General features: G+C 39.9%; 2 protein-coding genes across 7 annotated transcripts in view; one reads left to right on the forward strand and one right to left on the reverse strand.

Moving 5' to 3' along the window:
* Positions 1–47,191: 47,191 nt before the first annotated feature.
* Positions 47,192–115,877, forward strand: SYBU (syntabulin; the record flags this gene model as incomplete). 6 transcript variants are annotated; one of them, XM_084230008.1, is made up of 7 exons in its annotated part: positions 47,192–47,230; positions 48,918–49,122; positions 69,821–70,022; positions 106,125–106,223; positions 110,982–111,185; positions 112,616–112,765; positions 114,773–115,877. In XM_084230008.1, 7 exons carry the CDS (start codon positions 47,207–47,209, stop codon positions 115,875–115,877), a joined length of 1,989 nt encoding a protein of 662 aa, XP_084086134.1. The 6 variants fall into 6 exon arrangements, with proteins under 6 accessions (XP_084086134.1, XP_084086135.1, XP_084086136.1 ...); XM_084230009.1 differs by having other exon boundaries at positions 47,207–47,230; positions 106,068–106,223; positions 110,925–111,185; XM_084230010.1 differs by having other exon boundaries at positions 47,207–47,230; positions 106,068–106,223.
* A 14,383-nt stretch (positions 115,878–130,260) lies between these two features.
* Positions 130,261–134,024, reverse strand: part of EBAG9 (estrogen receptor binding site associated antigen 9) — a gene marked incomplete at its 3' end in the record, with an annotated part of 12,537 nt that continues 8,773 nt past the window's right edge. The window contains exon 6 of the mRNA XM_084229352.1: positions 130,261–130,381. Coding sequence (XP_084085478.1) covers positions 130,261–130,381 — 121 coding nt within the window. The remainder of the gene's footprint in view (positions 130,382–134,024) is intronic.

Raw genomic sequence — 134,024 nt, forward strand, 5'->3', positions numbered from 1 at the left:
ACAACTGTGTTGGTCTTGGAGGTGACAAAGGTATTAGAGATGAAAGTGGTGGTGGTGGCACAGGTAACGAAGTAGTGAGGTGATGATGGCAGGGGAAATGGTGGTGTGATGATGGAGGTGGCGATGATGGTGATAGTCAAGCTGGAGGTAATGGTGATGATTTAAGAGGATATAGTAGTTTTAAACACAGAAAAAAACGTGAGCATATTTATTCATGAAGCTTAAAGAATCAGTATCAGAGAAAAGAAAAGAAAAGATGGAGTTGGTTCTAGAAGAAAATAGAGGGTAGAGGACATATGGAGGTTAGTGGACATAGGGAGAGGGAACAACTTCCACAGCGCCTCTGCAGTTCTCCAAATGTGACATGGACTTACTTTCATGCCTCTCAGACTTTGCGCGGGTGCTACTCTTTCAGCCGAGAACACCCGTATTTCCACCTCATCTTTTACATATAGAGCAGGTCTTCAAAGAACATCCTTTCATTCTATATCCTTCAGTTATAATGTTGATGAGGGAAAAAAATAAATCCTGGTTGTCACTGAAGGAAAAGATATTATTTTGTTTCTAGGACCTATTTTCCTCATACCTTACTTAAAGTCACAGTTTTCAAGAACCTATCAAAAATCTTAAGTGAGGAATTAATGTAACATCTACTTTTGTCTCAAAATACGTTTCAGAATCCACCCCTTTCAGGAAAAGGTTTTCTAATTCCTCCCCCCCAGTTTCATGATGCAGTTCTCTGGGCTTCCATAACACACAGCACATAGTCCATCGAGGACTTTTCATACTGTATTATAATTGCTTTAATCTCCTAGAATATTAGATCCATGAAAGTAAACAACATGTTTCATTAGGCTTTCAATTTTTAAACAAATTAACACACCACTTGCACTACTTACAGAAATCTACTGAGCATTTACCATATGCCAAGCAATATCAAGCAAATTTCAACTCATCTTCTGTTTTTGAAACAAAGTTTTATTCGAAAGAGTCACACCCATCCTTTTTTTATATTAACAGCTGCTTTCACATAAAAATTGTGAGTTGAGTACCTCCCTGATGGCACAAGTGTTAAGATGCAACCTATAAAGCTGTCCGCAGTCACTGCAGCACAAATTTGATCCCCAGCCAGGGAGCAACCCACATGGCACAGCAGACCTCTCCTGACTCACCCGCTCCTCCCCTCAGCAGTGTATTTCAGTCAGTCTGCCTATTCAGTTCCCGACTCTGTCTCTGGTGAATTCTCTCAGCCCCCACACCTCTGGCCTGTACACCAGTTCTCATGTACATAAATAAATACATCTTTACATAAAATAAAATGGTGAGTTGAGTAGTTGAGAAACTATATGGTATGTAGATCCCAAAATATTTATTATCTGATCATTTACAGAAAAAATTTACCAATCCCTAGTTTAATGAATAGCAATACAACAATGAGTCAGTCCAGTCCTACAGGAGTCTATACTTCAGCTGGAGACACATAATTACAGCATAATGCGATATTTTGATAACACAAACTAAAGTGTTAGGGAAACACATAAGTGAAATGTTGAATCTAAGCTTTGGGAGATCAGGGTTGTTTTTTTTTTAATTTTTTAACATCTACCATCTAACACTGGCTCACATATTGTGGAACAATTTTTTTAAGGGGTTAACTAATTTAGAACATAGAATACTAGGGTAAGATGTTAAGGAATATGGTTTAGACATCACTGCAAAAGAATACAGATATTTTCACCACAAGGGAACTAAATTAAGATCTCATTTAATCATCACATCCGGTTCACTGTAAAGCTAATTTGTCCAAAATTTTCAGGCTTGTAACCTGTTCCAAAGAGATGAGACTCCAGCTGCGGTCTTCCCAGCAGAAAACCAGAAAGTCTGGTTCTGGTGGCTGGTTCTAAAAGGCTGACTGTAACACTCGCTGGCAACTAGGGATCCTACATAATCTTCATAATGTGCTTTTTTCAACTTCTTTCAGAATATTTTATTGTGAATTTGTAATGTTAAAGTCCATCCTAAATTTGTCTACCCTATCCTAAATATCCTAATATCCTCATGGTTTCTCTTTATTTTACATATATACACTCTCCTACGTTATTCTCAAAATTATCTCACAAAGAAAAAAATACATCTATATAGACAGACATGATCTATCTATCTATCTATACACACACATGCACACACATATATACACACAATGCCTTCACAAGTATAATATAATCTCATATTTTTTTAAAAATTTTTTTAAATAGAGGCATGTTATTTATTTATTTGTTTGTTTGTTTGTTTTGTTTTTGTTTATACAAGCACTGGGTACAGTCAGAAGCACGGGAGGGTGAGAGAATTCACCAGAGCCAGAGCGGGGAGCAGAGCAGGCAGAGGGACCGAAGTACACTGCTGAGGGGAGCAGCGGGCGGCAGGAGAGGTCTGCGCACCATGCGGGACCCTCCTCCGGTGGCCGGGGAGCAGCCGGGGATCGAACCAGCAACGCAGAGGCCGCAGGCAGCTTCGCAGCCCAGTGCTCAACTGCTGCACCACTGGGGAGGCCCTATAATCTCATATTTTTTTAAGAAATACGTGTATAAGTCAAATCTAATACATACATATGTATATACAGATTTTTTTTCCAAAAAGATTTATTTATTTATTTATTTATTTATACAAGCACTGGGTACAGTCAGAAGCACGGGAGGGTGAGAGAATTCACCAGAGCCAGAGCAGGGAGCAGAACAGACAGAAGGACCGAAGTACACTGCTGAGGGGAGCAGCGGGCGGCAGGAGAGGTCTGCGCGCCACGTGGGACACTCCTCCGGTGGCCGAGGAGCAGCCAGGGATCGAACCAGCGCTTCAGAGGCTGCGGGCAGCTTTGCAACCCAGCGCTCAACCACTGTGCTACCGGGGAGGCCCTGTATATACAGATTTATCCTACATCAGAGATGGCAAATAGGTTCTACTAAAGGGTCAATACCAATCAATCACAGAGTTGACAAAGTTTGCAAGGTCACCTTTGGGCACCTAAGATCTAGATAACCATAATTCATTAGTGATGCTTCCCTTGAATCGCAGAGGTGAAATGGTGGTCATGGGTCAACTTAATTGCCATTCTTGAGTCTTAAGGCTCTCACATATTTACAAATTTCTTAAAAGTACTCTTGCCCTGAGCTTACCATGGTAAATGTACAGTGTCTCTCCCAAGGACTGAAATAGGTGGAAAAGTTCTTGCTGGTGAAAACCTTGACAGAAAGGATGAGAATAATAATAATTCACATTTGCAAAGAATAATTTTCTTCTTTGTGCTTTTCTATATTTTTAAATTTTCTATACGCTTGAAAATTTTTACTTTAAAAAATAAAATCAGGGCTTCCTTGGTGGCAGAAGGGGTATAGTCTCAGCACTATGAAACTATTGGCAGCCATGACAGCATGATTTCCATCCCCGCCCAGGTTGCTGACCCACATGGCACAGCAGACCTCTCCTGTCTTGCCCACTGTTCCCCTCAGAGGTGCATTTCAGTCAGTCTGCCTGTTCTGCTCCCCATTTGGTCTCTGGTGAATCCTCTCACCCCCTACCCTGCACCTCTGGCCTACACCCCAGCTCTCACACGTATAAATAAATAAAATAGATCTTTAAAAAAATAAAGAAAAGAAAACTATAAGGAAAATTCAGAACCAGACAAATAAAAATTATTCTTTAAAAAATTATTAAGTAAGTCATTGTGAAACTCAGTGTTTGGGGGTATAAGAGAGTCTTCTGATCAAATCTGACCTTGAGAAACGCTGTAATACCTGAAATGAATTATCTTTAACTTTATTTCATCCTATAACTTGAAAGAATTGTTACTTAAGAACAACTTCCTCTGGCACATTACAGCAAGTGTAACCAGAGTACTAAAAATTTTTGTGAAACAATGAAAGATAAACTTCCCAACACCCCATAAAAATTGAAAGATAAACAAAAATAGGCTCTGTATATCACTTTCATAAGAAAATATAAATTAAGAGATAATTTTGCATGTATTCTTTTAAAATCATAACATAAAGCATTTTAATTTAAGTTCAACTTAGATACTGGGGATATTTGGACACAAACTGCATTAATAAATGTCCATCTCTGCAGAGGAGAGCCCTGTCAATCACAAAATCACAGAAAGGGCTAGAGACACAAAGTTGGGTCTTAATGAAGGAAATAACAGTATAGTTGTGGACACCTTCATTTTAAAATGGCAGACATGACAGAAGCCTCACAAAGAGAAACAACATCTATCCCCTTGACCTCCCTTCAACAAGATACTGTTGCTATGGTGATGACAGCCCCATGGCTGAGCAGTGTCAGGAGGTTATAGTTTGGGGAGGACAAGCTAACATTTGTGTGGGCCACTTTGCTTACTCAGCAACCTGACCAAAGAAAATCCTGTACAGTTTAAGGAAAATGTTTTTTTAAAAATCCCATGGTCTGAATTCTGTCTTTGTGATGAAGACTTTCAAATGTTTATCTCCAGCCTGGTCCTCTCCTCTAAGCTCCGGAGGTCCACTCCAGAGCTCCATTGGATGCCTGATTATTATCTGGCATTTCACATAATCAAAACAGAACTAATCATTCCCTCCCGACCCCCGCCTCCACCGCCAGCCCAATTCCCAGCCCAACCATGAACACAGCCGCAACTGAAATAAACTGCACTCCCATCAACCCAGTTGTTGGACCAAAACCTGTCCTTTTAATAAAAACCTAGGCCTCATCATCACATGCCTGTTTTAATTTCCTTGATAGTGCTTGAAATGACCTTGTTTGTTCACACATCTCTTATCTGACTCTGACTATTACATCTTGCAGGAAAGTCATCTGCTGTGTTCACGATATTCCTACTATCTAAAATAATGCCTGATATATAGCAGCTACTCAATATTTGACTGACTCTCCCTACTCCTACGCTACCACTTCCTTTCTTTATAAGTCTCCACAATATTTTTCAGGCTGTGGTATATCTATAGATAATTTACTCTCTCTGCGTACTTTTTTCTTCATTGATAAGATGAGGAAGATTAAAAAATCTACAAATTTTCTATTTATGCTAAAAATTCATGACTCTGATCAAAGTTTAACTGAGTTATACTCTTTTTCCACTCAATTCACAATGTGATGTCCATTTACCTCTTTTCTTATTGCACTAACAATCACGTAGTTAGACTTCTCAAAATAGTTTTGTTTCCATTATTTCCTGACACCTCAAACTCCTGGAGTATTTTATTTATTACTTGTTTTACAGATGAAGAACTACAGGCTCAGAGGGGGTATATGAATTGCTCAAATTCTTCATGCATCTTATTGCATAAAGCCAATCTGTTATGAGTAAAAGCTGCTGGCATGGTTAATATTTTAAATATTTTTATAGTTATGGTGCAGATGCAGAAATTATAAGAAATAGTCTCTCTCCAAAGTATTTTTAATAAATATTCATCATCATATGTGTGGCTTAAGGGAGTTAAAAATGATTTTCCAGTTTTTCCAAGGATTTTATTATACTGAAGTCCTTTCTTTAAGAAAAGCCACTGACATGTTTAAACTTAAGTGGACAAAATATGAGTAAATGTACAACCATTATGCAGTACTGTCCAATATTTTTCCCATTTGGCATCATCTTTAGTAAAGACACTGCTCTAGAAAGTCACTGATGTGAATAGAAATTCAGAATAATCAGAAATATTTTACTTCAAATCTTCTTACTGCTTCTGTGGCTTTCAATAAGTCACAGTTATCCTTATTTTCATCAGTATATGGTACAAAGAACAACTACTTCTTAAGAAAAATGTAAAAATTAAACACTGTAAATATTGTTGCCTGGTATATAGTAGACACTCAGCAAATGTGAGCTATTCCCCATTCTGTTAACTTGAAGAATAACATATCAACCTATTCACATGTTAATAAATCGTAAGGAAACGGGATGAGGAAAAGAAAAAACAAGATAGGACTAGATTAAAGTGCTGGGTAAATGTTACTGAATGAGTCACTTACTATAAACAGGTACCAGAACTACATATTTTGATAAAAGCAATGTAAAAGTAAAGCTCAAATATTCTCAGTGCAATATGACTACTTTCCCCCAAAAGAGAAGGGTTGGCATTTTCTTTGCAATTATTTTAACTGAATGATTTCCTTTAACTTGAGAGTTTTGTTTTGTTTTGAGGTAACACTGGTTTATAACACCATTTTTGTAGAGGTATAGTACCTCCCCCTTCAGGTATTATTACCACACCACACCCACCACCTAATTTGGGGGTTCCTATAGGACTATGTAGCTTCTGGACACCATTTGAATGTCCCCACATCTAAGTTGGCTATCGACTATTATTCTTAAATCCAGAGACAGCAAATGAGAATTTTCTCCATTCTAATTCATATCTATAATCTGGGAGGAACAAAGTAAGTTGGGGGAATAATGTTTTTAAGTAGCCATAAAGAAAGAGCTCTGGCTTGGAAACACAGGAGTCTTGAGGAATTGGGTGTCACAAAGAAGGCACAGAGATTCCAAGAACTAAAGAAGCAATATTTCAAAAGCTGGACTAGATAAACTTTAGTCTTTCAATCTCCTAGTTTAAACCTTCTTTCAAAAACGAATTATACAAATCCCTACAATTACAGTGTATTCTTGCAACATGTTCAAGAAAGCTTGAGTTCAGTAGTTTGTGTTTGATATTTGTGCATAGATATTTATTGTATCCTGATTTCAGAAGGTCATCTTGTAGAAGGTGCAACGTGGAGGATATGTATGACAATGAGGAAGAAACTGTTGTTTTCTTACTCTGTTGTTTTCATTTGCATTTCCCTGATGAACATTTTTCATGTATTTTTTGTCCATATGAATGTCTTCTTCGGAGAAATGAGATACTAATTCATACCCATGGGATTGGTCTATCTCAAGAAGACCGTAAACAAGTGTTGGTGAGGATGTGGAGAAAAAGGAACACTTTTACAGTGTTGGTGTAAATGGAGACTGGACCAGGTCCTTTGGAAAACAGTATGGAGATTTTTCAAATTATTAAAAATAGATTGACCATATGATCCAGCAAGACACTCCTCATATCTATCTGAAGAATGCAAAAACAATTACTTGAAGGGATATATTCACCACTATGTTCATTGTGTCACTATTTATAACAGACAAGCTAGGGAAACTCCTAAGTGCCCAATGACAAATGAACAGATGAAGAAGATATGGGGTGTGTGTGTGTGTGTGTGTGTGTGTGGTAAATGATGGGGTGTATATACACATATACACACATATATATACATATATATATGATGGGGTACTACTTAGCTATAAATAAATGAACTCTTGCCATTTGTGACAAAATGGATAGAACTGGAAGGTGTTATGCTAAGCAAAATATGTCAGAAGGAGACAGACAAATAGATGCTTTCATTCATATGTAGAATACAAAGAAACAGAACAAAGGAACAGATAAAACTAAACTAAACCAACCATAAAAATCTGACTGTGGAATTAAGGCTACCAAAGCAGGAGATGAGGGGGGCAGAGTAAAATGGGAAGGGGTCCAATGGACTATGGTGGGGGACTCCTGGTGCTTTAGTGGTGGGCATGATATGACACATACATACATACATACATACATACATACATTACACAGGTGCGAACTACACTTCTAAATCATATACTGTCTTGTAAGTCAACAATACTATAAATGGGATACAGTGTTGTTACCACAGTAAAAATGACACCATTTTTAAAATACTACCCCACGCTCTTCTCTTAAATTGAAGAAAAATTTAGTAAAATATTTTATATTGAACAACAACAAAAAGGCTAAGCCCCAATGGAGAAGAGCTTCCCTTTGTTCCAAAGCAGTCAATACTGTGTGTGCCCACTATGATGAAAAACATTCCTAATAGGATTTTTCCCTCTCCTGTCCCCATCTTCTGGTTCACCTGACACCTCCCAATTCAGGAATTCCACACCAGCAACATGTCACCAATCCTTGGTCTCCATTTTGCTACCCCCATACCTACCTTGCCAAATCTACACACACACACACACACACACACACACACACACAGAGTGTTTTGAATTTTTAGAATAAAAATCTAATGGCATTGTTTCTAGATAAGTGGGAATTTCTGTTTTAAGGGAAGCTGTAAAAATTGTAACCAAGAGACTGGTTATAACCAACAGTCTGCTATTTCCATGGCACTTTACAAACACTATCCTTTTTAGCCTCACAACAATCTTAATAAATACATAAACTAGGAGGGATTAAATGGTAATACTACTGGAATGTGTGATGCAGAGGGCCTGGAAGCCTGGATTACGGAGAGAAGAAATTCCTAGGGCATAATCCTGAACCCACAAAGCCAAGCTGGTAAAGGGAATGCTGGGGCGGGCAGCAGTTTTGACAGAAAGTCAGAGGTGGATTCATTTATTGATATTATAGGTCCAAAGAGTCTTATACTCACTGGACCTTCAATGGAGATGAAAGGCCGGGAAGAAGCAAGGTCCATACTTAAAAATCCAATACATCTAGACTTGGCATGAGTCATTTTTTTTTTTTGGTGGGTTCATGGGATTATGTTATGAATTCATATTTTTCATGGAGGAAGGGGTTTCTAGACTTTAAAAAAATAACAAGAAGAAATCTGAGTCTGAACGCTACCATTAGTATGTGCCAGGTTAAGTAATGTGAGACTGGTGGGCTTCAATGGTGTGAACTTGGCACTGCACCATTTTCACACACACAAACATAGGGCTATCAGATTGTAAGCTAACTTGAGGGCTAGACTCTCACAGATACAGTGATAATAAGGGGAGGCAGGGAATGGAAAAGGGGCTCAGTAAGGATCTAGATGATTGGGCCACACCAGCCAGGCATCAGATCCCATCCATGCCTCAGGTCCACCCTCCCAGGTCTACCCGAGGCCCATTCAGTACTGGTAGAAAACTCGACAAGCAGTCATCTGCATTGACAGCTCTTTCACTGTAAATATGAAGATTACCTAAAAGTAAGCAATTAACAAGAAACCCACCTGGAAGAACCTTTAGCCTGACTGCAGTGGCCGCCCGGGGGCCCTCAACTATGGCAGGAAGTGGGGTGAAACCAGTTTCACCATGAAGCTCTTTAGTAAAGTGAATATTCTAAGTGGGGCTCGTGGGGGTGTTGTAATTATGCTGGGGGGATGGGGGGGTGCGGGGGGGTGCGGGGGGGGGTATCTTCCCACAAATCTGTTCAAAAACCTACCTTCCCAGAAAAGCAAGCAGTGGGCTGAGGAACTGCACTTGCACTTGAACTAAAAAATTAGCACTTTTGCCTCCCAGACCTGAGTAAGTTTCCTGCCTCTGAACCAAAGTCAATGCAAATTTTATCTACATTGCACTTCCTAACAAAGAAGTCTGGACTATTTTGTTTTTTAAACCCCATCACTTATCTCCTGAGATACTACCTGGGAAAGCGGTCACGTTTATCCCCGGGGCCAGGAATTTTGGACAGGGAAGCCTTGTTTAGAGGAGAGGTCCAAGGTCACCGGCGAAGTAGGCTGCAGATAAGTCTTCGCCCCAGATTGGCGCCTTGTCTTCTTGGCTGCCCCCAGACAGGCGGCGGTCGCCACAGGAATTTTCCCAGGGAGAGGCAGCGCTAAAGGGCACCTCAGGTCTACACTGCGGCCCTCAGCGCTCCGCGGCTCCAGCGCATTACCTGGGGCGAGCAGGACCCCGCGCGGGACGCAGCCCAGGCCGGCAGCCGCCCGGCAGGGACCGCGGCTGGCTCGAGAAGGGGGTGGCGCGCCGCAGGCCCTCCCGCCTCAGCCCGGTCCCCCTCACCCCGCGGGGACTCGGAGCTCCGCAGTGCGCCGCCCCCGCCCCGAGCGGCTTCGGAAGCTGAAGCTGCAGAGACGCGGCAGGGGCCCTGGCGACAGGGACGGAGCCCGCGGGTCCGGAGCGCAGGCAGGGCGCCCCGAGCCCCCGGCGCGCGGTCCGCACCGCGCCCACGTCGCCGCGCCCCACCTACCGGTGCCGGCCCTCGGGGCCCCCGCCCTGCTCCCCACTGCGCTCGCGGCCCCTGCCGCGGCCCGCCGCCGAGCAGCAAGGGCCGAGGGGGCGCCGGGACCCCAGGGCGCCGGCGGCAGAAGCACCACGTGTCCCGCCCGGGACCGCGCGGGCGGAGCGGGCCAGGCCCGGCTCCCCGCGCCGAAGCGCACACCCGCCGCGGTGCCAGGTCCCGGCCGAGCCCGCCCCCGGCCCAACCGCGGCCCGGCCTCCGGGGCGCGCGGGGATGCCTCCTCCTGGACGGCGCGATGCGGTGCTGCCGGCAGAGCAAGGGTAAGACGGGGTGTCTCTGGGGGAATTGGCTGCAGGTGCCCGCGGGCACGGGAGGGCCGCTGGTCCTCTGAGGTCCAATGAGGAGGGCGGGAGATGGTGGTTCTGGACACTGGGCCCGCCCCTTCCAGTGCAGAGGTGTCGGGGTGCTGAGGAAGGCACAGGAGGCGGTCGCGGTATCCCTGTTTGATTGGCTGGTGCGATGGTCGGGCTAAACACCTCTTTGCAACCGGCAAGGTGGACCAGGCCGTCGGTGTCGGGTGTCCTTTCAGTGATTTGCCCTCTGCAGTGCAACGTGGAAATTGTGCCTTTTGATAAGGAAGGTTGAATACAGTATCAGGGACTCCAAAAAGTAGGCTTCAGCAGATCTCTCCAAAGACCTGGAAGGGCCCAAGTCCCCAGGAAAACTTTCTGCTTCCTGACTGTTTTTCACACAGATCATTTGAGATGAGGAGGGAGGAGGCACTTGTCATCAATATGTTGTAGAAGGGCTCAGTTGATGCGCTAGAGAGTCTCATGTAGGGTGGTATCAACAGGTTTGAATTTAAAAAATAAATGAATTGTAGCCAGGAAGAGATTCTTAAAGCTTTGAATGGAAGGAGTCACTTGGGGGAAATTGCTTTCTGTTGTTTTTAGTTTGTTCTCTGGTGTTTTGCAATACTAGGCATCAAGGACAGCAGGAAACGCCACAGCTAGACTCCTTATAGGATCCCTAGTCCTGACCCCTGGCCCAGGGCAGCAGATGCAAAGAGCAGTTCCAGTGTCTGAATCACCCCTCTTTAGAAAGTGTCAAACTTGAACCCTACAGTTCAGCATTTGCAACCTAAAGTTTCTGCAGCAGCATTGTCAGCTTAGAAATTCCTCTGGCACAGAGGAGGCATGCTCACTTCTTGCTCCCCAAAGGATGTCCTTGGAGGCAGAGAAAGTCAGTTAACTGTGGTAGTACCAAGTTTTCTGCACTGCCACATTTGGGAGAATAATATCACCTGTTCTTTTCGGAGATGGGATCAGGTGACATTATGTTTTTATATGCTTCAGACACTAGAGCAGCAGTATATTATAATACAGCTTTTGGGTACTTATTGACAGTAACTTTTAATATTGAATACATTTAAAACAACACCATTCAATTCTTGATTTTCACAGCTAAATTATATTTCATTAACTTGCTTTACATTCAGTAGTCTTTAAAGTGATAGCATAATTGAGACCAGATAATCATATAAGTTCTTAAATACTGGTGTCCTTAAAAAAAAAAAAAAAGGAGCAAACCCCACTTTCACAGATAAGTACTGAGAATGGCAGAGAGTAACTTTTCTAGAGTCATGATTCAGTCAAGGACAAACTCAGAATCAATTGTCTCTTAACACCACATCTGTGGTTTTCTCCTCTCTTAGTAAAGGTATGTAAGAGACAGGCACAAAAGAATAATTTTACAAACTTATGTTTGACATAGCTTAAAGAAGGTGTAAAGGGTCTGTGACTATAAAGTAGCATGAGGGAGATATCTGTGGTGAATGAAGAGCTGTGTATCTATATTTGTGATAAGATGTCATATAGCTCTACACACTTTGCACTTATGCCAATTTCCTGCTATTGATATTATGTAATAGATAACTATTATGTAACACATTGTGATTGAGGGAAACTGGGAGATGGGTCTATGGGACCTCTCTGTACTATCTTTAAAATTTTCTGTGTATCTATAATTATTTCAAAATAAAAATTGTTTTTAATCATTTTGTAAGTACAGCAAATTCCATCATTGGTGATTGTGCTAAATCTGAATATACAAACAATACCTTGTTTTGCTATATATGCTATGTTTAAGTGTGTTTAAAAAACTAATGCCTTGAAACTTTTTCATTTGCTACTGTAAAAGAACACATGCACTTCCAAAGTATTATTTCTCTTGTGAGGGTATCAGTATAGCCTAGATTTAAAACACAGAATTTAGCAATAGCTAGTAATTTAAGATTATTTATTTAAATGTTGGAAAACAGAGAAAGTGGTTCCTTTGAGTAGTTATTATTCTAAAATAAGTGTTTTTTTTTTTAATTGGGGGGGGGAAATCCTGCAAGAAAATACTGAGATCTTAAATATACAATTAGTCTTTACTCTTTCTCTTAGCTGAATATTTCCTGTGTTTCAAGTAGTCAAATAGATATCACCAGGCAGAAGAGATAAAAGGAGATGGGCTTCCTATACATAGACACCGATGCTCATAAAACTTCTTTCTTTAAGAGAAACAGGAATGAAAATAAGTTAACTGCAGTATCTAAAGAGTCTGTTTTAAGAGCTGCTCTCAGCAACTTCAAGGTGTTTCTTCTTTGGGGATGGCCATTAATGCCAAGAAACCCCAGAACACCCAACTGCCTCCCTAAAGGAGAGAGAAAACTAAAACTTTGGACCTCCTATAGACTGAGGTCCTAGCACATCCTGGCAAAAAGGAAAGGAAGGTTCTATGTGCACAACCTCTGACCAAAGAAGCATCCTTCTCCATGGGAGAAGGCACTATTTCCAGAATTTCAATTACTCGAGAACACTTCACAATTTTTAACCATTTCTAAATACAAATGGTACTATTATTCACTTAATATTACATTTAAGTTGATACATGATTTTTATAAATTTAGCCTTCATTTAAGGATTCATAGCCATGAAAATGCCAAGAGAGATTTATCCATGAGCCACATAAAATGATCCTGGGTACCCCCAGAGGTACACCCAGCACATGAGGAAGCTTTATGATGGCAGGCAGGAGTGCTCTGGGTAGTGGAGAAGGAAACAAGCCTAGCTCCGAGGAGCAACTCATCATCAGTGATAAAATAGGAGAAAACTAGGTCACCCCATATCCTAGTCACCACTCAAGAAATAACCTGTCATCTCTTCTAGGGAAAAAGTCAATTTTCATTAAGTTTTTTAAACTATAAAATATTCCTAAAATTAATTTTTTATCAGAGTAGCCCATCTCTGCAAGAATATTTAGCTCAAAAGAAGCTAAAAGCTATATTTGGTTTCCATTTCTATAATTTATGGTAATGACTATTCAGATTGTCTCCCAGGCTCAGTCACCAAGTCATATGTGTTTAGGCTGTTTCATTTCTCAGAATATGTTAACTCAGTTTTTTTAAACTATATGGCATTGGTTTGGTGTAGAAATCCCTTTGGAAAAAAAAAATCCATGAATGAGAAAACCTTTACATTCAGAGTGGATTTTTGAAAACTGTATGAGAAAATATAGGTGGGTGAGTGTGGAAAGACCTTTTTAGAGTTCCTACAAATTTCTTTAAGGAACTTACCTCATTGTGCTTCTGCTAGTTCCAAAATGAATATTTACAATCATCCAACTTCAGTGACAGTGTTTGTTCATCAAAAAGAGAAAACACCAACAGTTTTCTATAACAACATGTGGCTTGCATGTGGCATTCTTCAGGGCCATGATTCTTTTTTATTTAAATAATCTATTTTCAAACATTAAAATGATCTGTTGGCTGTTCTATTGTAAGGCCAGCCCATCTCATCATTGGGAGCATCCAACTATCCTTATATCGAGATTACATTTGTTGGGGTTTTTTTGTATTTTTTTTTTTAGCATTTAAGTGATCAAACTTTTAATGTATATTTACAAACTAATATCAGATTTGATTATCATAAGTCAGGGGAAATGTAACAAATATGTTTTCAAATTTTATGGTTTAACTCTTGATATTCTTAAATACAGTATGGTTTACTTAGAATCATAGACTCAAGGCCATAGTAGGAATCTTAGGACTTGTAAAACTGAACCCTGTCATTTTCCAGAAGTCAAATCCACATCCTTAACAAGTAAAATGGCCAAAGATCACACCAGCCTCAGAGCCACATTTTGAGCCCAAATGTTCTCTCTTTTTTTGCCCAAAGTTATACAACTAAATATTGATAGAACTGGAAGTAGATCTTAAACTGTCTCTTTTCTTCTCTACATAACTTAGTATTTTACTATCTCAGAGAGGCATATAATTATCAAAGGCCAAAAAAAAAAAAATACAAGCTGATACATGGCAAACTGTATAATGAAATAGGTATCCAAAGGGTAAAAATAGTCATTAAATATAAAAAGTTTGTTCTATTTCAAATATGAAATTTATTTCATTTCTTGATTTCTCTTGTTTCTTTTTTTAATTTAAATTTTATTTTTATATTCTCCATACAATTACAACCCCCTTATTTTGACCCCAATCCCTCCTTTCCTCACCCCCCACTCCCCATAGAGTGTCTCTGGTTCATAGTTGTTTGTTGATTTTGATATTTTCCTTCTTATAGTTATTCTTTTTCCTGGTCTCTTATTTAAGTTTTCTAGATTCCTGCTATGAGTGACACCATCCGGTATTTTTCTTTTTCTTTCTGACTTATTTCGCTGAGCATGATCCCTTCCAGCTCCATCCATGTTGCTGCAAATTGCATGTGTTTATCTATTTTGAATGCTGAGTAATACTCCATGTTGTATATGTACCACATCTTCTTAATCCAGTCATCTATTTTTGGGGATTTGGGTTGTTTCCAAAGCTTAGCTATTGTAAATAGTGCTGCTATAAACATAGGGGTGCAGGTGCTCTTTGGAATTGATGTTTCTGTGTCCTTTGGGTAAATACCGAGGATTGCAATTGCTAGATCATATGGAAACTCTATGTTTAGTAGGTCAAGAAATCGAGATTACATTTGAACTTACCTAACTGTAATGTCTCTGCTGCCACTCAGCCAGAAAAATCTCAATAATGATATCATCTGAAACCTTGCCAGATGCCTTACCAAGGTCCATATGCTTTGCCAAGTGGTTCAGGCTGGCAGCCTCTGGGCCAAATTCGATCTAGGGATGTATTTTGTTTTAAAAATCAAAGGAGTATTCATTAATAAAATGTTGGAGTTAAAAAATCCCAAATTTCTATTTCCCCTGGGAAAAGAACATTTAGAACTGAGTAGTGATAGTTTCACACATCTTCTATTCGCTATAACCACTACCATTCCATTTGATAGTACCCTGACCACACAACTCATTTGTATTAATTACCTGGTCTAAATAAACTTTGAGTACGTGACTTTCTTCCTAACCATTTTTCAGATTTACTAGTCTTTAAGCCTATCTGTAAGGAAAAATGAAGCTATCCTTGCCCAAATTATTCGCTAAAGCCCAAGTTGATCTCTATGAGCTCAGAAACCATCTTTTATTACTTTGCCAGAATATTGACTGATATTTCTTTTCATTTTCACTGGATAGTGTTTTAGAGGGTCTTTCTTCTCTCCACTTTTTAAAATAAGAGTTATAGGCTTCATTTTTTACTTTTGTCCTCGTGACATATCTTCTCATTTCCAGGATTCGTCAAAGACATTAACAGTCTTATATTGCTCTAATTATAAAAGGTGGGGTATAATTTGCTTATGAAATAAACGAAATTCTTTGAAAGAAGTTAGTAGCATCACTTGGCATGAGCTTTGTTCTTCTTTCTTAAGTTTTATTCTGTCCTCTTTAGTTCTGAAATCATTTCACTGGTAGCAAAATGGAGCTACAATGTACTGTTTTCTTTAGTCATCCATCAGTATTAAATGAATTGCAACAAGTAGTGAATTTATACTTCTCTTTCTCTCCTTCCTTCACATATAATTAAAATAAATATTTTTCTCATTCTTTATATTTTTGTAAGTCATAATTCAAAATTAGATTTCAGTGTTTCTGATACTATGAATGAAAGTTTTGCTATATCAGATGTTTCTGGGACCAAAGCCTTGGATTTTAAAATTTTCCACATTAATAATAGTTTTATTGTAATATTTAAATTAGATTTTAATTGATTAAACACAGACACATAGTAATAATGTGAGAGAGAGGTTACAAATAATTGAATGACCCTCTAAATTTAATCTGCAAGATGACTACAAAAAGGGAAGTGAAAAGTTATCTGTTACTATGAAAGTATGGGATGAAATATGAATGTAATCTCAAAAGTGCCCATATTTTCTTATTCCCTGAAGAAAACTATAAACCTTTGGTGACCCAACCTCAGACAGTTAGCTGAGTTTAAAATCATAAAAATCAATTTAAGCTCAACTTACTAACAGTGAGCATTTCTTTCCCAAGGGTAGAGCTGACATCTTTTGTGGTATAAATGAAGAATGGGGTGGAAGGTAATATTAACCTGTCCTCTCCCTTCTTCCTTGGTTTAACCTGTGCCCTGGGAAATGCAATTCATAACTTCATCAATTTCACACCATTAATGTGCATTAAATTAACTTTAAAGGAATGGTATAATAGTCTGAGTGAATAGAAACCATTATACCTAATGACACTTAAATGCATTTATCACAGTGATGCATGTCTTTGGAAGGACCATTATGTTTTTCCATAAAATAGAAGGGGTTTGAAAATGTAAACTTTATAATATCCAGCTGAACATTATTTAGTATTCATTTGGATCTTAAAACATACTAAAATGGAAGATAGCTACTAGAAAGTTATTTCTTATATTTTAACCTAAAGTAAACATTTCCTGTTGATGCTAAGAGCTGAGTGCTTTGAGTGCTTTGTCCATGGTACTGAAACTACCTCCTCCTTAGTGTCAGATAGCTAATAATGGGGCGGGGTGGGGGTGGGGAAGGAAGATTGGTATTTCTTCCAATTAATGACAAAAAGAATGCAAATATCGACATAGAAATTAATGTATTGTTCCACTTTATAATCAACATGGTAAGAAAATTTGCACACAGTTTATGTGGTTGAGTAACATGCAAAATGGTGACTGAATCGGGAAATACTTGTTTTTAACCTATTTGAAGTTTAGCTTTGGAATTTTCATCACTTCACTATCACACTTCTTTTTTTATTAAAATATGCCAGTAGCATATTTTATAATAAATTTGCATATTTTATAATAATTGTGAACAATTGCTGATTTCTATTTATTTTCCAAAAATCTTCATTTGGATTTTTAGACACATAATAATTCTTTCTTTGACTTTTATTACATTGGGCAATGTAGGCATTCTTCATACAATCTCAAATCACACACAAAAAAGTAAATCTTCAAATGTGTCAATATTTGCGTTGCTAGCTATAAGTATAGAGACATTTACTGTCAGTTACTGATTAAGTCAATGAACACTTAATTCTGATATTTAATTGTGCAATTGTGAGAATTACAAAGAATTTTGACATATGGCTCTTGCCTCTGAAAGCCCTAAAGATTAATAATTATTCATGTAACCAGAAAATTAAATAACAGAAAGCCATATATATCCCTGGAATTTAAGTCTGTTCCAGGACTAAATCTTCTTGACAGTGTCACTACTTTATGTTCCTAACACATATTGAGAGCTAAATATTAGTTAAATGGATTAGAATGTGGATGACAAAATGGAAGAAGAGCTAGATTTACCCTCTTTAGAAGAGGCATGCATTCCCTAGTTATCAAGTTATAGAAATGTATGTAGATATACTTTCATTTGTTTTTTTTTTGCATGCATTAAAGTTATCATGAGCAAAAGTAGTGACTAATAAATTTAAGTTTGCATTAAAAACTAGGTATTTTTAAACGGTTTCACCTATGTCACTTCAATTAAAGCTCCCTTAACTACTGTAATTTCCCTTTACAAATGATGAAAATTAAGTGAGTTTTTTAAGTAACCCTTTCAATTATAGTGCAGAATCAAAACTCTGAACTGTTCAGTGTTAACTCTTAGCCATTACTATGCCCAAACCCACAATCTATCCTTTAGCATTTAAATGTCTTTGTAATTTCCAATGCCATCATATAAATTCTAACTTTTGGATATTGTTCTCATGGCTTATTTATAATTTTCTTTTCTACACCACCTTCTTTTTATAGCTAGTAGTGAAGAAGTCACTTTTCTCCTTAGCTGGCAAATGGAAGTCTTATTTATGGGGAAGAGCACAAAAGCCAAGGTTCAGAGATAACTTCTGGGTTAAATGGAAAGAAGACAAAATAAAATGGAGTGCAAAAAGGATAGTTAGACCTTCCTGCTTTCTGTTTCCAATTACGAATGTTTCTTCAAACAATCAGTTTTCTGACTTTGAGTTTGTTCTCTCCTGTTTATAGCAAAGTAGCTGTGCCATGAGGTCCATGCAGAGACTTGAGGGAAAATGTTACAGGCAGGAGATTTATGGTTTTTTTTTTTTTTTCCAATAAGACTGATATAAGGGCCTCCCTGATGGCGCAAGGGGTTAAGCACTGCACTATGATGCTATCTGCAGCCACTGCAGCATGAGTTCAATCCCCAGCCAGGGAGCTACCCACATGGCGCAGCAGAACTCTCTTGGCTCACCCGCTGCTCCCCTCAACAGTGTACTTCAGTCAATCTGCCTGTTCTGCTCCCCACTCTGTCTCTGGTGAATCCTCTCACCCTCCACACCTCTGGCCTGTACCCCAGCTCTTGTATGCATAAATAAATGAATCTTTTTTTAAAAAAGACTGATATCAAACACGCTGGTCTTATAGACCAACCATTTTTCATAAGAGTATATTAAACTTATTTACATAAGTTTCTCTAAGAAATCCATTAGATCATTTCTTCTACACTGTTTCCAAGCTAGTATTTCTTGTATTTATGTTGCATATTTGAAACTAAAACTTTTGAACCTACCATCTATATTTAGTTGTCACTACTAGTCTACTCTGAAGTCTGTTCAGAAAATTCGCCAACAAACTTGAACTCAACTCAAAAGTCATAATAATGTACATGTTCCATTAAAAAGTACTAAGAAAACAGATTTGATAGAGTAGTTGTAATTTGTTCATCAGTAAATGTCCACAGAAGGCCTCCCTGGTGGCACAGGGGTTAAAGACAGTGCTATCAAGCTATTGCCAGCCAGGGAGCAACCCACATGGCACAGTAGACCTCTCCTGCCTGGCCAGCTACTCCCCTCAGCAGTGGATTTCAGTACATCTGCCTGTTCTGTTCCCCACTCTCTAGTGAATCCTCTCACCCCCCCCCCATACCTCTGGCTTACACCCCAGCTCTTGTATGCATAAATAAATAAGTCTTTAAAAAAAAAGTCTACAGAGACTTATAAATTAAATGTGCAATAGCTTGGTTATGTGCTTCAGATTTTGATCCTAGTAATTGAACTATGTATTCTGTTGTACAATTTTCACATATAAAGAGAGACAAATAGACATCATTTGTACAAGCATTAATAAGATAATATTTAAGAGTTTTTAAAATTGTTTTTAAAAAAATAAGATTAGATAGTGTGGCTCTTGTGGGACCAAGCATAAGTATTCTTAGCCATTGCTTTGTCATTTTGTGTGTAACTGCCATTTTAGAATTTTAGGTTTTGCTGGGGAACTGCATTCCAAAGATAGTTTCGACCCTCACTCCACCCTTACTCTCCGGTCACCAATGAGGGTGAACTTGCTGTAATTGGAGCTGCAGGATGGAGCTGCATCTTGGCCTGGCCAGTCAGCTTAAAATGATAGCCTGGCAAAGTTGGAGAACGCATCCTTGTAGCCAATGAGTAACTGCCAGCATAATTTAACCTTATTAAAAGACCCCTGCTTCCTTTGTTCGAGGCTCTCGGTATCTGCCACTGCATTGGTAGGTGCTGTGAACCCGGACTCGAGTCTGAAATAAACTCCCTTTTGTGTTTGCATCAGCTGTCTTTGGGTTCTTGGAGTCTGCTGACCTTGGGCACAACAGCTCTATATCCCTCTACTACAATGAAACTTCTCTTGTACTTTAGAACACATGTTAATAAATAAATAAATTACACTCTTAATTTTATTTTCCCTTAATGGCCTTAACTTTTTCCTAATATTTTTCATCCACTTATGCTTTCTCTTGATCTATATTTCACTGCCCTAGGAATTTCTCTCTCTTTTTACAGTACTTGCTTTTATCTGCCAATGAAAATTTTATCTGCCAATAAATACCAGGAAGAAAAAAGGAGTGAGAAAATTTCAAAGGCGCACTTAATGGATAGTCTCAAGAAGTGGAAAAATCCTCTTCTTAATTTCTCCAATATTTCTTTACAAAGGAGAAGGAGAAAAGATCACCTTACTATGACTGTAACAGGGTGGTCCCCAGGAAAGGGGGAGGTTCCCCCTGTTACATGACCACAAATTCCCAGCTTTTCAGATTTACACACTCATTGTGTGGCTTGTTTTACTAGTGTGCAAGGGAGGTTCCCTCTCTGGGATTTATTTTTCCCCCTCAGGATATTTAAGCTGGAAGCTTTGTCCTACCTTGAGGTGTGCCCTGAGCAAAAGGAATGAAGACTGCAATTTTAGCATTAGCAATTCTGCATAGAACAAAAGGAGGTGCCCTGAAGCATTACACTCAGGTGCAGATTCCTCTGGTTTTGCTTTGAGGGTAACCACAGTCATCTTACTCTAGAGTTCATTTAAACAAGTCTCCAACCATTGACAACAAAACTGAAGCCTCTCAGAGCTCATTATATTTGTGTGAGCCAGTGATTTTTGATTACTTCTTCCCAATAGGTAAGTTTCCTGTGGTGATGAGAGAGGAATATTTGTATTATTGGGGAGTTATATTTTTGTTAAAAGATTTATCATAAAAATATTAAAGAATATTATGATGGGTTTAAGAAGATCCAAAATGAAGACTTTTTTGGAAACGGCATTTTGTAATTGTTGCTGATTTTTCCAGAGAAACCTATTTTTGGAGTTGGAGGATTTGGAGAAAATTTGTTTCCAAGTGAGCATTTTAAACTGAAGAATTTGCCTGATTTATGATTCCTGAAGAGGAATTACAAATTGTATTATAAAAATCAGCCCTATCTTGTCATTTGGATAGAATGTAGCTTTCCTTTTGATCAAGCCATACAAAACTACTTCCTGTGAGTTTCAAGATGAGTGTCTCTGATCTGGTTGTCAAGGAGAGAATTGCTAACTGCAGTGGCAGGCAGCCCTTCCTACACTTGCCAGCTAGTTAGCAGTTGAGTGAGTCATTGAGTTGCAATGACTTTCTAGCCACAGTTTATTCCTGATTCCTTAATTTGATACTACAGGCTTTGCTTTAGAAAATAACTGAGAAAAAATACTCTTGATCTAGAAGCATTTTAATTAGATTAATTTAAATGTGATGTTAGTTGTTTTGAGGTTGTACAAATTGAATGCTTCTGTAGCCGATGAGATATTATAAATGTTCTCCTGATTAAACTGTCATAGGTTCAAATTTAAGTGTCAGTCTGCTGTTAAGTAGAAATGCTGTATTACTTATTGCTAAACTCTCTGGTATGTAGATTTTCAAAAATACCTACCCTGTATTTGATAGGCTGCTTACAACTCAAAATCTTATAAGTAAAAATGTATTTTTTCCTATAGATGCCAATCCCAATTAGAGATAATGGATACCTATTAAACTCCCACCTCAGCAAGACTGTAAAACATTGCCTTTTGCCCTAAGGCAGCCTTTTCTCTAGTAATGCTTAAACTATTTTTGCAGAAGTTCAGAAATCTATCCCAGAGTGATGGTGATTGTTGTTACTGAGTTATCTCATTGCTAAGAACATAGAAGGCTGTCATATCTGTGTTCTCCCTAACTCCTCACACCCATCTGGTACCCCAAACTTCATCTTACTGGAGATCACGTGGATGTAACCACAAAGCAATTGCAAAAGAATAGCCTTGGGGTTGGAAACTAACAGCAGTTTTCCAACCTTAACTACACATGGTGAGCTCCAGGCAACAATATTTTTAAATTCCCCAGATAATTCTAAAATTTAATCAAGGTTGAGGATCACTGCCTTAGAAAGAATTATCTTCCTAAATATTTTTTTGAATTCTTTGAAATTATTCTTCCTCTCCACCCCAGAAAGCAAAGTTGGATGCTAGGGTGATTCAACTTCTCATGAAGTAGGATCAAGGTTAATCCAACAATCTTGAGTTACAGAGTCTGACAAAATTCAAAGGGGTGCAGTTGTATAGCTTTGAGAATGTAAAGCAAAATACATTATCTCAATTCTGATGTATTTAAAGTCAAATGTGTAAAAATTTAAAAGGGTGTTAGGTTTGATCTTTCTATATTGCAATATATAGCAAAATACAAAAAGCAGTGTTTGAGTTTAAGCATGCTTATCAGACTTCTGTCCATGAGACCCATCTAAATCTGCAGATTGGGAAACACCCAAGCCAGTTTCCTCATCTAGAACAAACACTGAAAGTGTTAATGTGCATCACACACAGCAGATACTTGAACTAAGTTAGTTTACCCCCATCCTCCTTCAGACTATCCATTTTAATATTAAAATGCTTCAAGTTAAATTTTAGGCAGTGGGTATTAAAAACTATTTTACCATATATTATGTTGATTCATTTGTTTTTTAAAGTGCTTTCATTCAAAACTTTGCCTAAAATATGGTGTGATTTCTTTATAATGCATTTCAAAATAATTGGAGGAATGTGAAGTAACTAGCAAATCATGCATAAAATGCAAGGCTTATTAATTTGCCTAGTGTTAAAATAGGGAAAAGGAAATGATAAAAACAAGTCTTTATTTTGTAATTGATGGCCAATATACTACAGAAATCATTTTAAAATTAATCAATTTCCTCATATTTTAATTGAAAAGTTTCCAGTAATTAATTCATATTTTTTATTTTTAAAGTAACTTAAATTCTTTTAGTTTTGTGACCAACTGTTGTCATTTATTAGCACAAGTTCTTTAAAAGAGGCTTCAAACAAATCTTAATGTATATATGTGTGTATGTGTGTGTGTGCATGTGTGTATATGTATACATATCACTTGTCTGTGTAACTGAGAACAAATTTCTAGGTCATTTTTTCTTTATCCTCCTTATAGAGAAAGAAAGAGACGGACAGACAGACATAAGGGATATGGTGTGGTGGGAGGGAGAGAGAAACAAAGAGAGACATCAGAGAGAGATTGATTTTTCCACAACATATATTCTGAGATCTTAACCAATTTAAATGCTGAAGACAACTGACTACTGCCAAAGCAATCCACTAAATGCCAAACTGACATGTTTTAATTATACAGAAAATCTCATGCCCTCTTGAGCACCACATCCACAGCTCAATTTATTAAGAAAATATTTAAGTCACTTTTAATCTTACAACTTCCAGATATCAAGCTATAATCCTAATATAGAATTTTTTAAATTTAATTTGGCTTTCTATTTCAATTGAATTCTCACAATTTATATTTTTATTAAAAAAACTGATTCTGTGTTGGGAAGTTGGAATTAGACAACTGTTACTGATATTGAGATTCCCAGCTTCAGAGTTTCTCAACTATAGTATGTAAATGCACAATCACCTTAAAATTACTTTCATTTGCATCTTTCTTTATAATAATGATACCAATTGCATGAGAACTTAATTTTTATTATCAGTAAATGTTTTACTGAGATAACAATATGAATCTCAGATATATATATATATATATATATATGAGGTGCAAGATGCAATTACTTCTAAAATTTTTTTTTAATATTCATTCTTGAAATTATGTAGATGGTTGAGGAGGATTTATATCTTGATGTTAATGAGAAAGATTTTCATTCTAGTCTTAAACTACCTAATACATTTTAGCAAACAATTTATTCGTTGATTTGGACATAAATGAGTTTTTCAAAAAGGTTTACACTAATAACTTCTTTTTAATTCAAGGAGGGGAGGAACATGTCATCCTTGTTTCTATAATTAAATATTAATCAAGTACCCACATCATCTTCAATGCATATTAATTAACTCATAGGTCTAAATCAGCTGCATATTATTGCAAGAAACATAAACCCAGTTCGTACAAGTAAATAATTAAGTGCCATGAATCCTTCCAAAATTGAATGAGACATTGTTTTGTTTTCATTATCAATAATGTTCATAAATGCATAGAATAAAACTAGTTTTAAACTTTCAAATGCTATATTCACTTGTATTATTTTAAAGTGCTATTGGCCCAATTCATGTGGAAAAAAAATTAAATTCCAGTGGAAATGGAGCATTACTCTACAAATCTATCGAGAAAGGCCATTTGCCACCTTCATTGAACCTCCCTCCTCACCCCACTGAAAGAGACCCTGTGAGGCTTGGCTCAGTGTCCTTCTCAGAGGACACATGTGAGAAAATGCTCTTTGTGTATACATTCCCTCTATCTCTGATAATATGAATTATGAATAAGGAGCTTATGAAATATGCACTCACATAGTCTCCTCTTTTTAAGACAATATAATGTCACACCCATGATAAGTACAAAGCCTGAGAAAGCTGAAATAAAATTTCTCTTCAATTTAATATCACTTATCATAAAGAAGGATATATTTGAATTTATTCTATCAAAAGGAGTTATTACGGAGGAAAACCAAATAACATATCTGAAGTCAGGATTTTCATACTTTGTTACTAGGCTATAAATTGCCAAGAGCAAATAATGTCAGCTTAAAGGTTTATATTTTGAGAGATGTTGTCTCAATCAGTCCTTTTGACAGATTCAAGGAATAACTCTATATTAGGATTCCCTTTGGTAAAATCATAAAATAATGTTTCCCTCTCCCCCCTCTTTCCTTTAGAAAAAAATAGAGAGAAAATATGTACCTTATATTTCTCGAATATGGAGGGTGGGAGGGAAGTAAAGGAAGGAACCAGGGTTATTGGTTAAAACTGATATCCTGGCAGGGATGCGGCAAATTTTCTTTAATTTAAAACTGTATTTAAAAATATTTAAACAGTGATGATAAAAGTAAGCCACTCTTTGTTTCTTCACTCAATAGTATTCATAAAACCAAAAAATAATGGCATAATAGGTTCATAAAATAGCAGTATAGGGAAAACATCATAGTAAGTGTCAAGAGGCATTTAGAAATTAGATGAGCTAGTATACATATAGAAGAGCTAGTGTACAAATATCTGTAAAGCTAAAGTATATAAAGTAATATGATTGCAGTTGCATTTTTGTGGAATTTTCTCTTTGTAAGTAAGGAAAATAGGTTTAAATTTTCCCGAAAGTAGAATATTACCTAGTCAGTGTTCCACTTTGATCTTTCTGTTGGTATACTGATGCATATATATAGACAGATCTTATATATGTTAGAGCCAACAGCAAAAATTAATTTCTTCATCATGGATATTTATTAGAATTCTGTTCATAATTCTTTTCCTCACCATTAATCTTTCCTTCATTTGACCTAAACCCACTAAACCTCTACCATTACACTGAAAACAAATATACCTATGACTGAGCATTCATCAGTTACTGAAGAATTAAAAAGTTTTGACATCACCAGCCTGTATGGATTCCCACAATTTATATTTATATCTTGGATGCAGGCTAGGTAACTTACACAAAAGTTATAGTCAAAGCAATAGATGGCACTTATTTAAGCTACAAATAAATGCCCATCATTTGGAAACTATGAAATCAATAAATGTCTGCCTCTCTGTTATAAATAGCCTCTGACTGCCTTGCATTTTCTTGGACAAAATGGGAAAGACAAATGGGAAGAGAAAAGAATCAATCCAAAAAAGGTGTTCATTGGTAGACTATCTTAACTTATACGCCAGACATCAAGACGCATTGGTGTTTGAATAAAACTTGGAGTGCTATTAAATCAGAGATGACAATAGATGTTTTCCCTGTGAAATTCAGCATATAGGTATGTTTTACATAATAATAATTACTCTATCAGATTTCATAGCTATTTTTTTCCAGAGCTAATAAATAACTTCAATCTTGTAGATCAGTTGCTTCTACAGCAATTAAGTAAATCAGGAAATCAGCCTGCATTTCCACTGCCTGGTAAAATGTTTGCTGTTCTTAGTGTCTCCCCCTTTCAAATATTTGATATATGGATGCATTTTAATACATTTTACCTAAGTCTAATGTCATTGAATTAAATGTATATATTTACTATTTTTCACAAAGTAAGCATGAGAAAAATTAAGGGGAATTTCAAATTATAAATTATGACCTGGAATTATCAACACAGTATTTTTCACTGTGATTCTTATTTCTTTCTTTCTTTCTTTCTTTCTTTTTAAAGATTTATTTTTTGTTTATGCATACAAGAACAGGAATATAGGTCAGAGATGAAGGGGTTGAGAGGATTCACCAGAAAAAGAGTGGGGAGCAGAACAGGCATATCTACTGAAACACACTGCTGAGGGGAGCAGTGGGCTAAACAGGAGATATCTGCTGCACCATGTGGGTTAGCTCCCTGGCCGGGGTTTGAACTCATGCTGTAGTGTTTGAGGATAGCTTGATAGTGCTGAGACTTTAACCTCTGGGCCACCAGGGAGACCCTGTGATTTTTTTTGAAGGACAATCTAATTGAAAATAAAACATTGACCATGCAGTGTTGCCTTGGCAGTTTGAATTACAACCATCTTGAGAACCTTTGAAATACGTTCCTCCTTGCCCGCAATGGCCTAAAAAAGAACAGGATACTGTTTTGCTGTTTTACTGTTTTTATTGATTCCATGAAGAATATTTTTGTTGGAAAACTATTGTGACACCCCCCTCAAAATCACCCCTTGCCACCTATTCTTCTAGTGCACTAACATATGTTCAGAGGTATAGAATCACATTTTATGCTGGATTTAGGTTTTAAAGCATCCAAAATAATAAAAAGGAGAATAGAGTTCAAATGATATTGGAAAATTCTTAAATTCCTTATTCTGTTCATTATTTAACCAGGTTCCTTCAAGCCTCAGAGCCACTTTGTATAATTAAATATCAGATGAACTTATTGGTATATAATTAGAATCCTTATATAAAAATATTTGTATCTTTAAACATTAGCTACACACATGATTCAGTGAGATGTGAGAACTAAAGAAACAGCAGATCCTCATCTCCAGTTGCACTTTTACTTCCAGGCCCTAACTGAAAAATGCCTACACTATTCAAAGTCTCTCTGTCTCCTGCCACCCTCTTTCTCCCCACTTTATTTCTCTTAAGTTGAAGAGCTGAATTTGATGAATCTAAAAGAATGTATGACAAGACTCAACTGTTTTGCCAAAAAGTCCATTAGCCTCCTGGAATTACCAACCTCGTGGTATCTAGCCAGCTATTCATTAAGAGTTGTCAAGGAAACAATAAAACACACAGAATAGACAAATGTTGGCATTAAAAGGTATGAATTTGAACACCATTTCTACCAGGCCCCATGATTTAGACAAGTTCCTTCAAGACTTTGAGCTTTGGGTTCTTTAATTATCAGATGTGGGTCCTAATACCCACCTCAAGCAACTGTTAAGGGTTAATTGAGAAAACATTCATTAAGCCTTGTACCATGTTTACCAATACATGGTAGCTATTAATATTAATAGTAATTAGATTTGTTTGTTAACTGTATTTTTTTTTAAATACACCACCAGAGGGTAGTAGAGAACAAATAGTTTGTAGGCACTCACTGTTCAGTGCTGCTGACCTCAGCTAACCTCTGTGAAGCGGCCACAATCCTTGTCCTCATACTGCATCTGCCTGCCTGTCCTGTCATTTCAAAATAAACATATAAGCTTAAAAATATGGAATATGTTTTACTATTCTAAAATTGTGCAGGTTTCACATAGGACAAGAAATAGGCTGTACTAAGTCTAAGATGCTTTATTTAGGGCCCTTATTTAAAGGAGAGAAAAAGAAAAATCTTGCTTAGAAGCACTGTATTCATACTTAGTGTTTTTTGTGATTGCAGAGGTTTTAAGTACTATTTTTTAAAGGTTTATTTATTCATGCATTTATTTATACACCCCTCTTGGATGTAGACCAGAGGAGGATGAGAAGGACTCACCAGAGACAGAGTGGGGAGCAGAACAGAAAGCTCTACTGAAATACACTGCTGAGGGGAGTAGTGGATGAGACTGGAGAGGTCTGCTGTGCCATGTGGGTTAACTCCCTGGCTGGGGATCGAACTCAGTGCTGCAGTGTCTGTTGATAGCTTTATAGTGCTGAGGCTTAACCCCTTGTGCCACCAGGGAGGCCCATTAAGTACTATTTAAAACACAAATATCTGCATCTTCTTTGTGGTATCACTGTAAGATACCAAATTGATGGTAGTGAAGTTTTATGCCCTTTTACTTATTTAGAAAATAGTTATATAAAAACAACTTCAATAAACTCCCTTGAAATATATTTAAGGAGGTTCAAGCTGCTACATCATTTCACTATCTGCTGCAGATAAATAATTGCTTATGCATACATTATTATGGTATACCAATTCCAGTAAAATTGAGTGGGAGGGGGTCTTTAATTTTACATTAAAAGACAAAGTAAAATAAGTTCACTGAGATTAAATAAGGTAGGGCACAAGAGAATATTATGTGAAGCTAATCCATTTTCCAAAGGCTACCAGCTCTTAGCAAAAACATTTGTAGATGATGATATTAGTGGGTTTATACTCTGAAATTAGAACTCATACTTTATCTTTAAATAGATAGTTTTCAGATTTGAATAGAGCAGTGGTTCTCAATCAGGCACAGAGGTGTCCCCAAGAACATTCAGCAACCTCTGGAGACATTTTTGATTTGTCAAGATCTAGGAGGAGGGGTGCAGGAAGCTATTGGCATTTAGTGAGTACATGCTAGAGAGGCAAAGAACAGCCCCCCACAAGAAAGAATGCAATATAGTCATAGTGCTGACATTTAGAACCCTGGAAAAAAAACCTTGAACTTTGAAAGACTATGCTTTGCTGTCAGCTGTCTTCATATCTATTCCATAGCCACACTGGTGTTTAGAGAGGAGCTCACTATTCAGATGCACAGCAGTTGCCTTGGCACTCAGCTTCCATTTTTAAAACAGCAGATTTTCCAGAGCTTAAAGAATATGCATATTCACTCAGTTTCTGATGGGTATTAAATGTGCTTTGGAAACAGAAAAACTGTACAAGTCCTCGGTAAAAAGAATTTGTAGAAAACAAAAACAACAGCAGGTTTCTAGTTTTTCCTCCCCCAAAATGTCCTTAGTGGGTTCAAAAATGGGAAGTGTGAATAAAACTGCTTTGTATTTTAAATGGAAGCATTTGGAAGTATTGATATTATGCCTTCGGGACATGAAATCTTCAGTTACATGATCACTTATTTAGAAATGTGATGAAGTGTGAAAAAATTGCACCAGCAGGAGGAATCATTTAAAATTTTAAAAACGTGAAAAATAGTTTCATAGCTCATGTGTATGGTTACAAATAAGCTGGCATAAGTAGTAGTCTTCTAGTTTAACTGTCACCAATCCACTGACTTCTAATTTACTAATAATTAAAAGAGAACAAAAAGAGAGAATAAAAGAGAGCAAGAAAGTAATGTATTTACAGTAATTGATTTGGAGGGAAATGGAATTTTTATATTTTAATCTATAATTATACCTAATTTGCCTGTTTCAAATCTAGCCCAGAAAACCCATAAATATCACAACTGATAAAACAAATATGTCTTATCCATTTAATCCTAATGAGTCATGGCTAAAGATTTATAAAACTACTCAAATTGACTGCTTTATCCAACTATCTTGTGTTAATGTAGTACTATTAATGAACAGTTCATTAATAATATTAGCCACCTGGTAATATAGCACTTGAAATGCAGCTAGCCTGAATGGAGATGTGTTGTCAATGTAAAAATATACACCTGATTTTGAAGACTTGACCAAAAAAGAGTAATCTCATTAATAATTTTTGCATTGATTTTATGCTAATGATAATATTTTAGATATGTTAGATTGAGTAATATATTGTAAATTAAGTTCATCTGCTTTTTTTTTTTACTTTTTTAATACCATTGTTAGAAAATTTAGAATTGTGTAACTCATTCTTTTTTTTTTTTTTAAAGATTTATTTATTTATCCATACAAGCACTGGGTACAGTCAGAAGCGCAGGAGGGTGAGAGAAATCACCAGAGCCAGAGCGGGGAACAGAACAGGCAGACCAACGAAATACACTGCTGAGGGGAGCAGCGGACGGCAGGAGAGGTCTGCGCGCCATGTGGGACCCTCACTGGCGGCTGGGGATCGAACCGGCGCCGCAGAGGCTGTGGGCAGCTTCGCAGCCCAGTGCTCAACCACTGCACCACCAGGGGAGGCCCAACTCATTCTATTTTTGCTCAACAGTGCTGGCATAGGTCATTCAAGTTATAATTAAGTAATTACATTCAGGAACAAATACACATTTCAGAATTTATGATACTATGAGATAAAACACATAATACACAGTTTGCTAATCATTGTATGTAGCATCATTTACAGAAGGTGAAAGCCCCTTTCTGGAGCACCTAGTGCTTTCGACTCCTGTCTTTTTCCACTCTCCATGTAGTCTAGGATGTCTGCCCTGCCTTATCTCCACCTAAAACTTCAAGACCTAACTCCAAATATTCCCTCTTCCTTATGGCTTTCCCCAAGTGTGGTCTCTTGGGCTTCGGAACAGTCAGTCTGTACTGAGTGTGTTTCTTATAACACTGAGACTGCCACTGTTTCATCTGCTGAGGAAAAAAAAAAATCTGTGGTTAGGGGAATACTGAGTTGATTACAGGCAAATAGGTCTTTTTACGGCCAGGTTTCTTAGTGATCTTAACAGAATCAGGAGTGGGAAATTTTAAGAAGTCCTTGGTTACAGCTTTTTCCATTCTTTTTTTGGAGTGTTTTTTTTTTTTTTTTCTTCAAGCATTTCACAGGACTGAATTACTAGCAACACACTGAGAAATAATTTATATGCATTAATCAGCATAGACCCTCTTGTGGTTTTTTTCCCTTCTGACCCAAGCCATTATATACATGTTTTATCTTTACTTCAGTGTCCTAACCTATACTATCTGCAGTTTGTTGAAATCAGAAATCAACTCAGTTATTAACAATGTACAAAATTGCCAATTAATTACCTGTTGTTTGGCTAAATATGTTAAGTGATACAGTATATCTGTATTGTTCCTCTTGATGATAAAAAGCAGTATTCACTGGACATTGTGGTAAGCCCTATGGTTCTTACTATTACACTGTACTTTCAAAATCAAACTAATTAGTGTAAAAACATGAAAATAAACTCTAATTAGTGCTAGAAGCATGGGACAATCTGTAAGTTGTTTGTTATAAAATGGTATCAGCAACACTAAACAAAGCCAATAAATACCTCTGCTATTTTTTGAAAGCAGAAAAGGTAAAATTACGGGAAAATAATAGCTGCACATGAAATAGAAAACTAGAAAGTAAGAGTGAAAAAGAGAGCTTAAAGTAAAAATGTATTCTGGAGAGGGAATGACAAAGATGGATAGTTAGGTCCATCCAGAAATATTTTGTGATCAAATGACACTATTGGGAAAAAGCACCTTCCTCAATGTTGGTATTGGTTTGATTATATGTTAACTCCAAGTTATTTTTTCAAAAATACACACCTAGGGCCTCCCCTGGTGGCGCAGGCAGTTGTGCACAGTGCTGTGAAGCTGTCCGCAGCCTCTGCAGTGCGGGTTTGATCCCGGCCAGCCAGCTGGCGAGAATCCCACATGGCACGGCAGACCTCTCCTGTCTTGCCTGCTGCTCCCCTCAACAGTGTACTTTATCAGTCTGCCTGTTCTGCTCCCCGCTCTGTCTCTGGTGAATCCTCTCACCCTCCCACGAATCTGGCCTGTACCCCAGCTCTTGTGTAAATAAATAAAAATTAAAAAATAACTTTATAAAAAAATTACACACCTAGTTATCAAATTCAAAGACTAGTTGACTCATTACATTATACACACATGCATTGATAACAAAATTAGAGTAATTAAGCCAACTATAAGTTACCACAAGGGAAGCCGTGTTAGCTCTGACCCAGGCTCTGTTCTCTCCTTTATTGTCACTATCAAAGCCAGCCCTATCTCTGCCCTTATTCCCTTGCTTTATTCATGTATTTTTATGAACTTGATCCACCCCAGGTAGAACATGAAAGAGACAGAAAAGAGACTGTAGTTTATGTCTCTTTGTATTTCTGGTACCTGGTGTAATTCACTTAATATTTATGGAATGCCCAACAGTGGCATTAACCATGGTGTGGGAGAAGAGGGTAGCTACTGATTTATATCACAAAAATCAGGAATGTATCTCAGGATCAGAGTTTCCCTAGTAATCCATGACAATTATCATTCTTGACTTCTATATTGTAAAACATTTTATTCAAGAGATCAACATGTGTATTTACAACGTGCTTACAATATTTGGGGCCAGGTGCTTTGAGAAAGTAAAACACATACTTCTTTGCCTTCGGGCTTGGGGGAAAAGGCAAATAGATAATCAGAAAACAAATTGAGCCCCAAGTTCTATGCAACATATACTCCAGTTAAGAAAAAGGGAACTAAAGGCACATGCTGGAATAACAAAGGAAGTTTGCAAAGTGAAGTCAACTTTGAAGGCTATAAAGACAGGCATGTTTTGCTTTAGGATCTGATAGACATCAGCGGGTGTGTGTAGACCTCTAAAGAGAGTTCACAAAATGGATCCTATGCTAAGATTAGACCTGTACTTCAGTCTGACTACCCATTAATGAGAGATGCCTACATCGTCTTCTTAGATTCAGTTAATTTGCTAGAATGCCTCACTGAACACAGAAAGATTTTACTTAGTAGATCACTGGTTTTTTGTAAAAGGACTTATCTCAGGAATAGCCAGAGGGAATAAATGTACAGGGCAAAGTATGAGGAAAGGGCATGGAGCTTCCAAGTCCTCTCAGAACCCACCACTCTCCCCAAACCAACCTGGAAACTCTCTGTGCCTCATTCTTTGGGTGTTTTAAAGCTTTATTACAACTATGATTGATTAAATCATTGGCCATTGGCTATTGACTCAACCCCCAGGCATTCTCCCCTCCCTGGAGATGGAAGGATAGGATAGAGTTCAGACTCTTCAATCACATGGTTGGTTTGCCTGGCAGCCAGCTCCCATCCTTATGGGAGGTCCAAAAGTCAGCCTAATTAACTCTGTCAGAAGCAGAAAAAAAGACCAAATATATAATTCATATTATAAATTTCAATGTCACAAGGCACTTCTTCAATACCCACATTTGCTGAGTGAATGAGTCTGAGGTCACTATCTCTACAATTCATGGTGTGCACACTTCTGTCCAAAACTCAACCTTTCCCTTTCCAAATTCAAATCTTTGTAAATTTAATCTTCTCATACAATACACTCATCTTTTTTTCCCCCTTAGATTTTAGTTTCCTTTTTCTTTTTAATCACTTTAGCTCCAACATTCCAGAGTTTTATCTTGGGATTCTTGGGATATGCTATCAAGAATTTCCAGAGTAGAACCTCCCTAGTGGCACAAGGGATTAAGTGTGAGAACTATGAAGCTATCTGCAGTAACTGCAGCACAAGTTCAATCCCCGGCCAGGGAGCTACCCACATCGTTTGTACATGGACAGACCCATATTCTCTGTGTATTTCTGGACGTTTCTTTGCTAATATCCAACAATTCATGTGTTTTCCCAGCTTCATTCACTGTGGAATGAGAACCTCCCTTTTATTTGTCATAAGAGCTATAAGATGTGGAAGAGAGGGGAAAAAACAAACTGATAAACAAGGGTAGCGGGGAAAATCAGATGGCTCTTAATGTGGGGAAAGCTTTTAAAGGGCAGGCAGAGGTGAAGAGCTCCTATGAATCTGGTGGTGGGGTTGTGGTAGGTAAAATTAAAAAGTATTCAAATCAGGTCACTGTCAAATATTATGCTGCTTTTGGATATCCTGAGCTCCTTATTTAAAAAAGACAGTATATACAAACACGTAGGCAGTGAAATGCAACAAAGTGCTATCGGCTTTGGAAAATCCCTATCCCATCATGCTGGAAACTTCCATTTGGCAATCGTGAATAGAAGTTTTGTAGGCTCCAGAGCAAGCGCAGGCAGCAGATTGTCAGGCTGTTTTTTACTGCCTCACAATGGTCAAATTGGAAATTCCCTTGGCTAATTTTCCTACATTGTCAAACTGGGAGTCCACTCTGAAGTAGTTTTGGGGCAAGAATACTTATCTGAAAAAAAAAAAATAGGGCTCACCCACATCATTGGAAAGGAGGGTCAGATATGATTAATAATAACTATTCAGCAACCCCCATACTTTTCCACTTCTTATTAATGGGTCTGAAAACATAAATTGACCTCAAAATAATATATACTAACACCTAGGTATGATTGCTTTATCAAATGTTAAATTATTGAGTTTAAAAGAGGTCACACAGATGAATACAAAAGGCTGACAGATTGTAATTCTCAACACAGTCTCAGAGGTTGGAGTGGATATAGATAACAGACATATTAGTTTAATGGGAGACAGCATTAACTCTAATCTCCAAAGGAAGAGAGAAGTTTTTCACTTACTCAAGCAGGAAATCACTTTCCTAATTTCAATATTTTGTCTTTGTCATGAATTAGAGATTTATCAGAGTTCACCATACTTAAAACACTAGCTTTGTTGACATTTGCCACACTTCTCTTTATATGGTATATGCCCCAATATGTCTCTGTAAATTAAAAACCTTAGCAGAATCTGTGGGAGACTGTTTCACAGCAATGAAAAAAGTGGATGGAATGCACAGGTCACCCAAGAAAACAGGGCAGGCAACGCCCTCCTTCATGTATTTTCTGTGTTAGTACCTCAATTTAAAAGCATGGGTGAGTAAAAAAATCACAAATATAGTCATAAGAATGAGAATCCAGAGCTACCCCAGGATGTTAGCTAGCCTAAAATTTGTCCTACTTTATATTCATCATTGAAATATTAGACCTGCTCTTCAAAGGGGTATCTTCCAGGGCAGTGTGATTGGCTCAGTGCCACATCACCTGTTGAGCGTCGGGTACCACCCTTCAACAGCAGGGCCTTAAATGAGACACTTAGTGATATACTGATGAATGCTGAAAGAAATAGAAAAGTTGAATTTTCCTGTAGGATAAAACTAAATAGAAGATAGCATAATGACTCAAATTTTTTACGGAAAGAGTTCTCATTTATAAAAGTGCTATTCAAGATTGTGTACATCATATTTTTTTGGCGGGCGGGGGGTTCTCCATAAGGTAGATGTAATACCAGTATTTAAAAAGACTGAAAATAAATAGATGGCCAACAAATTAGCAAGCCTTAAAGGAATATGCAGTCAAAGAACTTGAAATGTTTATTAATCCCTTTGAAGGCCTGCTACAATGAAATCATGTGGGTGCTTCCCAGTTGGCTAAAGAATGGGATTGCTCAAAGGTTTCTGATTGAAAAGCTTCACACAGCTCTCTAGGCAAGAAGTTTGGCAGTGTACTGAAAAACTACAAAGACAAATTCCCAAATACTTATCATACGATTTGTATTCTGCAGTCATTTCCAGCTTCAATGGTAACAGTGGAAAGGAAAGGATGAAGTTAGGTTACAGGAATAGAATACTGAGAAAGGGCTTGAATACCTAATCATGGACAGCCCAAGACCACAAGGCCTGCTGTCAGTCTCTTCATACCAAACCTCACCAAAACAAACAACAATAAAAAAATCAGAAAACCTCATTTTTGAAGGAAAACCATATTCCTTCTGATAAAGAAGAAATAGAATTTGCTACTCAGACCCCCCCATAGCATTATTATCTCTAGCTATATTTGTAAATTATAAATAAGTTACTGCCCTGTACTAAGGTTTAATAATAGAACTACTATGACAAAATAGAATGAATAATTGATTACATTTTGTACCATTAAGCAGTGTCCATTTAGTTTTTAATGTTTCTAAAAACAGCAGTGCTCCATGGGGAACAAATTCAAGGGATTTAGCCAAAGAGGGAAAGATTTGATTTTCATTTGACCGCATTTCTTAATCATAAATAAAAATATACAGCATATCTTCTATATTAACAAATAGGATTCTTCTATCATGCTTATTTGTTCTCTTAGTTTATCTCTAAATATAGTTTAAAACCAGAGATTGAAATATTAATATTAAATGAGTCATTTCATTTTCCTAAAAGTATTAAAATGATGTTTTATTTTAGTAACTAAAAATTGTCTAAAATATTAAGCAGCATGGCTTAATATTTGGGTGGAGTTCTTTATTCTACTTTTATTCTCCATGTTCATGTAATAGTCCAAACACTGTTTAGGATACTGTACAGTGAAGGCACAGAGTGAAATAAAAAAAAAAAAATCACACCTTTTCCTTATAGCAAGGCAAACTACTTAAATTTCTTCCAATATTTACCAGAGTTCCTGGTACATAGCAAGGAGAAACTCAGTTAATATTTGTCCAATAAATAAAATCACTTATTTATAAAAACACTGGAATTCACAGGATAAGATTTGCAGCAGTAGAAGTATAATATGGTTAAGACAGGTTTTAAGTGAGTTTTTTTTTTTTAAAGATTTATTTATTTATCCATACAAGCACTGGGTACAGTCAGAAGCACGGGAGGGTGAGAGAATTCACCAGAGTCAGAGCAGAGAGCAGAGCAGGCAGACAGACAAACTACACTGCTGAGGGGAGCAGCAGGTGCCAGGAGAGGTCTGCACGCCATGTAGGACTCTCACTTGGTGACCAGGGATCGAACCGGCGCTGCAGAGCCTGCGGGCAGCTTCGCAACCCAGCGCTCAACCGCTGCGCCACCAGGGAAACCAAGTTTTTAAGTGAGTTTTATAGAAACTGCCTAATTATTATTTTGCTTCATCTCATTATACTTAGCAATGAATAAGGTTCATATTTCAAACAACATTTTTCAGCCATCCATTATTGTATAATTAAAAGCCAAAAATGAAAAACAGAAAAGAACTACTGACAGTATAGGCAGAAAAAATAATAAATTATTATCTGCAAAAATAACAGATGTTAAATGTGGGTGATATAAGCACATTGGTTTTAATAAACTCACTTCTGTACTTAGTATCTCAAGCATTAGGAAATGGACTGTTCTCAAGTGTACTTTAAAAGAGTTTGTAGTGTGGAGTTTTCTAATATTCTCTTTTTGAAGTAAAATCTTTCCAGATAAAAAATCTTTCCAAGTTTCAAAATAGATCTGCCTAGGTCCTAAATCTATTTGAAAAATTTGCATTTTCTTGACTTTATAACAATAAAGGCTTAGAACAATGTAACCATATGAATATTTAAAAATATTAAATACCAGTGACTTTAAAAATAAATTTCCATCTAGAATAGTTTTCTATTTTAATACTGAAAGTCAAATAAGTGGTAGAAGAAAATAGGTGAAAAAACTATAACAAGGAATCATGGGAATATATTTTCAAAGAGAATTCTTCAACTTCTCATTCAAAAGTGAGTCCATTAAAATAATGAAGCTAAGATTAATATTTTATAATAAATAAGGTGAAATGTATACATTTTCTCTAGCAGAAACTTTTCAAGTTATACTAACTCAAAGTCACTATTTCATTTGATCACTAAAAAACTTTTTTGATTTCCTTTTCAACTTATGCCACACACTGACATATGAACGGTTCACACTGACAAATGAACAGTTCAATGTTCATCATTGCTTTATCTTTCCAAATACCATCTCCCCTATAGTTCCAGCAGAAGGTATTTTCAAAGCCAAAAATCATTCTCGCACTTCATACTCAAGACAAGAGTAATTTTGTGACTAATACGCCATGTTTTCCAGTGAATATCTCTGAAGGGCAAAAGGAACTAGATATTGGTGAGAGATGGAGGTTCGGCATCTCAAGAATTATTTGTAGAAGGAACATTTGTGAAGGCCAAACATGGAAGGCAAGGATTCAATCAGAGGGAATCTTGTGAATCATACACCAGTGTGTGGACTTTATCTTGGTGAGCACTGAAGCCTTACAGCCCGGGCTGGGGTACGCTGGGGAAGACCTTCGATATGTAGTAACTGAAACAACTGGTGAGAAATATAGGACTTAAGGAGGGAAGTAGGATGAAAACCTAAAAGGGTCAGGGATAGGAAGGGAGAATCACAAATTTAAGGAATGACCTGAAAGAATCCTGAGACGTAGGAAAATACAGCAGGACTGTGTTATATAAGGAAAGCAGTTTTCAAAACAGGGAGCATTTAACTATGCCAAAGGCTGATGAGAAGTCAAAATTAAGATCAAAACTAGCCATTAGATTAAATCACATGGAGATAATTTGTGACTTTGGGCAAGAGCTGCTTGATGGAAAGGTGGGGACACATTACTAAGTGGAGTGGGCTGGGTGAAGAGGCAGGAAGAGTGTTAGACGTGAATATACATCCTTTTTTTCAGAAGTTTAATTATGTATGGGGAGAAGCAACTGAATCACACTAGAAAGAAACCAGAGATTAAGAGAGTTGCTTATTTTTTCAAGAAAGCTTCAGCATGTTTAAATGCCCATGTGAAGTATCTGATAGAAAGCAGATTGAAGTTATCAAAAAAAAGGATAATAACTAAAAATATCAGCTAACATTTCATGAGCACTCAGTATATACTAGGCGTTCTTCCAAGTTCTTCAACTGTGTTAACTCCTTGGATGTTCACCAAAATCCTGCAAGGTAGGTACTGTGATTATTCCATTTTACAGATAAGGAACTATCGATAGAAACCTGCAGAGTTAGAAGGAATAACTGATGGGATGATTTCCCTTAAGTAGTGGAAAAGGTGGGCCTCCCTAGTAGCGCAAGGGGTTAAGCATCAGCACTATGAGGCACTCTGCAGCCACTGTAGCATGAGTTTGATCCCCAGCCAGGGAGGTGACCCACATGGTGCAGCAGACCTCTCCTGACTCACCTGCCGTATTTCAGTAGATCTGCCTGTTCTGCTCTCCACTCTGTCTCTGGTGAATCCTCTCAACCCCTCCCTCGCACTTCTGGTCTATACACCCAGTTCTTGTATGCATAAATAAATAAGTCTTTTTTTTTTTTATATAGAGGCATGCTTTATTTATTTGTTTGCTGGTTTGTTTGTTTGTTTTGTTTATACATGCACTGGGTACAGTCAGAAGCGCGGGAGGGTGAGAGAATCACCAGAGCCAGAGCGGGGAGCAGAGCAGGCAGAAGGACCGAAGTACACTGCTGAGGGGAGCAGCGGGCGGCAGGAGAGGTCTGTGCGCCATACGGGACCCTCCTCCGGTGGCCGGGGAGCAGCCGGGGATCGAACCGGCGCCGCAGAGGCCGCGGGCAGCTTCGCAGCCCAGCGCTCAACCGCTGCGCCACCGGGGAGGCCCAAATAAATAAGTCTTAAAAAAAAAAAAAAGTGGAAAAGGGTGGGATCTAAAGTTCAAGTAAGGGAATGACCCTTGGATTAGAAGAGGGATGATTTTCATTCTAAAGGATAAAGGGTGAATGGAAAAGATGGGATGGAGGCAGGTGCATTTGGAGACTTAAGAGACAGGAGATATAGAGTGTTATTTTAATAGTTCTATTTTTTCTGTCAATAAGAATATAAGGGTATCTTCACACATGAGTTCAGAGGTGGTAGGCTGGTACGTCTGCGTGTGGAGAGTTTGAATAAAGGCACTACTAAGCTTTGTTAAGAAGACTTGCTTTGTTGCAAAGCAAGACTTTACCTGTCAAAGAAAAATTTACTAATGAACCAATAGGTGGCAGTATAACATGATGTTCTTGAAATTGCAACTAATACTTCTAATAAACTATTAGTTGAAGCGCCAGATTACTGTGCTTAGTATTGTGCTAGGCGATCAAGACTTACAAAAAAATCCCTTTTTTCCCCAGAAGTTTACAATTCAGACAATAAAACTGCAAGGGCAAAACTCAAAGCTTTTCTCTGCACCAATCCATTGGTGACTAGCATGTGGAGCAGCAGAAGTCTCTCAAAGTGGAAAGGAAAAGCGAGGTGCTGTGGAGGAAGGCAACGACATAAAAGGGAAGGGAGAGAAGGAAGAGGGTGAAGGAGAGAAAGACCAGAAAGGTGAGATAAAGAGAAAGGAATTTGGAGGAGTCAGAATCATAATAGGGCCTATTCATCCTTCAAAATTCACCTCAAAACTCCCCTGGAAGCCTCAGACTCCCATCCAGCCCAGGCACTGGCAAGCCTTGGGTGCATTCATCCGTCATGGTGCTGACACGCTGAATAGTGTACAACTGATGAGCTTTCCACAGCACTGTTACACTGTGAGATACTTGAGGACAGGAAATACTTCATCTTTGAACACTGAAAGTAGTGCCTGGGCCAATACCTGGCTCAGAATAGTAATGACATATATTTTGATGGATTAAGAATGATTGAATGACACGTGCCAGGCCATTTATCATGCTTCCTACCTTTATAATCTACCTTTAGAAAGGAAAGTTCTATCAACATCATTTCTACTGAGAATTTCTTTTTCTTTATCTCTTCTAAGTCAGCTGGGGGAAATGTACTATTTCTCCGTGTGGCAAGTTAAAGTAAAAATCTTTACCATGAGAAGTGAAAAAAAGCAAGCAGAAGGCAGCAATGGTGGTTGATCCTAAGGGAGAGAGGACACTTATTACGCTCTAACCTTGTGCCAGACATAAATGGTAGGCTTTCCCTGTATTTTTGTCTAATCTCTACAGTATTATGAACTAATTACTGTTATTAAGCCCATTTTATAGGTGAGAAAATGAGGATCAGAGAAGTTAATTTGCCCAAAGACATTAACTGCTGCAACTTGATGTCCTTCCTTTATTCCCTACTTTTTTCTTTCCTTCCTTCCCTCTTTTTTCAACCAACATGCCCTTACCACATGCTGAGTCCTAAAGGCATTAAACCACTCACCTAAAGACACACCGTCAGAAAGCAGCAAGGAAGGCCCAAAATCAAGGCCTATGGGACTTGAGAATCCATGTATGAAACTACAGTTTTTGTCATCACACTTCTCTTTGCGAAACTCATTTCACTTTCCTGCTTTTCCTTGAATCAGCATGACATCATGGCAAGCCAGTAGCCAGGCTTTGCAATAGTAGCCAGGCTTCGCAATAGAAAGGGGCACAGGTGTTTTTCTACCCCCCTTGGAGTTGATGTCATCTCTCCAGCTTCAGATGTGCCTATTCTCCACCACTGGCAGCACTTTCTGAAACTTTTGATTTGGTCAGTGCCACCAGGACCAAGAACCTTGGAAGCCACCTTTGTGGCCGAGTTCCAGGTACCAGCAGTGGCCCCAGCTCTCTGTCAACAGTGCTAGGCACTCAGAGCCTCTTAGCTCAGATTAGTGCTCAGTGAGAGGACAGAGATGAGTGACTTCACGGGAACACAATGGGCATGTGATCCTGCCACAGCCATCCAGAAACAACCAGATGTCATGGCATCAAAAGGCCCAAATGCCATATGTCAATTAGAATTTTATTCTCATCTCAACTGTGCTATTTTTTTATACAGTAGATAATCCTGAAAGCAAATACACAAAAATACTAACAGAAGGAATATGGATAATTGATGTTAGGGTAATGAAATGATGAGTAATAGTGTTCTTTATTTTCTAAAATGTGATGATGTAGGGTTAGTACCTTTTTTTCATTAAAGCTCTTTTTTTTTCCTCTTTGAATAAACAGCATTCTAGAAATAGCATATGGACAGATGAAACAACCCAGGGCAATTCCCAAATTCTGGGTTTTATTTTCCTACAGATTTTGGAGAAGAGCTACAACTGTATAGTAAGGATTAAATTTACTCACTAGGTCACAAGATTTCGGGTGGAAAAGGAAAATGGTTTACAGGAATGGCCTAGGAGGTGGAAATAAAGTAGCAATCAAAACTGTTCTCAGCTCTACAACTGCAGAGGTAACCTCAATTCCCCGCCGGCCCTTGCCAGCAGCAGTCTGTCTGGCCTGGTGCTCCTGGTTCCCTCTGGGCTCCTGCCACTGCTGGCATAGTAGTTGGCCTGTAGAGGCGCTATGCTCCATTTTATGCAGCACTGCTCTTTCTCCATTGAGCAGACAGTCTAAAAACCTTTCCCCCCACCCCCAATCTTTTAGCAGAAATAAAGGCAGAACTATTAAAAATAATAATAATAATAATCATGATTCTTTTCTAGAAAGTTGAAGGGCAAACAAGTACAAAATCATGTAAGGAAATGATATCAAGTAGAGCCTAGTCTTTTCATGTCATTCAAATCTAGTCACAGATCTGCTTTCTGAGAACACAGATTATATAAGTGTCTTGTCTAAGCTTCAATTGCTGTGGCTGCTGAATGAATTCCTCACAGCCTCTAATCTGAGAAAGGGCTCCACTCCACTTCTCACTGACTTCTCATAGCTTTCCCCTGCCCTGACCTTCTCATCCCTTCTAGTATCTTAGGAGAGGAAAGTGCTTTTCTTTCAAGCCCAGAATTCAGTCTCTGGACTTAGGCCTCCCTATGCCTAACTTGCAAACAACTTCCTTTGCCCTGTCTCTAAGTCCTCAACACCCACACATCCCCCACTATCTTATCCAGTCATTTGAAATATTTCATTAGGTAAATATCCAGGCTAAGTTTCTGATGCCTTGATGGCAACCTGTAAACGCACACTTTCCAGACATCTCAGTTTCAGCCATGCTAACCACTTTCCCAGTTACTATGTACCCGCTTGTCCAACCCTATGTCCTTGACTTGTTTAACACCATCACTAGTCTTATGTCTTTGGCTGGTATCTTCCCCTATTCTCACAGATGGACAAAAGGCCACAAAGGCAGAAACATTTCTGGAGTATTACCTCATGTCTGATTCCCTGTTAGGCAGCAGGAGACTGCACCCCTCCATCCTTCAAAGCACCCAGCCCCCAACCTCTGCCTCCTCACCTGGATCTTCCCTTAATTCCTGTTCTGCACCTGCTTGATGTCTGACTGAAAACTCATTTGCAGAGCAGAGATAATTGGCACAGTCTGAAGCCAGCGAAGGTTCAGCCGGCCTTGCCTCAGCTTCCCCATAGCTCTCTGGCCCCCTCCTCAGGGAGTGATCTTGCGGAATTCTACTCATTACAGTTTACAACATCAAAATCCTGTAACCATATAGTAACAATAACACACATACGATAAGAGGGCCGTTGATCACTCACACATGCTCTTATGTACGGGAAAACAGGCAGCTCTCTCCCTGGTAAGAAAAATATGGGTTTCCACCCCACCACACAAAAATCCCAGGATGCCCCAGAATGCAGCTTCTTTTCTTCATGACGTGTGGTAAAACACGTCAGCTGCTCCTTGTTGCTGTGCAGATCACCCAACATTGGGTCACTGAGACAGACGGCAGCGCTTGCTCACACAGCTGATAGGATTAGGAGATGGTGCTTTGTCAGCCCTGACTGAGTCTAAGAAAACCCCCAGCAGAAGCAGGTGAGCAGTGAGGAAGAGAGGTGATGGGGCGGCGGTGTGTCTCTGTTGTATGGTGCACACGTTTCTCCTTGGCAGTGTATTTGTATTGTCTTTTCTGTGAAGTTTGCAGGTTGGAGAGGGGGGGTCCTATCTATAAAAACCTGTCCTTTATTACTTATCTGGATTCAGGGATAGGCCACCTCACAGTGTTTCTGTGAGTCTCACATGAGATTACCTATGTGACAAAGCTCAGAAAATCTAGTTTTGTACAAATAAAAGGTATGAATTATTAAATTACAAATTTCACATAAACAACTAATCAAATAACATACCACATATTTGGGGCCATAATTACATACACACATGCCTTCCCCCGCCTAAACTACAAGACCCCATTTTCTCTGTTCCTTTCCAAGCCTGGAAAGGGCCATTATTTATCATCTTTATGGGTTAGCTTTCTATAGCAGCTGATATTTTCTAAAAATCAACATTACATTCACTATTAAAGGAAAAACCACACAATTACAAAACCAGACAATAAAATTAGTAAGTCGAAACTGAAAATGATGCATGAGAATATTTTAAAGCAGATGAAAGATGAATGTAATATGCTGAATTAGATTATGTCGCTTTGATGATACAATGCAAATGTTATAACATATCTCTTAATGACATGAGAAGCACTTGAATAAAATTAAAGGCAGCACAGATATTATCATTTGTAAAACTTGCCTTATAGAACAGCAGAAAAACAGGCTTGGGTTCCAAAAGTACAGAGCTAAGAGACGTTTGAACACTAAATCATCAGCCTTTCCCTGGCAGGTTGCTATGGTGACAGCGGGGCTACTGCACAGCCTCTCAGTGCCTGCACTTCTGCAGTAAAAAGCTTTCACTGAACACATGTTGAATTTTTTTAGGCACACACCCCTTTATCAAATACAATGACATACTGGAGGCAGCTTTTCCTGAGTCATTTTCAAAACAGAAGTGGTGCCTATGTTTTTTATTCTGTACGGATGGTCCCTTAGAATTTACAGGATGGGCTCATTTATGCATTCATTCCTTTGACTGTTATGTACTGAGTGCCTGCTGTGTGGCAGGACCTGTGCTGGGGGCTGCCTAGATCCCTGGTAAAGACAGACAAATATTGATCAATAGTGAATTCTGATACAAGTCATAACAGCTCTCTTGGGGTAAATTAAATACAGGTGTCCTGGAATTATATAAGGGGGAAATCTGATCCTTCCATTCCAAGGGGAGGTTTCTTGGAAGAAGCTGTCTCTAAAATGAAACATAGTGTATATTTAGGGGTTTGAGGAGAATGAATGGTTCAGATGCAAGTAATGCTCCAGACAAAGGTGCCAAGCAAGTACAACAGACTAGAGGAAAACATGAAGAGAGAACTGAAATCAGTTCTAGAGGTTAAGGGGTATCCATTAATACATATGGAGGGGGGAGGGTAGTGATGAGGAAGAGTTGACACAAGAAGAGGGTGGCAGGAAATGAGACTGGAGAACTGAATATGGTCAGATCATGAAAGGTCTTTGTGCCGCATTAAGGAGTTTGAATCTTATATAGAAATCAACTAAGGAACCATTACTGAGTTTCATTGAAGAAAGCATGGCTGAATTTAGCCTTCTAGAAAGGCCTTGCAGAAAAAGTTTAAAACAAGAGAAAGAAATAAGGGGCAAGGTTGGAAACAGCAACTTTAGTTAGATCACTGTTGCTATCTAGGATGTCTGCAGTTTAGTCTCTAAATGAAGAGAATGGAAATGAATAATGAACAAAAGTGATCAGATTCAAAACATTATTACTAAAGCCACATGGAGCTCACCGTGATTTCTGCTCTGTGGGGACTACATGAGAGAGAAGTCAAGATTAACTCTGAATTTCTGCCTTGGACAGCTCAGCAAGGGTGTTGCTGCTATTAGACACTCTTACTCAATTTTTAAGTCTCAGTAGGGAACACAGAAGCACCTTTTCACCTTAACAGTTTACTCCTATTTCACAATATTTTCTGGAACTTATAATTTTGGGGGAATATTTGATAGCTAAATAATTGTATGAATTATCTGGACCATCACTTTCCTGAGGACTGTATTAGAGACAGCTATGGGTATACAAAGTGTGAAGTAATCACACCTTCCCTCCGAATAAAGAATGTTTAAGATTTCCAACCTCACTGCTTAAGCAAGCTAAGTAGATTGAAAATGTATGGAACAAAATGTCTTTGGAAGTACGGCAAGAAGGAAATCGATTCCACTGATCCTCTGATTAGTGAAACCAAGAAACTTTCACATTCCTAGACTTGAGAGTTGAAGACTCAGCAAAATGCTCTGCCGAGGACAAATGGAGATGGTAGTCAAATACAAATTTCAAGGGTGATCGTCTTTCCAGGCAAGAGACTAGGATGTAAGGATCAGACATTTCCACTCACATTGCTACTTAGAGTATTCTTGCATCCTGAGTAAAGGCCCTGTAAGTAATTACAGATGTTGAATATCATCACCAGATAAGATTTAAATGCATCCCATTTAATTGCTCAAGTTTCATGATGCAACCGATGGCTCCCCATTCTAATGATTTTTGAACTTTTCTCAACACATGTGTCTGCCCCACCTTGGTTTTTCTGCCACTCTGTAAGAGACCTAGCAAATATTGTATGAACCACTTGGATGTGGCTCAACTGCCCTTTGGAAAGGTACAGCTGGGTACAGCTGTTTAGTCGTCTTCAACCCAATCTTGACAGCTAGCCGAGGTAGGTATTATGATCATTATTATTATTATCATTAGCTCCCATTTAAAAGAGGATAAGCTGGAAGTTCAGAGAGGAATTTTAGGTGTTATCAGCACTCAGCTTGAAGGCAGTGGAGTTCTGCCTCGGACTGGGTTTGAAGTACAAGATGCAGTGTTCAGCCCAAAGCCTTGTGTTTGGGGCTCATTCCTAGCGCCTGCAGGGCGGAGAAAAGGTACTTGGGGCCCTCAGCAGCCGAGCTTCCCCAAAGCACGGGCACCCTCCTGGCTTTCTTTTCCTGGGCGACGGGCTGCCAAGCCAAGGCCCTACTGATGCAAATCCCCCAGAAAAATCGCAGCCTCTGAGATCCCGGAACCCAGATGCTGTGTCAGTTCTGCAGCAGTGGCTTGGCTGGGGTCCGGGTGCAGGGGAACCCGCCCCGTCTCTCTCGGGCGAGGTAATTGTGGGGAGCTGTATGTTGACTTAAAACCAAGAGACAGGGAGGGGCCGGGAAAGGAAAACTTTCCCTTTCTCCATTTTGGCTGTGAGGTCGCGGCTTTTCTCAGCTCGTTCATACGACGCGCACCCCTTTTAAACCCCAAACCAGGTGCCAAAAAGAGGGTGTCGGGCGCCTAGAGATGCTGCGAGCCTCCGCCTGCCCCCTGCGGGTCGGGTTCTGCAGAGAGGGAGGGGCGCGCGGTACTGGGGGGCGGGGGAGCTGTGCCCGCGGTGCAGTCGGGCTGACGGGGTGCGCAGAGGAGCTACCCCGGGGCGAGCAGGTGAGGGCGGTCCGGGCAGGAGGCGGCGCCCCGGGATCCACCGCGGGCGGTGGCGGCCACACCACGTGTCCGGCCGGGGCGGGGCGGCCAGGCGCGCCCTCCGAGCCCAGCGCTCGGGCCCCGCAGCAGCAGCAGCCCGCGCGCCTCAGCGCAGTCTCCTCGCCCCGGTGCGCGCAGGTGCCTCCACCTGGACGGAGACAGCGGTGGCGCGAGGAGCCGGCTGGCAGCTACGCGATGGGGCCCCTCCGCGAAACCAAGGTAAGAAGGGAGGTCACGTCCTGGGGGCGCCGGAGGCAGCGGGAAGGGGCGCACTGCGGGGCGAGAGGTGGGAGCTGGGAGCTGGAGGGGGGCGTCTGGAGTCGGGGTGAAAAGGGGACCCGAGGCGGTGGAGAGGGTGGGAGGCAGGAGGGCATTGCTCAGGTGATGCGAGTCAGGAGAAGGGGAGGTGGTGCAGGAGGAAGAGACTTCGGGGTTTGACAGCAGGATTTACAAAAATTGACTTGGAGGGTTAATCCGATCTCCCGAAATTGGTTTGGGATCTAGCTCCCAATGGATGCCCTGTGTGTGTGACGCGAATAAAAGGGACTTGGTGTAATGGTGATTGAAATAAGCTTATCGGTGACCCAGCCTCGGTTCAGGGGCTGCAGTGTGCCCAGGGGGTTGCTGACGTTTGATACCTGCCGGTGTCTGATGTGCAGCGCAAATCCAGAGATTGGGTGTGGCTTTCACCCCAGGAATGGGGTGGATGCCTCTGGAGCCTCAGGGGTTCCCTGTGGCTGGGGCTTTCCCCTCAATTCCTGCACTTGCTGGCCTCCCAGAGGTGTTTACTTTGGCAGCAGCCCTTCCTGGTAAGCCCTGTGGAAATGAGCAGGAGGTCATGTTTCAAAATAGTGTTTGTTACTTAATCCAAAGCCGTTTTTTCAGTCGCAGAGGTTGGAGGGACTAGCAGGCTTCTCTGCAGAGCTCCTCCTAGGAATCCATTTTAATAAGGCGGGGTGGTGGTGACCCCGAAAAGCACTGGACTCCAGGGCTGTTCTTCTAGGTGATGTGATGTGGTGACTAAGGTCACTTTTAGCCTCAGTTTCCTCATCTGTAAATAGGGACTCCAATTAGTGTCCTCTCTGTGGCCTGGACTCTAAGGATCAGATGAGATAATAATTTGGAAAGCACTTTAAATTTGAAAAGCAGTGCCCAAATGTTACTTTTTAATGCATTTTTATCAAAGCTTGACCCTCTGTATCTAATGTGCTTTTTAAAAAAGAGAAAAAATATCTCTTCTCATGGGTGTCCTGTCAGGGAAACAAAAGCTTAACATGATGTAAATGGTGGAGCTATCTCACCCAGTATTGGATTTTTGTTTGCCTTTCTGTTGGCAACAAGCCTTGTATACCAGGATATGAATGAATAATTAAGATCCTGGTGGGAAGAGGAGGGATTTGAAAGATAAGGCCGCATGATGTAGCAGGAAAGAATTGTTCCAGGTATAGGGATCTACTTTGTAAGGAGAGAGGACAGCAGAAGTCAAACATTCATAGCTAATTTAGGGAAAGCAAAATGGAAGTCTAGAAAAAATCAAGTAATAAGCCAGTGTGCTGTGAGTTAATGAAGAGTGCTGAGTCAAACACTTGGATGTGACAGAAAGAGCCACAGTGTGAAGGTGAGTTAGGAATGGCACAGGAGTGAGGAATGACCTTCCAACTAGGGGGTGGGTGGGTGGGGGGTGTGTATGTGTGTGTGTGTGTGCACCCTCATGCATGTTTTTAGTTAATTAGGTTTAACTCGTTGAAAGAGTTTTGGAGCTCATTTCAACAACTGAGACAGGCCTAGGGTGAAGATTCAATATTCAGAAATGTGATTTCTTAGAAACTGAGCCTAGAAGGAACAGATAGGAATTAAGAGGGGAAACAAATTTCCTTTTGTTTTCTTTTTGATATCCAATTTTGAGAAGGAGCAGAGAGTGCTGCATCATGAGAAGGAGATTTCCCGAAGCCGAATTCCCCGTTTGATTCTTCGACCCCATCTGCCCCAACAGCAGCACAAAGTGTCCCCAGCCTCTGAGTCTCCCTTCTCTGAGGAAGAGAGCAAAGAGTTCAACCCCAGCAGCTCTGGGCGCTCGGCGAGGACCATTAGCAGCAACAGCTTCTGCTCAGGTACAATACCCTTGGGAGGCAACACGCAGGCGTGTGTGGGCCAAGGTGCATTGTGAGTGGACCTGGACTGGACCCCTCAGAGGCTAGACCTGGTCTTCTGTTATTAGGATGCATTGTGTCAGGGCGAATCTTTTTGGCTGCTTTGGGCTACAAATACATCCATTCAGTGGTTCAGCTGAATAGAATTTCATACCTTTTATGTTATTCTAGTTTATAATTTACCTGGTACATCTAACTTCTTTTTTGTGACGATTTTAAAAATATATATATTCCTTTGTTAAATCTGGAAAAAGTGTTAGCTTGCATTTTACACCAGCAACCTGTATAAAGTTTGGATTCCATAAAGATCAAGCAGTTCCTAATGAATGAGGTCAAGATCAAGGTTTATATCTTAGGGTTGAGCTGACCTTGCAGTTTAGAGGAGAAGAGCATGGCCTTTGTCATCTGCCAGACCTCACCTGGAGTCCCTGTCCCTTTCACTGTTTACAAGCCGTGTGACCCTGGGCAAGTTGCTTAACCTCAAGCCTCAGTTGTTACATCTATAAAATGGGATGATAATACCTACCTATGGAGTTACTGTGAGGTCAAAGGGATACCTGTATTTAAATGTACCCCTAGCACAGTGCCTGGCTTATAGAGGTGCTTAATAAATGGTATTTTGAAGAACTGTGGGTGTCAGTTTTTGGCACAGGATTATGGAAGTTTCCTTAGGGTTGTGAGCATATTTGGTAAAGACATGAATCTCTGTGGTTCGTGAAGATGCCACCATTGTCACTTGACTGAACCTTTTATACCCATAAGAAGCTCATGACTTGAAGAGTTTGCATTCTTTGAGGAGTACTGGGAATTTGGGTAAAATTTAAAGAGGTGACTTTCCTATGATGAAAGAAGGTTTCATAGTGGATAATTTTTAGATTTTACTTCGTGAGAACATAATTTGAAGATTAATACCTGTATGAGAAGGGATATGTGAATCAAGATGCTATGGTTAATGTCCTAACCTAATTGGATATAGTATTGGAATACTGTATATAGTGGAATATATAGAGTATATATATATATATATATTATACATATGGGATACTGGATACAGTATCCCATTATATTTTTCAGATTTTTTAAAATTACAGCTTTGGATTTATTGCATACTTTCATAAAATAATTCTATCCTCTGCATAAATTCTATATTAAAATATTTTTGTTGCCTATTTTTATTTTTTTTCTGTGAAGTAGATTCTTGGCCTGGTTCTGAAAAAAAAATATATCAAAATACTGTACTTTAAAACTTATTTTTTGCATTTGAATGATAATAATCTGGTTTAAAATGGAATGTCACTGATGGTTCACTTGATATTCTCCCAGGAAGTAAACAAGAATAACACATTGGAGCAATTAAGGGTCCTAGAACCTAGAGACATGTTTGCAGAATCTAAGACTGTCTATCTTAACTCTGGTTTGGAGTTCAGTAATCACCCTGGTTGAGTGTGGATAAGCCCAGTGAATATCATTTCAAACTGACCCTCCTCTCTTCGTATAACTCAAGCCCACATTTATTCCTTCAATCTCTGCACATAATCATTTTCTCTCTCACTGACTTCAGGCTAAGTGGTCTTGTCACAAAAAAAGACAAAGTTGGTGAAACAAAACAAAAGAAGAGCCTCAAGTATAATTAGGAAAATAATTTGGTAAACTGATATAATTATTAATTTCGGCCATGAATCACTGTCTCCAAGACCCATTTCCTGTCTCATATCTCCTTCCCAGGAGACCTGTCTCCCACTAAGGCCATAATGCTGTACATGAAAATCAAAAGTAGGTATTGATCTTTCTGCCATTAACTAGCTGAGAATTGAGTGGCAGAAGCCCTTAATTATGGGTGTCTATAAACCTACCTTTCAAGCTGTAGCCTTGGCTGGCATCCTGTTTCCAGATAGGATTCCCTTCCTTCCTGGGCTGTATCTGCCTGTGTTGGCGATTCCCTAAGGTTTGAGTTGGCGCCTTTCCTTCTTTACTGTACTTTGCTGTGGAGCCCTAACAAACCCCAAGATGGTTCTGAGTGCTGTGCTGACTAAAATTGACAGACGCAAGGCCTTAGGGGGTGGGTGGGGGGAGGTGTGCTAATGATGCTTTAGGAGGTCAGTCAGTGGATGGGAAATAAATGGTCTTGGTACTATGGGGAGCATTAAAGCTGCAGGCTGGGATGTAGACTTTTTTTTTTTAATTTTAAAACAAGTTATTTTAATGAGTTATAATGTAAGAGGAACATTGTGGAGTAACCTCCAAGCCAGTGGGTCGCATTCATAGCCAACTTGGTGGTGGAAGGTGAAACTTTCCAAATTCCACCCTCTGCCATCATCTCAAAGGTAGAAGGTACTTTCCAGACCACCCCCTGAGCTGGGGCTGAGGAAAAATAAGGGCAGACTTGGAATTTTTTGTAGTTAAGCTGAGCAGGGCAGCCTAGGGTCCTGCAATAAGCAACTTACTACATTTTTTTAATTTAAATTTTATTTTTATATTCCCCATACAATTATAACCCCCTTATTTTGACCCCAATCCCTCCTTTCCTCGCCCCCCATCCCCCATAGAGTGTCTCTGGTTCATAGTTGTTTGTTGATTTTGATACTTTCTTTCTTATAGTTATTCATTTTCCTGGTCCCTTGTTTAAGTTTTCTAGATTCCTGCTATGAGTGAGACCATCCGGTATTTTTCTTTTTCTTTCTGGCTTATTTCGCTGAGCATGATCCCTTCCAGCTCCATCCATGAGCAACTTACTACATTTCTTGGACTGTAACTCACATCATATCTGACCTTGAACAGTTATAATGCTAACCCACCCAGCGCAAGCTAAAATGTATCTAAGCCTATAACCTCCTTGAAGGGGTGCTCAGCCTTTGGATGTAGATCCACTGAGCCAAGCACCAGTACAATAAACCTGCTTCTTGTTAGCTGCAGTGCCCTGGTTTCCTCTACACCACAAAACAAAACCACTGGTGTGGAAAGGTATTGATGCAAAAGCCTCCAGTTTGCTACACACAGCTTCAGCTTGGGCCTTGGTCTCTGCTCAGCAGACACTATCTGGGCTAGAGCACTGCCAGCCTGTAAATATAAATTTTCTCCCTCAATCTCTCACTCTTTGCTCCCCCTTTTCTCACTGGGAGGGGGAGAATGTAAAACACATCCAGCCAGCAGGGGGACATAGCTGGTTTTAATACAGCCACTTTTAAACACTGAGGCCAGAATATATGTTGCTTCTTAATCATGACAGTTAAGTCAGAGACCAAGACACATACAAATAGTAAACATGTCATCCTCTGTTAGGATGAAGCTAAAATAATTAAAGAAGTATCTGTGGCGCCTGTAGCTTCATAACCTTACAGTGATTGTCCTGCATTAACTTGTCTTCTGTATAAATCATCACCTGCATGGAGATGAGAGGGGATGGGTAGAGTTAGGGGGATTCTTACAGTCCGCCAGTGAAATTATAGAGGAAGAGGTTACTCTAATGCAATGCAATTTAATTTGAAAATTATATTTTTTAGAACTGCAAAATGAAAACTTTTTTCCTAAATATCTATCAAAGGTATTAATGGTGAAGAGTATTATATGTTCTAAGATACTCGATTTTTGAAAGAAGGTACTTAAGTGTATTCTTACAAAGTAAAATTTACTTAATAGAAATGATCAGCCTTTATTTTGAGAGTCTAGCTTCCCTATCATTGGTAAAAAAAAAAAAATTATGATAGTGAATGGTAGAGATATTGCAGCAAAATAAATGACAACTCAATTTTGATGTGTTCTCCACCCCCACCCTTAAGTTTGTCTTTTATTTTTGCTGTTCTGTGAAATTAAAAGACCAAGAACTTTTCAGAGTGACCTGTCCATTCTTCTCTACTTTCACAATCCCTTCCTGCATCCTCTGCTTCCTCCTTTTCATCCCCTGGGAGCCTTGACAAGGAACATTTAATGACTTGATATTCTATATACTAATTTGTATGTTGTATCTATCTCACTTCAGAGGGAGGGAGTTGTGTGTGACCTTTTGCAATTCACTTGGGGTGTGTCCCCAAAGAGCTCTTCTTTTAATAGCTTCTTATTAGCAGAATTTCTTTGAAGATAGGCATGTGTTTGTGCATTTCATCAGCACGTGTGATTTTGCACTTGGACTTCATTCTCCTCTGAAAACAGTCTATTCTTTACAGTTTATATTCCATCTTAGTCACTGTAACCTTATTTGAACTCAGTTAAGTGTATATTGGAGGCCAGACCCTATTTTGTGTGCATGACAAGTAAAACATCGCACATTCATATTAAATGTTAACACTTTCTTTAAAAAAAAGTCATTAAAAACTACAGTCAATAGTAAGTTCCTAGAAACAAAACACCTGCTTTTGTATCTCCTCTATTTTTTTTTTTTGTGGGACCCTCGCTGGTGGCCAGGGAATGAGCCGGGGCTGCAGAGGCTGCGGGGAGCCTCACAGCCCAGCACTCAACTGCTGCGCCACCAGGGGAGGCCCTCTCTTCTATTTTTAATCCAATTTTACCAGTGTTTTGGCATAAAGATACCTTATCTTCTCCTCCCACCACCATTCTTCACTGTGTTTCTTACAAGATACATGCCCATGAGAAGTGAAAAAAGTTGCATATGTGATCTGTGCTCTGAGTGTAGCCTGTAGAATGTGGCCTTTGTCCATTTTTCTCCCCCTTTTATGTTGACAGTCAGTGGGATTTGACAATGGATCCCAACCTCCGCCACTATTAGAAAAGCTGATGACCTGGGTGAGTAAGTCAGTCCCATCCATCAGTCACCTGACATGGTCAGCAGCATGCTGTGCATTCCTTTTTGCTTAGTTGAGGCAATAATTACCCCTTCGAACAGGGAGGCAGATGGATTGCTGAGTTTTAAGCTAGTGCTCCTTGGGGTGCCTTGTAAACATGGCAGGTGGAACAAATTATGCATACAGAACATTGGTTGTTTTATGGGAGTCCAGTGATTTCTCTGAGTTATTTCCATATTTCTAATGTGCACACACAGAGACAGAGGAAAATTTGTGACCTAACTCATTAAAAAACATGTACCAGGTCAATAAGCTAAATGGTCAGAATCTGAGATTCTTTGTGGTCTAATCCCTAGTAAAGTGTTTGCAAAAAAAATTTGGCTTCTACCATGGCTCAGAAGATACCTTCCTTGGAGTGCCAGTGACCTAGAGGTAATCACTGCTGCTATTTGTGGGAAGAACAATTAGGGCAAATTACAGCCTGACTATGCTCCACCGGTATGACATGCCTGCAGAAATGTGCTAGACCTCGCCAAACAGAAATATTCTTGCTATGCTTTGTCCAGTTGAGGAGACTTGGCGTCTGGATAGAGTAAGCCTTTGAACATAATGATCAAAATTGAGATGAACTGCTTAAAGTGAAGTAAGCAGCAAGACCAAATTACAGGATAATTGAATGACTGCCAACCTGCTGTGAACAAAAAACAAGGACCCTAAGACTTCAGTATCATTTCAATGAAGATGAGACCTTGGTACAGTTGATAATATCTATTTCAAGTGCTTTGCTGTCTCAGCTGCAAAAAATAAGTACCTAATGAAATAGGTTACATATGAAGGGTATGGAGGCCATACTTCTTCGAGGATGTGGTAACTGCAGTCAGAAAGACAGAGCAGAATTTTTTTACCATTTAATTAAAAAAAAAAAAACCAATAAGCAGTGAAAACAGTGAAGGGTAATCATGATGGAAGTGGACCCAGCCTGGAAGCAAAGTACGGACCTTCACACATAAGTCTTTTATGTTAGAAAACACTCATCTTTATGATCATGTTTTTAAATTTCTGATATGATGTTTGCCATTCCTCAGGAAAGCTTGTTTAAAATGTTAATTTAAAAAAGGTTAGTAACTTGGCACTACCTAACCTCCCATTCTCAGAGCAGGAGAGCCCAGGATCTGTATTTCATGGCCTTTCTGGATGACTGATGCTGACCCCACTGCTTTGGGGTCTCTGTATGGGGATTGTATGAAGGATGTGAAGTGTATGCCCTAAGTGGCATCACAGGATGAACTAGAATCAAAGAAGGTGGAAGTGGTGGCCAGCCTGCTGCCCTACTCCATGGCAGGGGCCAGGAAAATGCCTTCACATTCCCTGGAAATTATAGCTTCTCCCTCAATATTTACAGTTCCCATGTCATTAGTCTTAGCAATCATTTTATTTATATCTACATCATGGGTTTGAATTATGTTCCTTCCTTTATTTTCCTATATAATTGTGTCTCTGAATTTACTATTGTTAACCATGCTTTTTATTCTTAAGCATTTTCCTTCTTTGATATTAGGATGAATTGGGGTAAGTGAAACCAGGTGTGCTGAATACACCTCATGTGCACCCTGCACACCTAGTGAGTACACTGAAGAAGATACCAAAAGAGAAACTGGCCTGGGAGTACCAGGACATTAAGCATTTCGCAAGCTTCTGCAAAACTATGTTATCCGGTAAACAATTAATAAATGCCTGCTAAAGATCAGGAATTATGCTGAGGCTATAAAGATGAATACACAGAGGTTGGAAAAATCAGTTATTTTATTGTGTCAACTCTGGCATCAGAATAAGTAGGATGGCGATTTTTTGGATGTGATTCCCACACAGCCACCTTTCCTCACTTATCTAGCATCCCTGTCTGTCTTGCCCACACCCCTTCCACACATAGTCCTTCCTTGTAAGATGAGTCTGTTGCTCCATTTATTAGCAACATAGACCTCTCACATTTCTAAAGCCCAGGGATTCAAAGTACATTAATTAGTGTGGTGTAGTGGCTAAACATGAGCCTTGGCATCAGCAGACCAGAGTTAAAAGCAGAAATGATTAGAAAGGGTTGCTGGGCCAGCTCAGGAAAGACTTTGTATGCCCTGCTGAGAACTTGAGCCATGAGCTCAAGGAGCCAGGCAGGAACTAGACCAGTAATGCAAAGTGTGAGGCCTCCTGGACACTGGACAGGTGAGGGGGTTCTAGAAATGGACAGTGTGTGCCTTTACAGAATGCTAAAAATTCAGCTTTTAAACTAACTCCATGGGCCAGATAGCATGCAGAAATAGCTGGATGGGACTGGTGGGCTGCCATAATACAATTCCTAAGGATCTTGCCAAGCCCATGAAGGATTTTCAGCCAGAAGAATTATAACCAGATTTGTAATTTAGAAAAATCTTTCTGACATCTGCTGGATGGCAGATGGGAGGGGTCAAAAATGATGGTGAGGAGCTTACTGGGTTTGAAGGCCATTGCTACTGTCTAGATGATAGGAGGATTGGGGAATAAGACAAAAGGGTCTTCATCACCAAATAGAAATGGCAGGGAAGGATCATTTCCAAATTTCCACTGGATGAACGCACACAAATGAGTAGCAGGATTGGGGAGGAGATCGTGCCATGTTAAAATAGAGTTCAGATTCAGTTTTGTTGCATTTAAGGTAATAGTAAAGGTCTTAGAGATAATGGTGAGCATCTGGAGTGCTGAAGAGAAATCAGAGGTGGTGAAGGAAGTCAAGAGTAGTGATGGTTAGAACCCCAGGGGAGTGCGTGGAGGAAGATGAAAGGACCAAAGCTTAAACTCTGCGCTAAGAGTAGGCAGAAAAGGGAAGCCAAGGCACCTGAGAACAGCATTCACAGCAGAGGAAGGAGAGCCAAGAGTGACAGTGTCTCCGATCCAAAGGAGAAGGGGGTTTCAAGAAAAAGTAGCAGAGCGGTTTAGTTATCACAGCAGGATAAAGTAAACAGTACACTAAAAATTGCTTAGGGATAAGAACCCCCAGGTTATCAGAGGTCTTAGACAGAAACAGTCCCAGAAAATGGTGGGGATGGAATTCCAATTACATGAGGTAGTTGACAAAGTGTAAAGAGCTTAACTGAGACAGGAAGGGAAAAATAAAAACAAGTGCTGTGTTTATAGTCAAGATAGGGGGCTTATCAAATGACAGGGGTTTGATAAGGTTTTCAAACTGAGGGGAAATAGAAAAGAAAGCCAGGAGGGAGGTAGAGAGCTTGGGGTTGGGGAGTTTGAATTTGAAAATAGTAGAGAAGTAATAACTCTGTATCTAGACAAGGGGTAGACCCCAAAAGACACATATGGGAGGAAAGGCGGGCTGTGAGTATAGGTAAATATGTTTTTTATGTCAGGGTAGGTACCTGAAAGATATATTTCAAAGTCCAGATTAGCTGCTCCTCCTTTCAGTGTTCCTAACATAGTACATGACCTGGCACTAAAATTTCTTGTCTAGTTTCCTGACTCGTCAGTTGACTGTAGGTTCCAGGAGGGCAGGAATACTGTTTCCCCACACTCTACCTGACACATAGCAGTTGCTTACTAAGTACTTGCCAGAATTTGTTAGACGTCACAATTATGAGAACAGGACAAGTGTTTTCTCTCATTTAATAGAATATGTTGAGAGAGCGGGTGTTATCTTAGTATTTGGGGAAATAAAGCAGTTAGAGCAGTCCCCAGTATGCAGTTGACTGGGTTGATGAAATGAAAGACACATTATGTACCAGGGAGTCTCACATCTCTGAAAGTCAGAATCTTAGTGGAGTAGCCCAGGTTCTTGGTTCTGCCTGTCACTACCAAAAAACCAATAAGCAGAGACAGGAATTGAATCCAAAAGCACTTTCATTTTCGGATCACTGGTCACTGATCTGAGAGAATGGTGGGCACAACCCCCTGAAGAAATAGCTCTGCCATTGCATCTCGTGCTGGCCTTTTTATATTGGGTTAAATACAAACAATTAGCCATAAGCAACCAGCCCGTCAGAACAGCCCATTACAGTTGATGTTTCTGGTATTTGTCATGATCAGCCCCTCCTGGTGATCTTGACCCTAGAACATCGCAGTCTGCTGACCCCGGTCAATTTCTGATGGGATCAATGTCCACACTCATTTGAGCAGCATCGGGATAGAAACCTCAGTTCAAAGCAAGAATTTTAGTTTAAAGAAAACAGATCATATAATGAGTTCATGCAGCTTTTGCTATGTGTGTAGGTACAGATTCCTGTATGCTGCCCTTCTGTTCCTGCCTATCCACCTGTCAAGAGTGGGTCCCTGACCCTAGTGCTGTGGATAGCCAGCAAATATTGCTAAGACAATCAGAATATGCTCCCCTCAAGAGCTGGTGCTTGAGCAAGACTTTGAAGACTGAGTAGGGGTTTGAGAAGCAGAGCATGGCATAGCAAATCGAGATCAGTGTGAGTGAAAGCACAGTCCTGAAAATGCAGGGCAGAGTAACCTTTATTTCCCAACCATGCCAGGTTGGAAGAAAAAAGCATTGCAGGCAAGAAAGTATTCAGCACAGAGTTACACAGTCAGTGCTCTAGGACTGCAGCTGGACACTAGTCATCATTCTGCCCCAACCCAGGTGGTTTGTACGCAGAGAAAGTCCTCATCTCTTCCCACTGACCTGGGGAGACTCAGTGCATTTCAGGTAGACAAGACTGCTGAGTGTACTGGTGGTGTGATGTGGGGTTTTTTTGCTGGCTGTGAGGTTCAGTAAATAATTTCCCAAACCCCCACTGCTGCTTCACTTAGCTGTCTTTGGAGGCACAAATCAGCTCCTCTTCTATCAGATAAGATGCAGCTGCTCCTCTAAATGAAGGATAAATGGCATCTCCCAGAGCACCAGCCTTGGGTTCCACTCGTCTGGCTGTGGAAGGACACCAGTCCTGTCGGGCTGACTCCCCTCTTCTTAGGGAACCCCCACCAAGCTTCCCAATGGACTCCTTCAAGCACTCACCCCATAGACACATATCCTTCAACTTGACCAGGCTCCGTGTGGATATTCCTGGGTCTCCCATCTCCCGGCTGGCCCAGTCTTTATTCTCTCTCCTTTATGTGGGTGCCCTTGCAGATAGGATTCCTCTTAGACCCTGATCTGACTCAGTTCTTGAGACCCTGTGAAGCCTAATCTACCCTTCAGTATAATCTGAGGTGTTGGTGAGGATTTTGTTTCCTCTAATATTAATGATTATATTTTTTCATGTACAAGTAATAAAAATAACTAAAAAAAATTCTGAACAGGAAAAACCCCAATGGAGCAATTGCATACACTGTAGAATAGCACGATTTTTTTAATTTAACATAATCAAAATGAATGTAATCACATTTATAGGATTTATTTTGTTTTGATTTTTGCCTAAGCGAGATCCTCTCCATAGATCTGGGGTCCTTCCTGTTCACCATGGAGGTAAATGTTTCTAGAACACCTGTTGTGGGCCAGGTACTGTCCTAGGAGCTGAACTAGAGCAAGGACCTGTACTGACAGGTCTCCTGCCCTCAAGGGATGTGTAGTCCAGGCGGTGCCTGTGCCTGTCATGACTTGTCAACCTATAGACATCCCCCCTCACACCTCCCCTAATCTTTATTTCCCAATCATGCAAGTCATGAGAAAAACCAGCAGCCCAGCTCACAGTCACAAAGCCGCCTACACACTTTTCACTCCCTGGAGAGCCATCGTGTTGAGCCATTCTTTGGTGGATGGACATTTTGTCTCTAAGGCTAAAGTTCAGCACTGAGGATTTTATTTTTTGGACATCATTGGAATTAGACTATTTATGAACTCATTTCTTCTTTTCCTCTCCTGTCTCTGTTCCTTTGTAAAATGAAGCACCAGAATACATCTCTATCATTTAAAACAAATTTTTTTTCCCAAATAAGAAAAACCCCAATGGAACATTATTTTTAAATTTAACTTCCATTTTTTATCCATTACTCCATTTCCACCATCACTATAATGATTCTCTACATGAGAAAAAAGTAGAAGGGAGAAGGGAGAGAGAAATATTTACATCACTAGCAGACAGCTGACCATATATAATTCACATGTCCTTAGGGCAGTTTTGATTTTTCTGGTTACAAGATTTTCCAGAGTTGACGAGATAATTTTTTGCTCTCTGTCTCTCTCCCTTCAGATCCTTCCAGTTCCCCTCCCTCCCTCTCTTTCCCATCCTTTCCCACCAAGGAATCTTAAAAAACAAATAAGCAAACTGAATCTTTAAAAAGATATTGCTTAGAAACTAGATAAAAATTCCTGTCAGGGCCTCCCTGGTGGTGCAAGGGGTTGAGACGCAGCACTGTGAAGCTATCGGTAGCCACTGCAGTGCTAGTTTGATCCCCAGCCAGGGAGCTACCCACATGGCGCAGCTACCCTCCTGGCTTGCCTGCCGCTCCCCTCAGCAGAGTATTTCAGTCAATCTGCCTGTTCTGCTCCCCACTCTCTCTAGTGAATCCTCAACCCCCGCATCTCTGGCCTACACACCAGCTCTTGCATGCATAAATTTAAAAAATCCCTATTGCTAAGAAGAGAAAAGTTCATAAGTATTAGTAAGAGGCCTGCCTGGAAAAGACTATCTCTATGAAAGAAAGGGCAAAAGAAATCAAAGAAACTACAGAACTACAGAAGAACCCACACCCTGCCCCCTTGCCGGGGCTCACCTCTCTTCTGGCAGTGATAGAAGCTCCTGGTTTCCAACTTCAGCATCAGCAACTCCCTCACCAGGATGGCTGGATAGACATGTTACTCATACTACGTTAGGAATATGGACCAAGATATCTCCCCCTCCAAATTCTTCTCTTTAATTTGCATTTGCAGATTAAACAACTTGCTGCTTGGTAGGAAATCAAGTGGAGGGCCGTGTTTCAGAGACAGCAGGCCTCCCTGCAGAGATATGGACAAGTGCTCCACTCCCCCTCACCTTCTCCTCTACTGCCAAGGCTACATACACCAGGGTGACTTTTATGGGAGCACTCAAGGTTCCAAAATAGCTCAGAAGTCCTGGTTATGTTTATTTTGTCTCCAAGAAACCAGGGAGATGTTCATTAAATATCTCCTCTGTTCTGGTAGATGTAGGTTACATGTCTTATTGTGCTTAGGAAAGTATGTTTCCATTGGTATATACATCTTTAAAGAAAATAAGCTCCTTGTGATCCCTGCATTTCCTTGCAGTTGCTATTTATTTCTCTGCTCCTCCTCAAAGCAAAACTTCTCCAAAATCCTATCTCCAGAATTTGTCCTTGTCAAGCAGGTAAGTGACCATAATAGCAAATCTGAAGTTCTTGTCTGCCCTCATTTTCCTTGACTTCTTTTTTGTATGTTTTTTACTTGTTTATCAAATTTCTCTATATACCAATGGAAGGTGAACTATTTGAGCACAGGGTTTCTTGAACATTATCATGTCCCTAATATCTAGAAGACTGTATGACAGACACAGGAAATCAAAAAATATTTGTGGAATGCATGGATGGCTGGTGGAATGAACGGACGGACAGACAGACGGATTGGATTCATACACCTCAGCTTAGGTGATTACATCATGTTGCATCATGTAATATGAAGCAAATTTAATGTAGGACCCACATTGTGTATTACGAAGTTAAATTAATGTAGAACCCTGTGAATGAGACTTGTGAATTCTCACTCCAAAAGATGCTAAAATTAGGTAAAGGAACAGATGATCCCATTTTGCTATGGAAACCTAGAATGCAAAATTATCTGAATGGCAAGTAGTGTATGGTTTACCATGTCAAAGCGAGAATAGTGGGAAAATGGAAACAACTAGAAAGAGTTTCTTGCCTCATTTGTTCTGTGGTTTGCTTATTATGGAATGGCTTCTTTCTAAAAGTTTCCTTTGTCTGTTTTTAATTTCGACATTCCCAGAATTTCTGCATTTCCTCTTAGAACAAACAAAGGTAGAAAAAATTAGAAAACAGCTAGCTGGTGGTGGTGAGAAAAACCAGTATTTGAGAATCAGACCACCTGAGTCTGACCCTGAGTCAGTTAATCAGTAGTTGTGTGACCATGGGATTCTTAATATCTCTTTTTTTTTTTATATAGAGGCATGTTTTATTTATTTATTTGTTTTTTGTTTTGTTTATGCATGCACTGGGTACAGTCAGAAGCGTGGGAGGGTGAAAGAATTCACCAGAGCCAGAGCGGGGAGCAGAGCAGGCAGAAGGACTGAAGTACACTGCTGAGGGGAGCAGCGGGCGGCAGGAGAGGTCTGCGCGCCATGTGGGACCCTCCTCCGGTGGCCGGGGAGCAGCTGGGGATCGAACCGGCACCTCAGAGGCCGCGGGCAGCTTCGCAACCCAGCGCTCAACCGCTGCGCCACCGGGGAGGCCCTCTTAATATCTCTTGAGCTTCAGTTTTCCCCATTGTAAAATAAAAAAATATTAAAATTATAAAATGAGTTCGATTGCCACATGATAAGTACTTCATAAATGGTACTTTTCTCACATTTTCAGTGCATCTGAATGATTCATGGTAAGAATTTCAGAGATCAAATTAACCATGAGTTTAAGCTGTGACATTTTAGGTCTCTATCACAGTGTCTTCAAAAATTTCAATATCTGTAGCAGTAAGAATAATGACAGCATAACAGTATCTACCACATAGTAGTTTCTCAATAAGTATCTGTTGAATGGATGAGTAAGTGGTCGGTAAACACTTACATCATTCATGAAAATCAACTAGATTTCCATATAGTTTAAAGTAATGTTTCCTTACAATAGCAATGATTTTTTTCTCCAAATTATGCAACTAAACATTGAGCAGCATGTTTCAAGATATTATGGCACAAAACCACATTTTCCTTTGCCTGATGTTATTTTTAAATGTGTCTTCTGGAATTGTTTAGTTCAACATTTTGGAAAACAAATGAGCTCTGACATCTAAGTTCAAAAATGAACCAAAGATTTCAGAGATGTATCTTGGACTTTGAAGAAATACCTTAATTTGCAATCTTTAAAATCCAGTTATTTACTCTTATATGTAATTGGTACAAGGAGGTTGCAGTAGGGACCTTGTCAACATAGTTGCCACCAAATGCATTTGATGACATTGATTGCTAGGCACTTTAGTTAGATATCAGGAAATTATATATCACACACACTCTCTTTCTCACACACACACACACACACACACACACATACAATTTGGGTATCCTAGTATTTTAAAATATGCATATATTCACCTTGCAAAAAAAAACATTGCTTTCAAAATTTCATAAGGACAGATTTCCTTAAAATTAAAATATTAATAATATAGTTAGCATCCAATCTTATCCCGCATTTTTAAATGAATTCCAATAGGATTTAATTTCAATAAAAAGTGAAGCTATAAAGATTTAGAGGAAAACAGATGTAAATGTTTAGTTGATCTTGGAGTAAAGAAATAAATTCTAAACATTAAATCTTTGAAAGAAATCACAAAGTAAAATATCAAGAGATTGACAACTAGAAATAGAAAATGGTTTAAATTGTTAAAGCATTATAAAGTGAGAGGCAAACAAACTGGATGAAATATGTCAAAGGGCTAATATCTGTCATATATAGGGATTTCTTATTGAGTATTGGGAAATGTTTAATATGGGGCCTCCCTGGTGGCCTATGAGTTAAGTGTTAGGGCTGTAACCACTATGCCTTGAGTTAAACCCCCGGCCAGGGAGTTAACCCTTATGGTGCAGCAGACCTTTCGTGTCTCACCCACTGCTCCCCTCAGCAGTGTATTTCAGTAAATCTGCCTAGTGAATCCTCCCACCTCCCACCCCCGTACCTCTGGCCTACAAAATAAAGTGTTTAATATGACAGAAAAATTGTCAAAGGACACAACAATTTATAAGTTAAAATGTTAACATATAGGGCCTCCCTGGTGGCAGAAGGGGTTAAGATACAACCTATGAAGCTATCGGCAGCCACTGCAGCATGAGTTCTAGCCTCGGGTGGGTAGCTGCCCACATGGCACAGCAGACCTCCCCTGACTCACCAGCTGCTCCCCTCAGCAGTGTATTTCAGTCAGTCTGCCTGTTCTGTTACCTGCTCTGTCTCTGGTGAATCCTTTCACCCCCCACACCTCTGGCCTGTATCCCAGTTCTTATATGTATAATCTTTTTTAAAAAAAGAAGTTAACATATAAAAAAGACACTAAAGCCTCACTAATAATTAAATACATGCACACTAAAATATCAGAAATATATTTTTCATTAGTAACTTGGCAGAAATACGAAGAAAGTTGTATTCCTGCTGTCCGGAATATAGTAAGTGGAATACTCGTACAATAATAATAGGAATGTAATTGTCTCAAATGTATTAAAAAGCCTTGGTAATTTCACTTTTAGAGATACGATCTATTAGATATTGTTTTTTGTAAAATGTGTTCTTGAAGCAATTTTAATAATAGTGAGACACTTGAAAACTAAAATATCCTACAAGGATTGATTTTTAAAGTCACCATATTTGTATCTATTTTAAATATTTATTCACTTAAAACAATGTTTTCAAAAAATAAGTATTTTTTAAACTTTTAAAGATACTTAAAATCAGAAAGAATACTACAATGAACCCTGATAATGCTATTTATCTACTTAATCAGATTAAGAAGTAGCAAGATATTGTAATTTTACTTTGTTGTGGTATTTTAAAGCAGTTCCCCAGACATCATGTCATTTCATTCTACCTACATAACTCAGGATACCCTCCTTTTAAATGATGAACTTTCCCATATAATCATAGAGCATTTTCATTACCAACAGAATTAACATAATTCCTTGGTCTGAGAGACCACTGAAACGGGCCCAGTTGTCTCGAAAGTGTCTGTTTGCTTCCTCATGGTATCATTTTCTCCCAGAGACAAACAAGCTTTTTCTGTAAAGGACCAGATAGTAAATATTTTCCACTTTGCTGGCCAGATGATCTCTGTCACAATGATTCATCTCTGCCAGTGTAGCTTGAAAACCACAGCAGACAATATGTAAAGGATTGGGCATGGCTGTGTTCCAACAACATTTTATTTACAAAAGCAGAAAGCAAATAGGATCTGGCCTGTAGCCTGCAGTTCCCCTTGATTTAACTCATCACTCTCTCCTCCATATATTTTATAAGGTGAACATTAGCTTTTAAAGCTCAATTAGACTTGGGAAAAAATTTTGGTGGTAATACTTCACGAGGAATGCTGTGTTCCCCATCTCTATCCTGTTGGAAGTACATGATGTCTGTTGTTCCCCGGTTGGTGATACTAAGAATATCCAGTGGGTACAGATGGGCAAGGCCTGGTCCCTCCACTGTACTCTACCTCTCGGCTTTTTGTTTCATTTTCATCCATTATGCTTGTGCATAAATCATTTATTTTATCAGAGGTTGCAAATGAGTAATTTTCTGTTTTATTCTATCCGATGCTTCTATATGGAAGAACTTCCCATTGTCAATGAGGGATGTCAGTTACACTGAAATAAATTTGGATAGGGGCAGTTTTTACAATCAGGAAAGATGCTAAATCTTTCTTTAATTGTCAAATTTCAATATAAAGAATTGGCCCCTAGGTCACTTTGAATGTGTACCTGTGAGTTGGAATTTTTTCATTTTTCATTTTGAAATTGGTTTGTTTTGCTGAGCAGAAGCTTTTTTGTTTAATGTAATCCTTTTTATATTCTATTTTGTTTCTCTTGCTGTTGAAAAAATCCATAAAGCCATCACTAAGACCAATATCAGAGAGACTTTTACCTTTGTTTTCTTCTATGTATCTTATAGTTTCAGATCTCCACCTGTCTTAAGTTTTGTTTTTCTTTTTTTTTCCCTTAACATCAATTTGGAAACTAGTCATTGGGACTGTTTCACTTAGCCCTTTCAATAGTCCTCAGCTTATGGAGATTCCTGAATCTGTGTTTGTTCTTTCCAGTATCATTAATCCTGTGAACAGAAACAACAGCAAAAAAAAAAAGCACATTCTCGGATATAAATCAAGGAGAGTGTGTAAGTGAACCCTTTCCCTGTAGGTGGTGATCATTTAGATGTGACTTTGACGAGGGTCACTTTTATTGAGTACCACCTGGAGCCATTCTGGGCCCATGTAAGTGGGCTTTAAAATTTGTTGATCTAGAAGGAAATCATCCTGTATTTTCAACTTGTTCACACTATATGAAGTAGGGAACATGGTCCTTTTATATTTTTTTGGTTTTGTTGTATGAAATTATACCTACCATGAATAATAAAGAGGTATAAAAACTCAACTATGTAAGGGCTGGCTGTATGTGTGGTTTTTTTTTTTAAAGATTTCTTTAATCTATGCATATAAGAACTAGGGTGCAGGGGGTGAGAGGATTCACCAGAGAGAGAGTGGGGAGCAGAACAGGCAGATGTACTGAAATACACTGCTGAGGGGAGCAGCGGGTGAGGCAGGAGAGGCCTACTGCGCCATGTGGGTAGCTCCCAAGCCGTGTCTGTGAGAGCACTGAGCCTAACCCCTGAGCCACCAGGGAGGTCCCTGTATGTGTGTTTGAAAAGAAAAACTCATCCCACTCTAATAGATTGGCAGCCTTTGCATGTTCTTCCTAAAGCCTTAGTGCAGAGCTTCCCTTATGCCAGAACCAGCCTGGAAAGTTCTTATTTTTCTCAGGCATTTCTGTGGAAATTTGAAACATCCCATTCTTTCTGGGAAGGTCATTTGGGATTTCCACCATATCCCACCCAGAAAGTTTCCTCATGGTGCCTTTAGAAATTTTTGTCATTGAAAATTTCTTTATACTTAATATAACTAATAAAAGCTAACCTTATCAATACTGTGTTTATAAATCTGTGGACCCTGCAAGACAAATTCAACATTCAAGATACCAGCAGCAAACAGAAGGCAGACTCAAAGATTTAACTGAAGCAAGTTTAATGTGTGTCCGAGTCACATGTACTTTGGCACATAGTAAAATTAGACATGAACTACCAAAGAACATCAACTTGACTTTACTATTCTTTAGAATATTGGAGTGGACTAAGAATATTTTACTATTTTGGAAAGAAGTGTTATCTTCCGGTTTGGTGGTCTGCTTCTAACTCTGACCATGAAGTTAAAAAAAAGAGTAAAGAAAAATTGGGGAGAAGGGCCCAAATACATCTTCAGTGCTACACAGAGAAAAATACCTCAGGAGACACAGGTGACCACATGGTCACACAAACAAAGCTCCATTTCCTTTGTTAAGGTCTTAGCTTTACATAACTTACACATAACTGCTTTGCACACGCACTTCAAGGGTGCTCTCTGTAGTAGGAAAGCTAATGGCCGGCCCTTTCCAAAAACTAGAGTTCCTTGTTATTCTGGGTTACATTGTATAAAACAGTCAAATGTCCCAATCTTCTCAGCTGACTCAAGAGATTTCCCTGGATATGGATTTGCATTAATAGGCTTGCCATTGTGCAGGGACTGTACACTGAATGTGATATTTACCCAACTCCTATCGGCTTATTTATAAATTCCATCTGCATGGGGACTAGGATTAATACCTGTGAGCTGGTTCAGTGCCAAGACTTGAAACATCTTTGTTTCACCAAGGAAAGACCATTATATTCCTATTGTTTCCCATTCGATTTGATGCTCAATACTAGATAGTTATGTGATGGCTAAACACTAGTTTATGTATTAAGCAAATGCTATACAAGACAACTAAGGTTAAGGATTTGTTCAGGGATTGTCTCATTCCCTGCCCCTGGAGATACTAGCTGCAAATATTAATGACAGGTGAGGTACTTACTCTAGGCAAACAATTGCTACAGCCCTCTCTAAACTGCTTCCTAACTTTAAGTTCCCAATTTTTAACCCTACCTTAACACCTAACCCTTGAAATTAATCTACTATAGACATGGTTTGTTCATATTCTTTCTCATTTAACTCTAGCAAACTAATTGTGACAGAATCAAAGAACGTTTGCTGTCTATTTAAAGTATAATTTTGACAGTTTCTCAATACTAGAACTTACTGTATTTTGTCTGTATGAGAGTTAACCAAACTTACTTTTTAGCTTTGAAAATCTGAAATGTGGATTTTTATTTATTCCAGCCATCTCTCTTTCAAAAGAAGTAATTTTTGTACTGACTCATAAGGAAATAATTTTAAAGGCACTAGGTAATTTTGAGTGATTAGACTTCACTTATTGGTTTATCTGCTTTGGGACAGCAGTCAAAAATGAGGCTCTCCTCGGGCAATGGACAGACTTGTTGAGCCTTGTAGAAGTTCTGGAATCTGAGTAATTAGCAGCTTTGCGCCTTTTTAGAGAAGAGTTTGGATTTATTTGGGTTGAAACTTGGGGCACGCAAATGTAAAAGAAAAGCAGGGACAATAGGTGATGAAATAGTTGAGCAATAACAGCCAAGAAAGGTTGTCATCCTGTAATTCAGGGCCAAAGTTCCTTCAGGAAGAACAGAGCACATTTCAAAGAGCAGCAAAGCGACAGGCATGAGCGGTGCACCAAAAGCCTTTCACTTCCAGAAAGAGATCCCTAAGGTTCTGTGTATACTAATATGTTCAAAAGTGAAAAGGATATAAAGAGAAACAAGTTATTTACCAATGTCAGGTTCACTTTGTCCCAGGAACTGGGACGTTTCACAATAAAAATTGAAGGCAAAAATGAGGTATGGCAATCCTTTTTTAGATGGATTCTAGTCATTGTAATTCAGAAAATTAGAATGTTTGATTCAGGCATAGTTCTCTTTCTTTCTTTATTCATGGTATGAAGTTTTAAGATATTTTTTCATAGGCAGCAAATTCTCATAGTTCCTTTATATTCATAAAAATATAATAGTCCAAAAGTTATTAGCACTCAATGCCTTTATTTGTTTTGTCTAATTTTTTACTAAAGTAACTGACAGCAAAATATTGCCACATAATAAAGGGTTATTTCGTACAGAAAATTGATTGGTTTAAGTAGACCTGCTTTTAAGTAATATTGATTTGTTTTAAATTCCCATATAAATCTCATCAAAGTATTAGTGAATTAGCCAAACATAATGAATATTTAATATGGAAAGAATTTTATAGGCATCAGCAGTATGACTTTACTGTTTGCTTAATAGGTATCTTCATAGGTCACTTCATATCTGCCTATTAACTTTTGATGATAACCGTTGTAATAATCTGTCACTTGAAAGTTAAAGGAGTATCTCTCATTTGAATATCACTTTAATTTTACCAGTTTATCCCAGACAGCAAGACATCTGTTTGATTTATTTGGGGTTGGGTGTATATAATGATAAAACAAGATCACTTCTTTCAGCTTCCTTGTACCCCTAAAGCCAGCTCTCTTGTCTATCAAACTCTATTAACCAATTGATGGACAAGAGATCAAAACATGAGCATGATCGATAGTATCCAAGCAAATTTTTTTTTCTGAACACATGCAACTCTGTAGATTTCACACTAATAATCCTGAGTGACTTGTGGTAGACTTTTTACTACTAACCTGATCAAACATCTGTGGACAATTATGACCTGAAAGTGTAAGATTTGGCCACATGACTATCAGAAATATTTATGATCCAAAAAGCTTGTCAGGCTTTGTTTTGCAAGATGTTTTCTCCTAGTTGATATTTTCTTTGTTAACTTGATTGGTCAAAATCTGGAAAATAAAAGTTCTCCTGAGCAGCATGGGCGGAGTTCAGGTGTGTACGAGTATGAGCTCATGTCTGCACAGCTTGTTGCAAGACTTCTCCTTGCTCTCATTGATTTCTTCCTCATTAAACCTACTTAATTTTCCCTCTGTTTTATTCAGAAGACATTGAAATTCACCCCTGTATAAGTTCAAGGTGCACAGCATAATGGTTTGATGTACACTTACTGGGAAATGATTGTCACAATCAGCCCAGCCAGTGTCGTTCGTCTCATTAGATGCTTACTGATTCCTGTCTTCCAGATGACACAGGCTGCCCTAGTAGCCAATCAGTGTCTCCTGTGAAGACGCCCTCTGATGCCGGCAATAGCCCTGTTGGCTTCTGCCCTGGAAGTGATGAAGACTTTACCAGAAAGAAATGCACAATTGGAATGGTTGGTGAGGGGAACGCCCAGCCAGCTCGACACAAGAAGGAACCAAAGTCAGGCCTTGTAAAGCCAGGTGAGTGCACCTATTCTTGTCAGAGCAACATGACTAGAGAATTTCTCATTTGAAGTGTGTTTCAAGACCGGAAACACTAATGTTGTACTCAGTACCCAGCAGTTTTTTTTTTTTTTTAAGGAGATGGAACACAGAGTAGAATATTTTCTATACTGGTTAATAATTGAGTAAGTATAGTGCCCTCCATACCTGCTATTAACATGTTTAAAAGAAAAAAAAATTGAAGAGATGTAAACTAGGTGGTCTAATAGACATTTAAATGAAATAGTTAATTCTATCATAAGTAATGCTAAGAAATTACTTGGTATCATCTGTAAAGTACCAGATTATGCAAATTAGGAAAAGAACAGGTTAACTTGCTGATGACCTATTGAGCTGAGTATACTTGCTAACCTAGTTATTTTGTTTGCTTTTAGAGATTTAAAATGTTGTATGTATATACCACATAGATATGTTCAGTAATTACAAAGATATTAAAAGCTGTGAGATGAGATGGAGATCATTATTGCAATGGATGAATGTCTTGAGCATCAGAAAAGGTCAATTTTCAGAATTTGCAATATATAAATATATATTTTAATCTCAGAAATATATGCAGTATATAAAAAATTAGTTTTAATAAAACTGAAGTTATGACTTTAAAAATAAAGGGATCTGAGCATTGTTTTTGCGAGACAACCTCTATGTTGCATTTTCTTTTTCATCCAGTTATACTGTACATATGAATGAGAATAGACAGATAAAAGGCTTTCCTAAGTCCTTTTTCCTTACGTTTGTCTTCTAGTGTTGCTTGGTGATGATACTGTGCAGGGAACTATAGACCACTTTATTTCAGTGCATCCAAGGCTGGACCTGTGTCCTCTTCCACCACTCTCTGCTTTGTTCTTCCTGAATAATTGATGTACACAGCAAATCTAAAAGGATTCTTCTTCTTCTTGTCCTTGGTCAACCAAAAAGAATGGTGGTTTGTCTAAAAGTAAAACTTACACTGTGCGCAAAAGAAATCCTGTTTCCAGGTCCTCCCTGGTGGCACAGCAGTTGAGCTCTGGGCTGCGAAGCTGCCCGCAGCCTCTGCAGTGCCAGTTCGATCCCTGGCCACCAGGCCAGGGTCCCACATGGCACGCAGACCTCTCCTGCCATGCCCGCTGCTCCCCTTAGCAGTGTGCCTGGGTCCTTCTGCCTGCTCTTGTCCCCGCTCTTGCTCTGGTGAATTTGCTCACCCTCCCGAGCTTCTGACTGTACCCAGTACTTGTATAAATAAATAAATCTTAAAAAAAAAAAAAAAGGAATCCTGTTTCCCTGATAGTTCCTGATGCATACTAGTCACAATAAATTGATTAATAGTTCTTTGTTTTGGAATAATATAAAAACGAAAGAGAATGATAGAAAGTGGAGCAGACCACATATAAAGAGCAGGAGAGATATTATAAAATGGATGTGGATATTTTCAATACTTAAGAGACATTGAGTGTTATAATATTATGTCTTCTAGCCAACAAATTAAACCACCCCTTTGTGAACCCCAGATCCAGAACTGCCTTTCTCCCCCAATCCTTTTTAAAATTGAGATTTAGTTTATATGTCATAAAATTCACATTTTCCAAATTATACAACTCAGTGTTTTTTCGTTTATTCAAAAGGTTGTGCAACAAAGGAATATGGTGATGGGTCGCGGGTGCTATGGTGGTGGATGAACTACCAGGACTACACCTGAGGGGAGAAATCATTGCTTTACAAAAATAAACAATAATGTAAGAAAATAGATTTAAAAAAAAATAGGTTGCACAAGCGCTACCACTGTCTAATTCCAGGACCCCCTAAAGAAACCCTCTACCCACAGGTAGTCACTCTCCACTTTCCTTGCCCTAGCCCTGGCAACCCCTAACCTACCCCCTGTCTCTTGGTTCTGCCTGTTCTGAACATCTTCCATATACATGGAAGCATATGTGACCTTTGTGTTGGCGTCTTTCACTTAGCATAATGTTTTCAAGGTTTGTCAGTGTAGCATATATTGGTACTTCATTCTTTTTTGTGACTCAGTACTATTCCATTTTACGGATATATATACTACATGTTTATAGAGACTTTTTTGAGCAATTTTAGATTTATGTAAAATTGAGAGTGCAGAGAGTGCCATGTAACACCCCCATACCACTACCCCCCCCCTTTTCTTATTAACATCTGCCCTGGTGTGGTGATATATCACATTTTTTTTTAAGATTTATTTATTTATTTATACAAGCACTGGGTACAGTCAGAAGCACGGGAAGGTGAGAGAATTCGTCAGAGCCAGAGCGGGGAGCAGAGCAGGCAGACTGATGAAGTACACTTCTGAGGGGAGCAGCGGGCGGCAGGAGGGGTCTGCACGCCAAGTGGGACCCTCCTCCGGTGGCTGGGGAGCAGCCGGGGATCAAACTGGCACTGCAGAGGCTGTGGGCAGCTTCACAACCTAGCGCTCAACCGCTGCGCCACCGGGGAGGCCCTAGCACATTTTCTTTATCCACTCACAGTTTATGGAATTTGGGTTGGTTCCATTTTTGACTTACAAATAGCACTGTGAACATTCACATACTGGCTTTTGTGTGACATGCTCTGTTCCTAGGGATACACCTAAGAATAAAATTGTTGAGCTATATGGTAACTATATTTAACTCTTTGAGGAACCATCAAATTCTCCAAAATGACTACACCATATTATATACCCACCTGCAATATATAAGGTGCTCAAATTCCCATATCCTTCTTAACAGTTGTTATTATCTTTTTGATGATAGTCATTCTAATGTGTCAAGAGGTATTTCATTACCTTTGATTTATGTTTCTGTGATGGCTAATGATGATGAGCATATTTGGGGTGCTTACTGGGCATTTGTATATATTCTTTGGAGAAAAGTTCTCAGTTTTCTTTTAATCTGGGAGTAATTGTCTGCAGGATCTGCTCTCTAACACATGGACTATAAGGGCAGAAACCCTGTCACCCTCTTTCTGTATTCCTAGCACCCAGGGTCTGGTGCCTATTGGGGGAGCTGAACCATTTGTTTACCCCCACAGTAAAGACAGGCTGTGGGATTGAGATGAAATGGTGCAGGAAAGACCATCAGCTTCATGGATGGCGAAGAAAAAAAAAAACTTCATTGTGAAGGGATTGTAGGATTTGAATGCAACCTGAGATTACTTCATTTTTGGTTATCTGTCTCTACCACTAGCCTCATTTCAAAAACATTCTACATTGGTAGCAATTCAATGAAATACTTAAAACAGGAGACAAATGTGGGACAGCAAGAATAGACCAAGATTAAGTGTTAATTTAACGTGAAGTTAAAATTATCATTGTTCTTCTGTTTCAGTAACCATAATAAAATAATTATATGTTACATTGAGATTTAAAACCCTATGAGTTTTATAGAGTCCATATATAGAATTCTCACTGAGAAGTCCCTAATCCCACAGAAAGTACTCACTTGTTAAAGATCAGCCCCTTGTCTGACTGAGAAGGTTTAAAGTGTTAGGTCTCTATGAAGAAAATGCAGACAAAAAAAGAAGGGACGTGGGAGGAAGAACAATGGAGATGGGCATTTGCTCTTCACAGTGCTTTGATTCAGATCCTTTGAGAATCAAGGCCATGCCCCCATATTCCAGAAAAATACCATCTACACAAAATATTGGTATGCTGCTTTTCTGAATTCAACCTTTTCTTCATTAGGTCGTGTGAGTCCTAGTTTGATGATCTTGCTCAGAGGCAGAACTTGAAACACTACTTTTGTCAACTGCTTCTAATTTAATTGCTTGTAGGCAAACCTATCACTTAAGCCATCCCTGTCTCCTTATCTTTTCATGTATTTGCATTTACCAAATGTCAAGGGAGACCCTGAAGTTTATTTCTTAGTTACCTTAAATTCCTAACATCATCGTTTAAAAACTTGTTCAAGCTTTCGGACCCAATTTTATATACGAAACTCTTCGTATTTAGAAAAACCTGCACTATGACCTATAGTTCTCTGAACTTTCAGCCAAGAAAACCTGTCAGTCTGGCAAATAAGAGAGGAAATCCTGGAAGTGAGGCCCCTGGATGACTCCAAAATTTTTAAAATGCGGAGACATCATCTGTTCACAAGATACTGCTCTCAGGCTGCAGTATCTCGCCTCCCCCAGAGCCCCAGATGGCCATCTCTCTCCTCAGCCCAAACTGCTCTTCAGTTCTTGCTACGTGCTCTACTTTTTAAAAATAAATCGACTCATTAACCAATATCAGCTTATTAAAATAGTAAGCAATTAGCGTCTCCTATACAGATGCTTGGAGCTTCTTTAACATTAAATAACCCAAGCCTATTTAATTTTAGGTCCTTTGTTCTAGATTCTGGAAGATGCTATTCACCTTAGACAGGAGTTATTGAAAAACCTCTTTGGTCATTAAGATAAAGAGTAAATAATGTTTACTGAGTATCTGATGCAGAAGGAGAAGGGAAATGTGGCACAGGATCTGGGAAAGGCTTACAGGGTGAGCTGAGCAATCTGGCCGGCCTCGGTGGCACACAAGGCTTGAAAGCCTGCCTGCCCTCCTCCGGCAAGGTGTGTTCTGGAACTTCTTGGAAGCAGTGAGCCTTCTGTCATTTTGGCTTCTATCACTGAATACCTATGCAGATTTAATTAAAAACTGCCACCAAAAAGCAAAAGAAAATCTCCCTAAGGCCCAGCTGAGAAGTGGCTTTGCATTTCCTTGTCCTCCTTTTATCTACAATTCAGCATACATTTAAGACGGAATTACTGAACACTCAATATGGTGTCTGACATAAATAATGTCTAATAAAAACTTAAATTAGACTGGAGTGCACACTTCATGCAAGGAGTTATGTTTAATGTGGGAGGAGCAGGGGAAAGATGGGGTAGAAATGACCTCAACATCATCCCTGCTTTTAGGGACGCTTCCTTAGCATTTAAGGGAGAGGACTGTGTAATAAATCTGTCCTGTCCTACAGAGTAAAAGGAAAGGATTCCAATTAGAAACCTTTTGAGAAATCTTAGGTGGTAGCATTCTTTCTCCCAGATGTTCTCCTATATTTAACTTGTAGACAGTTTTCCTGATGAGATTTTTTTTCCCTGAGAAAGAAAAGGAGGCCTAATTGGATTCCTGCTATAGTACTTCAAATGACATTCCTGGATCTCCTGGAATGGTTGATTTACTACTTGGGGAGTATCTTAACCCAAAGAAGGAAAAGACCCAGTGTCGTTGTTTTACAAGCCAAAGTACTAAATCCTTTCTCCACAAACTTGGGAGTGAGGAAAACAAATACACAATTTAAACAAACAGAAAACGTGAAAGGAAAAAAAAATACAAAAACTAGGGAGATAGGTAAAAAACAAATAGTTCTGGTCACTATAATTTAAAAGAAATCCACATTTAGAAACTGAAATGTTGAAATCTGCATTTGAAAGATACTACTGTATCCATTAGCATTCAAGCTTAGTATTCCTGTGTCATCAGACACCACTGGGGCTATTGAAATTGGAGACCTGGGCAGATGAACTATAATAACCTCACAACAATACAAGAGGCGTGGTTATTTTTAAAAGACTATTTCCCACATTCGGAGGCATTTGCTAGAAAACTCAGAAGATAGCAGCTAGGTCAGTGATTAATCAACACTGGTTCTCTTAATAGAGACCCCGTCACACACAACCTGTAACCCACGGATGTTTTGTGCTTTTCACAAGCATCCCTTTCACTTCAAAGTTAGTTCTTGAAATAAAAGAGGGCTAGCTAGACTACCTGGGCATGCGGGGTGGGGGGACAGGTAAGGGGAAGGTACATTCTCATTACCACCTTGAGGAGAGTTGAGAGCTTAGACTTACATAGCTCTTCCCAAGTTACCCAGCCATCTGGGGGGTAGCTAGTTGGGGAGAGCGTTGGTGGGAGGAGAAAGAGGGACACTGTTTAACCACCAGAAGAGGCCAGCCTACTCGGTTCGGGTCTGCTTACCACCAATTTATAACCATGTACCCTTCAGCTACTTGTTATTTCCTTAAAACTGGGTAAAATGGGTAGTTGTAAAGGTCAAATAGACTAATGAACACAAAATGCTCAGCGCTGGACCCAATAAAAATTTCTCAATAAAAGTTCATAATGATTTTTTGTAGCTCTTAAAATAGATGTCACAAGCTCCACGCAATTTATTTATAGGACAACCCTTAAAATTCCCACAAGGAACCTATGTTTCCAGCATGTCATGTTATTCCAGTTCACAGGAAATGAGGTGAGAGTCTGTTCTAGAAGGATGCAGGCAGGAGTAGGAATTGACAGCTTGATGATGAGAAAGGAGATAGGAGATACGGAAAAGCAGACAACACACCACTAAGAAGTAGAGAGGCCTTTTGTTTTAGACTTTAAATGCTTTGTAATACTTAGTGCAGTAACTAATATTTGAGAAGCACCATGAGTCACTGTGATGATGGTGTTGGCAGGAAATGTGTGTGAGGGCAGAAGAATGCTTTATGCATTTTAGGAATATTTACATGGAATGGAAAAGTTTAAAATTTTAGTGCTAAAGGACAAGATTTTAGTTATATGGAAACTTTCTGTGTTCTTTGGCAAAGCAGTGTTTTTCTAATAACTTACAGTTTCAATCAGAGGTCTTCCAGCAACAAAGCCACGTCTCAAATATAGGCTGTAATCTATTTCAGACACTGAAAGCCTTTGGAAATACCTGGATGTACATTAGACATAACTGTGGGCTTGGAGGATACTGTAAACTTTGGATTTAAAATTTCTTTAAACTAATATTTATTGAGCATTGATTATCCCAGCCAAAAATTCCAAGTATTTCACTCATTTATTGTGGACATCAGTGTGAGAAAGGTACAGCATCATCCCTGTTTTACAGTTGGCGAAACTGAGGCACAGAGAGACTAAGTAATTCATCCAAGGTCACATAACTTGTGTGAATGGATTTTAAACAGTGTAGTCTTTCTCTCACCTTCTAACTATTGTACTGGTTGAAAGGTCTGGCTTTAATGGAGTGATTTTAATTTCAGTAGGGGAGTGTGATAAATGAGAAATTTGTGTTGATACAAGAAGGAATCATTTTTTTTCTTTAACATCTATAGACCCCTAAAAATTCTTACTTTTATAAACTAGCTGATATAATCCACATGTAGATTATACTGACTGCTGTTGATAAAATCAGTGAACTTCACTGTAGCTTCAATGAAATATACCAAGTTGACCACATACAGCTGTGTGAATGCAGATAGGAAAATAAACCCTGAAAAGAGAACATCAAAGGGATGTTAAGATCTTCAGTATCTTCCACTTAATCATGACCTAGTCCTTTTTCTACTTGCCAAAATGTCTTATGCTCTGCCCTGCATATCCTGTATAGTTTTGCAAACAAACATCATTAGACTTTGTCTACTTAAACGAGAGATTTTGCATATGTGCTGAAATAGATCTCCAAACTTTCTTATACTGTGAGACAAAAAATGCTCACCCATGACACAGCAGAGGATGTTTTTTCATGGACGATTGTATAGTTTCTTACTGCTCCCCAGCAGAGACCAAATAGGTGAAATCAAACTGAAGTGGGATAAGCAGACCAAGTGTGTTTGCTTTACAACAGTGTTCCATATTTATTCTCACGCCTTGCTCCATCTGTGCTTTTGATGATACACCCAATCAATGTAATGGTGCCAAATGGTCCTTTAATGGTTTTCCCCCAAGAATTAGTGAATGATAATCCTCTTCTACCCAACAGTTACCGCCCTCCAATTCCCAAATATACTAGGATTTATTGCATGTACAATTTTCTAACCACTGACTTGGGAACCTGCCAAATGCTTACTAAGTGCTCTACCATGTTGAGAATGAAGCATTATAGGTCTCACATACATAACAGATGCTCCAGCAGGCCACACACCCACTGTTAAACATATCCATTGTCTGCCAGCATAAGAAGAAAAAACCTGGAAACTTCTTTGACACGCAAATTTATAAATCAAAAGTTGTAAATCATGCTTTAGAAGGAATTTTTTTCCTAGTTAAGGGGGTTTGTTGAAGAGACCATCTGCATATAAAGGTATGGGCAAAGATCAAAGGGACTCAAAGAGTCATGGTAGAATACTTGGCATTGCAGCCTCCTGGAGCCATCCTCACGTCCTGAAGGGCAAGAGGAGGGTGGGGTTTCCCAGAACCCAGAGAGAGCGAGAACTCCAAGGCTGTGTATGAAGGTACTGTGCGTGCTAGTAGTACCCGATGGGATAGAAGTCAGACAAATAGTAGTATCCTGCATTCTGTTTCTTCTTTGTCAGTCTGATTTGTCCTGGGGCATTTTGGCCTACTGTTTGATTATTGACACAAGTGTGTATTGACAATGTAGTATTATCATTTAGTTAGTTTGCTGAGTTACAGTCTTTTACCACCTGAGCCTGTCTGGTAGTAAGCAAGGGGCACAGTTTGTGGTAAAGCAGGCTGCAGTGGCTACATCCCAAGAGGCATGCACAAGAATGTGTGTGGCATCTAGGAAGGTGATCTCTGTGTAAGTGTGGAAATGAAAGGAAGCAGGTCCTGATTTCACCATGTATAAGAGATTTCTACCACACATAGATCTGAATCCCAGCTGTCCATGGACAAGCTTCCTTTCATTCTGCAACAAAAGTTTATTAAGCATTTATTCTGTTCTGACACCTCTGTACCAAGTGTTAAGGATAGAGGAGTAAAAAGTAAAAACCAGAGATCACTGTTTTTGTGGAACCTGCCTGTAATGTGGCAAGAAAACTGATTCACAAGCAGACATACCAGATAAGTTTAGACAGTGATGAGTAAAACAAGGTGAAGCTATAGAGAGCCTCTAGGTCTGGGCAGGGAGTGTTGGGGGAGATGACGTTTGAGCTGAGAACTTAACAATATTCTTGCATGCTTGGGGGGCGGGTCGAGCAGTGAGGGGAAATAATGGTGTATATTGTGAGAATAATGGAAGCTATTTTGGACAGGAGGAACAGAATTTCATTTATATGTTTCAGACCCTCTGGTTATTCTGTGGAACTTAGATTATCAAGAAATAAAACTGGGCACTTGTCAGAGGCTTGGCCTAGTAAAGAGGCAGTGAAAACAGAAAAAGGGTGGATACAGTATATGTGATGGAATAGCAGAGACCCCATCTTCCTTGTGATATTTTGAACTGATTTATTTGCTAACTCAAGTAAATCTTTAGAGATATGAGTGAGTCCATATCCATTTGTTCTTTATTCTTTTAAACATTTATATTCTGTTATTAACTTAGACATCAGTTTTTATTCAGTTAATAAAAACATTTTTAATTCAGTCTTTCTCATCCCTTGTGCTATTTTTCAATTCATCTAACTTTTCAAAAGTAAATTATCTTGAAGTCCACCCAATTTGTTAAAAAGCAATTTTGAATCCGTTTCTGGTGCTCTCAATGGATGTTTCTTCAAACCAACAAGTATAGTAGAATATGAAGTAAGTTACTATCAACAAGAGGCCCCCAAATCCAGCCGTTAAAACCAGAGTGAAGTATTTTTTTTTTTCTCTTGTAAATATCACATAGGTATCTGGGTGATTCGGGCTACTGGGTGGTTACACCAGGCTGCCTGTCATCTTCCAGGCGGAAGGGAAGGGGATCAGGGGACACTCACCCAGTCATGTAAAGGTCAGAATGCAGAAATGACACATGTCATTTCCAAGTATATCCCAGGACATCTTAGTCAAATTGGCACCTGTTATTTTGGAAGAAAGGGAGAATGGTCCTCCATGTAGACACTGGAGGACAAGAAGCAGGTTGTCACAACATCTGCTGTAGAACATGGGACACCTGGTTTTTCTGTTTCCCTATAGATGTATGTGAGTGTAGGTCACTAGCCAAAGCTATTCAGTTCCTGAGTTCGTTAAGCGAGGGACACACGTCTTTGCAGTCCGTACACCTTCCCAGTGACAGTACTGTTATTTAAAGGGACCTTTGAAAGGCTGGAGAAGTCATACCACAGGAATAATTACAACGTCTGCTTTTGAATTTCTCGACCCCCTTCATTTGAAACAACGCCGCTAGTTGACCTTGAAGACTGCACAATCTAGTACTGACTGAGGTCAATGCAGACTGATGTGTCTTGTCTTTTTCAAATGGCACTTGGTTCAAAGAAGGTAATTATATAAGAGGGCTCTATAATAAGAGGCTTTGGAAAGACTAATATAGAGGATTTCTTTTTTTCTGTGAGGACATAGGAGGAGAAGTGTATCACCTTATAATTGGACATAGAGTGGAAATTTCAGTCACTTGCAGAACAGTGGGTGGAAGGGGAGTTAGTGGACAGAAGAGGTTTTTCGTAATGTAAGGAAATATTTTCTTTTTTCTTCAACTATTATATGGAGACATAATAACACTTTTTCAGGTTGCTGTGAGTTTCATGAGATATGTTAAGTATATAGCTGAAGCATATGCACCACGTAAATAGCAACACTGAGAGGTAAACCTGCAGACCCTGGATCTTTGTAAAAATCAGCATCAGCTTTTGGCAGGAAGCTGTGTTTGTAGTAACAGAATTTGCCTGATACATATATGTACTTCAGAAGTGAGTGCTACCATTTTTATCATTTCTCTCAATGCCATAACATGGGAAGTGATGAAAGTTTACCAATAACACAACTTTAAGGCATTTGGATGTCTACTCTGCATCTTGTCTGCACTGGTACTATTTGATCACAGATACCTCCTTAGTAAGAACTATTCTGATAAGTGGGAGGCTTTAGTGGATGCTTAATAAAGGTGTTGCTCTCAGCACTCTCCTCTTGCAAGGAATATGCCCACAGTTACCCAGAGGCCCCTCCCTTCAGAACAATGAATTTCTCCTGTTCCTCTCAGGCAGAACTGTGAAGTGCCTTGCATATTTAAATAGCTGGACTTCATGGAGTTCACCAAGCATCTCCCCCAAAGTGTCACATGCTGGCCATTAAATTTTGGAATATGTGAGGTTTTGGTGTAATTTCTTCCTTGCCCTTTGGGAGATCACCATTGTACAGAGACTCAGTGTTTTGCTGCAACAATGTCAAAGGATTAGCCTTGACTATTTTGTGGGCATTTACTTCTCTTGGACAATTTGGTGTTTCTTTAAATGCTTTGTGTCCATTCATGAGGGCCATGGTTTCATTTGAAATGCTGCAGTCACCAGGGAGAAGTTCCCTGCTTTTCCCTGATAGGTCAGCCTTCCCTCTGCCTCCTGTTGCTATGGTGCCCAGCAGAGTAACTTCCTTGCCCTGCACATGTAGAAGGCTCGGTCTCCATGGATACCCTACTCTGAGACTGTACTCCACTGAGAGATGAGCTGCACACACTGTATTTCTGCACAAGACATACCCTAGCCTGTGGTGGGAGGCTGTTTGCAGAGACAGCGTTTGCCATGAAAGTCTACGGAGCTTACCTTCTAAGTAAGTAGTTTAGTCACAGTAAGTAAATAATTATATTGGATCACAGAGGATATGGGGTGTGTGTGTGTGTGTGTGTGTGTGTGTAAAGTTAGTTGGGGTAAGCTAAAAATGTAGCCCAAATAACAAATTTTCAACTCTGCCTTTCAGATATTCAAATGCAGAGTTTATAACTGAACTTTAAAAAATACACATACATTGCTTTTAAATACCCCTTGTCATTTGTGAGCACGCAATTCAAAGCCAAAACAAAAAAGATTGGCCACAGATGCTAACATTTTAGAAAGCCCTTCTAACTCTGAGCATTGCATGCTGCTTTTGTAAAATGCAAAGCCTGGCCTTACCCAGTGATGTGCTATGGGAATAGATGAGCACAGCCACAATTAATGCTAATTGGCATTGCACAGAGTTTGCAGTGGGCCTCTGTGTAGGCCAAGACGCCGTGTATCTATTATCAAGAGAGCCTGTTCATGTGATCATGTCTGCCAATTCACCATGGAAGTGATTCATAGCACATCTCTGACCAGTTTTAATTTACTTTTCTCACATGACACCTAGTAAAAATTATAAAAAACTTCATTCTATGGATTTGGGATGTGGAAGGTTTTTCTTTTTATTAACTGAGTTGATCTAACAAGTCGTCTTTACTGTACTTTTTCAGAGCATCAGGGTTGGGTTTGCAATGTTGTAAAACACATGAGTCATCTTCAAGTGATTTTCATCTGCTGGGCAAATGATTAATGCCTACGATGTTAAAATTAATTAGTAGAAACTAAAGACTGTATGTATGCTAAGTTCAGTAAGTTTAGAATTAAATAAAATTAAGATTTTCAGACTGTCCACAGATGATAGCTGGCATCCACTAACTCTAAACACCAAGTAGAACGAACATGTACTATACTGGTAGAAGAGAATTAGGCTGGATTGTAAATTTCTTTTAATTTTCTGTACTCATGACCATTCAGGCAAAGGACAACCAGTGTAATTTCATCTTTTCCAACATTAGTCACGGCTGAATTTTAATTCTCCAAATGGTGAATATGTGAGAGGTCACTTGGAGAATGTGAATGTCCTGGTGACTCCTCTGGCTTGACTTTGTCACCATCAATCTTAAGGTCATTGCCTTAATATTTTATAATTTCCATTCATCAAGGGAGCAGCAAACAAAAGTACACTATGTACTCCGTGAAGGTCACGGTTTTGGAGACCTGGAAACAATGTTGGTGATATTTCCCCAAAGTTGTTCACCTCAGTACTAGTTACTACAGCATTCTCTGTGTGTCTGTGATAAATTCTACCACCCATCTGTGAAAACCGGTGTAACATGGGGGGTTTCTGACCTCGGGACATCTGAATCCTCTCAAACTTTTTCCTCATCTGCAGAGTTGGAATACTAGAAACATGTCGTAGGCTGGTTTGAAAATCCAGGGACATGCCAATGGCGTGTGGTATGCAGTCAGTGTTATTATTACTGTGAGAGCATCATCATTCCACAATGCCCAGGAGTCCAGAGGCTATAACTAATAGCATGAAAAATTGGTTTTGTTTTAGTCTATCAAAATTCCCATTACATACTTACTAACAACCTAACTATGTATTTGACAGTCTGGGGGAACAACAGCATTCATGTTAGTTATATGATAAGGTAACTAACAAAATGGAAGGTCTACAGTATTCTCTTTTCAAACATGTGACTAATAGCTGTGGTCAATGACTGTACACATATGTCATAAAATATTTGGCAATTCATTCTGCTGCCACTAGCACATAGATATGTAGGATATCACAATTAAAAGGGAAGGATGTAGGGGCTAGGCCATAGCATAAATCTGGTTGTCACTTATAATTTCATATGTGAATAAAAATTTTAATTAAAAATTTTAAAGGGCCTCCCCGGTGGCGCAGCGGTTGAGTGCTGGGTTGCAAAGCTGCCCACAGACTCTGCAGCGCCGGTTCGATCCCCTGTCGCTGGGCGAGGGTCCCACATGGCGCGCAGACCTCTCCTGCCGCTCGCTGCTCCCCTCAGCAATGTACTTCGTCAGTCTGCCTGTTCTGTTCCCCACTTTGGCTCTGGTGAATTCTCTCACCCTCCCAACTTCTGACTATACCCAGTGCTTATAAAGTAAATAAATCTTTAAAAAAAAAAGAAAAAAAGAGCTTCTTTTAAAAAAAAAATTTTTTTAAAGCTCACTTCATTTCCTGAAAGGATTTCCTTTCAGAATATAGTAAATGGTATATTTTGAAAAGAACAATTTCATTAAGTTGAAAGTTTGGGAAATGATGGCAGAGGAGAACATGGGAAATGATTGATTAATCTGTATAAAAATAGGTCCCATGCTGGGATTTTTCCTTTTGCACTAATCCTGTGTGACATCTGAGCCAAGAAAAATAGAAAACCAATGCCATGTGTGCAGAGCCTGCTGGTGCTGATTTTCAAGCACATGAGGAGTTGACCCACATTATACTTTGCAGCTTTATTTTCATTTTGATGGCGTTTTCATTTTCCATTTCTCCTTTCTGGCATATTGTCTTCCTTCCATCTGTTTGCCCTGGAAAGAACGTGGCTTGTGCCACAAGGACTCTATCAATTCGCTTGAATGGAAAAAGAGGAAAATCTTTGTAGGACATGATTTAAAATGAGGTCTCTAGAACTTGGGGATCTGCAATCAGTGATGTCAAGAAATGCTAAATGCATCTTGCTAAACATGATTTCTAATGCAATAATATTCAGATGATGTAGTCTTCTGTTGTCACATTTCAAGGCAAAATGAAATCCTTAGCAACATCCCCACTATTACGGTGACGTTTTATTTATACTTGACTGGTCTGTGACCAAAATAATGCCCCGCTTTCTTTTTCACTGTTTTGCCCACAGACACAGGCACCTGCTCTGACATGCACAATTTGTCAAGTATCATGGGGTACTGGGTGCTGCTGTCATGACGTGTGGGTCATATCCTTTTGTTGACATCTGAGGCACATTGTGAGGTCTCAGTTAGCCAGTTCTGTTGCTGAGTCTTCATTCACCAAGGGAGTTTCAGAAGGAGGGATGCTCCCTTGTCTTGTGAGGTGACAACATTATTCAGGGAAACTGGATCTTTCTGAGTCTGCGGTTTCCTGTACTCACCCCCATGGCTGAGCTGGACAGGCTCGGCAAGACTGCCAGGGAGATCTGATTTCTGCCTGGACTATGGGTGGGTCTGGCTGTTCTTGAGAGCTGGAGACTGAGCCTGATGTCCAGAACTTTTCCTTCGCACTTAGGGGAAGTGGAGGATCCCGCCGAGAAGCATAAGTGCTCACAGAGCTGAGGTTTCCCACCTTCCAGCTGTGCTTCCTGTCATGTACCTCAAGCCCTGCTAGCTAGAAACAGTGAAGGGGTTTCATCTCTGCAAAGTTAGATCATTCCTCAGTTCTAAATGGGATTCTCTGACTGAACATTTCTACCCTTCTCTTTCAGCTGCCATTTATCAAAGCTGAGCCCAGTAATGCTACTCATTTATTTTTTCCACACACAAAAAAATACTGGCATATTTACTGCCTTTACTGGCGTCAGGCAGGGAGCCAAGTACTAGGATAAACTAAACCAAGACTCCCCATACAAGGGTGATGTGTTTCTGCAGGGAGCACAGGGACCCATGAGTCCACAGGGGAGCACCATGGACCCAAACTTGATGTTCTGGGAGGGTTCCAGGGGCAATCATGCAGTCATTGACATTTGCAAAGGATAGAACAAGGTTTTAAAATGCAGAAGTACTGAGAGATCTGAACCTCACGTGTGGTTAACTTAAGTACTATGTACTTCCTTTGAGTTTTTTATGAATTCTGCTATGAATTATGTATGTTACAGTCAATTCTTTTTTAGATGGTTATTTCTTTAGGATGTGAGCCTCCTTAGGCATGGACTGTTTTCTGTCTCTTCATTCTTTTTATTTTTATTCTCTTGTATTTTAAAATTTATTTTTGCTGCTTCCCTTCCTTTTAAATATTATGTATCAAATATGATGCAAAGCAAAAATGTATATACGTATATGTCAACTCTATGACCCACATTACAATAAGGCAAACACTTGTGACCCCACATTCCACTTTAAGAATTGCCACTAAGGAAGCTGCCTTCATGCTTTTCCAGGTCCCATTCTCCCCTCCCACCCACCCCCCAGGTAACTACTATGTTGAAATATGGGTTTTCTCATTTCTTTGAACTTCAAAAAAAATTTTGCCTGTGTCCCTAAAAATCTGTGGGAACACAGATAAAATATAAAGATGAAGCCCTGTTTCTCTGCTCTTGCATTCTCCATAATGAGTGCAGTACCTGGAACTTAGTAGGGCCTCCCTCGATGATTAAGAATGAGTGGTTATGTCCCAGAGCTTAGAGGACATTTTGTGAAGCTAAAATGCGCAGGAGATACCAGAGTTCAACTTCTGTGAGCTTGTTCCTTTTGAGACTTGCTGGTTTTGTGTCTTTGGTAGATGTAGGCTGCAGAATTAGTCACATACTATTTAATTGTTTGGGGATCTTTCCAAATTACCATTTCCTTCTTATCTTTTCCATGTTAACTGCTATCGAAACACTCCCCAGTGGGCCAAAGGAGTGGTCTGCTTTGCCTTTCCATTCTGTTTGGTTTTTCATAGAACATTGGAGCAGAAAGAGATTGCGAGAACAGAGAACACGGAGTGCACTTGAATTTAAAAGTTAACTTGGGAGGGGGTGGGGCAGAGTAGCTGGGCAAGCAAAGGGTTGTCCTGGGAACATGCTCCCGACCTCACTCTGAGTTGAGAATGGGGAAGGTGCTGTTCGTCAAGTCCACGGGATCGCGGAGCATAATTTGCGTGCACAGCGTAACCTCATGGTGAGTGTGCTTTATTTTTTTTTTTTTAATGCTATACACCACACAAGAATCAGAGAATTTTCTCAGGAACCTTCAAAAAGCTTTTGTTCAGAAACTTCTGAATTCAGACAGTGTTCAGTGGATCAGCGACGATGTGCGTGGAAATGCCGGAGCAGCTGCTGGTGCATGGGATGCCTTGTCTCTCCCCAGCATGCACCCAGCTCTGAAAGGCCTCGGTGGGATTACGGACTCCCAGAGAGGTCCCCCACCCTGGGCAGTGCCAGGCTCCATGGGATATGTGTTCCAGAGTGACAGTGCAGGAGCTGGTCCCCCTGTGCGGCCCCGCTTTTTCGTGGCCACCCCCTGACCCAGAATTCTCCATTATGCTGCCAGGACTTTTCCTGGAAGCTTTTCTGTGTGACTTCATGAGCCTCTCCCCTACTCTCACTTCAGTTCCTCGAACACACGTCTGGTTTAAAACAAACCCCACTAGGCTTTCCACTTCTCCCTTTGCCTTTGTTCCGATGCTGTCCAGATGCCAGAAATTGCCAACATTTACCCAGCTTGTTTGTTTTATTTTATTGACCTTTGTGCTTGCAAATAAAAAATATTTGCATTCAAGATTGATTACACAGTGGTAAATCTAGCGCTGGTCTTGGAACGTTTCAGTCCATTCCGATTATATTATTTAGTTTTTCACACAGTCCTTAGGCAATAGGGAAGATATTTTTCTCTTTCACTTGACTGAGCTAATTTCTATATTGCTTGTTTTTCCACCCTTTACTGAGAACCAGTACACACACCTCTCCATTCAATTGTTCTTTTATGTCGGTAGCACACCAGTCAAGGCGAAACAATAAGATAAAAGTGTTTCTTAATGTTTAACTTGCTTTATGTTCGGGTTTGTTTTTTTTTTTTTCCTATTTTAAACCCAGATGTTCACCTGGAAGGTTTTTTTTTTTTTTTTTTTTTTTTTTTTTTGTGGGACTCGCTGGTGGCCAGGGAACAAACTGGCTCTACAGAGGCTGCCGGCAGCCTCACAGCCCAGCACTCACCCGCTGCGCCACCGGGGGAGGCCCTACCTGGAGTTTTAAATGTACTTCATTTTGTGAACCCAAGGGCCACGCAGAAAGGGTCTCTGCAGTCAGGGCTCTTTCCCCTTAGGGCAGGTCCCTCTCCTGGCCTTCATCTCACCTGCACCTGCGTGGCCTTCCGGCCTGCAGCCCCTCCTCCAGACATTCCTGCCACACAGTCTCCAGAAAGCCTCGCTCTGTTTATAAGACCACCTCCTTGCCTGCAGAGTAAAGGCCCTGAGCAGTGCTTTCACAAAGTTCTTAAATCTCTGGCTACGACTCATTTTCACATCTAGACACTACGCACCAGGCAAACAAGGGCTTCAGTATATTCTAACTATGCCCTGTATTTTCCTTGCTCTGAGTTTCAGTTCGTGCCATCCCTTTCACCCGAGGTTTGTCCTCCCACCCCCAACACTTGTCCACATCCTCCCAGGTGCGCGAGTCCCCTCTTCAGGGGCAGCTCTTCCGTGATATATCCCCCTGCTGCTTCCCTTTGCCCATTTGAGTACTTCTGACTCCTCTGTGTTCCGTTAGCGCCCCTCTCTAGATACTGTACCCTTCTTATCCTGCCCCAGTCCAGGTTGTTTGGAGAGCTCATCTGTCCCTGAATGCAGCCTCGAGCACCAGAATTACTTGTCCATATTCCCCTCCCCCAGCCACCCACACACTCATTGTGGGTTCAACGCATGTGAAATGACTAAATTGCATGTTATTATCTGGGCTTCCAGCTCTTTGTTGTGAATTGTGAATTCTGATCGTTAGGTACCAGGCAAAGTAGGCAAAACAGAAAGTCCACCGTGGAGTCAGATAGCCAGCACTATGGTTTGCTAACTGTGACCAGGAGCAAGCCTCAACACCACACAGAACCTCAGCTTCCTCCAGGATTAAGGGAACCAGCAGAGACAGAAGTCTTGACAGAGTAGGCTTTTAGTACACACGACTAGCTACTTTAGTATCTGATTCTGTCCCAGGGCGGTCCCCAGGAAAAGGGGAGGCTCTAAGTTCCTGCCTCACCCAAGGGAGAGTGGAACTGAGCAGGGAGGAGAAACAGCTGGAGAGGAGACTGGGGAAGGAAGGAAGCAGGATGGAGAGCCAGAAGGAGACCTGGAGGAGGCGCATGGAACAGAGAGACGCGTGAAGAAACCGCACTTGCTTTTTGGTCCTGGGCTGGTTGAAACAGATGTGGGTGAGAGACCCGTGGGGAGGTTAACAATGGCAGCATTGAGCTTGATTTTGATGTTGCTCTTTTCCTTCTAGACTTGTCTGGCTGTTTCTGACCCTTTTCTAAGGGTCCACCCCATTACAATTCTACCATTCGTTGTATTAGTTCTCCCTACAAGGCTGTGTAATCTGTAGTCTAGGGTCATCACCATGCCATCCCTGTTTTCATTCAGGTCATTAATAAGGCATGTTAAATAGGATGAGGGCATGGACAGAGCCAGGTGACACACTCCTAGAGATTTCCCTCGAGGTTGGCAGCCAGCCCATTAATCAACATCCCTTGGGTAGTGAACTATGCCATCTTCCAGTGCATGTGTCAGCCTTGTTCCCAAGACTATCCTAAGTCTTTTGACTAAAGGCATACGGAATTTCAGATATGCAAACTCTGCAATTATAACTCAGGAGAGGAAGTGAGACTTGATTTTCATTTTTGGTTCTCAGTAAACTCTTGCCGGCTACTACTTGTCTTATTAGGGGACCTTTTCTACAATTTTACTGGAGATGAGCACCAAATTTACCAGTTTCTGATTTCCAAAATTAAGGTTTCCTCTGCTTTGATAGCCTGTGTAGTTTTTATTGCTCCAATCTGCTACCTAGTTCCTTCATGCTTTCTCAAAAATTAATGGTGCTGTTCCTCCAATTCTATCTAGAAGTTCTTTCCATACCTTTCTTTCCCCATCCAGCCATTATTCATCTGGGTCTGCTGTATGCCAAGCACTGTGAGTTGGCAGATACAGTGATGAACAAAACACAGGTCTTCCCAGGCTGCATGGTTTTGCATGCTAAACTTGGGACGAAAACTTGAGTTTGAAGAGATATGGGCATATGAGATGGAGATGGGAGGGAGAGGGAATATTTATTCTAATTGTGATAATACCAGTCTGTCAAGCCAACCTAAAGGAGGAAATTGAAAAAAGAAGGAGGTGGCTTGATAGAGAGCTTTCCAGGAGCCCTTGCTGAATGCCAAGAGTGGAGGAAACCATAAAGCTGTTAAATCTTTCTAGGTGACAGCACACACTGTGTGCTAAATGCTGTATTGGACCCTGGGATACAACAGTGAATATGCCCTCAAGGAGGAACTGAATTGTGCTAGGCAATTGCAATGCCCTGTGCTAAGGTGCTTATTAAATTCTGGGTGGGGTGAAGACATGAGGGAGGGACACCTAATTCCCTTTGTGAAGGAAGTAAAGGTCGAGGCTCACTTGAGACCTGAAGACAAAGTAGAGTTAGCCAGACCCAGATGGACAGGGAAATAATTTAAGTTGAAGGAGCAGAGCAGTTGACAATCGGGTGTCTAGAGAGAAGCCTTCAGGAAATGATGAGTGGTTCCCCTGGCCAATGGAGCCATTGCTAAAGAGATTATGAAGAGCTATGAAGTCCAGCTCAGGAATATGGGTTTTATCATAAGGACATGGATATCATTAAAGGAATTCAACAAGGAAATAGCCTGAGATTTCAGTCTCTGGAGCAGTGTGGGAGATAGAGTGCTGGGGGCCATGCCTAGCTGCTGGGACACAGTGGTGACTGCTTGAGCAATTCTAGGCAGGAAGCGATGGCTTACGGTGGAGTGTTCAGCATGGAAAGAGGCAGACAGATCACAGAGCTACTAAACAGATTTGAGCACGTGGCTCAAATTTATATTTCAATATTGAATCTGAGAACCATTATATAATAGTTCTGGAATGTTAGTGTGTATAAAAGATCGCATTGGCAATTTGCCAAAATATGGGTTATGGAGATGACTTGAAGAAATGTCAGTCACCAGATCCAAATATTAGTCAAAAATCCATCTCTTTAGCAAATAGTCCCAGTGATACTTATGCGGATGATCTTCAGACCACTCATTAAAAAAACCCACCTATTCAATGTTTTAAAATGTTAGGTTTTTTTTAAGTGTATTTCTAATATGTTGACTTTTAACAGTGAGATGTGATCCTCTATCTTCATTGATGATTGGTGAGTGGCTCAGTTGCCAGGGTTAGTTTGCTTTAACAGCGGTCTCCTTGCTCATGTGTTCGGTGCTGAGCAGTAGCTTGCTCTCTGAACAAGGATGCAGAGCAGTGATAACCTTAAGATCCTTGCTGCAGATTGCTTGCAATGAATTTTCAAAGGTGTCCACATGCCTCTTGCAAGATCAAGCAAATATTTAGCGGGGGAAAAGAAATCCACCCCTCTCACCCCACGCTTGAAGTTCCATGCAGGTGTGTGTCCTTAGTGTGTAAGCTAGATTTTGAAACATTTCATGTTAGAGTGTTTCTCAGGATGAAAAGTCTGCCTCCAAATCCCAGCTTTATCATTTATGAGCTTGGTAACCTTGAACACAGAACTTTTCCCTTTCTTTCTCATCTATAAAATGGGAATAAAGTGGTATCTGTCTCTTAAGCTTGCTGTGATAATTGAATGAGAATATTTGTATAGCACATTAAACCACATGCAAACACAAGCCATTTCTAGCCATAACAGAGTAGCCACATAAGCTGTAATAAATTTATTCCTTGTAGTAGTTCCACCCTATAAAAAGCACTTCACTTTCTTGTTGAAAGCACATAAAAATGCACACATTTATGGTGCATGCATATATGCTAGAATTCTTAGAAAAATATGTTTGGCAGCACTCATACTAAACACATGAAAAAGTATGCTGATGATAATGATGAGGACTATTCATCGTGCACTTACAGTCATTGTTACTTAATTCTCACAGCAATCCTTTGAGATGGGCACTCTGATTTCATTTTGTAGTGAGGAAACTGAGGCATAGAGAGGTTAAGTGGTCCCCAGAGGTCACACTTTCATTAAATGAAACATCAGCTATTTGGGTTCGAAATCACCAATGCTACAACCAGCTCTTCACCAGCTGTAAGTTACGTGAAGCATGGTAACACTTAGTGTTATGCCAAGTAAATTAAGAAATTGACTCATTTTGAATATGAAATGTCAAAATGATTCCCAAAATGAAAATTGTAGTATGCAAGCTGTATTTTAAGCTGCTGTCAAGTCTGCAGATGTGTTTTGCAAAGGGAGTCTCTCAGGAAGCTGCAGTATGAGGGATCTCGGTCATGGGGTACCTGAAGACAGTGGTTCTCAAACTTGAGTATTCAGATATCTGAAGGGCTTGTTAAAACTTGGGTTTCTGGGTCTCATTCCTGCCTCTGAGGTGCTGACTCAGTAGGCCTGGGGTAGGGTCTAGACTCTGCTTTTCCACCAGGTTCCCAAATGATGTTGGTCCTACTGGCTCGAGACAGTATTCTGAGAACCACTGTCTTTGGGGAACAAGAAGATGATTGGTTTATTTAAGAGCAGAGATGGCTTAAAATCTACCTTCCAATCACCTGACCTACTCCACAGACTTATTTAACTTCACAAAGACATTTGAAATGACAAATCGTCATCTGTAACATGTACTTAGATGAAAATCAAAAGACAAAAATCTTTACCTTGCCTTTAACATTTCAAATGCAGGGCAATGGATTTCTAATACAGAGATTTTTAAACAATTTCCCCTTCTCCAAAGGGGCCTGCGGTTAGGCATTTAACCAAGTGCTGGGCTGCCATAAGCACCATACATAACACAGAACACTACACCTGCCTCCCCACCCTGGAATAAGTGTCCCTTCCCTCACGGAGGTTGTACGTATAATCCTGTAACTCTGGGTCAGCTTCTTACTGGTCTCATCGCCAAGGCTAAGGAGCAAGGTCATAGAGTGATTGAAGCTAAACCCAGGAGGACATCAGGTGATTCATGATCTTTTAGGATCAATACAGCTAGGACAAAGTGTCATCCAGGTTGGGCCCTTAAATTGCGACAGACCAAAGAATAGATCCTAATTTTACCTTGAACCTTTGTTTTTTTTTTTTTAAACATTTATTTATTTTTATACAAGAATTGGGGTACAGGTCAGAGATGCACAGGGGGGGTGAGAGGATTTACCAGAGACAGTGTGGGGAATAGAACAGGCAGACGGACCGAAATACACTGCTGAGGGGAGCAGCGGGAGCGACAGGAGAGATCTGTCCCACCATGTGGGTTTCTCCCTGGCCGGCCGGGAATTGAACTTGTGCTGCAGTGGCTGCGGATTTCTTCATAGGTTTCATCTTGACCCCTGCGCCACCAGGGAGGCCCCTTGAACCTTTGTTTTTCTAACAGTGAGACGGTGCGCAAGGACAAGTGTGTGTGGACAAATGATCCACCGAGCCTTCTCTCACCCGAGGCAAGAACCAGCTGCTTGCCACTGGAAATCCCAACCTGGTGAGGCAAGTGTAGGTGGAGGAAATCAGGTTTAATCAGGAGCCAGCACTCCCTCCCGTCTCTCAAGTTGACTGGAGGGCTTTAAAGGGAAAGGGATGTGTGGGTCAGTGTATTCTGTTCTGATGCCATCATGATTCACGGCCAACTAGCGAATGTGCTGGGTTAGGGCAAGTGTTAGTGATTCGCTACAAAACTTCTTGGTCTCAGTCGCTTTTGCCTGGTTTTGTCTTCAGAAACAGGACGAGGATAGAACTTAGTTACCAGAGTGTTGCTACTCCTTGTCTATGAAATATAGTACATAAAAGTGGATTTACTCACTCTTTTGATGTTTTTCTTAAGAAGAAGCGTGTCTCTGAAAATGCAAAAAAGATGTTTATCAGAAGGGAAAGTCTAGCTAGTAATCTAGAATAAATCCAACGCATTTTTTATCATTAGGTAAAGAAATTAATTATGGTATAAATGACACCATGGAATATTACATAGCAGTCAAATGAGTGTTCTACCACTATATGGAGAATTTTAGTAACATAATTTTGAGGGAATGTTGTTCCAAAAGATTATACATAGAATCACAACCAGTTTATAAAAATGTTAAGAACAAACAAAACAGAAAACAAAAAGATCTTTGTCGGAATACATATAGATGTGGTCATTCTTCCTAAGAACGTAAGCCAAGGGATCAGATGAGGGAAGCAGATATTAGTTGCTTATGTATGTGGTGTGTGGTGGTCTCTTAATTATTATAAAATATTATTAAACATAAGTAAGTAAATAATACATAAAAGCATACCAGTAAGTAAATGTAGTGCCAGGCGGGCAGCAGGGCAGGCAGGCAGGGCAGCGGGGGAGCCAAGAGGCTGACAGGCCTCCCCCACCCAGCCCCTGGCAAGTCTTTACTCTTTGGGCTTTCTCTGGCGTCCTCTCATAGCCGTTCCACCATCTTCGGAGTGACGCCGCCCTTATAGCCTCCGCCTCCGAGCTCAGGTGTGCCCACTTAGGCATGCCCACACCATGCTCCAGGTGTCCTCCATCAGGCATGCGTGCCAAGCCACAGGTGCGGGTCATAGATGCTAATGGCAGAAGAGCGGAAAAAGCCTGATAATTTCCATTTACCCTACAGTAAATAAAATAGAAATTGTCTTGCATGGGCCAATGTTGAGAATCAAGAACCAAGGATGTTAGCAAATTATATGCTGAGACACATTTAAAAGAGGAGGAGAAATAAAAATTCCATATGCTCCAGTTATCCCACTTGTAGGCATTCACCCAAAGAATACAAACGCTAATATCCCCATGTTTATTGCAACATTATTTACAATAGCCAAGAGTTGGAAACACTCTGAGTGCCCATCGGAAAATGATTGGATAAAGATGTTGTATGTATACATGATGGAATACTATTCAACTATAAAAAAGATAAAATCCTGCCATTTGTCACAACATGGATGAACCTAGAAAGTAGTATGCTTAGTGAAACAAGTTAGATGGAGAAAAGCAACAGGATGATTTCACTCATATGTGCTACATAGAGAAAACAAACAAATGTACTAAATAAACTTTTAGACATAAGACCAAATTAGTGGTTACTAAGGAAAAGGGGAAGGAGGGGGATAAATTGGGTAAAAGGGATCAATCTTTTTTAAAGATTTATTATTTATTTATGCATACAAGAACTGGGGTACAGGCCAGAGGTGCAGGGGGTGAGAGGATTCACCAGAGACAGAGTGGGGAGCAGAACAGGCAGATCTACTGAAATAAACTGCTGAGGGGAGCAGTGGGTGAGGCAGGAGAGGTCTGCTGTGCCATGTGGGTAGCTCCCTGGCCAGCCGGGGATCAAACTCATCTTGCAGAGGCTGCAGGCAGCTTCATAGTGCTGTGCTTAAACCCCTTATGCCACCAGGGAGGTCCCGGGATCACTTTTATAGTGACTTTTAATGTGACTTTGTTATAGTTTATTCACATGTTGACTTAGAATAATGTACACCTGAAAGCTATACAATATTACTTCAAAGCAGAATTTAAATAAACAAGAGGAAGGGGAAGTTGAAAAATAGCTAGCCTTCTGGGTTGCAGGGAAAATAATAAAATGTCACCTGTTAGGTCCTTGCTGGGTCTCCACTCAGCACTGGAGAACCAGCAGCCTTTGCTGCTCTCTCCCATCGCTCATCTGGGTCTGCTCACCTTATAAATGGACACCGCTAAGCGAAGGTGTCAGGAGACCACTGCAGGCTGTCAGTGAAACCACTTCAGACAAAATTATGGCTGTAGTATCACCAGGATAGGAGAAATATGTTGGGTTTGCTCTGACATTCATCTCTCCAAGAACAGCACAAAAATAGGAACTTTAGAAAATAAAGTAGACCTCTGTGACAAGTATGAGAAACTCATAACTTCACCAGTCCCGAACTTCAGACCTGTCACTTAGAAGGATTTTAAAGAGCCTGTCCCCAAATTGCCTTGATTGCTGTGCTCCCAGGTGGCTTCTCCTTCCAGTGCGATCTCCGTAGTTGTTTCCCGCCCGCAGGAGAGCTGGTCCACGGCTCCTTGAACTGTGGTGGTCTTGAACAGTTGGCAACAATTTCAAAAGCTGGTTAGTTGGTTTAGTGAGCCTCCTCCATTGAATCTTAATCCTTTCAGCAGGAAATAGTGTTTCCCTTTTTTGATCTCTTTGCACACCTATGTAGGATTCTCCTAAGGTATTCACCTCTTGCAGATGAATTGTTTGAACCTGACATCTGCTAGGTGTGCCGCAGGCCATACAGATAGGAACTAAGGAAATGTCACTCTCTCCTAGGGAGATGTCTCCCACAGTGTGCTGTTTGTGATCCACTCACCCCGAGGGGATTTGATAATTAGCCTCCCTATTGTTGAGCATGCTTTATTTAGGCTTTCCTGTGAAATTGGAGAGTTCAGTCAATTCAGCCCAGGTCTGAGAATGTACTCCTTGATTGTGATCTAAAGGGGGGAGGAGATCTTTACCACCATCAGTCAAAACTGTTGGCTGTTTATTTTTACAAAGGTTTTGTTTTGTTTTTTAAAGATTGATTTATTTATTCATTTATTTATTTATTTATACAAAAAATGGGGTACAGGCCAGAGGTGCAGGGGTGAGAGAATTCACCAGAGCCAGAGCGGGGAACAGAACAGGCAGACTGACGAAATACACTGCTGAGGGGAGCAGCGGGTGAGACGGGAGAGGTCTGCCCCAACATGTGGGACCCTCGCCAGCCAGCCAGAATCAAACCAGCGCTGCAGAGGCTGCGGACAGCTTCACAGTGCGGTGCTCAACCGTCCATGCCACCAGGGGAGGCCTGTAGTTTTACATGGGTTTTGATACACCCCACACAATAGCCTGACCTCACTCCTACTCTCTGTCCCAAATTTTTGTCCTTGATTGGGGTCTCACATGTATTGAGACCCACCACCCCAGAGAGGGTGGTGGTAAGAAGAAACATAAAGTAATGGCAGTATTTTAAAGGGCTTACTGAGTGCCAGGCACTGCTTTTTACATTATTCACATTTATTAACTTACAACTTCTCTGAGATAGATATGATATCTATCATTCTCCTTTCATAGAAAAAAGTGAGGACCAGAGAGGTTGAGTGACTTTCCCAAGGTGACACAGCTAGTCATTGAGTAATTGAGGCCAACCATATTACCTCATAAAAGTGTAGAGAAACAGCTTCCTGGAGCTAGAAAATGCATGCAAGGGACAAAGAGAAAAGCAGTAACCCATAAACCAAGATGAACGGATGTCAGGATATTAGAGTGGAGCATGGACAAGCGCTGACAGGGACTGGTGCTGTAACACTGCAGGCAGAGTGGTTGTGAGTGGAGTGAAGGTGAAGGTCAGGGCTGCTGAGAAGGGCGGGGGAGTTAGCCAGGTGTGAGACCTGCCTCAGCGAAGATTGTAAACATTGGAGCTCAAGGAGCTGCTGCCAGTGGTGGAAAGGAACCTGGGAGTAGAGAGCAGCCGAGGCCTGGCGTGCCCCGAGTTGCGATAAGGCAGGCACACCTCCAACCGTCTAGCCAGAGCGAGGGGAGGCAGTCAAGGCTCTTGAGTCATAGAGTCAGTTTTTAAAGGCTGTACATAAGTACAGCAGTGGGGTTAAAAACAGCATTTTAGAGCCCTGTTGCATGTCTGTGCAGCGAGTTGTAAGTTTTGTCATCTTTTTCCAAGCAGGTAGGTGTTTTTGTTCCATTCATCATCTGGAATTGCTTGCACTGAGAAGAATGGAAAGTGAGGTGATTCCAGGAAAGATCCATCTTTTCCTTCTTCCTTCTTCTGGTCACAGACATAAATCCTAGCCCTGTCCTGTGTTGCTGGCGTCTCAGCCCCCAGTTCTATTCCCCACCCCGTCATCACCTCCTTCCTCCTCTGTTAAATCTCCCCTCACTAACACTCCTGCACCCCACCTACCATCATCACCTCCAGTGCTGCCTTCTCCAGATTTAGGTTTCCCTGCTAGTCAGAAGGCGGGCACCTCACTTTGGTAAACACTGGATAAACACTTCTCCCTAAGTAGAAGCAGCAGGCTTTCTAGCTGGTCATTTTTTTTTTTAAGATTTCTTTTTATTTAAATATGTGTACAAGAACTGGGGTGTGGCCAGAGGTGAAGTGGGTGAGAGGATTTACCAGAGACAGAGTGGGGAACAGAACAGGCAGAGTGACTGAAACACACTGCTGAGGGGAGCAGCGGGGGAGACAGGAGAGGTCTGCTGCGCCAGGTGGGTTAGCTCGCTGGCGGGGATCGAGATCAAACTCAGGCCACAGTGGCTGGTGATAGCTTGATAGTGCTGACACTTTAACCTCTGTGCCACCAGGGAGGTCCTCTAGCTTATCTTTTTAAGGGGCAGAAATTCAGTTTAGTAATTTTATAAGAAATTAAAGATAAGGAACTTGTAAAAGACTGGAAAATTATTGAGGGACGACCTGCTCTTAGTACTACCAACCCTGCAAGATAGTCAGTTCTCAGCCACTGTACCAGTAGGTCCAGCTAGAAATAATAATAGTTAATTAGACACGGTGGGCTTGCCGAGTCCAGGCACGTTTCTGTGGTTCACGACTACAATGGAAGCAACCCTTTCCCGAACTGCTCTGTGAAGGGCAGCTGGGGAGAGGGCAGACCTCTGAGCTCACTTGCCAGATGCTGATTCAGCACAGGGGACAATATGGCAGCCTGTGTGGCTCCTTTGGTGCCATTCAGCAATCCAGCCATGGACGCAGCAGCCTAGCCGAAGGCGGCAGATTGTGGCTAATACAAATGGCTAATACAAATGGAGAGGATGCCCGTCCTGAGGTGTTTCTCTCTGCTGAATGGCATTTGACCCACCAAATCCAAACTGGTCGCCCCTTCTCTTTAAACCAGGACTATGAAGATTTTAAGCCAATGACCAACTGCTAAGAATCATACTAGCTTTACAGACCAATGTTTGTCCATATGTTTAACTGGAACCAGTCCAGTTTGGAACAACCTATGCCTGCTGTGTGTTCTCTCCAATTTTCTGAAAATGGATGTGGCCCAGGAAAGTGCGTCTAGAGCAGTAGGATGGAACAGGGCATCCTGTAAGTTAAACTCTTCTCTCCTGGGTACTTTGCCTATGAATTAATTCCTCTTCTTGGTGTCCTGTCTGTCTTGTACTGACTCACCTTATACTCCCCACTGAAGAAGCCCCTACAGTTTGACAGAAGAGAGACACCAGGTGCTCGTACCTTCATTGTGTGGTCTAAGGACCGTGTGCTGCACAATCATGTATAGTAATTAATAAAAATTTGGTTCCCTGGGTTCCTGTAAACCTTCTGAACTGGAATTTCTCTCTGTGTTGCCCAGAAATCTGTAATATTATGCAATATTACTCAACTTCGCAGGTGATCCTTATGCACGGTAAGGTTAGCAATGATTGTAATATTAATAATAATTATAAAATTAATATGTGTGAATATTTCAGGGACTTCAAGCACTTCCCATGCATTTAACTTATTTCATTTTTACATTGCTACCAGGTTGGAATCATTATCCACCTAGAGCAGGGCAGGCATTCAATATATTTGTATTAAATTTATAGGCGTGCACACACACACTCAGAATCTAAGACTGAGGGGTTAAAAACACTTGGTCAGCAACACAGCTAGTGAGAGTTGGAGCTATGCTTCACGGAGCCTTCCCTATGTCAACTTTACTGAAGTGTGAATTTTGGGGATGGTGCCTCCTTCTGGTGATGTTGAGTAGTGCATAACAGTGGCTCTGGAGGAGTCTATAGGGTTTGTTTTAGAACCTTGGATCTTTAACCCTGTTGTGTGCATATATACAAATGATAAAAATAGAAACATAGTTTCCACTAGAGAATGACATAGCAAAGCCACTTTTAAATAATGATTATAAAAATATATGATTTTAGAGGGATAAAGCATTTCCCATTGTGCAGCTTTCCATATGGCAGTTTTCTTCTGATTCTCAGCCACTGTACCAGTAGGTCCGGAAAGAAATAATAATAGCTAACTGACATGGTGTACCTGCCAAGTCCAGGCACGTTTCTGATTTTTTTGCATGCTTCACCTAATTTCCACAATCTCTTATCAATACTTAGTAGTAGTATTTTTCACCCACATTTCAGAGATAAACTAAGACAGAAAGAGGGTAAATAATTTGCTCAAGGCTTCAGAGTCAGTACAGCTACGATTCAAATCCAGGTGGCTAGACCCCAAAGTTCTCTTAATAATATGTTATTATTGCATCATGGCTTAATTACTTTTGCCTTATTAAAATTATTTAATTAAAATTTAGATTTTTTAATTATGAAAATTATGTTATTTCATGGTTATTTTACAAATTTCATTATAAAATAAAATACATTTATTTTATTTCACTTTTTTAAATAGCCAGAGGTTTTAATGAGAAAAATTGATCTGAGGACAGTTACGAAATATTTCACCTACAGGATCTACATTCTTCTAAAGCATGCATGGAAGTATTATAGAATTTGAGTCTGTGTTAGTTCTTAAAGATATTACCATATGATCCTGTAATTCCACTCCTAGTTATCTACCCAAAGAATACAAAAACACTAAGGGATATGTATGTGTGCGTGTGTGTGTGTGTGTATACACATATACACATATGCACTCCTATCTTTATTGCTTCACTATTTATAATAGCCTAGTTAAGAACACAAAGAGCTTGACAACAGTGGACTAGTGGGAAAAGATGTGATATATCTATATCGTATATATACATGCACACACAATGCAGTATTACTCAGCTATAAAATTGAGATGATATATTGCCATTTTCAACATAGATGGAACTAGAATAAGCAAAATGAGTCAGGAGAAAGGTAAAATCCAGATGATTTCTCTCACATGTGTGAATATAGAGAAACAAAATAACAGAATAGACAAACTAAACCAAAACAGACTTTAGAAATGGGACTTAAGAATTAAAGTTACCACAGGGGAAGGCTGGGAGTGGGGAGCAAAGAGGGGAAGGGATCCAACAGACAATGGTGGGGGATTATGGGTGCTTTGGTGGTGGGTGTGGTGTGGGAACATATATCTGAAGAGATGTGAACCTATGCCTTTAAATTATACAGTCTTTATATCCCCTCAAATTATACAGTCTTTATATCCCCTCTGACCCATTTCAAAGACAAAACCACTATTAATAGATCTTTTTTATCCCTCAAGATAAATGTTCTAGACATCAAGCATATACTGGTTATATATCATGTAAACATTTATTTACATAAATGCAGACATACACTATTCTGCATCTGGTTTACCTTATACAATATCAGGTCTTCCAGATCTTTTTGCTTCAGTCCACACAGGTTCATGTCAATCTTTTTCTCATAGGTTACTGTACCTTCTGACTTAGCTGGTCATTATTAATGGAAAATTATTTTGTCTTGATGGATTCCTCTGTGTAGGATAAATTCCTTAACAGTACAGTTTGCTTGTTTAAGCATGTTGTATTGATTCATACTCTCCATGACTTTTTTCAAAGTATCTATTTCCCCAAAGCTGTAATAGAACCAGTGTTATAAAAAACAAACAAGTTTACACCATTCCATCCTTGAACAGTAATCAGAATGAAGATAAGTCCTTTCTGAAATGACATAGGATGGAAGTAATACAACTTTTGAGGAAAACTTCTGAAATGCAAGAAAACCTGTGTGTGTGTGTGTGTGTGTGTGTGTAGCTTATCTTTTAGTCAAATATTCTCTTTCTGAGATGAACATCTGTAGGGGGTTTAGGGAATTGTTTACAAAAATTAAAACAAATGTCTTCTTTAGACTGTGAAGTATTTCTTGGATTACTTGGCTGGGCCCCCAAAGCTTTGCAGCTGAAAGTCAATTCTACTGAATTTATTTAGGGTTGCTTGCTTTAATAGTGTCTTATATAATTACATGTGTCCACTGCTCCAGCTGCTCCTTAATAGCTCTGCTTGGCTTCAGTGAAAATGGCTTCTCTCTTCTCCCTGGGGACCTTTAAATAAAAGATCTGTGTATCTGTTTGTGTGATGGGGGGATGGTAGGATGAAGTGATGGAGACTGTTTTTGTTTTTTTCTTTTTTAATTTGCTGCCTGTATTTGAGGTGGGGATGTAGGTGGCCAACCTGAATTAATTTGATAGCTTTGTGGTGACAAAGGATAAAGAGGGTTTGGGTGCTTTAGAATGGCTTAACACAGCTTCGTAGACTGCAGAATTGCTCGGGTCTCAGAGGCCTGTGATGTTCTGATGTATGAGGACTCCACAGTATTGTGAAAGCAAAAATAATAAAGTCCTAAGAGACCAGGTCGCAGGCAGTGTTTAAAAAAAAAAATTAGTCTCATTATCGGTTTTTGCACATATTTTTCCCTACTTTTCCTTCTCAAATTCTTGGCCTTACCATCACATGCACAAAATGCTTAGTAACCTAATGTTATGAATAAAAGTAACCCTTCTCAAGAGAGTCCAGCAGTACTACCAAGCAAAAAAGCCATCGAGCCTCTAGAGACCAGCAAGCCTGGATTTCTGACTGTTGGAAAATGTCTTCTCTGCAAGGTGTTTAGTCACCAAGACCTTGACATCACAAGTTATCTTAAAGGTCATCCAGTTCACCCTCTCTATTCAGTCCTGGAGTCCTCCACCAACTCAGCACCTGGTCAAAGGAAATATTGATGAGAAACAACGATGGTATTGATGAGGATATCCTCATCAATAATTAAATAATTTTTTTAATTCTTTTCATCTTCTCAAGCACAGCTCTTTAACAACCAAAGATTGCACCCCAAGTTTTGTGAAAATATTCTCTAGGATATCCAAGACTTACCAGTTGGGTGTTTATATACAGGCAGATGGTGGCAGACACTCTCTTGATCCCCAAATTTGCTTTAGGATAATGCCTTCCAAAATGTTCTGATGGAATATGCTCAAAAGTCTTTAAATTGAGCATTTCCTTTGGCTTAAAAGTCATAGTTTTGGGAATTAATTCCAAAGTAATACTTGAGTCAAGGTATAAATTCATATGCCCAAGGAAATCAATGAACATCAAGCCTGTGTTTAAGGACACAGCGCGTGGGATCAGAAGTCTGGGTTCTCATCTTGGCTTTGGGTGGTTTAGAATGGCTTATCCATTAAGTAGTTGTGACACCTTGCATGTCACTCAACTTCCCTGCCTCACCTGTGAAAGGAACCGACAACTGTCCGTACCTCATAGGATCTGTACTTCATGAGAAATAGATGGGTAATATGTAAAAGATGCTTAGGATGGTTTTTGGTACATAGCATTTATTGTTAACAATAGAAAAATTGTTCGTAGCCTACATACTCATTGCTTTAAGAAAACAAATTGTAACGTTTCAAAGATATTCACATATTAAAAGAAAACCAATTGAGTTACATAATGGTGTGTTGTGTTATATATCAAAAGTTGTATACTTGATAGTTGTATACCAAAAGGTGAACTGAAGGATTTTTTTGATTATGTAATTATAGACATCATTTTTCCTTCCTCTGGAGCATTTCTGTTTTCTAAATTTTCTACCAAAAAATGTGGTGTAATAAAAGTTGTCTTTTAACTCCTGCACAGTTAAATTAACATTTATTATGCATTTATAACATAGTTTTTCTAATATATATATAACTGTAAGCTATGAATACATATATATAATTGTAAAATATAATGATATATGTAATGATATATGATTATATATCATATGTAAGTGTGTGAGTGTATATATATATATATATATATATATGTAAAATCTTAGCACCTGCCTCAACCATATGAGGCTGTCATTTCTCCATTTAACAGATTGAAAAACTGAGAAACAGAGAGGTAAACTAAATTACCTAAAGTCCTCCATCCAACAAGCAATAGAGGTGGGATTTGAACAGGAACTCTCTGACTTGGGCTTATATTTTTAGCTAGGTCCTCCTAGCTAAAAAATGATTTTAATAATCTACAAGAACTTTGAACTACAGTAAACACATCAATTTATAGTTTAACACTATTTAAAGGAAACAAATAACACCTCTCCTTCCTAGTATCTTTGTTCCCAGCTCATAGATAAATGGGCAGGGGGAAGTTATATCTCCAGCCTTCCTTTTAGTTTCTTGCTTAGTAAATGGGGAAAGTCTGTCAGATGATGTAGTAAAATGGACTTTCCTGTGTTTCCCTTAAAAAGAGCACATTGACTTTACATTGCATGAACTGAAATAGATCATACGATTTTTAGATCATACACGGAAATAGCTGAGAAGTAGCTTATCCATTTTTCACTATCATATTACTCAACGAATCCTGGATGTAGCTGCCGGGCATTCTGAGTCCTGTGATCACTTTCATATGTACAGAGATAAGTTAGAGAAGTACAGGAACAAAGCGACCTTCGTCTCTATGCATCCATGGGGTCAATATATTGAGTTCCAGTAGCTATAAAGTGTAGAACAAAGTTGTCCCTCCAGTTCCTAGTGCATAATTACCGCAGATCAAAGGCATCAGGAGATGACAATGGATATCCGCAATTGTTGGTTTCTGTTTCCATTTTTATGCATATAGCTCAATTATAATGGTTGGATTTTGTGTATATTTTAAAGAATGAAAAGCTTGTATTTCAGGGTAATAATAGTACATTAGAAAATATTATCATCAGCCTGGTGATTGCGGTCCCCGAAGATCTATTTTTAAAAATTGTCCCCCTTTATCATTTTATAATCAGCCTGATAATTTGCTAGCAGGTTGAATTAGGCAGTCAGAACTAGCATGCCGCTGGGTAGCACAACCAATCATGAATCCTTGAGATTCTAAAATACTAGATTTTGCCAGTTAATTACTCAGAGGCAACTAATTAAGTGCAGGGAGCTCCTAGCAACTCATTACATCATTAGACAAAGTCTCTAAATCCAGAAGGAATAGCTACTGTTGGTCCTGATAAATTGCCACCTAATCTTCCCAGAATCTGCTGGGAGTTGGGATTCACTGTTGTCCTCTATGCGAAGGGGTCGTTCTTAGTCTGTTTTCCCATAAGAGGGAGGCCCTCCAGAAGGGTTCTGGAAGCTGCAAAAAGCGTTTTTCTCTCTCTGCCTTGTCGCTTGCCTTTCTCTCCCTTGAGCAAAACTATTAAAAACCATAGGTATGAGGACTCTGTTTACCAGTGGCCAGTGAGGCTGCTGCATGTTCCTTTGGCTCCTCAGGCTTGTGGGGACATGGTAGTGGAATTTATTCAGGAGCCTCTCCTGTGACCACACTTTTCCCACTCTAGGACGCAGCATCGTATTGTAGAACTAAGAGCAGGATTTGGTCCTAGGTAGGATTTGTTACCCCAGAGCCCTGGACAAGTCCGTTTCAGTTTCCTTAAAAGTAAATAGTGAGATGGGCCTCCCTGGTGGCGCAGTGGTTGAGCGCTGGGTTGCGAAGCTGCCTGCAGCCTCTGCGGCACCGGTTCAATCCCCGGCTGCTCCCGGGCCACTGGAGGGGGGTCCCACATGGCGCGCAGACCTCTCCTGCCGCCCGCTGCTCCCCTCAGCAGTGTACTTCGGTCCTTCTGCCTGCTCTGCTCCCTGCTCTGGCTCTGGTGAATTCTCTCACCCTCCCGCGCTTCTGGCTGTGCACAGTGCTTGTATAAATAAATAAATAAATCTTAAAAAAAAAAAAAACTTAATAGCAACTTAAATAAAAAACATTTAAAAAAAAAGTAAATAGTGAGATTAAAATCTGCCTTAGAAAGATGTCAGGATGAACAGGTTTGAAAAACAGAAAGCATTTCTACAGGGTCTGGAACCTAGTGTGCACTTAGTAAGTAGTTTCTATTGTGATGGTTAGATAATGTACCTTAAATCAAAAATGTGACCAGGCCTGAGTTCTAGAGCAGATGAGTTACATACTGTGTTGTAGCACTTGGGAAATTATATACCTAGATTGATTTTCCAAAAGCCTTTCTGATTTTGTTTGTTTCTTCTCATTTGTCCACTCTGGCCTCTTCCACACCGCGTCTCTTTCTCAGGCAAACCATGCAATATTCCATTATTACTGCCCAGAGCCTTGTATATTTTTGTTACAACTGAGTTGTATTCATTATCCTACCACACAGCATAGTTCTAATTTTATCTCCAATTCTAACCTGTACTCAAAACGTACTATGATCTTTGTAATCTGATTAACAACCCCCTCAAACACCCAAAATTAAAATTCCATATTTCATTATCGTTAGCAGAGGGTCCATCATAGTCACAGTGAACTTTTTTCATTCTGTTTGGGTATGTTCGAGTCCTGCTTTTTGTTAAGGCTCTCATCCCATAGAGCCCATTCCGGCTGTTTTCCTGGCCCAGCCCTTCCTCCTGGCTGCTTCTCACTGGTTGATTATCTCCAGACCCTAACATGCTAGCTCAAGGGTGGCTAGCTGACTACAGAAGCCCAAACATAAGCTCTCTTGGAAAAACTCCTTTGGAACTGACCGGTATATTTTCATGCTGCTCAGAGCTTGGGTGAGCACACTGATGTAGCTGAGGACAAGCCTGAAATGGGGGAGCCCTGCTTTCTCTCCCTGCGCTCGGTCCTGGCTGATCATGTGCTGGAAGACCGGCATCTTTATAAAACCAGCCTTGCTGTGCTTCTGAGCTCTGTTTATGAAATGATGTCCTGCGCTTGCTCCTTCTCTCCTCTGCTTTGAGGAAAACACGGAGAGCCTGGAAGCTCTGGAATCTTGCCATGTGCTGAGTTGGAGTATGCAGCGACCCAGGGGCCTGGGAGGGCGGGGACTGGCCAGCGGGTTTTCAGGTTTCTCTCCTTCACACTTCTCTCTCCCCTGTTGTTTTTCAGGTAGTGAAGCTGATTTTAGCTCCTCGAGCAGCACGGGCAGCATTTCCGCTCCTGAGGTCCATATGTCTGCTGCGGGAAGCAAGCGGTCCTCTTTTGCACGCAAGTAGGCACTGTCTCCTGCTCTGTGGTTATTAAGACAATTTACACAGTGACTCACCTGTGCTTTATGTTTCTCAAGAACCACCTGGATTCCTCTCTGTTTACATTTTATTTTATTCATTATTATAGTTAGTGGGTTTTGTTTGGGTCACATGACTTGGCCGATGTCTACCTGTGACTGTCTCTCATGCAGTCCTTGGCTGTGAGCACCTGTCCTGCTCCTCTTCTGCTTCCCTCACTCACCTGTGTACTCACCTGGTTAGTAAGCTCCTCCTTCCCATCCTACCTTCCTTGTTGAATCTGCTGCAGCAGTTACAGCTTCATCCTTACTCTCCTCCAGCTGAGCTTCCATTTTTCATCTCTGTGAAGGAAGCAGAGTGATACCCTGACCACTCCCAACCTTTCCTTGGGGAAGGAGTGAAGAGAGGACAGTGGTGTGCGTGGCCCGTACCTTCAGAGACCATAGAGCAGAATAGCTGAGAATATGGGCTCTGGAGCCAGGCTGCCTAGCTGTGAATGTCAGTTCCACCACCTATATGCTGTGTGGCCCTGAACAAGTTGCTTAACTTCTCTCTGCCTTAGTTTTGTCATCTGTAAAATAGGGTTTTACTCATATTCACCTTGTAGGGTTTATTGTTAGGATTAATTTAGTTAATACAGATAAAGTGTGGAGTTAGTGCATGGAGCATAGTAAACACCCACAAATGTTCACCACTGATGCTGTTTAAATTGGCAGAAGGACCGTGGGGAAAATGGGAGTTAGTGTCTATGTTTGATGAGCAGGTTATAATTCTCAGGATTCCCTGCTACTTTAGTGGCTTTATTCATCCAGTGTTTATTAAGCATTTACTGTGAGGCAAGTTCTGGAGATACTGGCATTAAACAAAACTCCATGAAAGGGATAGTCTTCCTACTAAGGGAAAAGACAATAAATACATAAATAATACAGTTACTTTGTAAAACACACACTGCAGGGGCATAGATGGTAATTGGATGTGTATATTTTAGATTGACGGGTTCCTGGAGACCTCTTTGAGGTGACCTCTGAGTGAGAACTGAACAAATAGCTAGAGTGAGCCACGAAACACCTGGGGAGGACTTGACTTTAGATTTTGAGCAAGTCCTGGATCACAGTGTCTGCATTTATGAAAAGGGTTTGTAGGGAAAAAAAAAAACTTCAATTTCTCAAAGCTTGCATTTCCAAGAGTCAGCAAGCAAATACTTTCCATTTCTCTTGGGGAGAGGGGCGCAGAAGGTTTGACTGATGTTCATAAGGGGATCTAAGGACATATCTCCCCTCCACCCCGCCAGTGCCCAGTCTTATTGTTAAAAACAAAGCTGAAATCAAACCAAGCAGCAACAAAAGAGTGGAGTTTGCAGTAAAAGGACACAATTGCTTTATCCCCAAACACCATCTATTTGGGAAATAAAGTGCCTCTGGGATCAAGGACATGAATATAAATGTTCCCTGTATAAATCAGATGGGACTTGCTCTGAGAATAAACCATTGATCTAACCCATTCAAGAAATTAGTACATAACCATATACAAGGTATCAAAGAACAGAGAGGCCAAAGAAAAAAGATACAGACAGTAGAAGAAACCAATTTTAAGCATTTCAAAGGAATTTGTATTGATGATTCAATTCCAAGGTAGTGTCGGTAATACCGAGTGACTTAGAATATCTAGTCTGGAATCCCTAACTTCTCAAAAGTGGTTAAAAATTGATGGGTTAAATATAAAAGAGCTAAATATAATTCTGTTCAAACAAGGTATATAAACTTAATAGGTAGAAAGTTGAAATGGGAAATTTATCCATTATCCTCACTTTTTTTTTAAAATTTGAATCTGGCACAGAGGACTCGCTCTCTGTAGATTTCTGTGATGACCTTGTCAGCCATTTCACATAATCTTTGTGTCCTGCAGGACGGTGCTTTGATATCAACTCCCCTGGATGGGCCAGGTATCTATGCCAAACTCTATAAGGGCTCTATCATGATCCTATTCATTAGCTCATTCACCCTTAATAATGAATTTTCTCTGTAGAGAATTAGCTCGTGGGAAAATGCTACTCCAAACATTTAGTGAAGGGTGTACATTTGATGGGAGAAATGAGGGACAGGTTAAGTGGATAAGAATACTTTTGACAAGTAATCTTAAAAACAAAGCTATGAAGATTTACAAATGAAAGCCAGCCGCTATTTCTGTGGAATTCTCTCTTGAAGGTTCTATCTATGTAAAGTAGGAGATATTTCTGTAGAGTTCATACTTGGATTTAGGTCCCAGTTCACCTGCGTGTTCTTTTGCCCCTGAATGGCAATTAGTTCATGTAACTTCACTTAGTGTAAAAGGCAGGTAATAATTGAACCATCTTTATAGCATGATGGGCAAGTTTAAGTGAAACAATGTTCATAAAACATCTGGAACAGGACTAGCGTCACAGAAGGGCCTCAGTAAGGCTTCACTCAGAATAATAGAATTCTGGAGTCAGTATTAGGAATAATCCTTTACTTGCTCTCCTAACTTATAATGTTTAATCCTCCATATTTTTCACAATCATGTTGAGAAAATCAGTCACATTTATATAACAGATGATTCAATAAATTAAAACTCTCACAAAAACTAGCAAACATCAATAGATGAAGCGAAGTCTCTGATGTCAAGACGGAGTGGGGAAGGGGAGGTCGAGGGGATATATAGGATAGTTGGTGGTGGGGAAATAGTCACATAACCTAGGAGACAAAACTAGAAAAAGGAAAGAAAATAGGCCAGTTGGTGGCAGATTTAGAAGTGAAGTGTGGAGAAGCAAATCCAAGCCAGTTATGAAGGCTTCCTGCAAGTCATGAAGTCTCCCCACCACTGGGCTGCTGAAGTTGGTTTGTCCAAAAGCCATTAGCCCATCTGTTCCATATAAAGTGCCTTCTCTCACGAAAAGGAGATAGAGGCCATTTGGATGATTTTCAGCAGGAAAAAACTTTTTGAGAATTAAGATGTTTTACTTCTATGTGATTTGTTGGGTTGAGAGCTAGTTGAAATTATATTTGATTTTAAATAAATAATTGTGGTTTTGGAGCCAAGTCTCCCCACACGCACATTCACATTTACACACAGTGCTCATTGAGATGTGTCAGCTGGAAACATCTGCAATTAAAACTGTCCAAGAGCAGTACTGCTATGTGAAAGGTATGTTGTTCTCTTTTGTTTTCCTGTCATGTCACCAAGAAATATTTCTGACAGAACTGTTAGCCTATTTAAGTAATGTCAACATTCTCAAGATGCTTCCTTACACTAGTGGGTGTCAAATCTCTGGAACTAGAGGTACAGGCTTGTTCATCCTGTAATGTTACCTTACAGTGGAATTGTCCTTCCCAGCTGATTGCCAGGTACTCTTTGATTTTCATGCCACCACTGTAAGGCAGGTAGGGATGGTTATTTTATATCCCTGTAGATTAGTGGTTTATTGGCCTAAGTTCCTGATAAGCAACAGTGCCAGGACCTAAGTCCAGTTTATTCATCAAGCAGTCACTTAGGGAGCACCTCACATGTGCCAGGAGGCAGTGGTGGGAATGCAAAAGCACAGACTGTTGGTGCTCTCAAGAATGCCCCAGTCTCGGGGGTGGGGGGTGGTGGGGAAAGACAGCAAGTTGCAGTTGTGCACTGTGATAAGTTAGAAGTTTGCACAGAGGACTAGAGAGCACCCAGGAGCAACTTCGCCACCAACCTAGGGAGCAAGAATCCAGAAAGGCTGCTTGGAGAAGGTTCCCATCAGTCTTGGAGTAGGAGGTAGCCAGAGACTTAGGTGGCGCAGCGGTTGAGCGCTGGGTTGTGAAGCTGCCCGCAGCCTTTGAAGCACCGGTTCGATCCCCGGCTGCTCCCCGGCCACCGGAGGAGGGTCCCGCATGGCGCGGAGACCTGTCTCGTGGTCCTTCTGCCTGCTCTGCTCCCCGCTCTGGTGAATTCTCTCACCCTCCCGCACTTCTGACTGTACCCAGTGCTTGTATAAATAATAAATAAATCTTTAAAAAAAAAAAAAAGATTCCTTTAAAAAAAAAAAAAAGAAGTCTGGCCATTATTCTGGGGCTAGTGAGGAACCATTAAATGGCTCTGAGGAAGACAGTGATATTCAAGGCACATTTTAGAAAGAGCACTCTAGCCTCCTTGCAGGAGGGGACAAGAAGGGAGAGAGAGGACTGAAGAGTGTTGCAAGATTTCAGCACCTAAATGACAACACAAGCACCTGTGTTGTCACTGGGGAAGGAAAGAAAAGGTGGAGGGGGGAGGGAATAAGTGGTTAAAATTACAGACTTGATACATTTATGTGGGCTATGTTTATCTCTTCTATTTTTTCCTCCTCCTTTATGGTGAACACCCTTCTTCCCAAGCCTCATTTTCTTACCCCGTCACAAACCAAATCTTTTCAAGCTGAAGCAGGTGCACTGGCACAAAAACCACATCTTCAAAACAGCCTCCAAAAATGAACCTGAAACAAATCAAAAACGTACATGGCTTGTGTCCTTAGCAGGCAGTAGCACTTGATTCAAAACAAGCTTTATGATCAGAGACTGTTTGAAAAAACAGCAGAGGGAGAGGCTGCCTGTACTAGTGACACGAGGCACAAAAGACTAGCCAGCAACTGGGAAGGATGGTTCGTGCCGATCCTTACTTTGCCCCTTCCATCTCTATAAATAGGACTTTCTTAGTGGCAGCCATTTGTGCTTAGGGAGTTCCAAGGATTTTAACTTTTTTTTATGGGTTTTTCCCAGTCGAGGTCCCCATGGGCGGAGTAATGGAGCTTCGTCATACAAGTCTGGCAATAGCCCTCCATCCCCACGGGAGAAGGACCTTCTGTCCATGCTGTGCAGGAACCAGCTGAGTCCCGTTAACATCCATCCCAGTTATGCGCCCTCTTCCCCGAGCAGTAGCAACTCTGGCTCCTACAAAGGAAGCGACTGCAGTCCTGTGATGAGGTGAGTGCGGTTCCTCCCCCAATTCGTGGTCCTTCGTGGTCCTAAGCTTTTCTTAAAAAAAAAAAAAAAAAGTTATACAACTCTTGATCCCCCATCGTATTCTGCAACGGGACACTTCTCTTTCCCACACTCAGCTAATCCTTCAAGACTACTAGAGAAAGAGTCTGAATCACAATTCTAATAAGCCTCAGCAGTCCCCGGAGTGCATGGAGAGGGGGAGAAAAGGCACCAAGGCAGGAGGAGGGTCCTGCTCATTCTCCTCAGAACAAGGGGAATCATTCACATTACTCATTTATTCATTCATTCAAATACTAGATGTTTATTGAGCACCATGTTGTGCCGGGTACAGGGCAAAGTGCTGGGAATAGAGCAGTGAACAGAAAAGAAGTTCCCTGTACTCAGCGCCCACAGATGTTCCTCCTCTAACGACAAAAACACATGAACGATACTCCTTCTGTACCTACTACTTTTTGTGTATGTAAAAGGTGGGGAGGGGGCCAACTCAGTCTGGAGGGAGCAGAGGAGAGCTCTCTGAGGAAGTGAAATTGAAATGAGATCTAAAAGGCAAGCAAGGAATGAATTAGCCCCTGTGGGGTGGAAAGGATGGCCAGCGGGAACTGCATATCCAAATGGCACCTGACCAGAGGACTGCAGGGTCGGGAACCAGCCAAGGGTCGTCTTGGTACTGGGGGGGGGGGGGGGGAGGGGGGAACAGGGTGATCGTGCAGTGGCTTGGATGGGGTCTAGAGTCAGGGAAGCTGCCAGCCTTCTCCTTTGGCCTTCCTCCTGGGCATCCCTGGCTCACTAGTTGGCCCTTACCCCAGGGACGCTCGGCTCTCTGCCAGGCCTGACCTGAGAGGGCCAAGATTCCAGCTGGGGAAGTTTTGTAGCACACAGAGCACTTCTCTTACAAAACACACTCTGATGGGAGTGGAGTAAGTCTTATTCCCTTCAGAAGAAGGAAACTTCCCACCAAATCACTGTGCCAGGGACTGATTTCAGAACCATTTGCATTCAACTGCAGTCAGGATTTCTGGGCAGTAGCTTATTGTGTGGAAAGTTAGGTCATCTCGCTCCCCTGCCTCCCTCCCGCTGCCCCATTCATTGTCCTTCAGTACAGCAGCATGTTATTCTGAACAACAGGCAGACTGGGACAACTGTGCATTATTTTGTATGAGATCATTGCTAAGCCATAGAAAATCCTCCCCTTTACTATCCTCACTCCCTACACACACACACACACACACACACACACACACACACCCATCAGCACCCAAATAATGAAGGGAAGGCCAGGCATGTTTTGGTCCCCCTTCTGAGTATTGAGATTTAAAGCAGCAACATAGCTGCCATTCTTCCTTGAGCTATTAATTGTGCCTTAACTTTTCTTTTTATAAAAAAAGTAAATTTCATTATTTGGATTATTTCAGACGGTCTGGAAGGTACATGTCCTGTGGTGAAAATCATGGTGTCAAACCCCCAAATCCTGAGCAGTACTTGACTCCTCTGCAGCAAAAAGAGGTTACAGTAAGGCACCTAAAGACCAAGCTGAAGGAATCCGAGCGCCGGCTTCACGAGAGGTGATCTGTGTCCCTTGCACACTGCGGTTTAGGATGATTTCTTTTTCCATAAAATGAAATAGGCACCCAACCTATGAAAAGTAGAAAAGAAAAAAAATATTTCATTTCATCTTTGTTGGATTTCTTAAATCCGCCTCTCAAAAGAGCCCTTCCCAGTCCTGTGTGATCTGGTTCCTTTAGGAGTTCAGGGGCCCTCTGAGCATAGAGGTGCCACTGCTCATGGTGGGTGTGTGCAGCTCTGACATGAAGAGTTTGGTGTGTGCACGACTATTTTTAAGTGGCAGGAACACTTGCAGGAACAATCCCAGACTTCTAGTGGAGTGGATCTCACACATGGGGCCCTGGTAAGCTGTTTATCTGTGAGAGGCGGTGACTGTGTGCATTGTGATTTCTGCAAGCTATTTCTGTGCTGAAGGAAGAGGTTCGTTATTCTTGGCTAAGTGTTAAGGTCAGAAAAACCCAGCTTGTACTTAAAGAGATCTTATCTCAAAGAACAAACCTTTGACATCTTAGGCAGACCTATTTCTGCTTGTGTTTTCCCTGGGACATTTTGGAAGAGACAAGTGAACTGTGACCAGGGTAGCTGTGAATTCAGGGTGAGAGTGGCATGACTCAGACCCTATCTTCTGAAAAGTCTTTGGTATATGATATTTGGGGAGTTCAGGGAGAATTTGAGTGCTCGTAGAAGTGGGAGAGAAGGGGAGGTGGTGAAACAAGAAAGTGTTTAAGCCTAATCTTCAAAGGAGCAATACTAACTCCATCTCTTCATTTATATCAGGATCCTGACTACCTGGTCTTCATATTCACTGAGAATATGAGGACAGGTACTGACATTGACTATGAAGAAATTACATGCAAGGAAAAAATTTTTGAAGGAACAAAAAAGTAGTATAATAGGCCTCCCTGGTGGCACAGGGGTTATAGTCTCAGCGTTATCAAGCTATCGCCAGCCACCATGGCCTGAGTTCATTCCCCAGCCAGGGAGCTAACTCACATGGCACAGCAGACCTCTCCTGTCTCACCCACTGCTCCCCTTAGCAGTGTATTTCAGTAGCTCTGCTTGTCCTGCTCCCCACTTTTATCTCTGGTGAATCTTATCACACCCCACCCCTCTGGCCTACACCCCAGTTCTTGTATGCATAAATAAGTAAAATAAGTCTTTTAAGAAAGTAGTAGTAAAAGATGCATTCTATATCATCTTACCTAAGAGCAGGTAATCTACTTTCCACAAAGTCCTTATTATTTAAAAAAGTATTTTTAATGATTACTGGATTGTGATCAAAATAATTTTGCAAGGCTAAAGTTTATCTATCTGCCTTTGTCCTGGATACTCAATTAAGAATAAAAAGGGGGCTTCCCCTGTGGTGCAGCAGGTTGGGCACTGCACTATGAAGCTGTCCGCAGCCTCTGCAGTGCAGGTTCGATTCCTGGCCGGCCAGGGAGAAACCCACATGGTGTGGCAGATCTCTCCTGCCTTACCTGCTGCTCCATCTGCCTGTTCTGCTCCCCGCTTTGTCTCTGGAGAATTCTCTCACCCTCCTGCGTTTCTGACCTGTACCCCAGCTCTTGTATAAATAAATAAATCTTAAACAATAAATAAAAAGGACTTTCCTCCCATAAACTGTAGGTTTATGGAAGGGTAGGCTATAGAGATAAAAGCAGTCTAAGAACTCTAGTGTGTCCTAAAAATAACATTTCAAATATTTAATATTGAAAGAGGACAATGCTTGTGAAGCACTTAGTGCAGTGCCTGACATATAGTGAGCACTCAAAAAATAAATAATACTGGTAAGAATTCTTCTTCTGATTCTAGTTGCTATCATTTTTTCAGCTATTTTAAAAATTAAGGAGGGAAAGTCATGGCTATCCCTGCCAAAGAAGGAAATTCAAAACGGATTTAACCTGTATGTTTCAAGTGGCAAAGCACAGGCTTCTCACGGTGTCAGAATTGCTACTGCTGGGTTTAGAGTTGACGTTTCCTTCACCATCCTTATCTTCTCACTCTAGGGAATCTGAAATTGCGGAGCTCAAGTCCCAGCTGGCCCGGATGCGAGAAGACTGGATTGAAGAAGAGTGTCACCGGGTAGAGGCCCAGTTGGCCCTCAAGGAAGCCAGGAAAGAGATCAAACAGCTCAAACAGGTCATTGAAACTATGAGGAGCAACTTGGCTGATAAAGATAAAGGCATTCAGAAATATTTTGTGGACATAAACATTCAAAACAAGAAGTTGGAGTCTCTACTTCAGAGCATGGAGATGGCACACAGTGGCTCTCTGAGGGATGAACTGTGTCTAGACTTTCCATGTGATTCCCCAGAGAAAAGCTTGAGCCTCAACACCCCTTTTGGCAAGATGACGGATGGGCTGTCTCTGGAAGAGCAGGTCACAGAGGAAGGGGCTGACAGTGAGCTGCTGGTGGGAGACAGCCTGGCTGACGGCACAGATTTGTTCGATGAGATGGTGACAGCCACCACCACAGAGGCCGGCGGTGTGGAGCTTCTTCACTGCACTCTTGGGGCGCCAGTCCTGGAGGCCCTCTCCAGGGCAGGGGGGCAGGAGGAGAGCAGCGTGGTGGTGGAGCAGGCCGTGCAGACCGATGTGCTGCCCTACAGCCCTGCGATCTCAGAGTTCATTCAGCACGTGCTCAAGCTCCAGGACCCTTGTCCCTCAAGCTCGGCATCCCCTGAAGAATCTGTGGCTGACTCCACAGAAAGCTTCCCGGAGTCCATCTCTGCATTAGTGGTTGACTTAACTCCAAGAAATCCAAACTCAGCCATCCTTTTGTCTCCTGTGGAGATCCCATACCCAGAGGTGGATATCGAAGCTCATGAAAACCGCCTCATGAGAGAGCTGGATTTTGCAGGCTCCGCAGAAGAAAGGTTGGACGGCCTCATCCTGCGGCCGCAGGGGGCCATTGGGAGGCAGTACTGGAGCAGCAGTTTCCTGGTGGATCTCCTGGCGGTGGCGGCGCCCGTGGTCCCCACCGTTCTGTGGGCATTTAGTACTCAGAGAGGGGGGACAGACCCCGTCTACAACATCGGAGCCTTGCTCCGGGGCTGCTGTGTGGTGGCCCTGCACTCGCTCCGCCGCACCGCCTTCCACATCAAAACCTAAATAGAAGTTGTTGGTTCCTTGTGCCAATCTGTCCCGTGTGGCGTCGTGCCAGGTGGAGAAACAGCAGGTCGATCTATGGCAGCCCCTCTTCTGTCGTTTTGCTCCTCGGTGTTTGATTTGCACTACGTTTAGTTGAAACCTGTTCCCTGATTAAAGCCGGAGGTATCTTCAAAGGCATGGAGACCTGGTTCCAATAAATGTCCCACCAGTGTGGTATAGAAAGCATGCTCATGACCCCGCCGTGTCGTCTGAGGTGCCCGCTCTTATCCTAGTGGTTCAGGAAAAGAAAATGCAAACTTTGCACTTTCAAGACAGCTTCAGTAAGGCTGGCATGTTATCTCCTTGCTTTGCTTCGTGCCGTTCAAAAATGTGTAATTGTTCCAGCATTCCAATGGTCTTGTGCATAGCAGGGACTGTAACCAAAAATAAAAATGTATTTGTGTAATTGATTCGAAGAAGTCTTGAATAGCTCTTTAGTGTCTTACTTGAGGTTGATAAGGTTGGAGTGTTTGAATTTTTTACTAAATGTAGCTCCAAAGTCTTAAATGGCTTGTTTGTTCTTAAACCTGTTAATTGATGAAACTGTATGTAAGTTTACAATGTATTAACTTATTTTTTGCTTATTATATATAGTGTTTTATTGGAAACTGTTTGTAACTACACACTTCAGCATGATGAAAGTAAAGATTAGTGTTTCCACTGAAATAAATGTTTTATCCTCCTATAAATAAATCTCTGTGGTTTTACTTATATAAATGATAAACAAGGTTGAGTGGATAGCAGCTTCTTCCATCTTTATCAATAGGGGTCAGTAAAAATGGAATTGAGAAAGAGGGAAAATAATTATTAAAGAAAATTCTTTTTAAAAGCATATTTTCTGAATAAAAGAAGCTTTAATTGCTGGCTTGGAAATTACCCACATGCTATTTTGTCCATGTATTTACTCAGTAAGACTATATTGAGTATTTTCAGAAAAGTTGGGTTGGTATTTTTTAAGCATTCTAGGGGTACTGAGAGGAAGATTATGCTTTGATGCCATGTGTCATATGTCTTGGAATATTATGGTGGGGTGAATGTCTGGGAAAGGATGAGATAACATTTGGCTATTCCTCACATCAGCCTTGGGAGGTGGTTATTACCCTACAGATACGGGAACTGAGAATCTAAGAGGTAAGTTACTAAGAATCTAATAGTTTACCTTACTTAGGACTTTCAGGGTCTGCAAAGCAAATACCTTTTCCACTTTACCACACAAAGGTAAGAGACTAGAGAACATCCTAAGCTCTCACCTAGAAACTTCTCCCAAAGCACCTTTAAACATAACTAAATTTTTACTTATACATCTTGTTAATTCTCAACCATTAAAATGTTAGCTCTCTGCAGCCAGTTCTGTTTTGTTCACAGGTATATGTCAAGAACTTATAAGAGTATGTGCCACGTAGCAGCTGTTGAATAAGTTCTAACAAAAATGGCTGTTGAATGAGTTCATCCAATAAATACTGAGTGTCCACATGCTAGGCAAGGCACTTAACTGGGGTGAAAATCATCAACTGAAGGCTTCTGCCTTCAGGTACCTTACCTTCTGCCTGAGAAAAACAAAAAAACATGCTAACAAATGATAAGTGCTGCAAAAGAAATAAGGTTTTTTGACCAAAAGTGACAAGAGTGAAAATGAAGAACACATCTTTCTTGATAGACAGATAGATAAAGATAGATAGATAGATAGATAGATAGATAGATAGAGATAAGTCTTCAATCTTTCCAATAATCCACATAATACAGTTTCAAAAATAATCAGATACCTTTACAAATTTGTCAGTTTAAGATACGTTTAAAGAGTGTGACCATATAAATTGACAAAGGAGATAGGGAAGCAGACATTCCATATAAATCTGGTGGATGTATAAATTAAAACAGCTATAATGAGCAACTAATGATAACCAAATAATGGATACATTTACTATATATATACCATACAACCCAGAGAACTCATTCCTTTTTTTTTTTAAGATTTATTTATTTATTTATTTATTTCTAGAAGCACTGGGTACAGTCAGAAATGTGGGAGGGTGAGAGAATTCACCAGAGCCAGAGCGGGGAGCAGAGCAGGCAGAGGGACCGAGGTACACTGCTGAGGGGAACAGCGGGCTTGGCAGGAGAGGTCTGTGCGCCATGTGGGACCCTCCTCCAGTGGCCGGGGAGCAGCCGGGGATCAAACTGGCGCTGCAGAGGCTGCGGGCCGCTTCCCAACCCAGCGCTCAACCGCTGCGCCACCAGGGAGGCCCCAGAGAACTCATTTCTAAGGAAATTCTTGCACAAGCAGGGAAGGGGATGTATAGAAATGCTCTCTGAATCATTATCTGTAATGTGTGGGATATAGAGGAGTAGAAAATGTAGGGGAAGATGGGAAAATTATACATTTGCTCTACATGGGTTACTCTACATCACTTAAAATGAATGGATTTGATCTTACAGCTCTCAAAAGGTGTTGACTAAAAAAGCAAGTTACAGCCAATTGCATATGTGTATGTGTAAGCTGCAAGTACATGCTTTTTATAAATGCAAAGCAAAGGCAAGCTACAAATCAAATTGTGTCTGAGATGGAAGGGAATGGAACATGGTAGTTGAACATGGTTTTAATTTCTGCAAAAATACATTGAAGATAAATGTCAAAATTTAAAAAATACATATTAGTGTTAATGGATGAAAAAGAGCTACTCATGTGAATATAAAATACTTCAAAAAGAACAAATGCAAAGATCCCAAGACTGAAAAGTACTCAACAGATGAAAGAACCATCAGGGAAGCCAGTTTGACAAGAGCAGAGTGGGAGGTGAGGATAGATGTGGACAAGAAGCTAGCTCGTAAGGGGCCATGTGAACCATGGTGGGGTTGATTTGAATTTATTACCAATGCAATAAGAAGTATTAATAGACTCTAAGCAAGACAAGGATGTAATACAGTTCTCTACTTTAATTTTTTTTTTTTTTGAGACTTTGGCTATCGTGCAGAATGCACTGTCGGCAGACAGGAGTAGAAGTAGGAGGAAAATTTAGGGATCTATTGTAACAGTCCAGATGAGAGATTATGACAGTTTGGAGGTAGAAATGGAAATAGAGGTTAAGCTGAATAATTAAAGATCTAGCTTGAAGATAGAATTGATGTGATTTGCCAAAAGATTGGACGTGGGGAAGGGATGAGGTAGCGTTCAAGGCAAAGAGAATTAAGGATGATGGGCCTCCCCAGTGGAGCAGCGGTTGAGCGCTGGGTTTCGAAGCTGCCTGCAGCCTCTGCAGCACCAGTTCGATCCCCGGCCGCCAGGCGAGGGTCCCACATGGCGTTCAGACCTCTCCTGCTGCCCGCTGCTCCCTTCAGCAGTGTACTTTGTCAGTCTGCCTGTTCTGTTTTCCGCTCTGGCTCTGGTGAATTCTCTCACCCTCCCGCACTTCTGACTGAACCCAGTGCTTGTATAAATAAATAAATAAATCTTTAAAAAAAAATTTAAGGATGACTCAGGTATTTGAGCAGCTGGATCAATGATGGCACCACTTGCTGAAAATAAAATGAAAGACTTGATGAGAAACAATTTAGAGAAAATAAATTTTAGGTGGCTATTAAATGTCAATGTCTGCAAATCATGGGAGTTACCAGAATTAGAGTTATAAAATTGGGGTTCTTCAGCATTTATATGGTTATTAAATCATGAGAGAGATAAGATCACCCAGGAACAATGTAAAGAAAAAAAGTCCAATGATTGAGTCCTAGGCACTTCCACATTTAGATAGAGGTCAAGGACTGAGAACCGACAAAACAGCTTGAGAAGAGGTAGCCTGAAAGAAGAAAAATAGATGACTGTAGTATAAAAATTGAGAAAGGAAAGTAATTCAAAAGTGAACATTCACATGGCCTACGGACATATGAAAAATTATTCAACATCAGTTATTATAAGGGAAATACAGATTAAAACCACAATGAAGTACCACCTCACCACTGTGAGAATAGTCCATATATGAAAGAATGGAATCAACAAGTGTTGGCAAGGTTTCAGTGAAAAAGAAACCCATTCACCTTTGATGGGACTGCAAGTTGGTACAGCCCCTGTGGAAAACTCTACAGGATTTCTTAAGAAAATACAAATGGAAATTCCATACAATCTGGCAATGCCTTAGTTAGGTATTTATCCAAATAAAATGAAAACTCTTAATACAAAAAAATTTATCTATGCCTATGTATATAGCAGCACTGTTCACAATTGCCAAGTCCTGGAACCAAATGCCTTTCAACAGACAACTAGATAAAGAAATTGTGGAATATATACTCAGTGGAATACTACATGGCTATATAAAAAAAAAAAAAGATGAAATAGTGGTATTTGGGACAAAAATGGATAGACCTCAAGGTGATTATGTTAAGTGAAATAAGTCAAAAAGTGAAAGATATCAGATGGTTTTACTTATCTGTGGAATATAAATAATACACAGGGAAATATACACAGGCAAATTACAGCAGGAATAAATTTTGAACTCAGTGAAAGAATATAATGGTTACCAGAGGGAACAGGAGGGAGGGAAAGGAGATGGAGGAGGGAGGCAGATGGGGTATGGGCATGGGTGGTTTGGTGGAGAGTGAATGGAACATGTGAACATGTGGGGAAAAAATTAAATGTCAAAAAACAAAATCTGAAGAAAAAAAAAAAAGTGGATTACTCAACTGTGTTGAAATCCTACCAAGAGGCTGAATAACATGAGAACAGATACATGGCCTGTTGGCTTTGACAAAAATGTCCTGGTAACTGTCAAAAACATTTTCTTTGGAGAGGTGTGGATTGAAGCCAGATTGCAATGGGTTGGAGAAAGGATGGAAGCAAGAAAATAGAAATCAAATTTTTTTTTAAGTTTTACTGAAGGGGAATGGGGAGTGTACATGGGCGGATGAAGTTGGTCTTATTTTTCAATATTGAGAGGAGAGAGCACATCTGTATGCTTTCATGATTTAACCAATGAAGACAAGAAATTGATGACCTAGGGAAAAAGGTAATTGAAGGTGGGAAGTCCTTGAGAAGATGAGAATGGATAGAAGTATAACACAAGGTGTGTATGTGGAGAGAGGTGGCTTCTCCTGGATAGACCATCTCTCCATTGGAATACACACATGCATCTCTCTCTCTCTCTCTCTCTCTCTCTCTCTCTCTCTCTCTCTCTCTCTCTCTCTCTCTCACACACACACACACACACACACACACACACACACACAGGCTTTCCCACAGTCAGGGTACACAGACTTGACTGAAATGGAAACTATTTCTGGAGGTGAATAATCGGAAGTGTCCCAAACTAGTGAGCCATGCTGACTCAGATCCCTTCCTGTAGTCCAATCCAGACCGACACCTAGATGCTGTTATCTTTCTTACAGTTCCTCCTTGTGTTTATTTTTAGTTATTGCTAAATTGAAGCACTTTTACTTTAGGACAAATTATAAGTCTGTTTGGATATCTACTTGTTGCTACAGAAATGACTATAACCACACAGTCTCAGCACTGTTCTTCATCAGTTCAAGATGGATGGGAACGGGCTCTGGTGAAGAAGAATTTGCCATGAACCACAAATATTTATGTTGATTATCAAATTGAAGGCAGCTGATCATAAACAGCAAAATTGCTTTGTTTTTTAAATTACCTGTATCCTTTCCCTAAACCAAAAGAGTCAAAGAACTTTAACTCATTTGAAATACTGGACACTGCATCTGTCCACACTGAAACACATTTTCTCCAAAGTGAAACAGGAGATCCTAGAGCAGTTATTTTGTTTTTCTTTTCCTTTCCCTCCTCCCCATGTCTCCTTGTCAACCTTACCCCTCCTTCTTCAGGGTTTCAGTATATATAGTGGAAAATTACTGCTTTTCTTCAGAACAAAGTCTCTCACAAATGAGTCCCTTGGAGTAAATAAAAGAAGGAACACGGCTTGTCTTTCGGAAGCCCAAGGCATTGGCTAGTTTTGTGGACAAGATGATCTGGTCCCATAGAAAAAAAGCTCAAAGTTGCTTTCAGTAATTTGGGTGTCTATGATGTCCAATAGGCAGGAAGATGGAAAAAGAACAATTCTGCGTTGAACAAACTGCTATCCCTTCAAAGCGAATGTAAAACATTTCCTACAGTTATGTGTACAAACACTCCAATTTATAAGAAAAGGTATTTCCCAAAGGGACATGCTGACCTTTCCATGCAGAGCTGTTCAGAAAGGGGGAAAAATTCAGTGCACTCAGATGCCAAATGGTTATGACATTTGTGGCAGGAGGGAAGGGAAGTCTGTGATTTGCATTTATCATAGTCCCTGCCCAAATAGTAGTTGGATCTATGTTTTCCTTTTGAGGCTTTTTTTTTTTTTCCACTTTAGAAAGGTTGCGGAGTAGATTCTGACTTCTATTTTGGCTCAGTGATGGCTTTTTAAAAATTCACTTAATCCCCCCAAATTCACTTTGTTTATTTATATCCCACAAATGGGTGGAATCATGCATGATGAAGCAGTGGTCTAGGAATTTTAAAATAACAGTTTCTAGCAATCAGATCTTGAAAGACAGTCAAATTTCCTGGATAAAAGCAATTAAAAAGTTCAAAGGGAAGATACAGGTTTATATCAGGTAATTATTTTTAAACCTACCAGAAGACACATTTTGCTGTGACTACTGATTCTCTCCAAATCGCAATGATTGTGATAACTAGTGATTATACTAATAATTCCAAATAATTTTAAAATTCAAAAAAATTTAAGTGCCACTGAGAAGAGTTTGTGCTAAAACACCAGAATATTTCAGTAGTATGTAAGTTTGTAAAAGACATAAATTTCAAAAGATGTCAACAGGTTCTTGGAAATGGCAACTTTAAGCAAAATTTATATAAAATGAGGTTATTTTACCATTTACTAATTGAGATTGGTGGCATAATTCTGTGGCATAATTCTGGCGACAAAAGCATTACCAAACTTCTATTTTTTCTCATATTTTATTAATTTGTTAGTTGTTTACACATCTATGTAATTGGAGCAGGACATATGGAGGCGCAAAATTGTGCTCCATATGTGCTCCTGCTTCACTCACCCTCCACCAAAACACCAGTGCCAATGTCCTGTCCTCTCCTTCCCTACTCCTTCTTCCTCTCCCCCAATTCCCTCTGGTGACTACTCTATTTTACAGAGTCTCAGACTGATTTTGCTGTGTGTTAGCAATTTATTTTCTTTATTTATATCCCACAGATGAGTGAAATCATCCAGTAACTGTCTTTTACTTTCTGATTTATTTCACTTAGCATAATCACTTCAAGATCTATCCATTCTATCCCAAAAGGCACTAGGTCATCTTTTTAAATAGCTGAATAGTGTTCCATTGAGTATATATTCTACAATTTCCTTATTCACTTGTCTGTTGGGCATTTAGGTTGGTTCCATGACTTGGCTATTGTGGATAACTGCTATGAATGCAGGAGTGCATCAATCTTTATATATTAGTGTTTTCATATTCTTTGCACCTAGCAGTAGCATTGCAGCATCATATGGTATTTCCTTTTTTTTTTTTTTAAAGATTTATTTATTTATACAAGCACTGGGTACAGTCAGAAGTGTGGGAGGGTGAGAGAATTCACCAGAGCCAGAGTAGGGAGCAGAACCGGCAGACTGACAAAATATACTGCTGAGGGGAGCAGCAGGTATGGCAGGAGAGGTCTGCATGCCATGTGGGACCCTGGCTGGTGGCCGGGGATCAAACTGGTGCTGCAGAGGCTGCAGGCAGCTTGGCAGCCAAGCGCTCAACTGCTGCACCACCAGGGGAGGCCCTCCCATTTTTTTTTTTTTTTTAAGGAGTCTTCATGTCATTTTCCATAGAGGCTACACCAAATTACATTCCCACAGTGGATGAATGTTTCTTTTTCAACATTCTCACCAACATCTGTTGTTTCCAGTTTTTTGATGTAAGCCATTCACATAGGGTGGGGTGACAACTCTGTGGTTTTGATGTGCATTTTCCTTATAATACGTGAGGTTCAGCATTTTTTCACGTGCCATTGAATGTCCTCTTTGGAAAAGGTCTATTTATGCCTTTTGCCCAGGTTTTGTTTGGACAGGTTTTTTTTTTTTTAGTTGTTTGCATTCTTCATATATTTTGGAAATTGATCTATTTCTCATCAGACATATGATGAACAAGTATGTCCTCCCAGACTGCAGGTTGAGGGTTTTTTGTGTGTATGCGCGGTGGTTTCTTTCTAGGTACATGAGTATTTTAGTTTGATATAGTCCCCTTTATTTATTTTTGTTTTTGTTCTCTTTGCCGTGAAGTTGTGTTCCCAAATACATCTTTGCAGGTGATATCCAATGTATATCACCTTCTGTTTTCTTTCAAGTATTTTATGGTTTCATGTATTATATTCAATCTTTAATACATTTTTAATTATGAATTTAAGATCTAGTTTCACTTTTTACGTGTGACTATCCAGCTTTCCCATCACCACTTGTTAAAGCGGGTCTCACGTCTCCATAGTATGATAATGGCTCAGTTGTCAGAGATTAACTGTCCATATTTGTGTGGGTTTGTTTCTGGGTTCTTTATTCTATTTCATTGGTCTATGTTTTTGTTCTTCTTCCAGGACCATCCTGTTTTGATTACTATTGCTGTGTGGTGTAGTTTGAAGTCAGGGAGTATGCTTACACTTTTCTCTCAGAAGTGCTTTGACTATTCAGGGCCTTTTGTGATTCCATACAAAATTTATAGTTATTCTATTCTCTTGAAAAAAGTCCTTGGGATTTTGATAGTTATTGCATTGAGTCTGTAAATTGCTTTAGATAACAATGTTTATTCTTCCAATCTATGACACAGAATCTTTTCATTTCTCCACATCACCAAACTTCTAAATAAAGGCTCAAAGCAATTCTACTATTAACAATCATTTACTTTCCAACTCACTCATTCCAATTCAGAACCTTTGATATCCATGGCCTATCCCAACAGCTCAGGATACAAGGAAGGAACCCACCCTGGTCAGGATGTCTTCTATTACAGGGTACACACATACACACACACACACACGCACATACTCATTCAGACTGGGACAATTAAGACACATTAATGAACTTCACATGAACTTGAGATGTGGGAGTACCTGGAGAAAACCTACCCAGACATGGGCAGAATGTGCCAACTCCACACACACAGCAGCTAAGGATCCATCCATTGTATTTTTTCTCATCAACATTATAGGTATTGAATGAGACATTATTCAAGGATCTGTGGAACATAAAGTACACAGTTGTAAATGGATAGGAGCACCAGGGCCAGATCTCTGCAATGTGCCTCCCTTTCATCTCCCCAGGGTTCCAGCATCACCTCTAAGAACAGCTTTAAGACCATGTCAGTCTATACCAGTTTTTTTTGCAAGCTACCACTTCATGTAAAATCTCCTGTGTGATAATTTCCAGTTCACTGGACTATTGCTCTGGTTCATGCTAAAAGACTCAATTGATGTTCCACTGTCCTAAGTGAATGCTTAAAGGAGTTGTTCCTAATTTTACTCACAAAACTGTTTTCCAGTTGTTGGTTTAACTATGAAGTGGATTTCTCACTCCTTGTACAGAAACAATATAATCATCTGGGATTGTGGGGATGTCAATGATGATGTAAAACCCAGTCCTGGGCCTATCCTTGTGAATGCAATTAAAGGCAGGACTCACCTCTTGTTCCATCAAACTCCACATGTTATTTGATCTTCCTTCAGGAACTGTCACTCTTCTTCCCTGGAAGTGTCATTTTTGATCAAAGCATACTTTGAATAACTTTAAAAAATTAATGTTTTGCTACAGTAGAGTTGTAATAGACTGGAATATGAAAATTATTAACAACTGCAAAATTTCTCTGAAATGATGATACAGCAAGGCCCTCCCTCCCCTTCCTTCCTATCAAAATAGCTCAGTGTTTGAAACGGTTTGCCAGTCTCTTTCTACAGTAAACAATAGGTGCTGGCATTTTAAACTGACCTTTAATTCTTCTGAACCAGCACATTGTATCTGGCTTGTTGGCTGCACAGACCAAAAGAAAAACAAAAGCAGTCTCAAAGATTTTCACATCTCCACTGAAAGCAGTACAAGAAGTTTTTAAAATGATTATCCATCTACTATCTTACTCCGTTAAGTGTTCTGTCTAATCAAGACAGGGAATTTTGAGTTTCAGATGCACTATAGAACTTCAAAAAGGAATAAAAACCACTGTGTAGTTTGAATTTAATTTAAGCCAGTTAACTATATCTATGTTCTTATATGATCTTCACTACCACTAAAGCAGGAGTCAGAAACTTTTCAAAAATTTATTTCAGAGGCTCACATATCTAAAGACTGTGCCATTTTCCTTCATAAAATGACATAAAGTACTGATTTTATCTAGGATTAATCAACAGTTTTGAAAACTTCAAAACTGTACAAATTAAGCATTCAAATTGAGATCTGAATATTTTAACAAATCTAATATATGGGGAGAAGTTAGTATCTTTCAATGAGCCAAAATTGACCTAAGAATAAGAAACCATGGCGATTTCTCTCAACATGCCACCTACTCAAGAGTGTGTCCTCTGAATTTTGTATGCATAGATGTGATTTTTTTCTGTGCCATTCTCTCTTACAACCAGATCCTCAAGACACATTTGAAGATAACTAGATAAGATCAGGGAGATTTTGCTGAAGGAACGTCTCTATGTATAGTGCTGATCTACACCTGTGCGAAACCTATGAACTTGGTCTCATTTGAATTATGGCCCATTCAAGAGAGCTAATTGACCTATTTTTGCAAATATGTGAATATAAACCGTATTTCATTTTGCCTTGGTTATAATCTTACCCAAGTAAACTGGGAATACATAATTATATGGCATTGAAATTCAAATATTTTTTTATTGAAAATAAGAGTCAAGCTCTCCACAGGGAAGGTGCTTCCAATAACAAGTCAGGGTAAGTTGTGGGAGAAGTGGGTACAGGCTCATAAAGAAGTATACAGGGTCTCATAACAACTACCATTTGCTGATTGCTTATGTAAGCGCCAGGCACCATACTGAACACTTAGTGTCTCAGTTAATCTTTAAAACCCTCATCTTCATTTAAAAGATTTGCATACTCAGGCAATTTTAATACTGCACCATTTCTGCAGCAGCCCTGAGAATTCTTGAGCTCTCGTGACAGATATGAGATTAACATATATAGGCAAAACTACATGCGTAAATAGCTATGGACATTCCCTGCTGAAAAAGAAGGCTGAGATTATTTTGGTTGACCACAGATTTTCAAAGTTTCTCTGCAAAAACTTCTACTTGTAGATTAGCAGTGTGAGCAGCAAGAGTGCAAGAGTAGAAATCTTTTGTGAAGTGCAGGGAAATCTAAGGTGCCAAGAATAAGGTCTCTTTCCAGCCCTAAATGATTAAGGCTTCTGGTAAAAAAACATCTCATTACTCTCAAAATTTATGCTGGTTACTGAACCACACAAAGGTTATGACTAAGGGGCACCGAAAATAAAAAGTAGGAAGCAAAATGAAAAAGTTAAATATAAAACTGTTGTTGTGTTACCTTGGAGCAGTCTTCATTGTATTAAAGAAAAGTAAATCGCACAAAGAAAAATAGCTCTTTGATGTTAGAACAACTCAAATTTAAAAAAATCTACGTAAATGGCAAAAACAAATTTATGAAGTTATTAGCTATTTAAAAGAAGCCCTGTCTTCTTCAGTCCTCCAATTCCCCTGAGAGGGGAGAAGCTCCTTCCCTGAAACAACCTGTATACCCTAGCACACCCTGACCCATCAACTTGACTTCAAGAAACACTCATCTCAGTAACTGTGATTTGTTTATACACCTTAACGATGACTTCTTTGATTAAGAGGCTAAAGTGTGAAGTCACTGTGGTAATACTAAAGCTGATCTACACAGGACTAGACAAAATACATGTTAGCTATCTCTGGCCCAGATCATTCCTTTAGTAAATACATCATTGACCAAATTTTGGCTTTTGGAGCATTGGCCATATAGTTAGAGTCACACTACAGTGGTAGCTTGTAAGGTGGTGTTGAAAGCTCAATCTAGGTGCCAGCTTCCATAGTTACCACCTTCTTCTTCACTACCAATTCATCCAGGAATAGTCACTGGCCTGGCCAAACACAAGAACATGTCAAAACTGAGAAATGAGTAACTGTCATTCTAAAACGTCCACTCAATTAAATATGCTACTAATAAAGTCAAGAGTCAACTAGAGGCTATTCCTACCTAAAGCTTAACAAGAGAAAATGGCTAGAAACCATGAAATGTATTTAAAAAAAAAAAAAAAAAGTTTCACATGTCTTTGTTTTCTCAGTACATGAAATGCACAATTCATATAATGAATAGGACTCCACTACTTTTTTCTAAGCCTAATCATTTCTTTTTTCACTCCTCCTAACCTGCTAAAGCTGGTAATTCTTTATTAAAATTAAGAAAAATAGAAACAATAAATTTAGGAGCTAAATGAACCAGTTTGCTACCTTTAAGTGTTAACATGTATTTAACCACGCGACTTCTTTTGGGACAATATACCCAGTTCAATACAAGAATTTAGTTTACATACCAACAAAGATTGAAAAAAAAATCCCAAAACTGTTATCTATTTTTTCCAAAGGAAAATATCTTTCTTCCTATTAATCATACAAACTATAATTTCTAACCAATCTTTATTTCTAAATAAGCAAAAAACAAACAAAACCCAAAATCTCACACACATGAAAATCATGACCAAAGCAGATTTCAATTCTTGTCAGCTATGGGGGGGGAAGTGATGCAATTTTGCTGTACTAAAAGGGAGATTATCTTTATGAACCCCCGATTTAGAGAAATCATGTAGCATTTCCATAATAACTAAAAATAAATACAATTATTATTAAAAATTTGAGTCTATTTCTATTTATTGGGAGTTTAGTGGCAGAAACACTCTAAACATGACAACTGAAAAATGTGGCCTGTGACTATAAGAACAAGAAGTTTTTCACCAGTTAAATTTCACCGGAATTCACAATCACATTTAGTCTGGAAGCTCAAGCTAAGGAGTGGAGAGAAAGAGCACTCTTATTGTATAGTTTGTGATTTTACTGTGAAGTATCACTTTAACTCATATATAATAGCAACACTTGGTCTGCAAAGCATAGCATTTAAAAAACCCACAAAAAGTTAATTTTGGGCAACATCTTTTAAGGAAGTAAAAATCTTTAAAAATTCTAAAGCCATACAAAATTAGGCTAGATGTCTTTTAACGGTGGTGAAAAAAATTAATGGGATTTTAAGCTATCAAATCTACACTTTTTCTTAAAACACAGTGTGCATCTATTTCCTTAAAACTATTTTGGAGCTAGCCAACACCCAACAATAAAAATATTCCTATCTTGGTTTATAATTTAATGAATCAATGTAATCTAAGCTGAAAACACAGGCAACCTGCATTTATCAGACATACGTAACTGATACAGAATGATCTATAAGTTTTAAATATTAGATCTGAAGGCTTTCTGCATTTGTAAATTAATGGCATGGGGGGAAGGAAGACCTAAGTTACTTAATGATACCACAACATTTTAAAATCTACAGCAAAAGGGAAAAACTATTTATACTAGTTTCTAAAACTCACAAGTTATAACAAACTTGTCATTTTAACTGATTTTCAATGTCTATACATGCAACATAAATTACAAATATATATATAACTTTATACCATCATCTAAAAGAAAACAATGATGTATAAAATCTTTATGATAAATAAAATTATTGCATTTAATGCCATTTTCTAGAAAACCAAAATCATCAAATTAATGATTAACGTATCAAACAAATAATACTAGTTCAAATTGGAGGAAATGCATGACAAGATTGGCTTCTGACACAAAAATAAAGAAATTAAAGCCCTGTAAGTCTATCTGATTTAGATCAGGTAATCATGGAAACAAATGGATATTTAAAATTATTTATTTTATCATTATGCACATTGAAGGAAAGCATTATAGACAGCAGAGTTCTTTCCTACCATAAATTATTTACACCCTTTTGTTTAGCTAGAATCACTAGCTTGAAGAGGTACTGGTATATTTCATTTGTAATAATTTCTCCGCAGCAAACAATTGTCTTACAGTTGGAGCATGTTGAAGAAAATATTGTCTCATAGTCTTTTTAGTCTCAATCACTAAAAGTTCGAGGTACTTTCAGGAAATCCTGGTATCTTGGATCATCTGATGAATGAATTAAAATCTGGTAGTGTGTTTGTATTCTGAAAATACTCTTAGAGCCATACAAATGTTGCTTGGGTTGTGGAGCTCACATTTCTCCTACTGGCACTGACATTTGAAGAACATTTGTTATGAAAGTTTCACACCAATTTTGTTTTGTTCCTTCTTCATTAGCCGCTGTGCTTCCTTTTCCATTTTCTTCCTCTGCTGTTCTGCTGCTCTCTTTTCTCTGTCTGCTATCTTCTGCTGCCTGAGAAGAAACATATTCCTATTTTTTACTTTTTAAAAATACCACCCAAGTGAAACAGCAACTAAGTTCCAGGAAGAAATAGCTGTGTCTTTTTACTACCATCAAATAAAAGTTTAAAATGTCTCCATCTCACTGTTTTGAACATTTCAAGACAGCATTTCTTAACATGACTTGCAAAAGTAGAATCAGTATTATTTCCACTTTACAAATAAGTAAAATGAGACATAAAGGTTAAGCAATTTGCCTAAATTCATATTAAGTTCAAGGATAACAAGTCACATTTCCTCACTCTGTTTTCCAGATTATTTTCACTAAAACAGTACTTTTATCGGATGATAACCTTTCTTTTATATCATTCAGAAAGGCCTGCTATTGAGGGTAATATCTCCTGTTGTTGTTATTATAATAATTAAAAACAGTCAGTAGAAGGATGCCAAAAATATAATTGTACAGAATACAATACAAAAAGGAAATGGAAACTTAAGAAACATCTTCCAACTAGAAGCGAGAAATCTATTTAAGGATTAACATTTGACTAGCTCTACTAGTGAGGGGGGACAGTGGTGGGTTAATTACTAATTACACATATATGGAATATTTAGCCCCTTCTTAGCCCTTCTCTAAGGGCTCTCATTGATCTAGAACCACCCAATCTTACTGCTTCCATTGATTTATTTCTTTGGGGCGTGGGAGTATGAGCAGAAGTGGAGTGATGCAATTGGTCAAACAAAATGGAACATGATTTGGTCCTGATCTGTAGCTTTAGGGTGTGCGAAAATAAGTCAAGGGCCTCCCCGGTGGCACGGCGGGTTGAGCACCATGCTGTGAGGCTGTCTGCAGCCTCTGCAGTGTGGGTTTGATGCCGCCCAGCTGGCGAGGATCCCACATGGCGCAGCAGACCTCTCCTGTCGCGCCCACTGCTCCCCTCAGCAGTGTATTTCTGTTGTCTGTCTGTCCTGCTCCCCGCTCTGCCTCTGGTTAATCCTCTCACCCTCCTACGCCTCTGGCCTGCACCCCAGCTCTTATATAAAAATAAATAAATCTTTAAAAAAAAAGAAAATAAGTCAAGCAGCATCCAAGTTGAAGAAACCGTAGGTGACAAATGGGCACAGGATAGGCAATACTAGGTTATGTATAGAAAAATCCAGTGTAGATTATCTATGTATGGGACACCTCAAAGCTGACAATAGAAAATGACTCCTATATACAGTCTCAATCACACTTATATATTTGAGTTGGCAGAATAATGGATGATCATAACTCAAGAGAGTAGAGACTTACTTTGGGCGACATTTTGACCTTGAATATTAATTAATGGTTCTGAGAAAATCTACTTTTTACCAGCTCTTTCAAGCAAAACCAATAATTTGCACTTAAAAAAAAAAAAGTCAAAAGGTCAGTGGCAGAAATGGAGACTGGAAAAGAACTATAAAGAGATAAATTAGGTAGGTCACAAACAAGTAAGATCACCATTTGGCCTGTTTATTACTAGCTGTAATACAAATATCAAGAGTTAGCATTCTTGGCCAAAACAAACAAACAAATAAACAAATAAACAACTTAGAAATTACTGCAGACAAAATACAACTTCCCTGAATATATGCCTGAAATTACTAAATCATCCATCTTCTTTAACAATATTGACCATAATACTGACAATATTTTATAGTGGCATGAAAAACAGGAGGAATTAAAAATATGGAGTATGGTGTTTATCTGGAGCAGTAGCAATGTATGGAAGTGTTCAAGTCTCTTTGTCTGTATTTATGCAACTTAAAGCATGAAACATTTCTATTTCTGACTTATAAGCTCTCTTCTTTACTAGTCATATAATGCAAACGCTAAGGTTGGGGTTTTTTATATTAATTTTTTTTTTACATCATTGTTCAATTTTAAACAATATTTGCTTCCCCACACTCCCTCAGTTGCAGCCCTCATAGTTTCCTTCACTAATGCACCCAGGCATCATCATCTCAGTCCCCTGTGCTCCTCCCTCGTGAATTATAATTGCCCGTTTTGCCTTGTTGTGTATTGTACTGTTATTATTTTTTTACACTGATGTCTTATTTGGTTTCCCTATATTCCTGCTATAAGTGAAACCATCCGATATTTTTCTTTTCCTTCTGGCTTATTTCACTAAGCAAAATTCCTTCTAGTTCCATCACATTGCAATGGCAAGAGTTTATCTTTTTGATTGCTGAATAATATTCCATTGTGTATATATGCCACATCTTCTTGATCCAGTCATCTATTTTGGGGCATTTGGGTTGTTTCCAGGTTTTATAAAGTGGGGTTTTTTTTTTTGTTTTATTTTACCAAGGATGCAAGAGGATAGTAGGGGAAAGAAGTCTTTTGTACAGTAAATGTTAAAAGATGCATATGGACTCCATATGATCAAATAGAAATTATTAAAGATTCTCACAATTTTCCTAACTTTTAAAATAGGGCACCTTCCCTGGTAAAAACTAGTGGTTACCAGAAGGGAAGGAGGAAGGTGGCTAAATCAGGGAAAAAGGGTTAATTGTATAGTGAAGAATAAAGCTGGTCTTTTAGTAGTGAACTTAATGCAAGTATACACAGATACTGATTTCTACAGATGCACAACTCAAACTGATTATTACTCCAATTTAAAGAAAAAGCAAATACTATATAAAAAAAGTAACTTTAAATAAATGAAACATTTTATTTCAAAAATAATTTTTTGAAATGCTGAAAACAGAAAGGACAAGATTAAAACTGAAAATCAGCCAGAACTTCCAGTTAATTGCACCCTCTGCTGGCTGTGTAGGGTAATGTATTATTGATAAAGAAGAAAGAAAAATATAAAAAATAAGTTATTTTTATTTATATAGTTAGAGGGAATTCCTTTTCTATCCCTATTATAAAACCAATATTTAAAAAATGAAAAATAAATATATCTCAATGTATCTCATTATACTATCTTTAAAATACAAAAATAATTTACATACATTTAAACATGAGTTTTCATCAATGATGAGTCACAAATTTTCCTAAGATAATTTTTTTTGCAGCAGTCCCAAAAATTCAGTGTATTGCTCACAAAACCAAAGAAATATGAATATAACAACCAACAAAAATGAACTTGAAAACCTGTAGAATACTATATTCTTTTAAGTATAATGGGCAGCTCCTGACTTATATTATTTACCTCATTGGGCTTTCAAGTATCTTGATTGAGATATATAAAAAATGTAGAATGCTATGTAAGTTACATTCACTCAAATGTGCAGGTCTGGATTCTATTCTAAAACAGGGCAAACAAAAGTAAAGGCATACTATCTGAACCAGAAAAATACATAGTGGTGGCTCACATTTTACAGTTGGACATTTCAAAAGACTAGTTAAAGTTTTGTAGGGAGTGAGGTATAAAGCATATAATGCTATATGATGTATATATACATAAAAGATCTCATCTTCCAGCAATAAATTTTTTTTTAAAGATTTATTTTATTTATTTATAAATACAAGAGCTGGGGAGTAGGCCAGGGGTGCGGGGTGGGAAAGGGGGGAGGTGAGCAGATTCACCAGAGACAGAGTGGGGAACAGAACAGGTGGACTGACTGAAACACACTCCTGAAGGGAGCAGTGGGAGGTACAGGAGATGTCTTCTGAGCCATGTGGG

Source organism: Talpa europaea (assembly GCF_964194135.1).
Source record: "Talpa europaea genome assembly, chromosome: 3".
NCBI classification, from domain to species: domain Eukaryota; kingdom Metazoa; phylum Chordata; class Mammalia; order Eulipotyphla; family Talpidae; genus Talpa; species Talpa europaea.